The 136,791-nt window shown below is 39.7% G+C and overlaps 1 protein-coding gene across 7 annotated transcripts; it reads right to left on the bottom strand.

Annotated features, from left to right (window-relative positions):
• Nucleotides 1-29,679: 29,679 nt before the first annotated feature.
• Nucleotides 29,680-114,801, bottom strand: LOC149281360 (calcium uptake protein 1, mitochondrial). Of its 7 annotated transcripts, XM_089499364.1 has the most exons (13): nucleotides 114,641-114,801; nucleotides 100,799-100,967; nucleotides 98,410-98,572; nucleotides 94,768-94,811; nucleotides 85,953-85,964; nucleotides 77,574-77,579; nucleotides 75,706-75,820; nucleotides 72,655-72,737; nucleotides 67,749-67,946; nucleotides 56,348-56,485; nucleotides 48,529-48,637; nucleotides 35,609-35,698; nucleotides 29,680-29,840 (listed from the first exon to the last, which is right to left on the bottom strand). In XM_089499364.1, exons 1-13 carry the CDS (start codon nucleotides 114,799-114,801, stop codon nucleotides 29,680-29,682), a joined length of 1,449 nt encoding a protein of 482 aa, XP_089355490.1. The 7 variants fall into 7 exon arrangements, with proteins under 7 accessions (XP_089355490.1, XP_089355491.1, XP_089355493.1 ...); XM_089499365.1 differs by lacking the exon at nucleotides 77,574-77,579; XM_089499367.1 differs by lacking the exon at nucleotides 85,953-85,964.
• Between the last annotated feature and the right edge of the window lie 21,990 nt (nucleotides 114,802-136,791).

Below are 136,791 nucleotides of genomic sequence, written 5' to 3'. Positions count from 1 at the left end.
AGTGTATATATATTAGACTTGGGCACCAGGGGGCTCTTCGCGTTCGTCTTCGGGGGAAAAAAACCCTTCGTATTCCGCGAATATTAGCCCGTTCCTGTCTTCTCTTCGGGCGAATATTCGCGCACATTCTTCGTGCTCGTTTAATCTTCGTTTCCTTCCCGGTTGCCTAGCAGGGGTTAATACGGGGTTAACAACACATCGGAGCAGCAGCAGCTGCCGTGAAGGAACGTGTGTGCAACTCTATTGGTCGTTTCGGCAGGGGGCTGGTCTGGCATCAACGAGTGAATTGCAGAACGTACTTCATTCGTTGATGGCAGGCCAGCCCCCTGCCGAAACGACCAATAGAGTTGCACACACGTACTGAGGTGTACTGTACACAATCACACATCCATAGATGTTTAATAAAAGAATAGGGATTATTTTACATTTTTAAATTGATTTTGGACCACTTGTAATACATGTCTAACATTTGCTACCTATTCACAATGGCATACTTTGCAACAACCCAACTTTTACTGGACAGGACTGGAAAAAAGCAGGACTGTCCACCAAAATCTTGGGTGTGTTGGCAGGTATGCGGATGGAAAAATGTTGGACAAGAACTAAAAAATAGCTTAGGGTTAATGTACGGTTATGTTTAAGATTAGTAGCAATGCACTGGTTTGGTTAAAGATGTATTATGTCTAAATAATAATTTAATTTTAATGGGTTTTAAAAAAAAAAATTAGGGGTTTATTTAAATGTATTTTAAAGTTAGATTTATTATTTAGTGCTTTATTATATTTATACTAGTGCTACCTACCGAGCTATAACTACCAACGTGTATTTGCATACCTAGATAGCTAAATTAGATGGGACAGGACTGGAAAAAAGCAGGACTGTCCCTGAAAAAGTTGGGTCTGTTGGCAGGTATGTGGATGGAAAAAAAAGAGGAAAGGTCCTTGTGATTTGTGCATTGTACGTGTATGTGTTATGTGTGTTGTCACTGTGTGTTATATGTGTTGTGTGTTATGTGTTATGTCACTGTGTTATTTGTGTTATTGTGTGTGTTATGTTTGGTTGGTTGGTTGTGTATCAGAAGGAAAATAATGAAATGGAAAAGGCGAATGAGTGGGCAATTGGCGACCTACTCACCTGTTTTACCCCAGAGCAAAGCATCCAAACACTGTCAGTCCTAGACATTTGGCAGCGGACTTCCAGAGCTCAGACGCTAGGCCCTAGCGTAAGCTGGCCACTCCGGCGGAGGTAGCAGGCGTTGCCACACCACAGACAGAGGCAGCCAGGGGGGAGAAACTGCCCTTACCATTAGGGACATTTTGGGCATGACTCTAGCCAGGAAGCGAACTGGCACAGAAGAGATGCTGGCACCACCACCACAACCACCACCACCAGCAGCAGCATTGAAAAATGGGAAAGGCGAATGAGTGGGCAATTGGCGACCCACTCACCTGTTTCCCCCCACGGCAAAGCACCCAAACACTGTCAGTCTTAGACATTTGGCAGCGGACTTCCAGAGCTCAGACACAAGGCCCTAGCGTAAGCTGGCCACTCCGGCGGAGGTAGCAGGCGTTGCCACACCACAGACAGAGGCAGCCAGGGGGGAGAAACTGCCCTTACCATTAGGGACATTTTGGGCATGACTCTAGCCAGGAAGCGAACTGGCACAGAAGAGATGCTGGCACCACCACCACAACCACCACCACCAGCAGCAGCATTGAAAAATGGGAAAGGCGAATGAGTGGGCAATTGGCGACCCACTCACCTGTTTCCCCCCACGGCAAACCACCCAAACACTGTCAGTCTTAGACGTTTGGCAGCAGACTTCCAGAGCTCAGACACAAGGCCCTAGCGTAAGCTGGCTACATTGGCGGAGGTAGCAGGCGTTGCCACACCGCAGCAAGTGCAACCAGGGGGGAGAAACTGCCCTTACCATTAGGGACATTTTGGGCATGACTCTAGCCAGGAAGCGAACTGGCACAGAAGAGATGCTGGCACCACAACCACCACCACCAGCAGCATTGAAAAATGGGAAAGGCGAATGAGTGGGCAATTGGCGACCCACTCACCTGTTTCACCCCAGGGCAAAGCATCCAAAGACTGTCAGTCCTTGGTGTTTGGGAGCAGACTTCCAGAACTCAGACACTAGGCCCTAGCGTAAATTGGCTACACCGGCAGAGGTAGCAGGCATTGCCACACCGCAGCAAGTGCAACCAGGGGGAGAAACTACCCTCTCCATTAGGGACATTTGAGGCATGATTTCAGCCAGGAAGCGAACTGGGAAAAGATGCTGGCACCACCACCAGCAGCAGCGTTGGAAAAGAAAAAAGGTGAATGAGTGGGCAATTGACGACCCGCTCACCTGTTTCACCCCAGGGCAAAGCATGAAAGTCTGTCAGTCCATGGCGTTTGGGAGCGGACTTCCAGAACTCAGACACTAGGCCCTAGCGTAAATTGGCTACACCGGCGGAGGTAGCAGACGTTGCCACACCACAAACACGTGCAACCAGGGGGAGAACCTACCTTAAACATTACAGAGAAAAAAAAATTTACTTTCCAAGCTAAGAGCTGGGTAACCCAACTTGGGCAGATTGAATTTAAGAAAGGCAATCTGCTCCATCAGATGAGGTGCCATGCGTGAGCACTGTGGACTCAGTATGTTTCCAGTCATAGAAAACACACGCTCACTTTGAACAGTGGTTGGCGGACATGATAGTAGCTGCTGCGCAACCCATGAGAGTGCAGGCCACACACTCTTCTTTTCATCCCAGGAGCTAAGAGGATCAACATTAGGCGCAGAAGAAACTTCACAGAGGTAAAGTTTGACCATTTGAGCAGCACTACTCTCCTTTCTGCTGCTAGCTCTGTCAGATGGTCCAACTATACCCCCAAGTGCCTCTTCCCAAAACGCAGCTGCTCCACTCAGCTGTGTTGTGCTGCTTGTGGCACTGCTGCTGATGCTGCTGCTAGGAGTAGCAGACCACATCATCTCTTCCTCCTCCTGCACCTCTCCCTCCTCGGACAGCATTCCCATTTTACGCTGCCAGTCACGCACCTTGTTGACCAATTGCTCCCGGTAGCTACTGAGAACATTAAATTTCAAAGCTAGTTTTCCCTTAATTCTTGGATCGCAAAGGCACGCTAGCATCATTTCGGGACTCTCTTCCATTCGTTTGCAAAGGTGTACTTTTAGCAGATCCTTCAGCTTCCTGACTATGGCTGCTACGTCAGGATGTAGAGTGCCACCTTGAACAGCCTCATGGTTTCCAAGGAACACATCCATCTTGCTGCCTAGATGGGAGAACACTGGGATTACCTGGGCCAGACTGGCAGTGTTTGAGCTTAAATTTTCTGTGGCATCCCTGAATGGTTTAAGGACTGCCACTAGCTGGGCGATCACTGTCCAATGCTCCCTATTCAATGGAGAGGTAATCCCAATATTGTGCTCTGAGGCAAGATTATGGATTGCCCGCTGCTGCTCCAAAATCCTCTCCAGCATGTCTAACGTGGAGTTCCACCGTGTACTGACATCCTGACGTAGGCAGTGTACGGGAAGACCTGGCCTCTCTTGCTCTTCCCTCAAAAGTTGGCTAGCCTTAACACTATGGTGAAAGTGCCCAGCGATCTTTCTGCAGCGGGACAGAACTACTGCTGCCACATTAGTTCCTTCTGTCATTGCTGCCTTCACTACAAGATGGATTATGTGGGCTGCACAGTGCACACCAACAATATGACCATCTCGCAGCGCTTTCACCATATTGGCACCTCCGTCAGTTACCACAAAACCAACTTCAACATTGGTGCCCGCCTCTGCTCCCACCCAAAAACTAAACATTTTCCTCATTGCATGCAGAATATTTTGGGAAGTGTGCTTTTCATCCATCACTTCTGCATGGAGAAGAAAAGATCGGTAGCCTGCTGCAGCAGCTTCCTTAGACACACCCGGCTGCCACTAGTGTGCTGTCAAAGAAAGAAAGGCATGCTGGCCGCTAGGTGCACTCCACAAATCTGTAGTGAAATGAACAGACTGACCAGCAGCCTTGGAAAGCTCCTCTTTCACTGCTGCAACACAGGACCGATACAATGAGGGGACAATGTTCCTGCTGAAAGTGGAATGTGACGGAACTGTATATTATTGTGCAGCCACAGCCGCCATCAATTGTTTGAAAGGCTCCCCTTCGATCATAGAGAAGGATGCCCCTCCAACAGCAATGAACTGACCAATCAGTCGCGTTACTTTATTGGCCTGCTGTTTGGGCATTGACCTTTTGGATTGGAATGCCACAAATTGTTCCAGGGTGGGCTGGACATGCAGTGCTCCAACCTGCCTTGGTCTCTGGCTGCCAGCACTAGCTGCTGCTGCTGCTGCTGCTATTGGCTCAGAAGAAGAAGCTGTTGGGGTTTTTCCACGGCCACCAGCTATGCTGCCTGCACTAAGTTTTACTTCTGCATCTTTCCCCAATAGCACAGCGTTGTGTTGAGTGCTGAGGTGATGCTTCATGCTAGCACTGGTAAAATGGCCAGACACTTTCCCTCTGCTTATTAGCTTCCCACAATGTTTGCACTTTCCATAGCGCCCTTCTTCAACATTTTCAAAGTGCTCCCAAATTGGGGCGCGCATAGCCTTGGAGTGTGCCTTGGGTGCTGCTCCTACTGCTCGGGGTGGATGAACAGAGGCATAACTAGTGGTGGTGGGACTGGTGGTAACAGTACTGGCCATAGTGGGACTGCTAATTGCTTTAGATTTGCTAGGTTTTGCTGCTGCTGGTGGTGATGGTGATGATCGTAGCGGAGAAGGTGGAGGCTCAGGGGAAAATTGTGCACTAGTCATTTGGACACTGCTCCCTGAGGAATCTGATTCCTGAACACTCATCTCCTCTACTTCCTCTGGCTCATAGTCTAGCTCTTCATTAGCCAGATCGAATGGAATTCCTGCTAGGCTGGAGCTAAGACTGATATCGTCGTGAGACTCGTGACTAGTAGTAGCGCGAGCAGAAAGAATAGACTCTGCACTTGGCCTCTCAGTCTCAGGCTCCTCTGCTACCTCGCTAGGTGGAGTTCCACTATGTGTAGCCCTCTCTCTGTCTTTACAAAAATTTTGTAAGGACTTGGTGGCTTGCTAGAGGTACTAGGAGGACATGGCGTGGCGGTACCAGTGGGAACAGTAGGCGCAGCACTAGTGGTGGTAGAGGCGGTGGGGGTGGTGGTGGTGGTGGTGGTTTTCCCTACAAAGGAATGAGATCGCTTTGGTTTGGGACCCCTCTGAGTCTTGCTGCTAATTTGGCTCTGCTTGGTACCTTGCATGCTGCTTGTGGATGGGGAAGATGCTGCTTGGGGCAAAAGGCACTTCTTTTTAGTCACTGGGCTGGTACTACTTGTGCTACCCTTTAAGTTTGAACGTGCTTCTGGTGCTTTAGGCTTTCCGTAAAAAACCATAGAGCTTGTGGGCCTAGCCGCACTACTACTGCCTGCTTTTGGTGGCTTTCCTTTACTTGATTATCCTTCAAGCAATGCTTCCCCAAATGATAAGCGAGAGCTTGGCCTACTTGGCCGACTAGACTGACGCAAAGGCTGCATCTTAGAACTGGTGGTGGTGCTGGTGGTGGTGGTAGATGGAGCTTGTCCCTCCTTAGTCCCAAAAGGAGGATCCATTTCAAATTTTGTGTTGTGTGTGTAGTGTAGTGTAGTGTAGTGTTTCAAAAACTATAAAAAACAAAAAACGAATTAAAGACAAAAAAATTAGAGGAAGTTCTCTTCAGTGCTACTGCTTAAAAAGTTAAACTATGCACTACTGCACTGTGCTGTTGTGTGCAATCTGCCAAAGTGCTAAAGTTATTTAAATTATTAACTCAAGATTAACTATTTAATAACTAGCAGTATTTTATTTTTAATTTGAATTCACACGGGCCTAAGAGCTTAGCCTACTACTATGCTAGCCTAAAGCTATATTTCCTTACTATAAGTCTACCTCTAGGCAGACGCTCTCAAACCCACTAAGCTAAAGTGAGGTTAAATCAGATTCAGTATATGATTTATTAATTAATATTAAGTTATATAATATTAATAGATTAGAAATAATTTACTTATATATTATGTATTATAGATAGAAGAATATAGATTATGAATTAGAATTTAGAATTACTTATAGATTGTGAATTAGAATTTATATTGTTATATATTATTTATAATATATTACAGATTAAGATTAAAGAAGATTAGAATTATTTTAGTACTACAGCTAGTAGCTTGAAGCTTTGCTTAGTACAGCTCGTCACAGTCAATTTTTCTTGAAAAGAATTAGAAATAAAATAAAATGTCACAGCAAAACAGTTAGCTTCACTGCTTGCTGAACAAAAACACACAGCACTTATGCGGCTGCACTCACTAGCCCAACAAGTTCACTTCACTGATGGACTGAGGTGAGCAAAACACTAAGGGTACTTTTAATAAAATTGAAATAAAATGTAAAATGAGAAAATCTTTGCAAAACAGTTAACGTCACTGCTTGCTGATCAAAAAAAAAACAGAGCACTTATGCGGCTGCACTCACTAGCCCAACAAGTTCACTTCACTGATGGACTGAGGTGAGCAAAACAAATTAAATAAAATGAAAGATTATTAATTAAGAAAAATTGACTTGGTCTCTTGCTGTTGCTAAAACAAAGCACAAACTATAGAGCTGCAGCACCAGTACTAATAAGATTAGCTGAACTATATGCTAGTAGTAATTAATTAATATTATTACTTTTATTTATAGCTAATTTAATTAACTATTAAGATAAGAAAGAATTATAGAATTATTGATATTACTGATTTTAGATTAGACACTAGTAGATGTCTTGAATGTCTACAGTACACTCTACACTAGTATACTATTACTAACTATAACTGACAAATATATATATAATTTTATAATGAATTCAATTATTAATTATATTAATTAATATTACTGATTTTAAATTAGACACTAGTAGATGAATGTCTACAGTACACTCTACACTAGTATACTATAGTATATATATATATGACTGACAAATATATATATATATATATATATATATATATTATAATGAACTATTAAATTATAGATTCTATTAAATTATTATTTATAAATTCTATTTAATTTATTTAAGCAGGACAGGCAGTAGGCACTAGTGCCAGCCCAGGGCAAGGGCACCCCAGTGCCACTGAGACACTGGGTGCACTGTCAACTCAACAGCACTTACACTACAGTTGATGACAAATTAAATAAAAAAAAAATTAAATTAATCAAATTATTATTATTAATTATATTAAGTAGCACTGCAGTGAGGATGAAGTACACTGTGAGAAATGGCAGGCTAAGGCTTACCAGTCTCACACAGAACAGAACAATCTCTCTGTAACGCTCGGATGCAGCACAGCAGTGTTGCCAAAGCAGTCACAGCGAAAAATGAATGGATCTCTCAGGCAAGCTCTGGTCTTATAAAGACGCCTTCAGAATTCAAAAAACAGCAGCACAGGCATTGGACGAGACCCTTAGCGTGACGTCACAAGAGTGAGCTGATTGGACAGACGAGATCACTGTTTGAAATTTTGTAATTTTTTGTCCTGTTTGAAATTTTGGCGGCTGCGCGGCAAAAACGAAGACGATTCTTCGTGGTTGTGAGTCTTCGTCTTCGCCTACGTTTTGCCGGCACTGTATTCTCTTCGGCGTGTCTACGGAACGAACAAAAAAACGGCCTCTTCGTGCTCGTTTTCATGTTCGCCCGAAGACGAATGCTTAAGTCTAATATATATATATATATATATATATATATATATATATATATACATATACATGCACATACTATGACCACTGACAAGCGAAGTGAATAACAATGATAATCTTGTTATCATGGCACTTGTCAGTGGGTGGGCTATCTTAGGCAGCAAATGAACATTTCGTCCTCAAAGTTGATGTGTTAGAAGCAGGAAAGATGGGCAAGCGTAAGGATCTGAGTGACTTTGACAAAGGCCAAATTGTAAAAGCCAAATGACTGGGTCAGAAGTCTCCAAATCTGCAGTTCTTGGGGGGTGTTCCTGTTCTGCAGCGGTCAGTACCTATCAAAATTGGTCCAAGGAAGCAAAAGCAGTGAACTGGCGACAAGTTGGGCGGCCGAGGCTCATTGATACATGGGGAGACAAAGGCAAACCTGTGCGGTCAAATACAACAGACGAGTTGCTGTAGCTCAAATTGCTGAGAATGTTAATGCTGGTTCTAATAGAAAGGTGTCAGAACACACAGTGCATCACGGTTTGTTGCGTATATGGGCTACACATCTTTGGACCAGTCAGGGTATCCATGCTGACCCATGTTCATTGCCAACAGCGCCTACAATGGGCATGTGAACATAACAACTAGACCTGTGGAAGAAGGCGGCCTGGTTTGATGAATTACATTTTCTTTTACATCACGTGGATGGTCGAGTGTGTGTGCATCGCTTACCTGGAGAACACATGGCACCAGGATGCATGCATGGAAGCACCAGGATGAATACATGATGGCCCCACCTTGCAACCTACAGGACTAAAATGATCTGTAAGACCTGCTGCTTACATCTTGGTGCCAGATACCACCGCACAGCTTCAGAGATCTAGTGGAGTCCATACCTCGACAGGTCAGGCCTGTTTTGGAGGCAATTAGGGGATCTACATGATATTAGGCAGGTGGCCATTATGTTACGGCTGATCAGTGTGTGCGTTTTTTTGTGTATGCGTGATATTTTCTTATAATTTCTTCTATGCGGTAGGTGCCACTGATGAACAATGAGCCAATTTATATTCAGCAGCATCCTTTGATTATAGACATACTTCCCTATTACAAGCGATCTGCCAGCAGGAAGCCAGGAAGGGAGATATCCCTGCTGCTGGAAGAAATTCAGGACATACCAGTGCAGGGCAAGTGCAAAGTATTTATTTTCTGTTAAAATTGTTAAACTAGAAAATCTCACTATGTTAATAAAGAGCAGTTCTTATTCAAATTAGAACAATGTATTTTATGTGCAAAATTTTATTTAGAAACACATTTCCCACTGTTACAAATTATGTTATTTATGGGCTGTAGAGTCATACACATATGCCTACTAAATATTCTTAGCTTCATGGTTACCTGGAATTACCTGTAAATGGATGAGGCAACAGTTGAGTGTCAGGAGACAGAAGGATGTAGTTAATGGTGTATGTTTAGAGGAAGGTCTTACTGGGGGGGTACATTGGGGATCAGTATTTGGACTAGCACTTTCTAATGTTTTTATTTATGATATTACTTAAAGAAAAAGTATGCCTTTTTTGCAGGTGATATAAGAGTCTACAACAGAGTAGACATTCAAAAGGCAAGTGGTTTAAGTAAATTACAAGTATGGTGTGGAGTGTGTCAGCTGCAGTTTAATGTTGATAAATGTAAAATAAAACATAGCATTGGGACACTGTTCTGTCAGTGACAATAAAAGAGAGGGACTTGGGAGTAATTATTTCTGAAGTCTTAAAGGTTAGCAGCCAATGAAGTAACACAGGAGTCGACAAATTTGGTTTGGATGTAGGAGCCAGACAAAAAAGTTAGGCGCACACACACTCACATACACTACTCCCATCCTCTGCCTGTCTTCTTCCACCTTGAATCCGACACCCTCCTTCAAGGCCGAGGTGAGGTGAGGTGAGTGCTGTGAGCCACCCAGCAGGGTTACGTAATGTTTATAATATGACCCCACGGGGAGCCTCATGGCACCCACTATACCACGCACCCTCAAGAAGGCATATGTCTAGTCGCCATGGCGAGGGTTTGTCGAGCCCTGTGATAAACCATTGGAAAAAGCAAGCAGAATGCTGGGTTGTGTTGGTAGAAGCATTAGTAGCAGGAAGAGAGGTGGTTTTGCCACTTTTTCAGATCTTTATCCACCCTTTACCTACGGGTGGATACATCATAAATTTTCACTAGGATTTTAAAGGGACTAATGTGTTTGGGTCCTAAGGTCTTTTTATTCTGTCTGAGATGTAGATTCTGTGTAGATAGCCAGACTGAGTCCCCAGGAGATAGCTGAGATCCTACCAAACATCGTTTATCAGCAGACCTTTTTTGTAGTAATTTGGCTTTGGTGATAGATTCAGAAAGCTCTTTCCAGTGTTGTTGCAGATTCTTGTGATGAGAATAGGCGGCAGGAACATCAGATGGTAAACAGTTCGGTGGCCATAAGTTAGGTTCAAATCCCATGGCTGCACAGAAGGGAGAGGTCTTGAGAACATCATGATATGAGCAATTGTAGGAAAGTTCTGCCAAGTGGAGTAACAATGCCCAATTGGACTGATCCTTAGCAACATGAATACAAAGGTATTGTTTTAACATTTCATTGGTCCGTTTGCCTTGCCCATTGGTTTCAGGGTGAGGACAACTGAAGATGAATACCCAGGTGTGCACACAAGGTTCTCCAAAATCTGGAGATAAATTGCGAACCTTTGTCCGAGGTGATACTTTGAGGAACCCTATGAAGGTTAATAATCTCTCTTAATATTATAGTTGCAAGTTCTTTAGCTGTGGGCAACTAGGCCAGAAAAATGAAATGGGCTTGTTTAGAGAACCAGTCAACAACTACTAGAATGGTAGTTTTTCCTTCTGAAGATGGCAAATTGGTAACAAAGGTCCATGGCTTAGCTGGTGTTGGCAACGGTTGGAGAAGGCCAGCAGGTACCTTGGGTACCTTGAATCTTGCACAAATGTCACAGGCTTGAACAAAATCAGCAATATCAGCAAGCATGCTAGGCCACCAAAAATGTGGTTGCAGGAGAAAACGCACGTTGCGAATTCCGCGATATCCTGCTAAAAGAGAATTGTGTCCCCAAGACTTTGTTGCGATGCTGAGGTGGTACATCCAGACGTCCAGGAGTAACAGACACATCTTTGGGTCGGTAGCGTTGGAGATCAGTGATGCGTTGGAGAACAGCAGTCAAGATGGTAGCGATCAGATGTTTTTTTTGTTTTGTTTTTTTTTAAACGACTGTATGAGGGCCTTCAAATTGTTTGGATAATGCATCAGCTTTAGTGTTTTTTGACCCAGGCGATAGCTAATTAATATCGTCGTAAAAAATAAGACTTGCTTGGCGAGGATTGAGTCTCTTAGCCTTTTCTAGGTACAGTAGGTTCTTATGATCTGTAATAATGGTGATCAGAGTTTCTGTTCCTTCAAGGAGATGTCTTCATTCTTCCAGAGCCATCTATTCCTCATGGTCTCTGCAGCCGAAAAAACTTTTTAGAAAAAAAATGAACAAGGGTGGATTCTGTTGGTTTTGCTGACAAAATAGCTCCGGCTCCCTTCTCAGATGTATCAACTTCTAGAATAAATGGCAAGGAAAGTTCAGGTCTGTGAAGAACTAGAGTTGTTAAGTTTTTCAAAAGCCGATACAGCCTCGGAAGGCCAATTGGTGGGGGATGCTCACTTATGGGTTAGGGCCACGATTGGAGACACAATGTGTGAGAAATTGCGAATGAAATGACTGTAGTAATTAGCAAAGCCTAGGAATCGTATACCTTTGAGCTCTGTGGGCCTTTGGCACAGGAGTCAATGAAAGCTTGTGTGGTCACTTGGTGACCTTTCCACTGCAGCGTCATGGGTACTAGAAATCAGGTGTCTGACAGAGAAGTAGAGGCATGTCGCCCTTCTGCCCACAATACAAAGTCCCAAAGTACATCTTCTGTGTTTCTCTGCATCAGATAAATGAAGAAGAGGGCCAATTTCCATGGGTTCAGGAGCCAGGGTAGACAATTCTACTACGATGGGTGAGGTTGTTGAATCCTTCAGGGCTCAATAGCATGCTTATTTACCCAATTGGAATAGTCCATACAGGGTGACTGAATCTCAAATTTATGCATCTTAGATTGTGTTTTTTTGTTGTTGTTGTTTTTTTTACTGTTATTGATTTGTGTACTTGCTATATTCTTCTACAATCACAGTATACATACTTTATGAAAATTGTTGTGAATGTATTGGGGAAATATAGTTTTTAAGTAAAGTTTTATACTAATGGAACATGAACACGGTAAAATTTAAGAGTGAAATTCTGGACCCTTGCAACACAAATCAGTGTAAAACATATACAATTTTTTGAGGGACCCAAGTTATGTGAGGATAATGGCTTGAAATTTGACACTTAATTTAATCACTCATCATCAGTCACCTTTGGTGTAATAATAAAGCTGCACGGAGTGCATAAATAAAGAAGCCCCAGGGTTCAGGGGACTAGGCATCTCTCTACCTCTTCTAGCCATTTATCTAGTGACATAGTAGGGAGCCTCAGCTGGCCCATATCTTTTTTTACTTATATCCCTGCCACTAGACACTGGGTTTTAATGTTATCAGAAGAAGCAGGAGAAGAGATGTTTGCAGAAGGAAGATGTGCCCTTTATTTCCTCTTCACATACATACTGAATATTGAATTTGCACAGTTTCACGTTTTCTTTGCTGTTCCTTTTATCCATTTTTATCCTAATCCGAATTATGTGCTTCTGCTATAACTGCTACTTTTATTTTAGTAATGCATGCATTTATAGGTGCATACTTAATGTGTCAAACCAGTGAACAAAATGTTATCCAATAATTTTAAAAGCTAATGCTTTATATAAATTATACAATTTATAAGAGTGACACTTAGCTTAAAATGCAAGCCTTTATCACATGAGTTGTCAGGCAAGAGAAGGAATAGGATTGTGTTAAATACATTGAAACAGATTTCTAAACTAACCCACTAATGATGACATTATATTAAGGCTCACATATTCACCAAACATTCAGTTCACAAGGAGAAACTGCTTAGCATTAATTATCTTTAATTATTGGCTAAATACAACATTTTCTTTACTCTTGGGTCCTACATGCAGTACAAACACTAGGGGTCAGTACAGATCACAATCCGTGGATATACTGTATAATATAATTTCCTTAAAACAGCAACATAGTGTGCACATAGAACTGCTGCAGTAAGGTGGGTGTGGTTAAACAAATACTAATACATTATTATGCATTATGTTTGTGCGTATATACACATATATATATATATATATATATATATATCACACACACAGTGGATATAAAAAGTCTACACACCCCTGTTAAAATGCCAGGTTCTTGTGATGTTAAAGAATGGGACAAAGATAAATCATGTCCACCTTTAATGTGACCTATAACGTGAACCATTCAATTGCAAAACAAACTGAAATCTTTGAGGGGGGGGGGCAACCACAATAACCTGGTTGCATAAGTGTGCGCACACCCTCTTATAACTGGGGCTGTGGCTGTGTTCAGAATTAACCATTCACATTCAAACTCACATTAAATAGAAGTTATTAGACACCTGCCATCAGTTAAAGTGACTTTGATTGATCACAAATAAAGTTCAGCTGTTCTAATAGGAGTTACCTGACATTTGCTTAGTTGCATCTCAGAGCAAAAGCCATGGTCTGCAGAGAGCTTCCACAGCATCAGAGGGATCTCATTGTTGAAAGATATCAGGAGAAGGGTACAAAAGAATTTCCAAAGCATTAGATATACAATAGAACACAGTGAACTAAGTCATCATCAAGTGGAAAAAAATATGGCACAACAGAGGCATTACCAAGAACTGGACGTCCCTCCAAAATTGATGAAAAGACGATAAGAAAACTGGTCCGGGAGGCTTACAAGAGACCTACAGCATAATTAAAGAAACTCTAGCATCATTAAAGAAACTTCTGGCAAGTACTGGCTGTGTGCTACATGTGACAACAATCTCCTGTATTCTTCATATGAATGGGGTAGGGTGGCAAGACGTAAGCCTTTTCTTTCAAAGGAAAACATCCAAGCCTGGCTGAAGTTTGCAAAAACAAGCATCAAGTCCCCCAAAAGCACGTGGGAAAATGTGTTATGGTCTGATGAAACCAAGGTTTAGCTTTTTGGTCATAATTCCAAAAAGATATGTTTGGCGCAAAAACCACACTGCACATCACCCAAAGAACACCATACCCACAGTGAAGCATGGTGGTGACAGCATCATGCTTTGGGGCTGTTTTTCTTCAGCTGGAACCTGTAATGGTCTGGTGAAGTAGGACCCAGGAGGGGGGAGCGTGCCAGGAGAGACAGGAACAGAGAAGCGGCATAGTGGACAAGCCGGGTCAAACCAGGAGATCAAGATGAAGCAGAATCAGAACCAGAAGCATGGTCAACAAGCCGAGTCGGTGATAGAAATCCAAAACCAAGACCAAAATCAGCAAACAAGAGCAAGGTTAGCAAGCCAGGTAAAAAATTAGGGGAAACAGCACAAATCAGAGCGCAAGCAAAACGGATGAGTTACACCAACCAAGGGTAACATATAAGTGGATGTCCAGGGCTTAAATAGGCATAGAGAGAGGTACTTCCTGAAGGCAGAGGGCACCCGAGGTCATAAGTGTGCGTCACCGATGGAACTTGCAGTTTGAGGTTTGGTAACACATTTTTTTTGCCGCATGGTCCACCATGTGGTGAAGCCGGCAAATGGGAAGCAGGCCCTGGACGCAAACTCGCTACCTGGGAGGGTCCAGAATCAGCCTGGGGAGCTGTTGGAGGATGCCTCGCCACGGGAGCAGCCTGGGCGCGGGAAGACGAGGACCAGTGTCGGAGGTAAGTTCTTACAGAACCAGGGCCTTAGTGTCAGGAACTGGGTCCATGCCGATGACTGAAAGGACCCAGCGCGACCAAAGATGGAGTTCAGGAGTCATTGCGCGGTAGCGGAGATGGACAGGGCCTGATGCAGGGTGACCGCACTCACCTGGGTGTTGAGTATCTAGGGTTGTGCAGCCAAACACCAGCACCCTGATATAGCAGCGGATGAAGTCTAGAATGAAGTGAAATCCTGCAGGCACCCTGGAACAGGCATGAGACATCACACAAGACTCATGTGTGGGATGCTGCAGGCTGGGAGTATGGAAGCTAAGCAAAGGATATAGCAGAAACATAACAAGCAAGGGGGACAGGGAGCACAAGGGGGACATAGCAAGGAGCAGAGAGACCAAGCAAGAAACAGAACCAGACAAGATATACATAATACAGGGCACAACAGGGAACAAGACAGGACACCCCGCTGCCGGGGATACAGGACAGGACACCCCGCTGCCGGGGATACAGGACAGGACACCCCGCCCGCTGCCGGGGATACAGGACAGGACACCCCGCCCGCTGCCGGGGATACAGGACAGGACACCCCGTCCGCTGCCGGGGATACAGGACAGGACACCCTGCCCGCGGCCGGGGATACTGGACAGGACACCCCGCCCGCGGCCGGGGATACTGGACAGGACACCCCGCCCGCTGCCGGGGATACTGGACAGGACACCCCGCAGCCGGGGATACTGGACAGGACACCCCGCCCGCGGCCGGGGATACTGGACAGGACACCCCGCAGCCGGGGATACAAGACAGGACACCCCGCTGCCGGGGATACAAGACAGGACACCCCGCTGCCGGGGAAACAGGACAGGCTAACACACATAAATACAGAAACTAGCCTAGGACTACTTGATAACTATTGGAGATTCCGTCACATCTTATGGCCATAGTATGCTTAGCCCACCACTACGCCAAAGTACTCCAATGACGGTGGGTCCTAACGCTAATCCCTGCTGACAAAGGTACAAAACAAACCAAACATGAAATCCAAACAAAGCACTGAGACATACCTTAGACTGCAGGTTGAGACAAACAGAACACACAGGTGGGGCACAACTTATAAAGGAAACAGAGCTGAAGCAAAGAGCAGAACTAGAAGCCAGAAATGAAAGATCAGAACTGAGCATATGGAAATCCAGGAATGGATTAAAGCAAAACAGAAAAACTGAAGCAAGATAGATAAGCAGCTCCGCAGCCTGGGTAGAATCATGACAGTATCCCCCTCCGAATGAGCGGCCTCCGGACGCGAACAGGAACATCAACAGAAGGAAGGCCCGCTCTCTGATGGAAGAACTTCGTTAACAAGGCAGCCCAGGAACCTGTATACTCAGGAATCTGAAATCACTTAGGAGTCCTTCAATGACCAGCACTGCCGCTTAGCAGACCAACTTCCTCCAAAACAAGAATCAGAATATCTGATCAGAAATGAGGAAGCCGCTTCTTGCGCACTCTCCTCCGAAACAGGAATAAGCATATCCAAACGTGAATGAGGAAGTAGTCTCTAGCGGTCGTCAAGGTCCAGGCGAAGGCAAGGTAGATCAGCCCACTTGACAGGGCCAACACGACAGGTAACCCACTTGCTGGGCAGACACGACAGGTAACCCACTTGCTGGGCAGACGACAGGAAACCCACTTGCTGGGGCGCACACGACAGGAAACCCCTTTTGTTGGGGCGCACACGACAGGAAACCCCTTTTGTTGGGGCGCACACGACAGGAAACCCCTTTTGTTGGGGCGCACGCGACAGGAAACCCCTTTTGTTGGGGCGCACATGACAGGTAGCCCTCTGGCCGGGCTCTAATGCTGCAGACTCCACTCCGCAAACTCCTGGCCTTTTGCCTGCGGCCATATGTCAGGAACTGGGTCCATGCTGATGACTGAAAGGACCCAGCGCGCCCAAAGATGGAGTTCAGGAGTCATTGCGTGGTAGCGGAGATGGACAGGGCCTGATGCAGGGCAAACCAAACATGAAATCCAAACATATAGCACTGAGACATACCTTAGACTGCAGACTGAGACAAACAGAACACACAGGTGGGGCACAACTTATAAAGGAAACAGAGCTGAAGCAAAGAGCAGAACTAGAAGCCAGAAATGAAAGAGCAGAACTGAGCATACGGAAATCCAGGAATGGATTAAAGCAAAACAGAAAAACTGAAGCAAGATAGATATAAATCTACCCAGGCTGCGGAGCTGCATGACACTTAGTCAGGGGGGAGGGAACAGTTCTACATACCAGGCAATTTTGGCACAAAACCTTCAGGCATCCATAAGGAAGCTGAAGATGAAGTTCACCTTTCAGCACGATAATGACCCAAAGCACACATCCAAATCCACAAAAATGTTTTGGAATGGCACAGCCAGAGCCCAGACCTGAATCCAATTGAACATCTGTGGGGTGATCTGAAGAGGGCTGTGCACAGGAGATGTTCTCGTATTCTGACAGATTTGGAGCACTGTCAGAGTGGGCAAATATTGCCACGTCAAGATGTGCCATGCTAATAGACTCCTACCCAAAAAGACTGATTGCTGTAATAAAATCAAAAGGTGCTTTAACAAAGTATTAGTTTAAGGGTGTGCACACTTATGCAACCAGGTTGTTGTGATTTTTTTCCCTCAAAGATTTCAGTTTGTTTTGCAATTGAATTGTTCACGTTATAGGTCACATTAAAGGTGGAAAAAGTTTTGACATGATTTATCTTTGTCTCATTCTTTAACATCACAAGAACCTGGCATTTTAACAGGAGTGTGTAGACTTTTTAGATCCACTGTATTTACAAATTCCAAGAGCACAAGGCATTAAAACATAGTCCTTCATGGATTAAGCCATTTTAAAATTATAAAGGCACCAATGCATGTGAAAACATGCAAAATTAAGAAAACAATGTTAATATGATAATAATATTCACAACCACCTCTAACTCTTTTTCTAGAGACTACAAACAGCGAGTTTTCTGAAAGTTTTGTTATCCATTTTTTAATAAAGACAGATTTATACTCAGAGTTTATTATTATTATTACTACATTATTTTTTTAAAGACCAATTTAAGAGTAACATGTTCATGTTTAATAACGGAAAATCGTTCCATAGAAATCAATACCATATTTGCTCCATTATAAGATGACCCCCCCCAAATTAATATTAATTTAGAAAAAAAGAAAAAGCCTTAATATAAGACTACCCTATAGGAAAGAAGTTTTATTAGTAAATATTAATTCACATGTACACTATTTTTTCATATTATTTTTAATAAAAACTATGAGAAAAATGCATTTTTTGTTTTTATTTCCTTTTGCCAACCTGCCCCCCAGTTATGCACATCTGCCCCACAGCTTTCTACTCTGCCCCTAGATAAGCCTTATACCCCTTATATGCCACTCTGCCCACAGATATGCCTTATACCCCCTATTCACCACTCTGCCTCCTTGATATGCCTTATACCCCCTATTTATCACTTTGCCCCCCCCAGATATGACTTATTCCCCCCTATTTGAGAGATCACAGTTTGAGAGGCATCTTTAATTTGGACAACATTATGGCGTGTCTGATCAAGTTAGCCAGGAGCCTACCAGACCTATTTCCCCAGTGGAAGAAAGTATTACGCGCATGGTTATGAGAGAGCTGGGCCTTTTTTGTGTCCCAGGCCTCATAAAGCAGCTTAATTTCTACATAAGCCTTCGCTGTACACTGCGTATTAAGTGTTTTAAGGGCAGTATACGCCTGAGAGAGGTCTTTAGTCAGCTGGGCAAACTTAGCTTCAGCCTCCCTCCTGTGTCATGCCACATACTCAATAACATGCCCTCTCATTATTGGCTTAGATGCACCCCAAAACAGATCAGGATCATTCAAGTGTTCATGATCGTCATCCACATAATCATTCCAGCTACCAATCAAAAAGGACCTGAACGCATCCGAGTGATATAAATAAGTCGGTCAACCTGACATCCAGATGGGAGCATGATCAGATATCACTATCTGACCAACCTGTGCATCTAACGATCTATGCAGATACGTCTCTGGAAGGAATAGATAATCAAGTCTGGAGAATGAGTCGTGAGTGAGAATAGAAGGAATACTGTTTATCAATCGAGTGAAGATACCTCCAAGCATCACTCAGTGTTCCAGCAATGGCAGGGAGGACAATGCAGCTGACCGGGTAGAAGACCCAGTGACATCCAGGGTAGTGTTAGCCACTAGATTAAAGTCTCCACCCAGGACAATATTTACTGCATCAATCTCCATAAGGAGTTCATAAACTTCAGCCATTAACAAATGTGAAGGTCTCATTCAATAATCTAACTCGGAGAATGATATATCTCCCTTTCTTTTCACGGATAACAAAATCTACAATGAATGGCAAACATTTTGAAAGTAAGATGGAAATCCCTCTAGACTGTTTGACATACATAGCAGAGTAGCAATCACTAAGCCAAGGAGCCTTTAACATGTTTCTATCAGGGTTGCACCAATGTGTCTCTTGGAGATAAACATTGGGATGTAAATGCTTAAGATGGGCAAGAACCTTCTTCTACTTAACAGGTGTATTTAAACCCTCCACATTCCAGGACAAAAAACTTAAATAGGACAAGGAGGTAGTATCAGTACTAGAATATGTCATTATAATAGAAAGACTTAACAAGGGCCCTCAGCCAATGCCACTGGAAGCCCATGAAACCAACAAAGAAGCGAATTTCCTTGGCCCAGGAGAGTCCCAACGAGCCCCCCATAGCACACTACACGTAGAGTAAGCCTGAAAAAATAAACACTTAATACTTATCCCATTTTGTATTTTTAAACCAAAATAAGGCATATCAAACAAAGGATGATGGATCATCAAAAAAGAGCAAAGAGGACTTTCCCCATCTCCATACCAATCATACTCATAGGTCCCTCGGCTTAGGCGATACAGATGGTGAGAAATGAGATACAGAGTGAGAATGAGATGGGGTGGGGGAGGGGCCCCCAAAGGAAACAGGATCCAAGACCGGAGAAGAAGCAGTCACAGCATGCCCATGTAGAAAATCTTTAGCCGCCTCTGGGGTGTCGAAAAAATAGGACCTTCCCTCACGTGTAATCCTAAATTTGGCCGGGTAGAAAAGAGCAAACTTCACCGGCTTATTGTGACACTCTGTACAGATCCCAGAAAACTGTTGATGCCGAGAAAAAAATTCCTTCTTGACCCCAAAATGGCAGTCAGATTTCTCCTTGGATCAATAAGCTGTTTACCCATAATTAAAGATTATATCCTCGAATATTATGTTTTTCCAAGTATCCATCCAGTTGCTGTTTAAACGTCTGTACAAACTCAGATAAAACTACCTCTGCAGGCAGAGAATTCCACATCCTTATTGTCCTTACTGTAAAAAACCCTTTCCTCTGCCTTAGACTAAATCTCCTTTCTTCCAGTCTAAATGCGTGACCACGTGTCCTATGCATAGTCCTGTTTATGAACAGATTTCTGCACAATGATTTGTATTGGCCCCGAATATATTTATACAATGCTATCATATCCCCTCTGAGGCGCGGTTTTTCTAAACTAAACAGATTTAAATTTGTTAACCTTTCTTCATAACTAAAGTGCTCCATTCCTTTTATTAATTTTGTAGCCTGCCTCTGCACCCTTTCTAGTGCTATGATATCCTTCTTTAGAATAGGTGCCCAAAATTGCAAAGCAGATTCAAGGTGCGGCCTTACCATTGATTTATACAGAGGCAAAATTATATTTTTATCCCGCAACTTGATGCCCTTTTTTATACACGACAATACCTTACTGGCCTTAGCAACTGCTGACTGACATTGCACATTGTTGCCTAGTTTGTTGTCTATAACAATTCCCAAATCCTTCTCATTTGTCGTTACCCCTAATTCACTACCGTTTAGGGTGTAGGTTGCTTGTGCGTTCCGTACCCCGAAGTGCATAACTTTACATTTATCTATATTGAATTTCATCTGCCATTTGTGTGCCCAGTCCCCCAGTCTATCTAGGTCCCTCTGCAGCACTGTAATATCCCGCTCGTCCTGTATTACTTTACCTAGTTTAGTGTCATCTGCAAACACAGAAACATGACTTTCAACTCCAACTGCCAGGTCATTTATAAATAAGTTGAATAAAATTGGTCCCAGAACAGAACCCTGAGGGACACCACTTACCACTTTTGACCAGCTTGAAAATTTACCATTTATAACAACTCTCTGTTCTTTATCTCTAAGCCAATGCTCTACCCAAGAACAAGAATTTGCATCTAGACCAATTTCCTTCAGTTTGAATACTAACCTATTGTGTGGAACCGTGTCAAACGCCTTGGCAAAATCCAAGTAAATTATATCCACTGCAACACCCTGATCTACTTCTACTTCTACTTCTACTTACTTCTTCATAGAATGCAATTAAATTAGTTTGACAGGACCTATGTTTCATAAAACCATGCTGATTTTTGCTAATAATACTGTTCTTCCTGATGAATTCCTGAATATTATCCCCAAACAGCCCTTCAAATACTTTCCCAACAACAGTAGTTAAGCTCACAGGTCTATAATTTCCAGGCACAGAGTTTGAACCCTTTTTGAAAACAGGGACCACATCTGCCTTCCTCCAATCTTCTGGTACAATTCCTGAAAGAAAAGAATCCCGAAAGATTAGAAACAGAGGTTCACTTATTTCCTGACTCAGCTCCTTAAGTACTCGTGGGTAAATACCGTCAGGCCCCGGAGCTTTGTTAACATTAATTTTCTTTAGTTGCTGCAGCACCTTGTCCTGAGTCATCCAATCACAGTTTGACTGCAGATTTTTTTCAGTAGTCCTATGTATATGCATTGCCATAGGTTCCCCTCCTTAATATATACTGAGGAAAAATAGTTATTTAAAGTTTCTGCTTTTTCCTGGTCCTCCTTGACCAACACTCCCCTCTCTGTTTTTAATGAACCTACGTTTTAATTTTTAGTTTTTTTAGAATTTATGTACTTAAAGAATTTTTTGGGGTTAGTTTTGCTCTCTTTGGCAATGATTTTCTAGTTTAGCCCATCTAATCACCTTTTTGCATGCTTTATTGGCTTCCTTATATCTTATATAGGATGCCTCTGATTCGTCTGATTTAAATGCTGTAAAAGCCATTTTCTTATTTTTAATTTTCTGCTTATCGTCCCCACTCAGCCACATTGGTTTCAATTTGTTTCTTTTATATTTGTTTCCTAGTGGTACATACTGAGAAGTGCACCCTGCTATTATTTGTTTGAAAATATCCCATTTTTCCTCAGTATTTTTATTCCTGAAGAATTTTTGCCAGTCAATAAGTTGTAAAGTTGCCCTTATCTTATTGAAATTGGCCTTCTTAAAATTATATGTTTTAGTATTCCCCATGGGCAATTTCTTTTTTGAGTTTATTTCAAAAGCGACCATATTGTGATCACTATTACCCAAGTGCTCAACCACTTGAATGTTAGACAAAAGATCAACATTGTTTGTTATCACCAGATCCAGACAAGAATTCTTTTCTAGTTGGTGCTTGTACCAGTTGTGACATGAAGGTGTCATTTAACGGGTTCAAAAACCTGAATCCGCTTGCAGAACTACTAGTCCCTCTATCCCAATTTATGTCCGGGTAATTAAAATCTCCAATAATTAACGTGTTACCCAGATGTGCAGCTTTCTCAATTTGCTTTAACAGCTGCTCTTCCTCATCATCATTCACATTAGGTGGTTTATAACATATCCCAGCCAGTAGTTCTTTTCCTTTTTTTTGCCCCAAGTTGATATCTACCCATAAACCTTCCACATTTCCCTTGTCGTCTTTAAGATGCTTAATATTTGACTTTAGCTCGTTGTCAACATACAAGCATACTCCACCTCCCTTCCTGCTTTTTCTGTCCTTCCTATATAACATATAACCTTTTAAGTTAACTGCCCAGTCATGGGTCTCATCCCACCATGTTTCTGTTATGCCTATTATATCATATTGCTTAGTGTATGCTATTGCCTCTAGTTCTCCCATTTTGTTTTTTAGGCTCCTTGCATTAGCAAGCATACATTTAATATTACCCTGAGTCTCTTGAATTTTGTGAGAGTTTTTATTAATACATACCTCCTCTGTTCTGATCTTGCCCCTCCCCCCATCTCCACCCGAGATCCGAAGCCCCTCTCCTTTCTGCGCTATCTCCATTTTCAACATCTCTGTGTCCCTCCCCTCCTACCACTAGTTTCAAAACTCCTCCAGCCTTCTAGCCATCCTCTCCCCTAGCACAGAAGACCCTCTTCCGTTTGGGTGCAATCCATCACCGCTATAAAGATTGTACCCAAGCGCAAAATCAGCCCAGTGCTCTAGAAAGCCAAAACCCTCCTTCCTACACCATGACTTTAGCCACGCATTTACCTCCCTGATCTCCTGCTGCCTTTCTACTGTTGCGCGTGGCACAGGTAATATTTCTGAAAATACTACCTTGGAGGTCCTTTTCTTCAGTTTATCTCCTAATTCCCTGAAATTATTCTTTAGGACCTTCCATTTTCCACTGACTTTGTCATTGGTACCAATATGGACCATGACAGCCGGGTCTTTCCCAGCCCCTCCCAATAATCAATTCACTCTGTCAGCAACATGCCCTATTTGGAAAATCTTTGAAGCTGACTTATTCAATTTACCCCCATTAAGCCATATACTTTTGAAAAATATACACCCCAGGGTATTTCAAATAGTGATATTTTAACAATTTCCATGCACTTTCCAGCATTTACCAAAGTTTGTGGTAGGAATTTTTTGTTTTTTTTTTCCCCCACACAAATTGTACTTCAGTTATGAATTTATAATCATTCATTCTTGTACTGCTCTCCAGCCCTTCGATGAACTGCTATCTGCTGCAGCCAAATATTTCAAATTGTGACTCATCAGTCTAGACCACCTGCTGCCATTTTTCTGTACCCCAGTTCCTCTGTTGTTTCCACAACAGATACACCCAGCACAGTAACATAATGTGAATTCTGTGACACTGGTGTAAAGGAGGTCTCTGTGGGGTACTGTGAGAGGATGCCACCTTTACAATAAGTCAGTTTGTGAAACTTCACCCCCGCTAGATATTCCACGGTCAACTGTAAGTGGTATTATTGGATTATAGGAACAGCAGCAACTCAGCCTATGACGCAGAGTGGGGTCACAGAGTGATGAGGCACATGGTGCGTAAAAGTTGCCAAAAACTGTGCGGCGGGAACATCATGGAATGGGTTTCTGTGGCCAAGCAGCTGCATGCAAGCCTAACATCACGAAGTAACATCACCCAGCGCCGGATCGAGTGCTGTAAAGCACGCCACGGACATGGTCAGCAACAATACTCAGGTAGGCTGTCACGTTTAAATGCTCAACTGGTACTAAGGGGCCAAAACTGTGCCAATTGAATTATATGTTAACCCCTTAACGACAATTGACAGTCCTGGGACGTCCTTTAAAAATATTAGAAAGTTGCCAACGTTTCCTAGAGGGTCTCTCCATTGTGATTTGAAAGCTAGGCTCCGTTGCCTTGCATGGTTGAATGCAGTACCTATATTCAACCTGCAAGGGGAGCCAGAGAAACGTTGGCAAGTTTCTAATATTTTTAAAGGAGGTGCCAGGACCGTCAATTGTCGTTAAGGGGTTAACATATAATTCAATTAGACCACTCTAAATGTGTTATTTATAGTATTTTGTTCAGAGGGTAACCCTCATCCAAATGTGGCTCCTTTACATACAATTCTGACAGGGCTGCTACTAGTTGTGAAGTGTGGAACTTGTTTGTGCCTGTTTGTGGCCATGCTTTGCTTGCAAACCCTCAGACCCTAGCCCTAGCAGTTTTGTGATTAGAGGTGCGTAGTCCCTTAAAAATATAATACGAGTAACAAATTATAACCTGGTATAGGCATGCAGTTGTTCAGGGTAGGATAACAAAACAGCATTATATATAATAATGCAAGAAAGACTAGTGCTAGTAGCAAAGATCTGTAGTTGAGAAGATTTCTCTAAAGGGAAAGGATTGGATTCACTACACAGAACGTTCAATCAATATACTTTAAAATCAGTAAATGAGTGTTTCATTTGTTTTCAGACCAATACAGGTTTCTCTTTAGAGCAGAATATGGATTTTTCAGAGAGAAGACTCTTTAAATAACTTATCAGTATTTTAAATCACGTTACTCACTTTGCATTTTCTTTTGCAATATTTACAATTATTAACCTACTTTTAAATATTATACAGCATTATACATTGCGTGTTCCAATAACCCATTTTATCAGAAATATAGATCTCGGACTTGACAGGCTGGGATTATATACAAGGAAGACGTGATAATAAAAGAGAAAGTTTTACTGTGATGACTACCTATTCAGATTAAATAGAATCACATATTAAAAATACTTTTTTCTTGACAATATAAATCCTAGTGCCTATATTTTTGTTGAATAACTTTTGCATATACCGTAATGGCTTGATTATAGGCCGCTACCGTTTATAACCCGCACTTTGGTGCTATTTTAAAGAGAAAGAAAAAAAAAAAAAAGATTAGTGGAATGGTAAAACAGTATTTTACCTAATGAAAAGGAATACATGTATTTTAAAATTTTTGGTTTTATGGAGTTAGCATAGGTTATATACAAACATGAAAAATAAATTTGGAAAACCAAAAGCCATTTTATGGTCCCCCCCTCAATTTATAATGCACATTACTTATACATATGCCCCCTTTATATGCCACTCTGCTCCCCAGATATGCTTTATGCCTCCTTTATATGCCACTCTGCTCCCCTGATATGCTACTGACCCCCAGATTTGCCAATCCCCCCCCCCCCCCTCGTCCTACCAATTCATCCCCAGACTGCCTGGTGTCTAGCGGGATGCGCATAGACAACCTCTGCTTCTGCTGCTTGCCACTTCTGCTGGGGCTTCTATGCGGAAGTTGTTGACGTTCACCGGCTGCCATAGAGGAGGATACAGGTCCCTGCAGCACTGTGGGGGATCCTCCTCTCTGGAAGCCACTGAACGTCTGAGCGATGCGCTCAGACAATCTCCGCTGGTGCTGGCCGTTACTTATGCTGGGGCTTCTATGGTGGAGCACCGGAAGGCTTCATAGAAGCCCAGGCGGAAGTGCCGGTAGCAGCGAGGGTTGTCAGCGCCGCGGGGGACCTGGATCTTAACCCTTCTGCGTGTCCGCAGCAGGGCTAAATGAAAAAAAACAAAAACAAAAAAACCTGACCGGCTTCTGGAACTGCATGCCCCGAGCTTTGGGCGAAACGAATTGTGCATCACTGTGCTAAACCCCGATTATAGGCCGCACCCCCACTTTAAAGATTTAAAGTGTGGGGGGGGAGTGCGGCCAATAATCGGGCAAATACGGTATGTTGTTGGACCTATTTAACTAGACTGTGAATGTGTATGAAATGTTTAGCGTATCTTCACTATAGAACAATATGGTGTATCTGTCCCTAAACTGAGTTTATAATTGATTGCCCATCACAGCACCATCTAGTGGTAGATTTTAACAGAGGTTTTGTCAGCAGTATGAAAATTCCATAACTATAGCAATACAAGGTAATTATAGCAATACAAGGTAATTCAGCTAAGAAATAATATTTTCCCATGATATTTTGTTTATTCATTTTGGATTGCAGAAAATGAACATCTGAAGATACCTCAGGCTACCAAGGTAAAATGATAAATAAATACTGTAGGTCTGAGGATAATCAAAAACTACAAAGCTGGCAGCATAAAACAGAGAAGATAAAAAAGTTACAGAACAATTGAACTGTGATATAACTACATCTGTCACGGTAACCCCCTGAGACTGAGGACACATGGGGGTATGTTTGAGTTTGGAAGAGGGGTACTGGTGGATTCCTGGGGAGACTCCTTACCTGCCTGCTCAGTCCCCTCTTATGTCTAATCACTTTGATCTCATTGGGAGGCACAGGGCGAACAGGAAACCCCATCTGGTCTGCCCTAACCAGAACACCATGAACTAGCCGGATTTGGGGGCTCTACAAAGTCAGGATGCACCTGACCAGGACCTAGCCGCAAATTCATGGAACTGTACGGCGGATAGGAAACACGGCGATGCCGACAATTATAACTGTTTCGCTACAGACATTCGTCCCACCACGTTGCTCTTTTTAGGTTACATTTAACTCGTGGTGGGCAAAACTCGCTGGTGGTTGAAGAGAGGGAGCTTATTCGGGAACCTTGGTTTTATTACCAATCTTTAGGACCGGGGTTTACCCAGCCACGGCCATGGAACTCTAGCCCGGCTACCATGCGGACTATTCTCAGGGAAGTTTCCAGCGCTGCTGCTCAAAGTCCCGATGTCGGATCACGTGGCTTTATGTACCATAGCATCCTCGGACCCTGAGCTCTCCATTGGAGCCCAGAGAATGATGCCTCTCCCTCAGGTTCACCCTGGGGTGATGCCCAGCTGTCTAGTGGTTGATGAAATCATGCCCCTAATCCTATCATGTTTGGTGCATATATATCTGTGATGTCTTCAATAAACTGAGTTCTGTTTGTACCCTACACTAAGTCTCGGTGATTGGAGGAATATGAAGGGTTAATCCCTTGAGCAATTGTGCTTTCAGCAGCAAGAACAGAATACTCAGGGATAGATTTTATAAATTATGGGGAAATATTTTCTTGATCCAAGGAGAGATCGGACTGCCATTCTGGGGTCGAGAAGGAATTTTGTTTCCTAGTTGTTGCAAAATTGGAAAGAACTACAAACTGGATTTTTTGCCTTGTTTTGGATCAACAGCAAAAGCAATTAACAGATGTGGGAAAGGCTGCACTTGATGGAAGCATGATGTTTTTCAGCCTATGTAACTATGAAGATCTCTACGGGGGAGCTACTCAGTCCGAGTACGGGTTTCTGTCACAACATCCTTCTTCAGAAACCTACCTAAGATAGTTTTATACTGCACTTAAATGTTAATGACGTACATATAAAACAGTGACAAAGCTGAAATTACAAAAAAATTCTGTATTACAAAATAATGACTCGTGGGGCAACCATTGGTAAAATGGTGTTTCTGATTGTATCAGTTAAGAATGTTATTGGTTCCACAAAAGGCAGACACAATAGGAACCAATAACACAAATAGTTTACATTTTATGCAACCTACAGAGGAATAAGATGGGTAGAGCTTCTGGTTAACTATATGCAATTACAGAGCTAATTTAGAAGAATGTTTTGTCTCATGTCATTAGGCCCTTTTGTTTACCTTTGCCTGGAAGTAAAAAAACATTGTTTTTAAACCAACAACTAGACAGGACATTGAGAGGCATTAGACTTATTAAAACACATGCTGAGATAGCTATGAAAAAATGTGCTATGACCATAGGCTATCTAACTAAAGCAGCTACTTGGAAACACCTGATCCACAGTGTTCAACCTGAAGATGGAAAGAAGAAACCAATCAAAGTGTAGATAGTTCAAGCATTGCCTTTGCAATACCCATGCATGCAATTCGCTAAAAAGGGGATCATATGCATGGAGTTGGAGTTCAGCAACAGTGATGAGGTGTGAACATTTTAAGCAATGACATAAACATGTCATAGGTCACAAAGAGGTTAAAATATCTCTTGGACTGCAAACACTGTAAGATGATGGTGGTCACAAACAATTGAACAACAACAATAAAGCATTTATTTCATAGTTACAAAAACAGCTCTTAAAATTAAACTTAACCCCATGCATCTATTAACACCAGTTTGAAACGTTTTACAATGTTGTAGAATTCACTAATGATTTTGTAACAGGGTTAAGCAAAAGTATGGTGATTTGTATATAAAGCTATATAACTATTAAGTGATTTTGTTTTGTTTTTTATTTTTAATAAATCAAGATATCTTAAGCTTTCATAATGTGATCTGTAAACTGTCTGGCTTGTAAATATTTAAACATTTTATAGATTTGGACCTTTTGCTTCTAATTAAGTACCATCATGTCTTAATCATCATTGTGTGGAATATCCATATTAAGTAAATTCTTAAAGAAAACAAAATTGAAACAACAAAATGAATTATTGCTATCAAAAATGAATATCTGGAAATCAAACTATTTCTCAGAATCTGCTGCAGCATGTAGCTTAGGTTGCATATGTTGTGGCCGAAAACACTAAAGATAATTGTCCTCAAACGGAATATTTTAATTGTTATATAAATTACAATTTTCCTGTACATAACATAACACAACACACCAGACCTGTCTTTGTGTAACCCCTTGGCTATGAAAAGAAAGTAGGTAAATACATTTTATAAAGTAATGCAGTGAATCATAAATACACTGACAGCCCATGAACATGGATAAGAACCGGACTAAAGGGTGTAAGGCTTGAACTTCTAACAACTTGACCTAACTGTTCTACACTTAAGGTATTTCCGATTAGGCCATAGTAAACTGGTTAACTTTAGGGGGGGAAAAAACCCCCATATTTTGTAAGAAACATTTGCAATGAGGAAGCTCCTTAGGACACACTTATCAAGTGTACACCTTTCTTCCTGAATTGCAGCTTAAAATATTTACAACTGGAGCAGAGAACCTGAAATAGAAGGATGGTTATATGTAATTAGCAAGTGTTATGGCTGTTAGGCTGAACTAATCTTTATTTGGTAAAGTAATTCTCTCTCTCTCTGTGTTAACATTAGTCCAACAGCGGTCCTTAATTGGTATAGTAATAGTACCTCTCTGTGTTAGCACTTGTCTAACTGCTGTCCTTGATGTCCCTCTGTAGTCTGCAACAATTAAAGGATTTCTAGAAAGACCTCTGCAAGCAGGGAAATTAACTATTCCTTTAAATACACAAAGACTAGGAAAAATTGAAAACGAAAAAACTGTTTCGTGCAGACTATTATCTGCATTCTGGAAGCATCATTATCTTATTTTGCTCTAGAAAATAAATGTATATCTGTAAGAGTAGTTTGGTTTGATTTAATGGTATGCACATGTTATTTCTGGATTCATTATAGGTCTAGCTTCCCTTGGTTGCCACATGCACATTGTTATTGTTTTGGCATGGCAAAATCCCAGGCTGTCTCCTGAGCGCATTTCCACATGGCTCTCATTAGTCGAGTGAATCCCATGTCCTTTGGCTTCTCCAGTCCTCTCATCAGGCGCTGCTTCATGATAGCAATGAACTCCTTATTACTCAGCTCTCCGTTCCCTGTCAAAGAACATTAGACAAATCATTTCAGGATACAGTTCGCCAAATCATGGCCAGTATTTTATTACACAATTAGGCAGCAAGTTTTCTGTACAGTCAGATCCAAAAGAACTGGAGAAAAAGCACACAATGCAGATGGTGTGACGTATATATTTCTGTAGCACTTCCAGTCCCAAAAGGAAGACATAGTTAATCCACAAGTTTAATGCAAATGTTTTTACCTTCTTTTTGCAACTTAAAAGACAAAGAAAAAATTGTTAAAAGCCTTATATGAATCTTCCAGAATGATATGCCTGTGAAAAATCATTTAAAAATCATTATTACAATTATCATTGTTTTCCCTTTTTCTAATGTATGTATTATTTACATGTAACGTGCACTGCCTGAGCTGTGGAAATATTCAACATTGAAAATATACCCGAGACAGACAACTCCACCACAAAAGTGCATGCTTCTAAGTTAAAATGAAGCATGCACTGAAACAAATGCCAATGGAAATTCCTGATTACCGTATTTTCCGGTGTACAAGACGACTTTTTAAACCGTGAAAATCTAATCAAAAGGCACGGGTCGTCTTATACGCCGGGTATACTTACTTACCGAGTCGGACCGGAATCTCTAGGGGAGGGGCGAGCGGAGAAGCCGCCTCCCCTGGGCCGGTCTTCAGGGCCGCGCCGAGGTAGCTGCAAGATCGTGATCTCATCAGGGCGATCAGCGGGCGCCCGATGAGCAGGGCTGGTTGGGGAGATCACGACCTCCCTCTAACTAGCCCAGCATTAGGGAGCTCAAGGTCTGGCACTTCAGACCTCGGCTTCCATGCTCCCTAATCAGTACGCGCCGGCTATTGATGCCGAGCGCGGGAATGACGTCATGTCCCGGCGCTCAGCATCAATTGCCGGCGCCGCTTAGTGTTGAGGGAGCAGTAAAGCAGAAGTCTGAAATGACAGACCTCACGCTCCCACAACTGGATGGAAGACAGAAGATGAGAAAGGTAAGAGATGGGGAGAAAGGGGCAGTGTATGTGTCTATATGTTGGTGTAAGATGGTCAGTGTATGTGTATGGTCAGGTGTGTGTAAGAGCAGTGTAGGTATTTGTGTGTTTGTAAGCTGGTGTGTGTGTGTATATACATTATATATATATATATATACATATATATATATGTGTGTGTGTGTGTGTGTGTGTGTGAGAAAGGGCAGTGTATGTATGTATATGTCTGTGTATGAACAGGTGTGTGTAAGGGCAGTGTATGTGTATATGTGTGTTTGTAAGCTGGTGTGTAGGTGTATATGTGTGTAAAGGAAGGGGTGTGTGAGGGCAGTGTATGTCTATACATGTGTGTGTGTGGACAGGCATATGTTAGGAAGAGCTGACCCACCCAATCCAAGGAGGCTTTGTATACAACAACCAGCCAATCACCGGTAAGGTACATCGCTTGCCGTGATTGGCTGGTTGTGGTATACTGGGTAGAGGGGTAGTCTTATACGGCGAGTATAGCCCAAACTCTATATTTTAACTGGAAAAGTTGGGGGTCGTCTTATACACCCAGCCCGGAAAATATGGTAACTTTGCTGTGATTAGAAACTATAAAGGACTATACCATATATCTTACTGTATGACTCTGTGACTCGCATACACTGTACAGTCAAATCCTTTATTAGGTATAATTTTCTCTGTCGAGCATCAATATTGTCAGACATAATTTCTGTAACAAAAACTTCTTCCATTTTTAAGTATGGCTAAATCTTTTAATCATCCAGTTTGAGCTGTGGAACTAACTTGTTGAGGTTAGTTGACCAAGCTCTGTCAGTGTTTTGAACGAACGAAAAATAACCTGGACTAATACCAATACCAAAGATAAATAATGTTGTAGCTCTAAAAGAGTTTTACCCGATTCAGAAGGGGAAAACCACTTCGCAGAGGCTTTGTTTCAACTGATCAAAGCCCAACAGAGATACAGATGGAAAATGGTGTTCTTCTGCCAAGTAAATTCATTAATTTGTATATGCTACCGTGAAAAATATGTTCTGAAGACTGCACCTGTTGAAATATATTTTTCATAGAAGTAAACATTATATATTTAATTACATATTTCAGATGCAAAATTGTTGCGTCAATGGAGCAGATAAATCTACTTTCACTCTGTGTACCAGATGTTAATAGAATCCAGTGCTAAGAGCCACTTGTGCATGGTCCTCAATTATCTGCAAATACACATTAGTTAGCATGAAGCTGTTGGAGCTCAGCTATCAGAGACAGCAAAATTGAACAACTCTAAATGTGTAACTAAAGAGTCATGGCTATGGGTTTAGGGCTCTTATTTTAACAGCTTATGTTGGGGATCCATGGCACACTAAATATGTGTTTGATATCTACCAAACAGCTTGGGTCAAGCAGAATTATATAATATACATTTTATTTTTTGCAGATCTACTATACATTTGTCCAAATATTTAAAGAGAATTGTGGTCAGGTGCAACTAAGATGAACCTGCACTATTAGAGTGGTAGAAAGTATCTGCAGAAACCTTCAGAACGGCTCAAATAGAGTCCAATAACAGCAGACAAATGTACCGCTAGTTAGAGGCTTCCAAGGATGTGACAAGTAATTGGACTGGAAGCAAAATCACTAAAAGGTGTTGCAGGGATAATACTTTTATTAATGTTCAGGTAGATATTACACATTAATTCTAGGATGTTGTAGAAAAAAATAATGATGCAGTGTCCTGACCATCACTTACAATACAAAATTGCTCGAACAATCCACCAACATAAGTAAAAAAGGATATTGGAGTCAATTTTGCAAGTTATTGTACACAAATCGACGCATGTATTCATTTTTATAGGATTACAAAGCAAGAGCTCTGCCTCATTTTCCCCCTTCCTTGCTAGTTTCCACTGAATATGATGCCTGCTCGTACAGGAAAGTATGTTTTGTATAATACATCAATTTCCATATGTAGTAAAATGGACTTCATTGTGCACGCCTATCACTTTTAAAATGTACTGCTAGTAATCGACTGGGCTAAAGACAGGGTGAACCAGGGCCGGCCCAAGGCTTAATGCAAACTGGGGCGAAGTTTAAAATGTCACCCCCCCACGCCGACACCGGGGGGTGGCCGGCATTTTAAACTTCGCCGACGCCATTATCTATCCTCCCTCCCTATTATCTACCCTGTCTACCCCCTTTGTACTTACCTTTAAACAGTCCTGCGGTGGGTCTCCCTGCTCTGCCACGGTGCCGGCTTGTAATGCTGAGCGCCAGAAATAGACGTCACTTCCGGCGCTCAGCATTACAAGCCGGCACCGAGACAGAGCTAGAGGGCTCGCAGAGGAGAGAGAGGGGCGCCGAGTGGGTAAGCGAAAACCAGCTTGCAATGAGCTGATGAAATAGTCTTGATTAGTTAATTACATGCGGTAACTAAAAGCATGAATTAAATGTGATTAGCTTTATTACATTGTAATTTAATACTTCTATACAGATAAACACCATGTCTGGACAAAATATCAGTGAAAATAATCTAGTGATTAAATTCATTTATAAAGTTAAATACAAATACTATTATTGAACTGTACTTTTAATTTAAAGAGTTTGGGAAGCTGCAGAGGCAGCAAGGTCAGGGCACTTCATAAAGAACTACTTGCACTACATTGAACTACATTGCACCAACTACATTCTACATTGCACCATTGACCGAAGTCAACATGGAGACAGATTACACCGTTGCCGGTGGATACTCCTCGTGTGTTTCCGGAAATGACCATATACAAGGCTGGCATTTCAAGGTTTACTGTATTTTATTACTTGAAGGAAACTGCAATGAAGAGCTAGGAGGTTGGCCAATGCTCAGCAACTACCTTGCCCAACACGTTAAGATTTGAGAAACAAAAACCACAGCTAATACGCCAAATGCATCTCCTCAACTTCAACCTCTTGGTTCTTTGGGAGGTGCATGTGAGTCCACCTCTCTTATTGCACTGAATCAGATTGTTGGCTTTTGTTTATACTGTTTGTTAAATATAATACTAGATTTTCAGAAAATCTAGTCTAAAAAAAACCACCAAATATTCAGACCTTCACAGAGCAGGATTCTGGTATCTGTATGGAGGATTACCTCATCTAAGCCCTTGGGGGAACCCAATGACATGCACAATGTACCAGAAAGGCATCCTAAAGTTGGCCTGTTTTAAGGTTAAGCTTGATGAAAAATAATTTTGTAATTTAATGCATGGGATGGTAAAACTCTAATAAAACAATTGTATTTATTTTTTCCTAGCTGGTATGGCTAATCAGACTATTTCTGTTTTTAATTACAATTTTGATGGATAATTTTATAATAGTATATACAAAAACAATTGACCAAAATACTCTCCTTAAAGTGGATATCTGCAAGGACTCCTCAAATCCCAGCAAAAAACAGAATATCGCAACAAAAATAGCTCTCTTGGTAAAGCCGGATTGGATGACCCTCTCAGGGACACGGGTTGGCATGTGCAAGAAAGGCCAAATTTAGTGTAATACTGTCTCTTTAAAAAATCTCTGTATATCATTTATTATAAATAAACAAACATGCACCGATGACCAGCTCAAGTGCAAAATGTGCAATGATAAAATTAGGGTTACCGGACAACTCCGTAAAATAAAGTGCTCTTCTGGAAGCAGTGCAGAATCAGGTGCTTTCTGTGAAGTGCGCAGGCATTCCCCTCGGTAAAAAGGTGTGGTAAGTCACTATTTTTGAGACTCTCCTCCCGGTAACTCCGTTAACATAAATTAATAATAAACGAATATTCAATATATGCAGTGGTGTATTTTCCACCCTATGCTTTTCGTTAAAACTTAACTTCCTCAGGGGCTCTTGTTCCGCTAGCCATTTGTCTTGACAAGCAATTGGACAAGAGTACCTAATAAATTGGACAGTGAGTGTATGTGTATACATATATCTCCTTCCCCTCATTCTCATTACCGATAAGCGCTTATGATTGTTATTGAAGAGAAACTCATGCCCCAAAAAAGTGCAATATTTTTTGAAAACACGTTTTTTATTTATATTTATTCATATTTATGTTGTTGCATAATATAATGTTTTTTCAGGCAACTACATATGAGCCTTTGTATCTGTTTTAGATCTACTAGACAAACACCCCTGACTTAATCATCTGATCATTATGCTCTTCTTTTTCTTAATGTTTAACTTGAAAAGTTCTCAAGCTGCCATTCATGTTTGTATATGTAGCGCCTGTCTTAGGATATGCAGATCTTAGATTTTTTTTTTTTTGTCTACAGTAAAATATAATGCTGAAAACAGAAACATAAAGAGCACTTGAAGACTTTTCTGCCTGTTAAATACACAATAAAACGCTGAAGCTTTTATTTATTTCAAAAATAGTATGTTTTGAGGTTTCTTACAATGAACTCGATAGTTTGGGGGGGGTGAAAAATTGGTTGATTACAAAGCCCAGCAAGAAAGAGAACCTCATTAGCGTAATCTATTTCTCTGAAACAGTGACTCGTCTTAATTAATTGGCATGACAATGTAAAATTACATGAAGCGTAAGCTACACGTTTGCTGTGTATAGAGATTTCACATCTACAGCACTCCTACTTCACCCCAAGGGTGAATTTAGCATTAGACCGAAGACATAAACCACTGCTGTTCATCAGGTACAAAGGTGCAAGTTAAGGAAAACCAGTATATTTTCTACAGCCGTAAAGTGCCACAGAAACGGAAGGCAAGTAATAAGTATGATTTTTAAAGATTATTCACACTTACCATCACAGTCGAAGAGCGCAAAGACTACATCACAGACGTGATCTGAGAGTTCGACCTTGGCCACTGTCCTGGCAACTTGCTGCATTGTAACTAGGGAAATGGAGACACAAACGCAAGAAACAACTACAGTAAGTGAAACCCATTAAATTCAGATTTCCCATAGGCATCTAGTACCTTTTAAAACCGGACACATTTCCCTTATTTTTTAACCCTTAAACCTTTCAATGAAAAAACAATTCAGGTACATACAATATATACTAGATTGCAATCGAAATAATTATTACTTAGAATACTGCACATACAGCATACATTAGAGGTGCCGAACGCCAGGCCTCAAGGGCTACAAGCAAAGCAAGAATTGTTGGATGGAAGACATGTAGTCAGTTTCAACCATTTTGATTGAGCTGCCAGCGCTCAAGTGGGATAATCAAAAACCCTGGCCTGGTTATTGCCCTTAAGGTCAGGGGGACTTTGAACCCCCTGGATCAACATGAATAATCATGTACATAGGCTCAGTTTGAATCGTACAAGCTGGAGTGTTATTCAATATGTTTTAGTTATTATACAAATTTGTCACAGAACTTGAATCATTTTTGTAAGTGGAATTACGTTTTTTGCAGACCCCTTCTAGAAATTTCATAAGATAAAATGACACGCTTTAGTCACTTTTTGAGAAAACGATTTTATTTAAAGCAGACTATTGCTTCAAAATAAAGCAACTATGAAATTTTTTTTTTTTTTACAACACAAAAAAAGCCATGGAAGATAGATGCACAGCAGATGTAGTCAAAAGACTGCTCTCTTAATTGTAACTACAAGTCCCATGATGCTCTGTCATCATTTGGCTTGGCAACAACTGGATTATCACAAGGATTTTGTCAGTATAATCTAGATATACAGTGCTGAAGACCTAATAGTCTTATTTCACAGAATTTTTTGACATTCTCTTTACTCCATACACTATTGATATATCTGTATAGTTGTATTGCGCTATATCTCTATAATACGACAGACTTGGGTAAATAAGCGAGCGATGCAGTATGTCATTGCATTGTTTTTAAACGTAAGAGCTCAGTAATAGCTTTCTAAAGCTGAATTAAAGGCAAAATGCCCACTAACCTTTAAATTAAAATACGGTGTTGAATATAATTGATTGATAACCAGTGTCACGCCCAAAAGGCTGTTTGCCCTTATGTCCTTGAACCAATTTTTACTGGTGTTATACCATGATTAGCCCTTTAGGCTAAAAAACAACCAAAAAAATGGAATGTAAATATATACCGTGCATTGTTGCAAATGTCAGATAATCCAAATGATACAGATTCTGTGGTCGGCGACACTGTTGTTTAGCATCGATTTGGTACTCTCAGATGGTGATTTTTTTTCAATTTTGAAAGGAAAGGCAATTTCCAGTACACTTAAGTTTTGCAACAAGCATAAACAAAACTCAGGGTCAGACTAAGTTAGACTGGAATATATTTGTCCCAACCTGTATTTAGTTCATGGACAACTGTATGTCTAGAGCTACTACTGAAAAGACAGTCAAGGTGAAAATTCTTCATGCTCCCACTCAGGGGTGCTCGGTACCCTCAACAGTTTATATTCCAAATATCGTTTACAAAGAGATTTTTGATATGTAAGAAATATCATCCCGTCCACCATGTGCACATACTGTCTATTCCTCTGTTCCACTGAACGCTTCCTAATTGTTTCTCTCCCGGTGATAGAACCTCAAAGTCAAAAGCTAACAAAACTAGAAAATATGCTTCCGCTGATCCTGACATTTCTAGAACAAAAAGGTCTAGTTTAATTAACAGAACAGATCAATTTCTTGATATTCTCCTGACATGCTTGCCTCGTGGATTTTTAAGCAAACTGCTGAGATCAGTGCTGCTGTAAAACCTAAGCAGGGGATCCATCTTGTTGACTTTCTGGGGATTTCTAACCAAGCTTAAAAAGGACAGTAGAAAGCAAAATATTTGAAATGCAAAAAGTACTCCTAGCCAAGTGTATAATATAATGCAAATCAACCCAAGATTTATGACCAAAAAAGAAAATCAAACCACACTGAAAACGTTCTGTAACATTTTTCCAGATTTTGGATATATAATATCCTTAAATATAAGATACTGTGTGAACAAGACAAATGGTTAAATTGGTAGTTTAGTTAGTCAAATAAATTATGGAAATACAGTTCTACACCTAAAAGCATTAAAATCTACATGCCAAAAATTGACCGCAATGGCTATATTTACACATTAACATACCACCCTTCAGCTCTATGAAACTTGACCTCCCTTTGATCACTCATGAAGATGGTGGTGGCAGGAATGAGGAACATTTTTGTCCTAGAATGGGTCTGTTTTGGCGCCTCGGTAACATCAAAAACAGTTAATCACCAGTTTTTCCCTAATGGAAAGGACTGACATCACGTAAGATACTCTTTTCCAGGGTTAAAATAAGGACTTGAATTAAAACAGTTGTAGTGTTTACAAATCATGTTTCCTCACATTTATTATTATGTAATAGGGAAGTTCTCTTGAAAGATATCTTACGTTGACAGTAGATCCATAGAATAACTGAAGAAAATAGGGTTTCAAAATGTACCAAATTAACATTTTTCCACATATATAGAAGTCATAATTGTATGTACTATGCTTGCCCAAAATATTTAATGGGGAAATTTGGTAGATCTTGAGATTTAAATACACAACACAAAGCAATTGTGGGTTTTGTTTTATATTGTTCCAATAAATGTCCCTTACCTACAGACAGGTGTCAGCCAACGCATTAAGGTTTAGACTACTACTCCTGTTGAATTAATGGCAATCTCTGATATCTGGCTATATGGGGCACCATCTCTTTTAGCACGGTAAAGTGCACATCAACATTTAACCCCTTAAGGACAATGGGCGGTCCCTAAACCCATTGAAAACAATGCATTTTGAGCCCATACATGTACAGGCTTTGTCATTAAGGGGTTAAGCAACACACACATTACTGATTAAAACAAAGTTCTGAAAGCAGATCTGTCAGTAAGACTTGAAATATATTCCCCCCTTCCCGTTCTGAAGAATAAATTCTGATGTTTATTTTCTCAGCAAATTGAATCAATCTCGCTACATATAATATTGTGTGTGGCGTACAATACATTATAGATATGTAAAACCTATTTTACAAATTGCTGGGGATGAATGTTACAAACTGGGAAATTAAGCAGCTTTTATAGGACTGAGGTTGCATTTGGTTAACATTTCTTTAAGATAAAGACCAAAGCATTTCCACCAAAAGGAATGCATTATGCACCTTGCATCTGCAAATGGTGGTTCTCCAGAAGGCCTGCATATGCTTTGGGGATTGTCTAAAATGAATATTAAGTATTAATATAATTATCTTGAAGTGCAAATCTCTGTTGATTTTAGTCTTCGGTTATAGTACGCTTAGAAAAAACTAAATCTCATGTTGTCATCAGATTAATAATTATACCAACAATAAACTGATGTAGTACCAGGCTCAGCTATCCCTCTGCACAAGGCAGGAATAAATGGTGACAGTAAATTCTGCAGATACCTTATTAATTACTCAGCACTGTTTGTGATACAAATGCGACCAACTGACTAATACATAAGCAATATACTGTAATTGCATTGTTATTTACATAGCATGTCACATTTATGGACAGTCATGTTTTTCAGGATATTTTAGACATTTCTGAATACATTAGGAGTCTTATTCTATTGATTTTATGCAACCAAAAGCTTATTTGTTCTATGATATTAACATAAATAAAAATATAAAGAACAGTTGCAAAGAGTAGGAGCATGTGAGACAGACCCAAATCTCCAACACTAAAGGCACCTTCATAAAGAGTAATGAGAGTTGCTATTTATTTTGCATTTTTTACTCACACAGTGTAGCATTAACACAGTAACGCAGTACAAGCAGCCTCCACAGTGTCTGCTGCCAAGTCTTTACTTCAATGATGCCCATGTAAATGTATTTGGATTCAGCAGCAGATGGCTTCTGGCGGCCAGCTGACACCTAAATTGAGTTAACTGGAGAGGATAATGTGCCACAAGGAAAGATTCCCACCCTAAACATTTCCTTTCTACACTGTAAAAGATGAACATAAATACATATAAATGTCAGCATGCACTGCTGCTATAGTGCATCGCTATAGAGACTTTTACATGCATTCTGCCCCAAATGAGCAAAGTGAAACACAGCTGCATATTTGTATTCTTAGTACAACAAGATTGTATAACACTGGTAAAGTGAATAACACTGATAATCTTGTTATCATGGCACCTGTTAGTGGGAGGTATATATTAGGCAGCAAGGGAACATTTCATCCTCAAGCATTAGGATCTGAGCGACTTTGACAAGGGCCAAATTGCGATGGCTAGACTACTAAGTCAGAAGTGTAGCTCTTGTGAGGTGTTCCCATTCTGCAGGGTTCAGTACCTATCAAAAGTGGTCCAAATAAGTGAACCGGCGACAAGGTCATGGGCGGCCAAGACTCATCGATCCACATGGTGAAGGCTGGGCCGTGTGGTCAACTCCAACAGACAAAGCACTGTAGTTGAAATTGCTGAAAAAGTGAATGCTGGTTCTGATAGAAAGGGGTTAGAACACTAGAGCTGCAACAACTTATCGATAAAAAAAGATAATCGATAATGAAAATAGTTGCCAACAAATTTCATTATCAGTTAATTGAATTGATTTTATAGAATATAAGATGAGGAGTTCTTCAGAGCAAATCCTCTGAAAAATACCCCTCATCTTCTAATCCGACCTCAAATAGAGGTTGGATAATAACACTAAGATCCAGATCCCCCTCAGCACTGCAGGGGAGCTGGATCCTCCTCTCTGACAGCCGGTGGGCGACTGTGCGATGCAAGCAGACAACCTCAGCTGCTGCTGGCGCTTCCACTGGGCTTCTATGATGGAGCACCGGTGTGATGTAGAAGCGCCAGCAAAACCGCCGGCAGCAGCAGAGGTTGTCTACGCATGCTGACCCCTGTCTACTGCCGACAGCGCCTATAATGGGCTCGTGAGCATAAGAACCAAACGCCATTTCAGCGACACCATTGAAGTTTAGAAGGCGATCAACTGGCATCCGCCGGCATACAGTGTTGACGCCTCAAGGTTGCTGAATGCCTCGACATTGAGGCATTACAGCAACAGCGTGAAAGTGATCATAGATATTTTTAAGCTTGTTTAATGAAATGACGTGCCAGGCACTTCATTGGTCGTTACCTGACCGTTTGTGTCTAACCTGCCTGGGACATTGGGCATTAAGGGGTTAAAGGACATTACTGCAGGGTAAACACTAGAATTTTACACTTTTAACTATCCAACAGAAATGTAAAATATTACAAGAGCAATTTGCAGCAAAAACACTACAGGTCTATGCTGAAAAATATGGTCTATTAACCTTGTCAGTAACACGTTTTAGTGATTGCACTGTAGTGTAGTCGATCTGTTGATCAGCTGCAGCAAAGGAGAAAAAAGGAAAAAAAACTAAACAAAACTAAAAAAAATGAAGCACTGGATGTTTCCAGAATGAGTCTGGGGAAATACCTTCTCTTGTTTATTGCCAATCTTATGCTGTTTACATTTTAAGATTTATTGCCTAGATACAAATCTAACTGCAGATTCGCTGAATGATAAACGTGTGGCTGTCTGTAGCTATATTTTTATCTGACAAAAAATTAGTCTAAAACAAAACAAAGCACATTTGCAATTTACAGAGATATTGACTTGGGAGGGGGTAAGAGCTCAAGAAATGAAAATGCTAAGGAGTAAGTAATAACTTAATAGAGAGAACTGACCAAGTACAATTCATAACATGAATCTTGTTGTCAGCCAAGGACAGCCTGCAAGCTTGATTATATGGGATGCGGTTTATGCATACTAAACTATAAGGTCGATTTAATTTATCAGCTTGTTCAATAGTCAGTGAATGTCACATTTAATATATTTAATTTATTAGTAACATCACTGTTGCTGTTATTCCTGGCACATGATTAACAAACTAGAATATGGTAATAAACATTTGGTCACTGGTCCTTAAAATGACAAATTCCAAGTAAAGTCTTAACTATTTATGTGAGAATAGTGTGAACAGAAGTGAAAGCTAAACATTTCAGATGTTAATGTTTTGTGCAACAGGCTGTTCATTTTTTCTGTTAAGTTCTTTCTTTATACCAATACATTTTATGGTGCATACAGCTTTGTGAATTACACCAGAAAAGGTCACTTTTTAATGCAATATAATATTTTCCACATAGAGTCACTTCCACATCTAGAATAACTGTGGCTGCGTCTGTCGTGAATGGATCTTTGATTGTCAGCTGGGTTAGTAGGAAGGAGACATTTGCCCCGGCTACCTCTAATGATTCTGAACATTTCTCGAGATAGAAGGGCATACATAATGGGAAAAATTCCAGATATCGACTTCTGCTGCTGTGCTTATTTCATAAAGTTCATAAGAGATGTCATGCCATGTAACTGTTCTCCCTCATGAACATTACACTCAATCTATCAAGAATAGGATATTTTTTTGGTGTACATCAATTTGCATTTCCTTGCTGGGCAGGCTTAAGTTATTATATCATATCTTATTAATGTACTTGCACTCTCCTCTCATTACTAATTAAGCCATGGTTTTTTCCTGATCCCCTCTTCCTCACCCTGAGTTTGGTTCTCATGCATTACACAATTGCTGCAAAACACAAGGAGCATTTCAGTTTGCAGATGTTTTAAACAACATTGCAATGCAGAGATCTTATAGGGAGCATATTATAACACAACACTGCCAGCCTAGGCATGAGAGCTCCAAAATGGCTACCATGAGCTTTTCAGTCTCAGTTATGACCTCCATTATTGATGATGTTTTTATTATTATGTATATTTGGTCACACCAAATATTGATTTGATTTAGATTTTTTTTCTGTTCACTGACTTTGCATTTTATTAAAAGATAAAAATAAACTACTAACATGTCTATTTTTAAAGCATTCTTAAATTTTTTCACACCTGCCTAAAACCTTTGCACAGTACTGTGTATATATAAACACACAAATACACAAACACCCACAGGTAATAGAGTATCAATAAAACTGTATCCCTGCTAGACTGTGTGTACAAGATAAGGTGCCGATATAGTACATTTAGTGGATTTTTAGTTATCACCACTGAAATAAAAGCATAACTGAGAATTTACAGAATATGCTACTTACCATATGTTTCACAAATTAAAGGAGCACTCCAGCCATCATATGCTCTTTAATGCATATGATAACTGTGCGAGCCTTTCTCATTTTCAAGGTGTTGCTTCAAGCAGCCAATCATTGGCAATAACTGCCAAGCGACAAGACTATGGAGGATTACATTACATGACATTTATTTATAAAGCGCCGGCCGATTCCGCAGCGCTGTTATTCATTAGAACAATTTATAAACACATACAATAACAAACTGGTGCAAAGGAGAAGAGGGCCCTGCTCTTGCGAGCTTACAATCTAGTCGGTGGTTGAGGGGAGTGAGACAATAGGAGAGGACAGCTTGGGTGAGGATGAGTTGATCTGCTTCTGATGTGTTGAAGCTGTTTGTTCCGATGGCTGTGATTAGGATGATGGTTGGGAGTACTGGGAAGGAATGTTGTACGCTTCCCTGAACAAGTGCGTTTTCAGAGAGGTTTTGAAAGTTTTGTACGAGGCAGAAAATCTGACTGAACGGGGAAGGGAATTCCACAGGAGGGGAGCGGCACAGGTGAAATCCTGAATACGGGAGTGGGAAGAGGTAACAACAGTAGAAGAAAGCAGCAGGTTGTGACAGGAACGAAGAGGGTGGGTAGGGATGTATTTGGATAGGAGGGTACAGATGTAAGGGGGTGCTGAGTTGTTGAGGGCTCTATAGGTCAGGGTTAGAAGTTTAAATTTGATTTTGAAGGGTATGGGGAGCCAGTGAAGTGATTGGCATAGTGGAGCAGCAGATGAGGAGCGGCGGCAGAGAAAGATTAATCTAGCTACAGTGTTGAGGATAGATTGAATTGGTGAAAGGCGGGAGAGGGGGAGACCGGTTAGTAGGGAGTTGCAATAATCCGGGATATCACAAGGGAGTGGATTAGTAACTTGGTGGTATCTTGTGTGAGGAAAGGGCGGATTCGGGAGATGTTTTTCAGTTGGAGGCGGCAGGATTTGGTGAGGGACTGGATGTGAGGGATGAAGGAGAGAGCAGAGTCGAGGGTGACACCAAGGCAGCGAACCTGGTCTGTTGGATGGATAGTGGAGTTATCAACAGTGAGATGTCAGGAAAAGCAGATGGCGGGATTACCATGAGTTCGGTCTTAGAGATGTTGAGCTTTAGGTAACGGGACGCCATCCATGATGCAATTCCTGATAGACAGTCAGTGAGGTGAGTTAGAAGAGAGGGGGAAAGGTCAGGAGCAGAAATATAGAGTAGGGTGTCATCTGCATATAGGTGGTACTGGAAACCATAGGAAGAAATAAGTTTTCCGAGTGAAGAAGTGTAGATGGAGAATAGCAGAGGCCCAAGAACTGAGCCTTGAGGAACACCAGTAGATAGCGGTAAGGGAGAGGAGCAAGTTCCAGTAAATGAGACACTAAAAGTAAGGTTAGAAAGGTAGGATGAGGGTAGATGCAACTATAGGCCAACTTCTAGGCTGGGTAAGTGTTTTATGACATTTCCTTATGCTCCGTTCTTTAATGAGTGTATCATGGACATTAAACTGTCCCGCTTTAAGACACACATTTGACTGTCAAGGGTGTGACTAGGCATGTGATTGGTGATAAGGACATTAAAGAACATTTTAGACTATCTTCTTATAATTATATATGATAAGTCTTAGAAGAAAAAGTATTTTAGCAGTGAGCTAACTTAAACACTTTACCGTGAGCTTATTGTTGTAGAACAACATGATACACTCGTATCCACAACCAAAGCTTTCAAGAGATAAACAACAAAGTAGAAAGTTAATGAAAAAAATATATTGTGTAATATATTGCGATAGGTAAGCACAGAGCAGATTTCTTAAGAGGTATGTATTAATTAAGTGCTTGAAGCAAACATTCTTGTTTTAAGTATTTTTGACTATAAATGTGTTCAGCCACATTTTATTTTCTGATGGCTCTATGCTATTGCAGTATTTTCAGCCCCAAATAAATAGGTCTGCTGTCAGCCAAATTAAGAGTTCCATCTTTTCCCTTTAGAGTACTGGATAAGGATGCGTGCCAGAATGCGGAGCAGTGACTTCATAATTTATGAAATGAGCCTTAGAAATGAAAGCTAAAAGTCCTATTTGTTTGGATATACTCCAGGTTTTGGCAGTAAGCGGTGGGAACATTTATTTGGTCATTTCTCAAGCTCTATTGCAGAAAGCTATAACCTGGGCTTCAGTTAACCTTGAAATTTTTGGAAAAGTTAAGCCATTTTAACTTTCTGTTCAGGATTATTCAACTCCCTCAGTAGCTCTACTACAGCCCTACTGTTATGTTTTTATCTGATTTAATTTTGACAGCAAAGAAAAAAAAAATCACAGTTTATAGGAGGGTTTAATATAACAATGTTATGCTAAAAGCTGTGATAGCAACAATTCTCTGTTGACTGGGTCAAAATAAAAACATAGCTTCAGAATAAAAGAGAGCTATTTGTGCAGATGAAGGCACATATCACCTTGATACTGATAGGAACCTCTGGATAGGAAGAAACCAGAAGCTGTGTAGGGACCAAAAAAACTATAACATGGTTCCACCACTATATATACATTTGGTGTTGTCTCTCCACCAAATGTATCGGTTTGTCTTAGTCTGTCAATTCTTGTCTTGTAATATCCCTTGAATTTATGTATTGTATTAAGCGCTGTGTAAACTGTTGGCGCTATATAAATAAAGGATAATAATAATAATAATAATAATTATCACTGACAATAAAAAAACAATGAACATATATTTGGTAGCCAATTCTCTTTTCGATTTGTTTGAACACAGGTTCCACTTTAAATCTTTATTTCTATTAGATGCCACATGATTCAACATAGGAGGGATTGAAATCCCTTCTGTTGGAAATGGCATAGAAAGCTAGGGTAAAGAGTCCCAATCTATTGAAGGACAGTTCTCAAAATGTATAACATTATATTTCCATATTGCTGACAAATAAATATTGCCCATCACTTACCCACCTATTCAAACTTTCCCTATCCTCTGGAAAGATTGTACCAACATCCTTTAAGCATGGTCTATTTAAACCCATTCTAAAAAAGCCTTCCCACTTATATAACTACCGCCCTATCTCTATGCTCGCTTTTGCCTCTGACTTACTTGAGCAGATTATGTACAATCAATTAACTTTCTCTCCTCTGATTGACCCTCCTTGATTGACCCTCTCTAGTCTTTGTTTTAGACTCCTTCACTCTACTGAAAACACACAAAAGTATCCAATGACTTGTTCTCTGCCAAAGGTCATGTCTAACTAATAGTTTATCACCACATTCTTAAAAGGCCTTCTCCTAAAGGTAAATGACATACAGCGCTCTCCCAGATCTCGTCATATTTTTCTAATTGCTCTTTCTCTGCCACTTTCCCTGGTAGGATATTTTCAAAGAAAAACAAAATTCTCACACCGAAAAGGAATACAAGATTTTTGTTTTTCTGTGCATCGTTTGGTCCTGTTTGGAGGGGACTTTTGAAGATTCTTGTCACCGGTGCTTTCTCTCTACATGGGGTGATGCAGGTAATGGTATGTTTGCTGATTGTAAAGACCTGAAAGCTTGCTAGACGTGCAGCCTGCGTTCCTACCTGTGCTATCTTTGTTTGGCAGCCAGGCTGGAGCCATCTCTGAGTACCCTGGGCCCTGCATGACAGGTCATTCTGTCACGTGTATTATTAAGATACTTTCACCTCTAGCTGTTAGCTTTCTTTGGCCCCTTACTCTTCTCTCTTTACACTTCATCTCTTGGTATAATAACTAATAATTTATTTTGGCTTTCACTATCACCTACATGCAGATGATACTAAAATCTACCTGTTTTCCCTGATATCTCTTATGTCTCTTATTACCAATTGCTTGTTGGACATTACTTCTTGCATGTCACAACCTAAACCTTAATCCCTCCTGTCATGGAGCTGGATAGTCCGACCAACTACCTCCGCTGACTTGTGCTCCCTTAGCCAGGGACAGCAGACTCTTTCCCCGGTTCCTTGTCACTAGCCGAGACTCAGTGTAGGCTATAAACAAAACGAAGACTGCTTTATTTTTCTCACACATATTGCTGGATATAGCCAGCAAAGCACACATTAACATAAATCAAGATATTGGGATACAAACCGCCCCCCCTTAATCTTCCTCCCAGAGACAGTAGGGTCAGTAAAGGGATTAACAATACAACGGGGTCCCAACATCCACTATCTATTACTGGTCGAAATCAGTTTCGGGGATGGCATGGTCGGGGTAAATGTCTGTAGTGGTGGTACTGGGGGTGGGGGTTGTGAGACCGACATACAACATATCAGTGCACCATGGGGGGAGGTGTCTGACAATAAACTTAAACAATGGCGTCACTCCCTGGTTGCATATCCTTGCTGTCTGCCGTAGATAATCCCCTCAGCAAGTTATGGTATGATATACTTCTGGGGGTAGACAGAAAAGTCTTTAAAAAGCCAGGGCCCATAGTCAGTAGGGAGGAGGCCGGCTCTCAGGCCTCTCCAGTGGCCCCAGTGATGGAGGGTTCCGTCACACCTCCAAAACTTAACTCATTTTTATTCCCTCCTTTCTCCTAGACAGTACCTTAATTGTCAATCTCTATTAACAATTACTGTCTCCCCTACAGGTTTGATGCCTTGGGGTCATCTCTAAATAACTCTAAATTAAAAATCCTCATTCTAACAAAGCTCTCCATGATACCGATCCCTATACAGTTCTGCCCTTATAACAAATTACCCCTACTTAATATTTCCATTATTCCTGTGGACTAAGGCTATCATCTTTCCATTTCACTTTTTTCACGCCTTCAAGGCATCGGTCATGTTGCCCCATTCCTCTGGAACTCACTTCCACCTAACCTCCAACTTTCACCCTCCCATCCAATATTCAAGCAAAAGCTTCTTCGGAGAAGCGTACAATCTTTTTAGCTAGAACCATCTTACCTGACACTAATAAAACCCATGCATTAATCTATGGTACTATCACCCCTCTTTCTCTATACCTTATTTATTTCTACACCACTTAGTGATAAACACATCAACTTGTGCCTCGACTAACCAACACGTTAAATTTAGACCTCATTAGTATAAAATCCATTGTGACCAATGGAAAATCTCAAGTTGATTTGTTATATGATTAGTCTTAATGTTAATTAAAAAGTAAAACATTTCCCAGAGTACTTTCAGATTTCTAGATTTATTTATTTATTTAGGTTCTGATACTTAATATTTTGATAAGTAATGGATATTGCTAACCCAAGAATAAATACCACCAATTTCTCTAACAAAATGATTTCCCTTCTGGTTGTCAGATGCTTCTGGGCATGTCTTGGATATCTCCAGGTACAGTATACTTCCATGTGATTTTCTTATTGTGTAGTTGAGGCTTGACCTCACACTCACAATGTTAAATTTATACTTTCTGAATTTCTGGATGTTCTTTACACAACATGATTGAGATACCCCTTCCATTTTTAAAATGATGACTTACATGATTTTATATGGTTGGTTTATATAAACTACTTTTTTTAAACTTCAACCCAATTTTTGGGAATACTAGCATTGGTTTTGACCAGTGTCCTTACTATTAATGGTTTACAAGGCACCACCACCCAAAAAACACATATATGTATATAATTTGCTGTTTTGCATTTCAAACACTTTACACTTCTACTTAACAAGTTGGGTTTTAAATACCTTTATCAAGGGAAGCTCCAGCCATGTGATAAAAGCTTAGTGCAGTGTCCACATCATTAATATTCTTTAGGAAGGTAAAGAAATTTTCCACCTCTTCGAAAGTCAGCCCCTGAAATACAATGAAAGTGTCTTCATTTACCCAGAAAGAAATAATTTGGTGTGAAATGTAAATTCAAGACAAGCAACCAGTGTTTGTGAAATATGAACGAAATATAACATACAGTCGAAGGAACTGTTATCCGAAACTTCTAAAGAGTAGCACTTAATCAATGTAATTCTCATAGTCATGTTCCGAAGATGCAATATTTGCTTTGAGATCACAGCACTTTTGTTGATGCTAGGCAATGTAGCACAGAAAGCAAATTGGCCATCTGTACTGATTCATTAAACAATCCACATAGAAGAAAATGTATATAGTGCATTATGACCCATTTCATTTTTAATAACTGAAGGCTACTTATCGGAGCAATATTAAGCATATGAGCTATATGGCATGGATTTAATAAATCCATTTCCTTTTTAAATTTGTAATCTAACTAGACTATGGGGGGGGCACGTCTAAAAGATATTACGGGAAGAAAGAAAGTCATAATATCTAAACCGTAACCTAATTGCATTTTCTATGAATTTTCTGGATTGCCCAAACTGATTGGACCTCTTAGTATTTAATTTATATTTTTTTTAACTTTTTTTTTTAATTGTTTATAAGCTTGCCTCTGGACTTCATTAGTTGAATCAACTGGTACGCATTTGTTTAATATTTATGCAATAAGGTTTGGTTATCTAATTTTACTGAAATTTTGGAGTTTTCATGAATTTATAAATGTAACTATTGCAGTCTTTGCTTTTTCAACTGTCTTTAAAGTACCAGGACTAATTATAATCCCCAGTGTGGCAGCGTCCTTCACAATGTGTTAATAAGTTGATGTCCTGATGGTGACATTGTACAATTTATAGTGTCGCCTAGAACACACTACTTAGTCAGTAAACCTAGTATCCATAAATCCATATGACCCATAAGAAAAGTGGGAAAGTGAGCAAGACATAGTGAGAGTGAACACAGACCCAAGGCCCGGTTGACAGTGATGCATATTTTAGCCAGTAACATATGTTAGTTACAGACATACTCCTTATATGTTAAGTTATTCCAACACTACAGTGCACTTTTTCCATGCGCGCATTTGAATTGCATACCAGAGAACTTATTGATGGGTTTCCAAGTTTAGTGTGTTTAACCACTCACCGCCCACATTTTACTCACTCCTTATTCCTTTCAAGGCAATTTGACAAATATATTTAGCTTGTTAAAACAGGATTAAGTAATAATTTGATTTATAGTCTGATAGGAAACTTTTATTCTGCTCTACAGACTGAAAAAAGCAAACCAGAGATGGGTTCCATTACCCAGTTGCACTCAGGAGCCCTTGTTGGTTGCATACGCCTATATCTTGTCAGGTTTGCTGGGTAGTGTTTGTCACAGAACTACACAACCCTAAACATCAAACATCCTCACGCAAGCCACGTATTGTAGCAAAAATAGCATGATGTGTCAATTTGCGACAATAGTCTAGCTTCACATATGGTGTGAAGAAAAACCGCTAGTACCGTCCTTGAGTGTCTGATGTCTGGCTAAGAAAGGAAACACGCAACTGCAGTGAACAATGCAATGTAGAGTAAATCACATTGGTATCACCTATGCAAACTTTTATTGTAGGGTTTTCTGCTTATATGAACAAAAACCTAATTAGCACACATTGCTATGTAACCAACTGACTATATAAATATCTATAGAAAAAAAGTGGTGGAAATGAGTTATGTATTGTTTGCAAGGTCAGCGAATTGGTATTTCAGTTCTATACTGTGTGTTATTATTACAATATTGTGTATATATGGTAATTTGCTCCAATATTATATCCATAATAAGCAATATGTAATAATAATTACACAATCACTCTTTTTTTAAGTAGCAGAAATGCTATTTTACTAGATCAACAGCACCTATTATGCCTATACAGACATTTAAAACTATTGGGATTCATGTTTACAATCAGCTGTTTTTTTGGGGGAGTATGAATGATAATATTTTGCACTTCCTATGAAGCTATGGATCCATGTGCAAGGAATAAACACAGAGTGTACTGGAAAAAATACTTTTCAGAACAGGTCATCACTTTTGATAATTTATTAAAGGACAGACATTTCTCTAATAAAGATGTCAACAGCAGGAATAAATTGTGTAGCAAAAGATAAAATACAGGCAACTGGTGTCCATGAGGAAAATAGCAGGACACCTACCCTACCTCCCACTGAGGTAGGGTGACCAGACAAACCCCGATTTCCGGGGACAGTCCCCGGATTGAGGGCACTTTCCCCGGAGAAATTATATCCCCGGATACAGGGCTGGAATAGACCACCAGGAAACGGGGAAATTTCCGGGTGGGCCGGCAGACCAACATTCAGAGCGGCCGTTGTGCGGCGAGATTCAAAGCGGCCTTAAGACCACTTCTGCCGGCCACCTAATAAAATTAAAGTGGCCGGCGTGCACACACCGTGCCGCCCAGTGGCAGTGCCTCAGTGAGTCTATTCGCCCAACCCCCCTTTCAAGATGGGACGCTCAAGGGGGTGGGCTCACAGATGTATTTCCAAAAACAAATAGTTAGGGGTTAGAGGAAAGGGGACCCATATTCAAGGGAGAAGGAATTGCCCTGGGACATCATTAAAAATTAAATACAAAAGGGGGGTGGCTGGATTTTGGCATTACAAAATCAATATAAACATGGAGGTGGGTGGCTGGGGGTAATACACATGGCAGTGAGGGGCATCAATAGACAAGAGGGTGGTTGGGCATCACATAAATCAATACTAAAGGGGAGGTTGGCTGGGGCAAATACACAATGGTATCACATTAACCAATACAAAAGGGGTGGGGGCATCAATATACAAGGGAGGGTTGGCTGGTAGGCATCACATAAATCAATACTAAGAGGGGTCTAGATGGGGGGGCTTCACAAAAATCAATACACAAGGGTGTGGGGGCATCAATGAGATACACAAGGTTGTGTGGGGGAACACATTAATCATTACAAAAGGGCAAAAGGGAGGCCTGGCTGAGGCATTAAGGGTCAAAAATATAAAAAACTTTTTTATGTTATGTAAGGGTGTTGGTGTGGCAGAGCCTGTCCTGGTGTGTGTGTTTGGTTGTCAGTGTGGCAGAGCCTGTCCTGGTCTGTGTTTTTGAGTGTCGGTGTGGCAGAGCCTGTCCTAGTGTGTGTGTTATCACTTCATAAACACATACCAAATACACTGAAAATATGCTTACAAAATAGGTTTTTTTTTACCATTTGCTTATTAAAAAATCAGGTCACCTCAAACTAAGCAGTTTCTCAATATCCACTATGATATCATAATGTGCAGGCTTTAACTGTATGTTGGCAAACATGTAGCAATAGGGTAGCCATAGTGAATATATTTGTTACCATGGCTTGACTCTCTCTCTCTTTCAACCCTCACCAAATCCTGCTGCCTTTACCTGAAAAACTTTTCCCAAATCCGCCCATTCCTTATACAAGAAACGGCCAAAATACCAATCCACTCCCTTTTGATATTCTGTCCGAATTATTCAAACGCTCTACTAACTGGTCTCACCGTCAAACCGCTCTAATCCATACTCAACACTGCAGCTAGATTAATCTTTCTCCGTCACCGTTCCTCATCCGCCACTAGTCTTTGCCAATCACTCCTTTGGATCCTCATACCCTTCAGAGTCAAATTCAAACTCCTGACCTACAAAGCCCTTGACAACTCCACACCCTCTTATCTCTCTACCTTCATTTCTCTTCTACCATGATTTCCTCTTCCCACTCCTACATCCAGGATTTCACCTGTCCTGTACCCCTTATCTGGAATTCCCTTCTCCATTCTGTTAGATTTTCTCCATCATTTGCAAATTTCAAAAGCACTCTGAAAGCCCACCTCTTTTGAGGAGCATACAACCATACAACCATACAAGCTGGGACAGCTCATCCCAACTCAACCAACTCATCCTCGTCCAAGCAGTCCTCTTCTACTTAACCGACTAGATTGTAAGCTTGCAAGAGCAGAGCCCTCTTCTCTTGTTGTACCAGTTTGTGTTTAAATTTATCCTACTGCATCTAATTATAAAGTTAAAGTATCTGCTAGCACTGTATAAATGTAATGTAACCAATAATCCATGACTGTCTACTGGCTGTAATGATGAGCAGACCATTTAAAGGAAAATGGTAGGTCCCTAAATTATTCATTCCCTCCATTTGAGACTCTAAAGTATTATCACTAAACTAGGCTCTTGAGTGTTAGTTGAACATTTTTTAAACAATGTAATTTAGGTTTATTGATTTTTATAAAAATGAGATTTCCAAACCGTCAATACATTCATTAGATTCAGTAATGGTGTACCATAATATTTAAAGTGGCCTTCAGGTGCAGAACCTCCATAATATACATTACCTAAACAATTCCAGACACAGATGGTCTGAAACAGTTATAGATAACCTTATCTTTACTTTGCATGGTGTCCTGTCACCTTTTAGTGCCTATTAACTACAAGCCAAAGACAGAGGTAAAACAATATAAAACTGGGAGTAGGAAAAGTTGGCACTAGAGTTGAAGTGAAACAATCTAAGGTTGTTTAATCGGGTAAAATTATACACAAGGGCTTTGCACTCTGGTAGATGATCTAAGTGCCTTAGATGGAGCTTACTAAAAATCATTGTTTGAATGGAACCATACTATAAGCGGTAATCCAGGAGCCTCTGGGTAGATTAGAAATATGGTCTTAACCAATCAAACCACCCAGCATCGTGGCAGGGGATGGGACAAAAAATTGAATACATAGTTAACAAGTAGAGCGTCGCAACATCTCACTGATTTAACTTAAGCAGATCCAGCACATCTAGTTTTACTGGAAAAGCTCAACGGGGTTGCTGCTTGATAATGCATAGTAAGGACTGCGAAGTTTAAGAATCTTGTAAGGATGGAAACTCGCTATGTAGAAAAAAGGAAAGACACAGAAGAGTCAACATGGTGTCAAGACTCGGGCAAGCAGGTCGGGTAGGAGCCCAGTTGCAGGACATAACAGGGGCTCTGTCTGTAACCCATGATGCATCATAACTGGTAGGTAGGTAGGTACAGACAGGCAAACAAAGACAAGAGGCTGCATATCTATATTGGAGTGTGCTGGCAGAACAGGAAAAATAAGACTGGTCAATAAGCGTGATAAAGGCAGAGAGGCATCACAACAGGATATGGGACCACAGAACGGACTTCGGATAGCACAAGGCTGGAACCCAGCTTGTAGATCACAGGCAGGGCACTGGACTCACGGCAGGGAGCCCTCAGGCAGGGCACAAGCAGTCAGGCAAGCCGGGTCAATACCAGGGGATCACAGGAGACAAATCAGAAGCCAAGATAAAGATCAGGACAAGCCAGGTCAAAACAGGTTGAATTCAACAGAGAACCGCCAGGAAGAGAACAGGGCCAGGAAGCAGAGAAACAGCAAAGCGTAATACACCACAATGCAAAGGGCCAGACTGAAGGGCAGAGCAGGTCTCAGCTGATTTTAGTTGTGGGTGCTCCAGAGAGGGTAGGGTGTAGAGGACTGCATTGGGAGGTGGGTCCCGCCAAGAGAGTTGCAGGCGCGGAGTGGGTGGTCAGGCACTGTACCTGCGGGTCCCGGTAATACCGCACAGTCCCGCAAAGCTGCCTTCTCGCTGCTCCCTTACAGTGTCTCCTCTCTTGCTCCGCCCAGGAACAAAACGGAGTCACGTGGTGTGACGTCACTTCCCGTGACTCCGCCTTGTTCCTGGGCGGCGCAAGAGAAGAGACGGTGTAAGGGAGCAGCGAGAAGGCAGCCTTGCGGGACGCAACTCGAGGGCAGCCTTGCGGGAACGCAACTCGAGGGCAGCCTTGCGGGACGCAACTCGAGGGCAGCCTTGCGGGACGCAACTCGAGGGCAGCCTTGCGGGACGCAACTCGAGGGCAGCCTTGCAGGACGCAACTCGAGGGCAGCCTTGCGGGACGCAACTCGAGGGCAGCCTTGCGGGACGCAACTCGAGGGCAGCCTTGCGGGACGCAACTCGAGGGCAGCCTTGCGGGACGCAACTCGAGGGCAGCCTTGCGGGACGCAACTCGAGGGCAGCCTTGCGGGACGCAACTCGAGGGCAGCCTTGCGGGACGCAACTCGAGGGCAGCCTTGCGGGACTGCGCGGGAAATCTGCAGTTCAGGTAAGGAGGTGGGCTTAATTGTCCACAAATGTAGCGGGAGTGGGCAGGATTGGCCACAAATGTGGCAGGAGCGGAACACCCACATTGCGGGAGCGGGGAAGAAATCAGCGGGAGCTGGATTAAAAAAGCAGTCCCGCGCAGGGCTCTAGTAGGGTGGCCACTAGTGGCTGCAGATAGAAATGGCAGTAGGTATCTATATTACATAGTCCAGGCTGGCAGGGTGGCATCCTGACACCTGGAAACACAGACATCCTGCCTCTAGAAGGATTAAAAGTTTAAAAGTCAAGGTTTCATTATTTGTGCATTTTTGTACTGAGCAGAAGACTATGAATATCTATTTTCATACATTTATTCAGTCCTCCTTGCCTAAAGCATAAATAATAACTTTAGAGAGCAATGAAATCTAATTCCATATTTATGTAATATCAGCAGCTTTCAGATTTTAAAAGGTTTCAAAAGGACATCAAGCTGTAGGCTTTCACATAAAAGGGATTATCTTAATCCATAAATAGGATGTGAAACAAACCCGTCTGACCCCAGGCTACAGAATGTCAAGACACACATTTTTATTTCCCTGTAACTGCCATATTGAATCGCCTGAGTTATTGGAGTTCAGGAAAGTATCACTCATTCATTCATCTCTTATATGAAAGCATAAATTCTAACAATATCACCTTTTCTCTTCAGAATAAGCTCCAAGAGCTTCCATTAATGGTAAGTGAACCAGGATCTTCCAAAAGCAATGTTTGACAAGTAGCTACACCCCTGGTCGCCTGCTTACTTTGAAGTGATGTAAGTGAAATATAGGGAGACTGAATGTTTAGGGTATTAAGGGAAAAGTGGAGAGGTAGAGTACTGAAGAGTAAAAGAAAATGATATGTGCATAGTTAGAAATTAGGGTAAAATTAAGGATGGTACATTAATATATACTTATTGCTTTATCAAGAATAATCTGTGCAACAAAATAAATCAATATATGATGTAGAAGGCTAATCAGGTTAACACAAAAATGTAGCCATCGGTTAGGATTGTCAACCCAGAATACACCACTGGGGGCAGGTTCCCGGGACCTCTCAAAAACACACAGGCAGCACAAAGAACTAAACACATCACGCACTTCAAATGTAAGCAACGTCAAGTATTACTTTATTAAATTAAGTGCCAAAGAATCCAGGCTGACCAACTGCTTTACGTGTTATGTGCTATGCAGCTGGGCCCATCTGGATTATTATAAAATAATACTTGACACTACTTACATTTGGAGTGCAGGACCTGTATACTTCAACTAATAATTAAATAACACTTTGAATCACTGTCACATTAGTAACACTTTGAATCACTGTCACAGTCGACAACCCAACCAGCAAAAATCTTGTGGACCCGGCTAAATTTCAATGACACCGTGTTATATTATACTGTTTGTCTAACATACCTTAACAAATCTGTGGAACTGCAAAAGTGAAGGTGCTATTGGTTTTGTTTGGTTTTTAACATGTAAATTTGATTGGAGACCATTTATGGCAATGTTATATTTTTGTAACTTTGTTGAGTTACTCACCTCTCCATTCTTAAAGAGTTTCTTCAGTTGCTTTAACATAACAGTAAGTTTCTTGGACTGCACTCCACTGTAGGCCAGGAGCATGCTACCAAACTGTCGCTCAGTGATACGTCCATCCACTGGGTCATGGCGCTCAAACTGTAGAGTAAAATAAAAAAGAGTTAAAATAGCAAGGATTTAGTGGGAGTTAGATGTGTCTACTAAAATGGGTACTGAAGATACAGATGCGAAAAAAACCCTCAATAAAGTACATTTGTGTCACTGCCTATGTAAATTTGCTCTCCAATAAAGGACATATTTCTTACTTTCGACTGTATTTATCTAAAATAAAAGGATTTAGCTGTCATTGAGTGCACAACGCTACACCAAATCCTATACTACCTTTGCAGAGAAAATATGAGTGTAGTAAATAAAAAAACCACAAAACTGATATTAGGGTGTATCTAATAAATAGCCGCAAATAGGCTTAATATTACAATATACATATTTTAGTAGGATATCATTTTGGTCCCAAAATGTACCTTTTAAAATAAAGAACAAAAAGTTATTCTTTCTGTATAGTATCACCAAGTTTACAGTCATCAATCATAGAGAGATCAGCTTTCTAACACACTGTTTAGTGTTGAAAAATCAATACATTGATGTCAGCAAGCATTTGAAACTAAGAGTGCACAGATGGCTATGCAGTGGTCGCATGAGATAAGGGATACAGGTACCTCTTGCTGAGGTACGTAAACACAGTGCATCACATATTCCTACGGAGCCACTTATGTTCTGAATTGACAGCAAGGATCTATAGTCCTGGCCAGTTCTAAATTTAGTCACAAATGAAGCATTGACTATAGTTTATTCACCTGCCTTACTATCAATAGTCACACACCGTTTTATAAGGCTTATATGTTATTTAGCTCAAATGCCATGAGATTTTTTTTCTTAATAAAGAAAATAGCAATCCCATCATAACCGTATTAATTAATTATGCAATAGCCGTCAGAAGAAATTATGGTTTTTAAATTTACCCCATGGCACATGGGGTGTTAGTTTATCTGTGTTGTCTTCATGAGATACTGATACTAAAAATCTAGCGTGATCGATCTGTACACTGCTAGATAAACCTGTATAGAAAAAAAAAAAAAAGATACAAAAAATATAGAACAGTAGTGTAAGACCCTACATACATTAATCTAGTAAATTAAAATGACTAAAATATTACCTTTACTCATTAAGGATTCATTATTATTTATGTTGAAGACAGGATATAAGACTGTATAAAATGTTTAGGTGCTATCGCTAAAAAGTTTGGAAGCGATTAGACCATTTTTTTTTTATTTTTTTTTAGCTATCAAGACTGAAAACAGGGATGTTGTGGATAAAAACCAGTAAATCTAGCAATCTGCGGAAACATTCTACAGCATACCGGAGGTAAAAGCATCTGTTAGACTTTGCACTGTAAACATAACCCCGATAATACTGATGTTTCAAAGCCACTAAACTGTAAAATCAAGCAAGTAGGGCTAAACAGCTTTTGTCCATATTAGCCCGTATAACATGCTGATGTTAAAAAGTTAATAAAATGCATAATATGAATGATAACCCCACTGTAAAAGAATTGACTCACCCTCCCACTAACCATGCCCTTAACAAAGGTGTCCCACTTATCTTAAATGAGGATTTACATCAGGAAAATGGCTAGACTAGATGGGCTGAATGGTTCTTATTTGCAGTCAAATTCCATGTTTCTGTGGCTTTATAGTTTAACAAATGTAATTCATTGCAACAACCTATAGCTGATTTAAGTTAAAGTAAGAACCTAAAAAGGGTGTTGGTAGGGTCACACCTGGATCAGCACAAATAGTTTAATGTGGGAAAAAATGAACTTCAGGGTCTTAAAACATACAAGTTTGTTATGTAGTAACACACTTGCTGCAAATGCTGTTTTGCCTAATTCACAAAATTCCTCTGTCTAGGTTATTTTGTTAATATCATAAACACATCTGCATCTGTATTCAACTAGAAATTCCTTTGGATGTCTGTCTCAATGTATGGCTTCCCTAGAAATAAGGTCTGTCACTTGCAGTGCACACACATTTGTTGTGTCCAGTTATCTACCGGGAATTTAAATACTTATCAATTATTGATGGAAGGGTTTATGATAATTGGCACAAGGGAATGATAAACCTATTTTTTTTGGCATTTACACAGTTTTAGTTGGGATTTTTTTCCTAACTTGAAATGAAGCAACAACCCTAGTGACAAACATCTTTAAAATAGGCATAATTGAATAATGTGTTTTAACCCTGACCATTACAGGTCAGGATTAAAACACATTATTAAAAAAATACTACTGAAAATTTCGATAAAGTGTAGTGGTAAAATGTGTGCTTGGAAAGAGTTAAAATACCACCAATGTCTAGTTATATATGTTTGATGCGGGAAAATTGAACTGGCTGGCTTCAAAGATCTCCCAAATAGGACATGGAGGAGAATTTTCCACATGTCAAAATTTAAATTTGAAAAACGTGCACTTCCCAAATCTGGCCTTTTAGTCCAGCAAACCTATGCACTGGTGGGAGCACCGTACTCAGGAGGTGATACCAGGAGCAGTAAATTCATACCTGAAGTAAAATGTGTGAATAAATAGGAAAAAAAAAAAACTACCACAAAGTATGACAAAGACTGGTGGGAGAATTAATGCATGGAACGAGTTAAAATACCAGCATTTGAAATACCCTGGGGTGTCTAGTTTTTAAACATATATGGATTAATGGAGTGAAGTGAAGTGGCTGGCTTCAAAGATGTTCCAAAGAAGGCATGGGAACAGTATGACAGTATGTTAAAAATGGTTTTAATATAGCAATATGCTACTTATAAAAAACAAAACAAAAACACTGGGTATTTCTAAACTCAGTACAAATATCTATTAATGACCAGATTTCTAACCAGACTTCTTTGGACAGTAGGTGAATGTACTAGGGTCCCACTGTTTTCCGCCAAGGATGAGCTGGTGGCACTTCTGGGGGGTCGATCCCATCAAAATGTGCCTTTGATATGCTGCACCAAGTTTCCTTGGCCGACCATAGAGTCTATGGTCCTCAACACTGCCCATTTACAGTATTTGCTCGATTATAAGACGACCCCCCAAAATCTAAATATTAATTTAGGACAAAAAAACCCAAAAAGCCTGAATATAAGACGACCCTATAGGAAAAAAAACGCTTTACTAGTAAATATTAATTCATGTAAACAATATTTTCATATTTAATAAAAGCTATGATTGATAAAAATATATATTATTTCCTTTTATTTGCCAACCTGCCCCCCCAGTTATGCACATCTGCCCCCAGATGTGCCTTTTAACCCTCTATATGCCACTCTGCCTCCAGAAATGTCTTATACCCTCCTATATGCCACTCTGCCCCATGATATGCCTTTTAATCCCCTATATGCCAGAGTGGCATATAGGGGGTTAAAAGGCATTTCTGGAGATATATATATATATATATATAACTGCTAACAGCAATCACACTCCTATCAAGCCAAGGCAGCCAGTACATGCTGGAACCTGGGGATGATAGGAGTGTGAATACAGCCTCCCTATGCCATGCTACCACCACTACCCCCCTTACACATCCATACTAACACACACTCATTCACAAACATTTAAATACTCATTCATTCCATTAAACACACATACTTCACACATTAATCACAAAAACCCTCCCCCACCCCCTTACCTGAACTGCAGATCTCTCACTCGAAGACTTCTGCAGGGGCCCGGCTGAGCGAGCAACTTCTCTGGCCCCGCCCCCAGAGGAAGGAGGGGGGAGGCAGAGTTATGTGACACTCTTCTAGCTTCCTGTTCTCCTGCTGCTCGCGACCAAAGCACCGGTAAGCAGCCTGTCCCCAGCGGACATTTTGAGGTCTAATTAGAAGACGACCTCGATTATAAGACGAGGGGTATTTTTCTGAAAAAAACCTCGTCTTATAATCGAGCAAATACGGTATTTGTGCTTCTTCAAAAGAGCTTGGATAGCACATCTGAAAACCTGTCTGTCTTGAAATTTCTTTCTAGCGAGTTTTATTCCTCCTACACAGCTGTTTCTGTTTCAGTTAATGATTGCGTTTTTACCTACATATTAAATTGATGGTCATTAGTGCCTGTTATAACTGTTTAATCATACACCTAACTATATGCCTACAAAATCCCTGTCTTTGTGCTAGTGTACCTAAAAGAATGTGTTTTCTTTAAAAAACATTCTTACTTTACAGTATTTTTTCACATTTTTGCAGTATGAGACCAAGGCAATAAGACAGGAGATGGGTTTTACCTCATAGAGGAATATCAAAACGCCTCAAAAAAGGCAGACTAGAAAGATGAGATGACCTCATATCTTACTTGGTCTTGACCTTGTCTTATGTTCTACAGGCTTATATTCCATTACTATGGTAACCTCTCATATACCTGATGCAAATACTCTTTCACAGCTAGTTTTATCCTCTTAAAAAAATAGTTTACCTCATTATTTAAATGTTTTCTCTTATGTTGCCGTTAGCTAGACACAACAAAGTTTATCCTGAAAATTTTTACCTTGTAGTAAACAATATAATGACTCATTCTTTAAAACCCAGATGGACATTCTGAGTGATATAAAGAGTGTGGGGGGAACAGGCTTCATTAGCATTACCATAAAGAGTCAGCTCAGTATGGTGTTTGCGTAGAGAAAGCCCCCCAAAATATCATACGACTGATGTCAGCTTCCTGATCTTCAAGTTTTTAAAAAATATATATATAGCAGAAGTACAATATGTATGAACAAAGCTCTACCATAAATGTTGTCTTTATAGGAATACATTAAGCTTACAAGTACAGAAATTGTTTCAGTGATTTACAGTATATCACAACCAATAGCCACTTTAACTATGTTTTATATTTTATACAAGGCATTTACACAGTTAGAAGTGTATTCCAAGCAATGGTTCAATGAGTTTTAAATGTTACCCTATTATCACTAGTGATTTTGTGTTTTAAAGCAGATCGCTTTGGGGAATTGCATCTACATCACCTTAATGGGAGCAGCACTATACAGTAATTGGTATAAAAAAAACAGCTTGTAAATTGGGTCAAACAATGCTGTGAATAACCCTCTCTGCTTTCAGTTCTATAGTCTAATAAGAATTTTATTTATAAATAATGTTAAGGATATCGCATGTGTTGCTAATTAAGCATTTGGGTAAATTGTAAATTCTCATAAATTGCATTTCACCGAGACTGATCAGTGATGGTTTTCTTATACTGTAAATCCACACAGACAAAATTAGGACCCTTTTACAAATCAGTCAACAAAGCATGCTCTGCTCAGGTAATTATCTGGATGACTGAAACCAATGGCTCTGGCGTCTTCAAAACCTAACACTGTTAACCAATACATGTTTGAGACCCCAAATCTCTAAACCAACTCAATACATGACAGGGTACAGAGTGTCATTGTGTAGATCTATGGGGCTTTCAACCAACACGATTGCAGGATCGCTTCAAATATACTGCAATCATGAAAAGTAAAGAAATGTTAGACAATGTATCATTAAGACATTTGGTCACTTCAATTTAGTTGCGCCCGAAGTTGATAGAAATTCTAATGATACATTATAAGCTCAAAAGAGCAGGTCTTTTTTCTTTTGTATCAGTGTGTCTTAACATGAGGAATGTTATTGCCATGTTACTGTTAATATTCACTTTCCCTTCATGTCATAGCACTATATAATACTTTTGTAACAGATTGTTATCTACAGCTCAGAATGCCTGTAGTCCTCAATAAAACAAGAATGAACATAGTCAGGGATGCATAGCCCTGTTTCTCCTGAAAATTTTACCTTGTAGTAAACAATAGAATGACTCATTCTTTAAAACCCAGATGGACATTCTGAGTGATATAAAGAGTGTGGGGGGAACAGGCTTCATTAGCATTACCATAAAGAGTCAGCTCAGTATGGTGTTTGTGCGTAGAGAAAGCCCCCCAAAATATCACATGACTAATGTCAGCTTCCTGATCTACAGGTTTTTTTTGTTTGTTTTTTTAAATATATAGCAGAAGTAGAATATGTGTGAACAAAGCTCTACCATAAATGTTGTCTTTTACACTACAAAGAAAAAAAATCTATAAAACATAACTTTTTTTAAAACTACTAAAACGAGAAAATGCCAGATAAGAGAACATTAAGGTCATTTACACCTCTCCCTCATACTTTACTAGGAGGCTAATTGCCATTAGCAGGACACAATTAGGCATCAGAGGAATTAGTATCTGGGATGTACATAGTTCAATTCTACAGCCCTGCGTTCCTACCCTGCCTGCCTAAAAAAGCGATAGTGGTCTTCAAAATACGTTAAATTGTCTACATGCTCTATGGCATTACAGTGTAGTTCAGTATACTATTGTGAATGGTAGCACGGCATAAAATCTTTAACTAGGGAAGTAAGACCTTTTGGTACATTCAATCAATCTGTTAGCAAAAGAAGCTTGACGAGTATTTCGTTGGCAACATGCTAGCTTTGTCAGGGGAATCTGAATTTTCTAGGTTGTAAAACCTTAAATAACCGTGTTCGTTGCTGAATGGCTCAGCTTCAACGTACCTAACTCCTCTACGTGACCTATAGGAATACTGATTTTAAGACTGTCTATTGTTACACCGTAAATACATACAAACTTAATGTATTAATATGAATTCTATCAGATGATTGCATCTTACGTTTTTTTTATTAACTGCGATTTATGTTCAAATAATTTTTTTTTTAATTATCTACAAATAAACTATAAATGATACCCCACAGTATTATTGTTGGTTGAATTAATGGTCGAATTCTCCTCAGAAAGAGTTTTCCTTTATTTAGATCACGCGCATAATCGAGACAAGGCACACAACACACAAAAGTCGAAGCTTTGTCTGATTACATGTTTGAATTACATGGTTTATATAACCTCTTATCTACTTCTAATAGCATGCATCATTCTGATTGGTTACTTTTCAAGCAGGTTACGCCTCTTTAAACTGCATAATTAAGAATGGCCTAGACTTGACCCTTTGCACATATATATATATATATATATATATATATATATATATATATAGAACAACATAGAGTAGACGTGTTGGCGTGAACTCGTGCATATATCATAGACTAGACATTCCCTGCTTTCTTATGTCTTTGTCAGCAATAATATTTACGATAACATAAGCATTTTTCTAACAATTATACATTTAACCCAATTAGGTTATAAATACATGAATGAATTAGTACAAACTGTAATATGTTTAATACATTTAAAAAAAAAAGACTTGATTATGATGTTAGATTGTATCACTAAAAATACGACTTATTTTTTGTGTATAGCAGCGCCATAACCATTCATATATTGATCAAGTATTATATTTAGTTTAGATATATCTATATAAAAGCTACATAATTAAAGCACTTGTTCAGTCTGTTTGTGCTAACGTTTTTAGTATTTATATCCAATAAGACTCTTAAGATGCCATTCATTTCTTAAGATGTCATTCCAATGCCTGTAAACTTATGGCATAATGGGACAATTAAGGCTATATTTTGCAATTAGGGTGTGAGATTTATTTTTAACAGCGCACACATGCTCCAAAATTCTTTTTTAGGGGTCTGATTGTTTGACCCACATATTGCTTTTGGCAAATGCATGTTATTCTATATACTACCCCATTTACGGAAAAGTTGATGGGACATTCTTGTATTATATCAAGAATGTTTTAGCTGCTTGAATGTGCATACTTGCTTTCCAATGGCCAAATCTGAAACACCCTTTTTTTGTTAGTAGTAGCCATGTTGGGTTATGTGGGGTGGGTTTCAGTTGGTAATGAACAATTGATTTTTTCTTCTTCTGGCCAGGCATAAGTTCCAATGAATCTAATCGCTTCATCTTCCGACTTTCTTTGTTGTTGTCTCCTAGGGCATGTTGGCAGGCTTTTTTTCAGCCATTTTTTGGATATCCCTTACTCCCAAATTGGTCTCCCTAACCTCAAAGTCTTTAACATCTGAACTATTTCTACTTAGTCTTAGATATTAGTCCCTTTTTAGGGGAGTTGTATGGTAACTTTGTACATGGAGGAGGCTATTTGTTTTCAATGTAGAGGTGTAGATTGATCCATTGAGGTTTTTTGTTGTTTTTATCGTTGGGTCCAAAAAGACCAATTAATTTGGCTCAATCAGCGAGGTTAATTCTAGTCCAACTACTTCCGTAGTTCGTCCTGATGCTGCAGACGGAGTGTTTTTGACCGTAAGTGCACACTTTATTATTAGCACATTAGTGGGTTTTCTGGTCATCATTGCGCAGGGTTTACTTTTCTTGCCTTTTTTAACCCCTGCTGCATTTTTGACCTTTCCTTTGGCCACCCCATACTGCTCCATATTGCCCCCAGTATTTATTGTCTGTTTGAAAACATTTGGTGTTTTGGTTGTCAATTGGTAATTGAGAGGATATAACGTCCTGTCTTTCCTGTTCTGTGAATGTATTTATTCCATTAATTTATATGCACATTCCAATAGTATGCTATTCCATTTTGCTTGGAAAGACTCATTGACTGAATGGCTTGCTGGAGTGAGATTAAGCCGCAGCCCTCTCTCACACTTTATGGGAAAATAGCGGCGCAGTTTGTCCAAACTGGGGGATTGGACAAAACCTTGTGCTAACTTCCACAGAAAGGGTGGCACTTCCAGTGATGTGCTCTAGTGGGATCCTCCAATCAGGTGGGAAAATGTCACCAAAAGCACCACGATTCAGGCAAAGTTATGTCTGATCCTCCAATTGGCTGAGAGGACATCGCCAAAAGTGCTGTCATTTTACCCTAAGGTAAACGTCTGTCGAAACCCTGGCACTTTTGAAGACGTCCTCCCACTCGATAGAAGAATCAGGTGAGAAGACGCCACTTTGGTGGAAGTTTGCGTTATGTCCACTGAGATGTGGACGAAGATAGAAAATAAAAGAGAGAAGATGAAGAACAAGAAGATGCGGAAGTGGCTGGCAGGTGAGCGTGAACAAGAATGAAAGAGTGAATATGGGCACCAGGCAACAGGTTTTATTCCCAAATTGAAACCCTTCCGATTTTCGTCTGAACCAAATGGGCAGAGAAGGTAATTTGCTGCCCAAAAATGAACTGAAAAATGTGAATTATTTTCAGGCCATTTGCCAGGTCTATTATATATTATTCTTTTCTGTTACTTTCTTCATGAAGCCTCCTACAGTTTATACGCTATACATTTTAAATAATTTATTTTCCTTTTGGCATGTGTACTCGCAGAGTATTTGTTTATGGCAGCATCTATAAAATACCTAGAAACACAATGTCCTTGTCTAACATGCTATAGCGTGTATAACTTATAAACTTGCAGCATGTTCATAATAATGCAGATGTCTGATCAAAATCAAATGTAGCTGAACAGCATTATGAGGAAATCTCATAAGCTGCCAATGGACAGAGGGCATAGATGGGGCATATACAGTTATCATATTTAAAGAACAAAAATCAGCACTAAACACTAAAATTATAGTGCTGTCAATATTATGCATATATATATGACAAAGTAACAGTTTTGGACGCAGAAGAATGTGTTATTATTTAATTGTGAAAATGTAATGCTAGGGTCCTCTTGGAATTTAGACTCTCGAAATATTTATAGAGTAATAAAGGCCATTAATGAATATTCAAAACCTATGTCGGAATGACTCAATGGTTCTGCATATAACTGGCTATAAAATTGTTCTGTGGGGATCTTAAAAACTATTTCTTTTTAAACACCACTAAAAAGTGCTAAAACTGTGAATATGAACAACCCCAGAGCATGCATGCATGCATTTATAAGTGCACAGCTATTTAATAAGCATTAATAAAAAGAATATACTATTCCTTGTCTGAGTAGTACTATGTATAGAAGCTGGTGCACCACACTGGGAACATTATACTGGCTGTACCGTCTTAACTAAGTGCACCTTGAAAAGAGATAAAGCTATTGGTATATACAGTAATTACTTGATTTTATGATGATCATTATAAAGCTGGAATGGAGCTTAGCTACACTCATGTGTTTTTTGTTTTATTTTTTATTGAAAATATAATGCAATTTACAGAAAATGTGCTGTAATATCTGGCAATCCTATAAACCAAGAGGAGAGCCAAAGTATATGTAAACATGTAAACAAATAATAAACATGTAAACTTTTGGTTTTCCCGGTTGTCGCTACCTGTACAATGATCATCCTAAGAGTGTTTAGTGAAAAGAGGTTTTTTTTTGTTTTTTTTAAACACACAAAAACATAAGTATATATATTCCATTAGGGTTTTCACTGTTATCCTAACATCGAATTACATTTAGCATAGTCTCTGAAACTGCAAGCAAAGTGATGCATTCATTTTGTATTTGCAATTGATACCAATTCTTTTACATTGTAGACTTTAAGTCCTCGGAACCGGAAAAATGCCTTGTAGACCATGAAAATGTAATATTGGGAAAAAAACACACTAGATCATTAATGTGTGGGTCTCATCAGTTATTCTGAAGAATTAAAACATGAGCTGAACGTGACATAGAGGACAGATAAAAAGCCAAGCTAACAAAGCTATCAGCAGAGCTTTTATTTTAATTTTTCTCACAGAAAAATACACAGCGCACTATACTACTTTTCTAAAGGACTTTCCAGATATAGTCACAGTGTGCCAATCTTGTGATAATTCTTATTTTTGGAAACTCATCAGTTCAGCATGTTACAAAAGGCACTCAACGCCATCTGTTTTTACTCAGAGAAAAGCCCCCTAGCTGTAAAATAAACCGCATTAGCAGTTCTAGTTTGTCTAAACTGAAAAAGGGAGCGGATTATGAATGTGATCTTTTGCATGTTTAGTTTTGGCATATGCAACCAGATCCTGTGTTATATTATTTCTGAACATTTTAACTAGAGACTTAAAAAAACAAACAAAAAAAACTCCAGACTTTTCTTCACAAGGAAAATACTGGCATGTATTAGTTCTTAGCAATATTCTGAAACTGCTGTATCTTTACTGTTGGTCAATGTTGCCAGGACTGGTTGTAAAAGCTGTTTGAGAAATAAAAAGGCACTTTATGGACCCATCTTACCTCAAGTAAGGATATCCATAAACCTTTCGTTATAACTGGCCTTACAAGGTCTCCTTTTCCATATTATCTGAAACCAGCTATATTTCTAGATCTTACTTGTTTGGGGTCAGGACTAGTTCACAGGACTTTCTTATTGCTTGGGAACTCTATAATTCACAATGTTCTCATTTTGTCAACAGCCACAACTGAGAGAGAACACGTCATGTCATGTCTTGGAACAATACCGTTTTGGTTTTAGAGACTGACCTCTAGCTTTAACACATCATGCTGTAGCTTCCTCTGAAATTCCAGAAAATTCTTGATGGTCAACTTCCCCTTGAGATCAGCGCCAAAGAAATAGGTTGTAAGAGCCGAGCTGAATCCAGTCTTAAGGGTGTTACCAGTAGTGGAACGATCTCGGTGACGCATGCCCATACTGGTCTGAGAGCGAATGATACTTTGAACCTGAAAAATAAAACGTCAGATCAGGAAACTGACAGCAGAGACATACTGTCCACACTTGTTCATTTTTTTTTAATGTTATTTCTAATGCACATTGGAGTCTAATTTACAGGGATACCAAAACATTTTATTGCATGCAAATAGAATAGACTACTGTTTCCTCCAGTGAAACCAGGAAGCATTAGTATGTAAATGTCTTGCACATGCTCATTAGCACTACCACTGAAGTCATTCGTATACAGTTATTTTGATCCAAACGGACATGATGGCAACACGCGGTTGCTGCAGATTTGTCGGCTGTGCCAAAGGTGCTCTATTAGATTGAGATCTGGTGACTGTGAAGGCCATTGGAGTACAGTGAACTCATTGTCATGTTCAAGAAATCAGTTTAAGATGATGTGAGCTTTGTGACATGGTGCATTATCCTGCTGGAAGTAGCCATCAGAAGATCGGTACACTGTAGTCAGAAAAGAACACCATTATTCCACCACTACCAGCCTGAACTGTTGATACAAGGCAGGATAGATATATGCTTTCATGTTGTTTACACCAAAGTCTGACTCTGCCAGGGGAGGGCTGGCAGCCTAAAGCCTGGGGGGCAAGTCTAGTCAAGTGGCCCGTTGCGCCACCGAATCAGCCCACTATACATGCCCATCTTTTCCTGATTTTCTAACGCATATTGATGTAATGTGATGGGACTGGGAGTAAAAAAAAATATGTTTAATACATTAAAAAACAGCTAATCTTTGTAACAAAATAAAATTTAAATATGGAAAAATTGGACCCTAGGCATTTCCTTGGGCCCCTGCCTGTAATTATCCCCAGAGTCCCTTTGTCCCTCATTCACTAAGCCACACCTCTGTTTTACTTACTCCCAGTAGTTCAGGTATAGATCAAATAAACAACACATGTAAACAGCATGTGCATGTATAGCTCAACTGAATAAGAAATACAAACTCTGTATTTGCAGGTATACATAAATAATGTATGCAAACATAGCATAGCAGAATAACACACAAACCCAGCTTTGCAGGTACAGATCAACTGGAAATCACATAACAACTAAGCATTAAAGGTATAGATAAAACCCCCTAAATTACAGGCATAGATCACAGGATGCACACCTCCAAAGCCAGCCCTGGTGTCCACAATGCCCACATAGAACCCGACCAGCACCAAGATAACATTAACAAATTACAGTCCAGAGTGAGCCAACATTGTGCCCAAACAGCCCAGGGTGAGCTAATTCTGTCCCCAAACAGCCTGCCCTGACACCAGTACAAGCTCTGCAACACCGACACCCAAACACACACACCAGTACAAGCTCTGCAACACCGACACCCAAACACACACACCATGACAGGCCCTGCCACACAGACAGCCAAACACACAGACATCAGGACAGGCTCTGCCAAATCAACATCCAAACACACACCAGGACAGGCTCTGCCACACCGACACCCAAACACACACACACACACACACACACACACACACACACCAGGACAGGCTCTGCGACACCGACACCCACATCCAAAATGCTTTCCACAATGGTTTGTTGTTTTTTCTCCTTGTGTATTGATGCCCAGCCAGCCCCCCCCTTTGGTTTTAATGTATTTCCCCCCCATACCCTTGTGTATTGCCCCATGTGGATTTGTGCCCCCAGCCAGACCCCTTTGTACATTATGCCCCTTGTGTATTGCTCAATGTGGATTTGTGCCCACAGCCAGCCCCCTTTGTACATTATGCCCCAACACCCTTGTGTATTGATTTATGTGATGTCCCCAGCCAGCCCCCTCCCTTGTGTATTGATGCCCCCCTTTGCATTGTTAATGACTGACCCATGTAATTTGAACCCAGCCCCCCACCTTTGTGTATTGATTTATGTGGTGCCCCAACCACCCTGTTGTGTACTTATACCCCCTAGCCACCCCCATTTTGCATTTAATTGTTGTCCCAATACAGCCCCCCCAACTATTTTTTTTTTAATACTTACGTTTTTGCTGCCATCCTTCACTGCTGCTGTGCTCCAACGTGCTCTTTTAGCTGTCACGAGGAGCTGTTCCATGTGACTCCGCCCCCTTGAGCGGCCCATCACATTGACGATGTGACGTGCCGCTCAAGGGGGCGGAGTCACACAGGACACTGGGCGGCACTGTGCAGGCACGCTGGCCACTTAATGATTTTAAAGCGGCCAGCGTGTCTTACGGCCGCTTAATGATTAACCATTGCAGCTGATGTGGCTGTGACTCTTAAAGCGGCCGTAAGACACGCTGGCCGCTTTAAGAGTCACAGCCACATTGGCTGCAATGGCATTTCGGTGTGCCGGCCAGTTCGGCCGGCCTACCGCAGATGCTGTGGTCGTTAAAGATGGCCCTGGTGTGGCCGTATCGGCCGCTTAAATGGGCGCATGCGCGGCCGTTTAATGTAGATTCAGGGCGGCCTGGGGGGCAATTGCCCCCCTGCCAAGCCTGCCCCTGGACTCTGCCATCTGAATGTCGCAGCTGGAATCGAGACTCTTCAGACCAGACAACGTTCTTCCAGTGTCCAATTTTGGTCAGTCTGTGCAAATTGTAGCCTCAGTTACCTGTCCTTAGCTGACAGGAGTGGCACCCGGTGTGGTCTTCTGCTGCTGTAGCCCATCTGCTTCAAGGTTCGACGCGTTGTGCGTTCAGAGACGGTATTCTGCATACCTTGGTTGTAATGAGCGTTATTTGAGTTACTGTTGACTTTCTGTCATCTCGAACCAGTCTGCCCGTTCTCCTCTCACCTCAACAAGGCATTTTCGTCCACACAACTGCCGCTCACTGGATATTTTCTCTTTTTCTCTGTAAACGCTAGTGATGGTTGTGCGTGAAAATCACAGCTCGTCTGGAACCAACAACCATGCCACGTTCAAAGTCACTTAAAATCTCCTTTCTTCCCCATTCTGATGCTCGGTTTGAACTTCAGCAAGTTTTCTTGACCACGTCTACATGCCTAAATGAATTGAGTTGCTGCCATGTGATTGGCTGATAAGCTATTTGTGTTAATCAATTGAACAGGTGTACCTAAAAAAAGTGGCCAGTTAGTGTACATTAAACAAGTTTTGGCAGAAATATATTTTACAGAAATTCCAATATTTCATTTGTATAGAAGCCATACAAATGAAGGAATCTTACATTATGTGGAGAGCAGAACAGCATTATCTAAATGAATAACGTCAAGAGTGCATTGTGGCCATAGAATTTTGCCAGTAATAAAAGAACTGGAGAAAGTGCATAGAATAAAAAGATCAGGAGCGGATATTGTTATAACCACATCAAAACCTCTTATTTCTAGGACTCGGCTCTGTAATTGGGAAAATGACATTTTGTGGCTTATCAGAAAGCCTGAGGAATATGCTTGAAAGTGCCATGTGTTGCGACACCAAGAAAACTCTATTTGATGTGTCAGTACGTTTATGTTAAGGTAAAGGTCATTACTGTTATGTGGAGAGATGTTAAAATATGAAAGCAACACACAATAATCTGGCACACTGTGTATATGTATGTAGGTATATCTGGAATGCTAACACAGTTATGGCCGGGTACGCATGGTAGTGTAAACACATGTGCCTTCCTGGGTACGCATGGCAGTGTGTATTTAGGTATGTATGTCTGTGTGTGTGCTGGGTACATCATGTGTTTATCTGGGTATGTTGGTCCATGAACATGTGTCTTTGTCAGGGTATATTAGGGTGCGTGTATGTGGGTATCTTATTGTGTGAACATGTGTGTTTGGGTATGTTAGTGGGGGTATTTTAGTGTGTGAACATGTCTTTGGTTATGTTAGTGTGTTTGTGTGGGTGTCTTGTGTGTGTTAGTGCTGAGAGTTTCTGAATGTTTGTGTTAGTGCTGAGTGTCTAGTTGTGTTGGTGTAAGTATCTGGGTGTGGGTTAGTGTGAGAGCCCCTCCAGAGGTCAGGCTCTGGATCCACCCTTGTCATAAACCCATTTAGTCAGAGACAGCCAGGGATTTCTAGGCTTTCTACAACATTCTCTGATGGTAGAGCTGGCTCTTCTTTGTGATCGTTACTTTTTGTGATTCCCAGCTATGTGATGATACAATCACCAATTTCCCTTTTCTATCAAGCCTGTAAAAAGTTATATCTAATCATTATTGCTTCTAAAATCATCTAGATTTTCCTTTAGATGGTCTGAAATTAGTGGATAATTGTGACATATAATCCATAGACCATATAATAGCCATATAAATTGTTACTCCAATGTTTGAGTACACTGTGGGAAAAAAGTTTTGAAAATGATCCTTGAAAGAGAAATCACACACCTTTCGAAACACTTCCTCCGACATAATGCATTGATTGTGTGTGATATTTACTTGGGGCTTTTGTGGGGAGTTGTTGTTGTGGAAACTGTAACATGCAGTCCTTTCTTAAACTGTGCATCAGCCCGGTGCGCCGCATTTAGGGTTGCAAAGGTTTTACCAGCAAACGTTGCTTTTGTCAACATTACATAGGTTAGAACTGAACGAGGCATGATCAAAATAGCATGAATTGGTCTGGGGACATTTTTTCAGTTTGCCAAATACTCAAAAAATCAGATTTGCCCACCTCTAAGAGTATGAAAGCCTATTTAAACCTGCAGTTATATGGTGCACCATAATCTACGAGTATAGAGGTTTAAACAATTATACTGGGAAAAATTGTTTGTAATAAAATAAGCCAAACCTACCTGTTCAAATTCTTCCATATCCACTTCACCATCTCCATTCAAGTCAAACATTTTGAAAGCAATCTCAAAGTTCCTCTGTGGAGCTATACAGAATAAAAGAAAATCATATTAGAGTTCCTCCTAAGAGAAGGTTTAATGTGTTATGGCAAAATTGAAAATCTCACTTCAATGAATCAACTACGAACAATGAACGTCCAACCATGGCCAAGCTGGCCCTTCATCTAAAATAGTTAATTCAGCTTGTTTTCATTACCTGCCAAAAATACCCCTAAAATATGGAAAACCTTTATACCCTAGCATAAAGGCTCAAGCTTGCATGTTTAACTATTACCATCATCTTAAATGCCGATATACACACTCATACTAATGCCATACTGTAACATACATAACCATTCGGTAACATACATACATTGGCTAACACTATACATATATAAAAATACACAATCTAACACACTATGCACACATATACACTGAATCTGGCACAACTATACAGTAGTACACTACAGTCCAAAAAAATAATAAAAGAGGAATTAAATCTTGTAAAGAAAAAAAGGTGCTGGAAACATTCCTCAGAGATTTTGGTCCATATGGACATGATGGCATCACGCAGTTGTTGGAGATTTTACGGCTGCTCATCTAAGATGCAAATCTCCCGTTCCACCACATCCCAAAGGTGCTCTATTGGATTGAGATTGGTGACTGGTGACTGTGGAGGCCATTGGAGTACAGTGAACTCATTGTCATGTTCAAGAAACCAGTTTGAGATGATGTGAGCTTTGTGACATGGGGCATTATCCCGCTGTAAGTAGCCATCAGAAGATGGGTACACTGTGGTCATAAAGGGATGGATATGGTCAGCAACAATATGCAAGTAGGCTGTCGCATTTAAACGATGCTCAATTGGTAATAAGGGGCCCCAAGCATGCCAGGAAAATGTCCCCCACACCATTACACCACCAGCCTGAACCGTTGATACAACACAGGATGGATCCATGCAATCGAGACTCATCAGACCAGGCAACTCTCTTCCAGTCTTCCATTGTTCAAATTTGGTAAGCCTGTGCGAATTGTAGCCTCCGTTTCCTGTTCTTAGCCAACAGGAGTGGCACCCGGTGTGGTCTTCTGCTGCTGTAGACCAATCTGCTTGAAGGTTCGACGTGATCTGCCCATTCCCCTCTGACCTCATACATTAACAAGGCATTTCGTCCACACAACTGCTGCTCACTGGATATTTTCTCTTTTTCAGACCATTCTCTGTAAACCCTAAAAATAGTTGTGTGCCCCCGTATGGAACCAACAACCATGCAACGTTCACAGTCACTTAAATCCCCTTCCTTCCCCATTCTGATGCTCGGTTTCAACTTTAGCAAGTTGTCTTGACCACATCTACATGCCTAAATGCATTGAGTTGCTGCCTTGTGATTGGCAGATTAGCTATTTGTGTTAATAAGCAATTGAACAGGTGCACCTAATAAAGTGGCCAATGAGTGTATATACAGTATATATTGACATTCAATAATAATAAAAAAACATTAACCTTTGAAAGAAGAATGTTTTAATCACATTTTTGCTATAACATTAAAACAAATCAATCTACCGATTTAATATCACAAAATAAAATCAAAAAAATGGACTCATCGGCCCACCAAGACAATCTAACCATGTAAGAGCACCACTGGGATTAATCAGACAAAAGATTGTAACGGAGATGCTCCAAAAGAGTAGCATCTGCCCTTTATCCTAGAATATAACCTGAAAAATATAAGCTTACTGCACTGGTCCTAAAGTGGCTTTGTTTTTCATTGTTTTCAGTCCTTTTAAAAACGTAGCACTCTGTAACAGATGCAAACCCTGCAGAGATGGTACATTTGTACTAACTTATCTTGTACAGCTCCCTTAGGCAGGTGCCTGTGTGTTTATTATTTAATGTTCAATGGTCTTTGAGCCTGATGTACTAAAACATCCTACTATCGCAACTGCAACAGGCAGTGTCATTTGGACTTTTTTGGACCCATTTAACAAAATAGGGTGTATTAAAATGTGAAGCTTATAATGATGTCCTATACTTCCATGCAGCAATTACAAACTCTGTTATTATTTGTCTCTTGTTGAGGTCTCCACTGGAAAAAATTACTTGTCTCTCAAAAATCTTGGCATGTCTCTCCATGATCCTCCACAGTCTTTACCTAACTGTATTAATAATAAATTACATTGTATTTCTTGAGTGAGGTTTGCAAACAGTGATGTCGGCTGAGGAATGAGATGACTTACAAATTGTATAGGAATTAAGTAAAAAAAGCATTTTTTTTGATACACAATTTGGATACTCTGTACTTTTTTAGCTGTTTTGATTGTCAGCTTGTCCTTCAGTGTTTTTCACTAACCAGTTTAGTAGCTTTTTATGAGAGAGTCTGGCTTGTTTTCAGAAAAGGCATGCCGCTGAGCATGCTCCAATTTCTGGGAGAGGTATAAAGCTTTGAAAGGATCATACACTGCTGGCAGCCAGATAGCAGCCGCCACAGAAATCGGTTTGGGACAGGCAAAAGGATACAGCTGACGCCTTGGACACGTTCCATCATGTTTCTGAACTCTGTTTTAACAGAGGACAGAACACCCAGCAGGTGTTCTTATTCATTTATGGATTTTCTCAAAAATAGAAACAATCTCTAATTCTTATATTTGGTCAACAAATACCTAAATTAAAACTACAATGAAAAGCATTTTATTTAGGCAAAGTAATAAAAAAAGATATTTACTGCAGTTGAGAGGAGTTCAGAACCTCAAGTAAAATTGCAAAGGCATATATATACTATACAATAACTACCACCCCATATTGAGTTATCCATCAGGAAGCTACATGTTATCAAGAAACTCGTTGGCTACATAAATTAATTTATACAAAATAGCATATTATATTCCATAAAGGACAATTTATAAGATTTTATTTGTTTTAAAAAATACATCAACTAGTCTCACATTGTTTGGAAATAGATTTCTTTTTAAATTTCTTATAAAATGCCAGACCCGGGTGAGGACCAGTGGTATACTCACTAGAAAGAACTGTTGTCAGGAAAATATAATCTGAGAAAGAGATCAGGCCACATTCCCCCAACGTGAAGAAGATGCTGTCTTCATCTGCAAACTTTTCTCTTTCTTGGGAGATTTTCTGTTTATTATGAAAGGAAGATAATACCAAAAAAGTGTTAAACTTGAGCAAACACCCAAATCAGTTAAAGTAGTTTTTATCTGGATAGTTACTCTCCTAGTTTGTTTTTTTAAACATGTTGGATTGGTAAATCAAATATTTTTGGATGAATTAATGTCACCATGCATGGTGAGAAAAACGAAGGTGGCACTATGGGTATTTTTGGCAATTACAGTGCCCTCCACCGATATTGGCATCTCTGGTAAATACAGGCAAAGAAGGTTATGGAAAATTGTCTGTTTAACCTTTTTTTTCGCAAACACAGCACAGGTTTAACAAAAAATGTGAAATATGTCTGTGGCAAAATTATTGGCACCCTTTTAGTCAACATATTGTGCGACGTTCCTTTGCCAAGATAACAGCTCTAAGTCTTCTGCTATAATGCCTGATGAGGTTAGAGAATACATGGCAAGGGATCCGAAACTATTGCTCCATACAGAATCTCTCCAGATACTTCAAATTTCGAGGTCAACGCCGTTGGACTTGCCTCTTCGTTCACCGCACAGGTTTTCTATGGGGATCACGTTAGGGGACTGGGATGGCCATTGTAGGACCTTGATTTTATGGTCAGTAAACAATGTTTGTGCTGATTTTGATGTATGTTTTAAATTACAGCCCATTTCAAGCTTTCTGGTAGAGGCAGTCAGGTAATTATTTAATATGTGTAAATATTTGGTAGAGTCCATGATGCCATGCATCCTAACAAAATGCCCAGGTCCTGACTGTACCAAAACATTAAAAAGCCACCACCATATGTAACTGTGAAGATGAGGTACTTTCACATTTAGCTACCTTTCTGTGTGTGCTAAACCCACCTCTTGTGTTAATTGTCAAAAAGCTCTAATTTGGTTTCATCGAACCATAGAATTTGAAGTAGCTTAATTAGGTGTTTTTTTTGCCTTCTTTTGGATCAAGAATAGGAAGGTTAGGTAGAAGGGTTGAACTTGATGGACTTAGGTCTTTTTTCAACCTTATATAATATGTAACTATGTAATCTTATCCCTTTTGAAGTTCCAGTAGTGTAGTGATGGTTGAGTTTGTTTTTGCATGAGAGTAAAGACTTTTTTCTTTTAACCCTTCCAATCAGCTTGTGGTGATGTAGGCGACATTGGATTGTAGTTGGAAACTTTCTGACCCCAAGGCACAACCGACTTCTGCGAAACTCTAATTCTTGGAGATTTTATGGCTACACGAACCTCCCTCTTCACAGTGTGTTGAGACAATATAGACACACTGCCCCTTCCCTGTTAATTCATAACATTTGAATGGAGCCAATATTAGTGGAGGGAACTGTGTAATGTATTTGTATTATACTTGATATAGTACTGTACTAGTACTAGTATGTTTGACCAAAAACCACCATCAATTTGCATTTTCAGGTAGAAAAGGCTATATAATAGTTTAGCTACGTAATTGATAAGAACACAGGGGATCCATTTTATAATGCAAATGTTTAAAAAGCTAAGAGAGGTTCCAGTTCACAAAAATTGAGACAAAATCTCAAACAAATACTGACATACGCTCATATAGAAACCACAGAAGGTGGACTTAATAAACTAAATATATTGAAGTCACAAACCAAAAAAAGGTAACTGCGTCATGCATTTGCCAAAGCAGGCATTGTACATCACAAGCACTGAAAGTCAGTAGGAGAACACATAACAAACTCAACACCACACCAGGGCCCAGTTGTCAGATTATACCCATTGGTTACCTCTGTCTGGCGAAGATCCAATCATATTCAAATAAAGGAAAAAAATGGTTAAATAGTGACACACATAAAGACAAATAAGCATCACTGATAAAGGTACCCATGTGGCTGGAATTTCTAAAAGGTCAGAGATACAAATGTGTAGGCTCCATTTCAATGTGGGACTCTAATAACAGCTAAACTAAGTGATTTTAGTCACTGGAATGTGATATAGACCCAATTAAATACACACTTTATGTTGCACACTGAATTGTATATAAATAGATATACCTATATATCAAAGATGCAAAGACACCAAGAGGTAGGTTAATCATATACAAACTCACAACTATGACTATAAGTCCTCCCCGAAAGCCGAGGGTCCCAGTAGAAAGTTATAATTTAATGATCCTGCCAGAGATTTATGATTTTGCATTATTAAAATGTTAACACTATGTGTCACTGGGCTACTTTTCCTTAGAATGTGTTGTGTCTTCAGGTCTTAAAGCATACAAAGGAATTGGTAAGAAAGGGGATCTAACATGGAAATAAATTAATAAAAGGGTAGACAATGTGAGGGAATAATGACAGTAGGGGGATTATGGTTATATGGTAATTTGAATAATGATATGGGGGTAGGGCTGAAAAAGTTAACAGTATCAAAATGGCAGGGGTGAGAAAAGTAATTCTTGCATTTTTTAATATGTTAGCAGCAAATATATAAACATAATATAAATGAGAGGTTTTGGTTATATGAATTGGCCAAAGCATAATTAAGCTCACCCGCCACGTGAAGGCACACTCTCAATAGGGTGAGAACCTACGCTCACCTCCTACATAGTGGACACACAAAGCAGTTTATACTGCTACCAAAACCTTATTAATGTGTTGGACAGAAAGCTGCAACCAGACTGCAACCAACAACCTCAAATATGTGCAGACAGGCAAAAGAAAAAATGTCGGTGCGCTGAGCTAGTCTCAGGCTCTAATAATACAAATGTATAATACGAGGCCTACCAAACAGGTGTAAGCATGCTGCAAATACAGTGTATTGGCTGTACAATGTATACAAAAAACAAAAACTGTCTGCGCTTCTCACCCTAATAAATTTGGCAACAAATATATAAACATAATATAAATGAGGTTTTTTATTTTCATTTCAGTATGTTAAGGTGACAAATTATTGCGTTTTCAGTTAGTGGGATATACTGGAACTCAAGGCTTAATTTGAGAGCTATGTTCACATTTTTCGTGGCAACACGTGATGACAGCCAATACTTATTATTTATTAGTAGACAAGGAAGGGAGAATGGGCCTGTAACAGTGTGACAGAGAGCAGATTCCAAACTGACCATTATCTGCTGAACAATAGGATAAGCTCTGCTGTGTTTTAGAAGCGGGGGTGTGAAGTGGGATACATTATTACATAACACCTGTGCCAGGCTGCCATTATAAAGGTACAAAATGAAGTTATATCTGAAGCACTGTTCAGGTTATTCATTTGAGATGAAATCTGACTATCTTTTGATGTTAGAAACTACTGCTACGACTTTATATCAATACCTGAGATGTATTGAACAGACCTTTAGCTCCAAGAACAAAAAAGTTGCTCATAACAATTATTATTGCTATGGTCCCTGATCCCCATTTCAGGTGATACTACATCCTAAACCAGATTCGATTTTTTGCTTCCCAAAACACAACTGAGCTAAAGCAAGTAAATGAGGACGCTGAATTGGTAGCTAGTGTTCATCTGAGCATCACGTCGAGCATTTGAGCGTTCTCTCTCGAGATTTGCATTATGTTTTAGTAATTTAATTAGAAATAGGGTTTCCAACGCTGGGTATTGTTATAAAAATGTTACATTCAACACAGTAGATAGTAACATAGTTCATAAGGTTGAAAAAAGCCCAAAGTCCATCAAGTTCAACCTATATACATATTGTGTCCCTACTTGTCCAGAGGAAGGCAAAAAACCCTTATGAAGCAGATGCCAATTGCCCCATACCAGGGGGAAAATTCCTTCCCGACTCCAAATATGGCAATCAGAATAAATCCCTGGATCAACGTTTTGCCCCTATTAATCTAATATCCATAACTTGTAATATTATTGCTTTCAAGAAACACGTCCAGGCTCCTTTTGAACTCTTTTATTGAGTTTACCATTACCACTTCCTCTGGCAGAGAGTTCCATAATCTCACCGCTCTTACTGTAAAGAACCCCCGTCTGTACTGGTGTAGAAACCTTCTTTCCTCCAGCCGTAGAGGATGTCCCCTTGTTATAGATACAGTCCTGGGTATAAATAGGTCCTGGGAGTGATCTCTGTACTGCCCCCTTATATATTTATACACAGTTATTAAGTCCCCCCTAAACCGTCTTTTTTCCAAACTAAATAACCCCAATTCTGATAATCTTTCTGGGTACTGTAGTCCTCCTATTCCCCTTATTACTCTGGTTGCCCATCTTTGAACCCTCTCCAGCTCCACTATATCTTTCTTGCACACTGGTGCCCAGTACTGTACACAGTATTCCATGTGTGGTCTGACTAGTGACTTGTACAATGGTAGAATTATTTCCTTGTCGTGGGCATCTATGCCCCTTTTGATGCACCCCATGATTTTATTTGCCTTAGCAGCAGCTGCCTGACACTGGTCGCTACAGGTAAATTTACTGTTAACTAAAACTCCTAAATCCTAGTAACTTCATATATAATCAAAGTTGTACAGCTGCTGATTTCTTCCCCAACAGACGTGTGCGTGTGAGTTACAAACAGTCTTCGGCTTCATATAACAAGCATTTGAGCTAATGCTAGACAATGGCCAAACATTTTAAGCAACCATACCCAGTAAGCTCCATTAGCGCCTGTGCTGTTCTAAGTAAGCCATGTAAAGCTCCCATAACAAAAGAATAGTTGATCCATGTTTGCATTAAGTGAAAAACACTGATCAATATTTTTCTAGGCTTTTAAAAATAGCCAAGCAACCAATGAACCAAGCAAGGCTGACCAGCAGTAGAAACTTAAGCCAAAAAATCTGTGTATTTTTTTTATTAGTCCAGATATCTGGAAAATGTACACCTCCCTCTTAGGTGAACAGATTCCAATATGTTAAAATGATTGTCTTAATCCCAAAGGGGTCAACAAAAGCCCATTAATCAATAACATATTGTCCTTTTTTGAGGAAATATGGAACATAGTACAATGATTGTCAGTTTTCATATAACTGTATCATTAGCCATAGGTATTAGTGGTATATCTTATGGAAAACTCAGACTGTCCATCTGCATCATTTTGGCAGGGAAACAACTTTTAAGAGGATAGTGGACTTCCATGTAAATACATTCTATAGAAAAGGAAACCAGATAAATGCTATTGAGAAAAACATTTTCCAAAAGCATTTCTGGTTTCAGCATGCTAATATGCGATTTATCGAGTTTACTTAACTGAAGTTTTGTTACAATTACATTTAGGTAATAGTATACGGAACTTACACCTTCACAAAGGAAACACAATTCATAATTTAGGGTAAACAGTGAATCCTATCACATAATAAAGCTGTAAAATTAAAAAGAAGAAGAGCCAGGGCTACGGTTCCCATCATGCTCATCAGTATTCTGGCTAAGAATGATGGCAGCTGAAGTCCACAAAAACACATCGGCACTTTTTACAAAATTTTCTCTGAAATCGCGATTATCATTTTGATATTGTTTTTGTTCATGAAAGTGCCGTATTTTAACAAAATCATGTCGTAATCACGTTATCTGGAAATAAGTGCGCAAGAAAAACAGTTATCATGTAAACAATTTTCGTTGTTAGACAAAAATGGTATATGTGGTCTCTACATGAAGCCCTGCATCCCTGGGTCTCGTGGTCATCTTCTTTTTTCAAGCAGGGAAGTGTTTTTGGCTGCACCCAATCTATAGCCACTAAAGGCTGCCTAGGGGTAGCCATGTCTGTCCCCAAAAGAGAGAGACTCCAAAAAGCCTAACCTGAGATGTTATGTGTATTACTACATGATATATGTGTAAAGTGATCCCGGGGCAGGAACACTCCACTGGTTGCAATGGTAAGTAAAAGCAAGTATAAAACTGTGGGCCAGAAACACTTTCTACACATAATCATTATCGTGTAAATATGCCTGTATTAGTCACTACTATATGTATGTATATATCACAATACACTACCATTCAAAAGTAAAACAACATCAGGTGGATCAGAAATACAGGACCGACATTGTTAATGTTGTAAATGACTATTGTAGCTGGAAATTATTTTTAATGCAATATCTTCACAGGCGTACAGAGGCCATTTTTATCAGCAACAATCACTCCTGAGCTCCAATGGCACGTTGTGTTAGCTAATGCAAGCTTAAGTTTCGAAGGCGAATTGATCATTAGAAAACCCTTTTGCAATTACGTTAGCACATATAGAAATTTCCTTGTTTAGACTTCAACAACATCATAGGACCTTTCACACCGGTATGCATGAAGCATACAACCAATATGGCCATCAAAGTACTTTGCTTTTAAAAAAAAATCTGGGAAAACAGATAAAGTCAGTCAGAATCCTATTACAAAGAATTAACAGCAGGGCACTTGTATACCTTCAAACCAACCTACATAAATATGCCCATATTGTAGGAAGAGCAAATGAGTTAAAAAAAGGAAATCTACAAGGGTATGAGATGATGTGAGTACAAAATATACCACAATTAGTTTGGTTACAAATATCTAAACGTGTTCCCTTTTTATAATTAGTAATCATTTAATACAGCAGCTAAAGTCACACAAATGTTTCATTCATTGCGGTATTACCCATGCAAATGTACGTGGCAACTTTATATCATCCCGTGGGCACAGAAATCTTAAGCAGTCACTTGATAGGGATGGTGGCCAAATAGGGAATTTTTTTCTTCATCAAATAATTAAAGTAAAATGTAGGAATTTACATAATGTAACTAAAATTACTTTTTTTTCTCCATTGATGCTTTGATGAGTTTCCAAAGACTGTCACTGCTTAAGACTGTTCGGTTAATTATGACTTCCCTTTCCAGTCCTGTATTTTCCACTGATCAATTAACCCAAATTATTTGAAAAACATAATTCTCCACAATAAATTTGTAATTTGACAGCTGTTGAAATTTTACATACTTACCATTGACAAAATGTCACCAGAAAGCCAGTACCTCTCTATTCTCATGTGATCTCCATCCCCGAAAAGGCAAATTCCAATATGGCTTCCATATTTCCACCAATGAAAAATCATTTGCATATATATTACATTGTGCAGGAAACGAGACATCTTTCTCAATTAACTAAACAAATACAATGAGCTTCCCCTAATGTATGCTAAATCTATTTAAGTGGAATATATTTATATATATAATAATTACCAAGAATACGTTGCATAATTTCATGAAGCATTAGCAATTTAACTTTTTATCAAGTTAATGCATGGAATGTGAGTTGATTCATTTAATAATTATCATATCGTAGTATTTGCCTATAAAGTACTTGGCTGAGATACACCACCATACATCTTCATTAGAGAGCGGTCAGAATTTTATAAATCCTTATCCTATTAGTTCTGCAGATCATAACCTTACAGGGTGTCATGAATCTTGAATTAAAACAGTAGCACTCAGACAGTATTAAAATCTGCTTAGATTTTCTTCTGAAAATGTCTGCATGTCAGGCATCAAAATCACATTTTCTTCTGAAGACAAATCTGGTTGTATCTATTGGTAAATGCAATGTAGTGTCCACCCTAAAGCCATAGGGTAAAGAAAAGGGCATGAAAAAAAGAAAGGAAAACACAGGTATAGAGCTCACGTGTGGTTCAACAACCAAAATCACTGATAAACATTGCCCATAAAGTGTACATCGACAATAAATGAACCTAAGACTAGTCCTGTGTTTGCCAACCATATACACCAATCAGCCATAACATTATGACCACTTGCTGCCCCGTTTGCGGCCAAAACAGCCCTGACCTGTCAAGGTATGGACCCTACTAGACCTCCGACGGTGTGCGGTGGTATCTGGCACAGAGAAGTTAGCAGATCCTTTAAGTTCTGTAAGTTCCAAGGTGGGGCCTCCATGGATGCATACTGGTGCCATTTGTTCTCTAGGTGACACACATGCACCTGGCCATCTATGCGATGTAAAAGAAAACGTGACTCATCAGGCTAGGGCACCTTCTTCCATTGCTCCGTGGCCCAGTTCTTATGCTAACATGCCCATTGTAGGTGCTTTTGGCAGAACCATCATTAACTTGTAATTTGAGCTACAGCAGCTCGTAAGTTAAATTTGACAACACGGGCCAGCCTTCACCCCCATGTGCATCAGTTTTGAGGATGCTCTCATCAGTCTTCTATCACAATTTTCGCTTGCTGCATATCCCACCTACTGATAACAAGTTTATCAGTGTTATTCACTTCACCTCTCAGTGGTCATGATGTTATGGCTGATCGATGTAGGCCCCCACACCGTAGCCTGCATTTTATTGCGTCTCCTGGCGTATATATAGAAATTCGTTACACTATCTCTTTAAAATGTACAATGTAATCCTTAGTGAATTATCTTCGCTGCCCATTATATGAATGTGACACAATTATACCCTTATTAGGCAACATATTTAGAATTGGGACATTCAATTGTCCTACAAAGCTGTTTTAAACAGCTATGCCTTTGTGAAGTCAATAGTTTAACAAAATATTTATATTTTCTTATCAATAAGATTATCTGTTCAAATCCTAGCACAGCTACAAATTGAAAATAAATTATACACCTTCTCTTCCCATGAGGCAGCTCTTTTGCTAGCTTTTGAGAACCAACAGAAAAAGCAACACATCTGAATTATGCATAGCTATGTTTTTTTATATTATTATCTAAGGTAGCATCCTAAGAGATCTTCCAAGACTGGAAAGGGAAATTCAGATTACAGTCTTTGCAGCAACGTATGGAGTTATCCATCACCAGTAGGCCAGCTCTACTTGTAATTCAAGGCAAGCATTTCATATCAATTAATATAATGTAAGCGATCCCTGAGCCCAGGCCAACAAGATGCAGGCATGCACGGTGTATACTGCTGGAAAAGAATAAATATATTCGGTATTTTAAATTTGAGCATGAAGACGCATTGTTCAACCTACAGAGTTGGCCATCCATTGCTTTTAACTTACAACATACCATACCCCACAATAACAAACTATGGACTTTTTGGGGTAAATTTAGGGATTTCTTAAATACCTATAAGTGTATAAATTAATTTAGAGTGTTCATTATCCTATACATGCTTAAATTTATGAAGCAGAAGGACTGCAGGCTTCGTTGGTGAAAGTTGTGAAATCAATTAGCTATGTGTTAAGTTATTCTAAAAAACAGATAGACACGCATTAGGGTAGACATATTCAGATGAAAGTACATTAGCACACTCTAGACCAGTGGTCCTCGTACCAGCCTTAAAGGACCAAATGAGATATTTTCATATCATCTTAGCATGGATTTGAAAACCATTTGTAACACCTATAAAGTCAATTGGGTCAACATCTCAAAAAAGTACTCCTTCAGGACCCCATCAATGCTAATACAGCAGAAAGCAGGGAAGCAATGTTTCAAGTCTGCGTGGTAGAAAAGTTCGTAACCACTTTTACCGCAAATTCAATAGGAGTTTGAAGTGGGTTCTTCAACTGGTAAAGTATGAGTGCTCAGTGCAGTGCATTTTGTCTGCTATGACATTATCTCTATCAATTAAAAGGTTGTTTGTTTGTTTGTTTGTTTTTAATCTTCTAAAATGTTACTGTGTGTAAAAATCCACTCTTATTATAAAAGGTGTTAAAAGAAATACGAGAGAGCAAAACTATAGGTTATATTTGATATTATGCTGTGTGTAAGAAATACACAGAAATCGTATTTCTGAAAACTTCATACGCGTCAACCAACTTCATCAATCAAACATGAGTGATCTGCTGTCATCGTAGGCATCCTGTAATATCACAGTAGACCGGAGACTAGAAGTCATGCATTTCAAGCAAATCTAGATTTCTGTCTGAAAGGCAAACATGTGGAACCATATCATGCAATGAAGTAGTTTTCCATCTGTTCTTAGTGTGAAAACTGCACATGATGACATGTTAAATGATCCGATCTCAAATACAGGCAAATATGCTATACTCTGCAGGCAAAGGACTCTGGGAATGGATAGTGCAAATGAGGGTGCATATCATTGATTAGCAATTGCTAAGCCGGTACAGCTAACCTATAACGAAATTAAATATATATATATATCAGCAAAGGTCAACTCTGTGGGTGAAGGACAAGCATCCTGCCCCTTTGCTATTATGCACATTATCATATTTTAGAAGCAAAATCCATAATAAAGCACATGCTATTTTGGTCAGTACCTGCCAGAAATCCTGAAGAAAGAGTAGGGGGTGTAGGTGGTAGTTAAGAAGAAGATAGAAAAACCAAGTAATGTTTGGTTAAACAAACGAAACGGGTGAAAACAATGAAACATTTTATATATATCAAACAGAAAAGTCAAACATTCAACAATATTCTTTTATACTGAATTCAAACATCGCACCACAAGCATGTGAGAAAGACAACACACAAATAAGTTCTCAGGGTTGGAAACAATGTTTATCAATAAGTAGCCGAGTTCCAAATTAAAATGTATCATGCATGCTGTCCAGCTCTGATTTACAAAATATGTATTTTAGAAAGCATGTTATTACATACATTTGATGTAAAATTCATGATCATTGTGTAGTAATAATAAATAAAATCCTTTCATACTCACTGTGATTACCCCCAGGTTTCCCTGCCTGCTCAGATTCCAGGCACCCCAGGCATTCCCCACCCACCTCTGGACATCCTGATAGATAATATGTTAATCACTGAATGCACAACCCACAATGAAACATAAAACACGCTCCTGCTTTATGGGTGAATCCACTGAAAGACTTGCTTCATTTTTTTAGCACTGTTAGATTCTTTCCTTTGGTCCTCTAGCAACTAACCAGGATAAAGGTAAAAGGTAGCTCACGAGTGTAACCAGCCATGCAATTTACGTTGCATCACGGCAAACGCAAGCATTGCTTCCCAGAAACTAGGATTCAGTGACCAGTCCGGGCAAATTCCCAGGCATGAATACCATATTAAAGGGACAGCTTACTGCCCCTGACAGTCCCACCATAGAAGAATGCCTAATAAATACTCTGAGTATCTTAATAGGAATTTTTCAAAAAAACATTATTTAAGGGAGGATCTGCAGCTGCTTTCCTCCTCTGTAGTCTGACAATTCTTTACACCGATTAGCTGCTTGAACACAAACAGTGGTAGGAAAGCACTCCCATTGAAATCAATAGATTTCTCACATGTGCATGGCCTCTGAAGAGCCGTAAAATACTGGTGGGCTAGGGGTGTGGATAAATGTACATAAGGGATTCCGCAGAATCCTCAACGATTTTGTAAGGGAGACACCAAGACATTTTAAAAAGGACCACAAAGATATCATATGCCTTAAAGAGTATATCATGGGTTCAAGTGTCCCTTTAAATTAAATGTTGCACAGAAATAATAAGCAACTCTCTATACTATGTATTAGTTAACATTAATAAACCTAAATGAATTGCTGAATCAACAAAATATTTATCTATAAAAGGTTAGATGTTTATAAACCACAGCCTGGTTTGTGTCCCTGTAACTTTAAATTTTGGTATATTTATGGTAGACATACTAGTTCCAGGTATGCTTTGGTTTCCTTGTGAATATGGTGTGTCTGTACAACATTCTGCTTTTCCATTGCATAAAAAAAAAACATGAATTAACAAGTTAAACAAAGAAAACTGCACTACGGCCGTGGAAATGAGTTGTCTTAGATTAACTTAGGTGGTTTTCTTTAGCGCAACTTCGCTCTCACACGTTGAAAAGTAAAGAAGAAATGTTGGGGATACTTTTCCAATAAATATAACTGCCTAAATTTAAATTATTTTGCTGCATCTCTGAAAAACAGCCAAAACCCTGAGTTGAGAAATGTAATAAGGTTATTAAAATACTTGGCATAGATTACCAACTAAAAGTGTGAAAAGGAAATGTAGTTCTTATGTCTGTGTGCTTTAGGTGTGTAGGCAGAAGACAAATGCAGTAAGGGAAGGAAGAGGAGCAATGATGAAGCAGATTTAAGATGGGGCACATACAGAATCAATAAGCATTTAACTTTCCCTGCAGCTATGGGATAATAAATAGTTCACTGTCTATAGTTTGATTCTGATCACTGGAATGAGCCAATGATACTTAAAAATAATTTATTGGAAAAACCATTAGCTGCTAAACCACTGATTATGCAGACTATACATTTGTACAAAACAGCAAGGTATAGTCTTGAGTTTATAAACTAGCAATAATAAATAATTTTAAAGAACACTTCTCTAGAAACAGATTCTTCCGTATATTAATATCAAGTTGAAATGTACTTTTTATATTTATAAACCTCAGTCATCACTAAATATATAACTAAATTCCTTTATCAAATATACCGATGGTGTTTATTTTTAGGTAGTACAATTGTTTTGGATATATATGAATTGAAAGTCCAAATAATGAGAGGGTGGGTTCTGCAGCATAAGGTATTCCATCTTAATCAGTTTCATGTCCTGCAGTTGTATCCTTTCACCTTTATTCCAATAGTAACACTTTACTGCCACTGATTGACTGCTTCTAGTGGTAAGGATCATCAGACCGCTCAAGAGGAGGGTACTGCAACTTCTGCCTCAGGTAAGTGCGTTATATATGTCTTATCGTGTTTTGAAGAATGCATATTAACCTACTAACTTTGGACCTAAACAGGTAGCAAGCACACTTTGTTATTCTCCAAGATACACATTAATGAAGGAGATGCAGCGCACATTACTAATAAAACTCAAGCGAGGAGAAGGTTGTACATGCTAATGAGAACTGCAGAAGACTGAAGATACGTTCAAGGACAATCTCTGCATGCTACTGCAGTGCGAGATATGGGTTAGAGATTTAAAGGCTCGGGTTTGCTTCAAAGGCTTCGAAAAGAGAGAAAATAATCAATTGAATCTTGCTAGAGCAATGTGATCCATGCTATACAGGAACAGCAGAAGATAAAAAGGTATCTTGAAGATATGCTCTGTACAAAAAGAATGTACCTTTATTCGAAATTTTATTTAGAACACTTGGGTCTATTTTTACATTTCCATGAGATGAATGTTACTGTTGAAGCAGAGATGGACAAGCAAAGCTTTAGGTTGCATAAAGAACTTCCTTGCACAGGAGGCCCAAAACTCTGAAGTAGGGGTGGAAACTTAACAGGGGGAATAAGAAAAAAAAAACATTTTTATGCATATGACAGGTGAATGATGCCTTTAAATGTTCACATGGTTTTTTTGTAAAGGCATGTGGCCCTTTCTTCACCCCCAGCCAAATACCCTGCAGGAAGTGCTTGGACGAATGCATCTGTCTGCACGTGATGTACACACCTCCAGTCAACTCCAGACCTTGCTCTGCTGTATGTTCTGTTGGGATCCAGTGTGAATGTGATTTAAGTGGGAACACTTTCAGGCCACTTATTTGTAGCTTTAAGCAGCCAATCGGTGACAAGAAATGTAGAATCATGGAGGAAGAATTACAATTTTGCAGCACGGCTGCAAATTCTGTGTCAGTTAAGTGCCTTATATTTTATTTTAAATTATTTGTCTTTCTAAAGAATACAAATTAAAGTACTTACATGGTATTTTAATATGTATTCTTATATAGTAGGTGTGTCAGGAATGATAGGCTGTGCCCTTGAATGTATTTCACCTTTAGCTAAGGTCACGGGTAAAGGGGAAGACATTCTATAGCACACATACACCAGGAATACTAAATACTATGTATCTAGGAACATACAGGAAACACATAGAAGATCATATCATTAACCATTCTGGTCTTTTTTTTACATTAGATTCATTATTGAGTAATGAGCAGCTTTCTCCCCTTTAAACCACCACTAAGCACATATAAAAACCTCTTCATCATACCTATTTACCACAGCTTGATGCCTTATTCTAAGCAGATGAAGGTCAGGCTACCTCCTATGAAGACGGGCCCAGGAGACATGGGAAGCACCCTCTACTCTTTCACCTTTTGTTTTTACATTCTCTCATTTCCAGTTTGCTACTTCTCCCTCTTTTTTTATTTTCTATGTAAAGCACATCAATCCAATGGCTTGTTTCACAGTTTCATGTTCATCAGTCAGTTATTAATTCAGGGACATCCATAAAGCTAGCCCACATTGCTCTCTTTCTTCGTGCAAGTGGTCTGCCAACCAACTGTGTCCCAGGAACTGATTGGCCGGTGGTGGAGCTCAGAAAGGGCACATAATGTCATGTTGTGTGTCCCTGTGATAGAAGTGCATTTAAGAAAAGTTGAGGCATCAGGAAAGGTAAGTGTGTGAGTCTGTGTGTTAGTGTAAGTGCCTGATGTGTGTTAGCATTAGTTTGTTTGGGTGTGCACTAATGTGTCAGGGTGTGTTAGTATGAATGTTAGGGTGTTTGTATTAGCATGAACATATGGGTATATTAATGTGTACATTACTGTAAGTGTGTGTGTGTCAATGTGAGTGTCTTGTTGTGTTAGTGTGTGAGTGCATTAGTGTGAGTGCCTGACTGTGTTAGTGTGCATTAGTGTGTCTGGGTGTGAGTATTCGTGTATGCTTGTTAGTTTGAGAGTCTCTCTGCATGTTTGTCTGTGTTAGTGTATGCGTGCATTAATGTAAGCGTCTCTCTCTTCTCACCTAGTTTTCTCTACTCTGTCTTCCCCTCCTTTTCTTCTCGTCTGCACACCGTAGTTGAAATAATCGTTTAGCCATCTCTAGGCACTGCTGGCAAGGTCTTCTGACACCATCACAAATATGCAGGCTATATTATTATTGTACATCTTTAATGGAACTGGAAATCCTCCAGGAATCCAGGGTATTAGGACACAATCCACATCCTACAAAATGGAACTGATGTCTGCAGCAATACATTTTTACAAACATGCCCTACTGCGGCAGCAATTAATTCTTCCACACATTCCTCTTACACATTAACAAATAAGGGCTTAGCAACATGTACCTGCTACATCGAAGATCCAATGTAGATCAAACAATTTGGTTCTTCTTTCTTTCACATTCCACTATATTTCCCCTCTGTTTTATTAGCACAACATTGAGTAGACCCCTCACATTTTTGTAAATATTTTATTATATCTTTTCATGTCACAACACTGAAGAAATGGACATTTCCACTTGTACTCACTTTTGTTGCCAAGGCGCAGACATTAATGGCTGTGTGTTGAGTTATTTTGAGGGGACAGCAAATGTACACTGTTATACAGGCTGTACACTCGCTAATTTACATTGTAGCAGAGAGTAATTTCTTCAGTGTTGTCGCATGAAAAGATATAATAAAATATTTACAAGTGTGTAAGGGTGTACTGTATTTCATTTCTTGATTTCTGTGTGTGTTTTTATAAAAGATATATATTGCACTGAATATACTCGGGAAGTAGCCCAGAACATCAAATTATGTATATCACACTATTGAAGGCTGTTAAAAGCTACTCTACACTGTTGTATGTGCTTATGTTTATCCGACTTGTATCTAAATGTAACACTTAAAAAAAAAAATTGACTATACAAAATTTTTTTTACCAATATACAACCGCAACCAGATCACCAGCAGACAGTATGTTAGATCAATGTCTCCCAGTTAAAGAAGCATATAGATTTCCTTGTAAAATGTTTTTGTTACAGAATGTAGGATGTCCAAATACTCTTTATTGGTTTGTCCGAATCATAATGCTTACTGAACATATAGCTTATCTTTTCGATATCCCTCCCCAATTGTTCCATGGTAACCTGACAGATCCTTTCCTATGTGCATCTGTGTGATATATATTTGTTAACATGTATGTTCACACAAGCTTGGTATGACATGTTTAGCTACATATGTCATACACACAGTGGTTGTAGAAAGCAGAAGGTTAATGTGGTTATTTCATGTTAGCAGAATATGAGACTATATTTTAATGTGGGATCGACTAGGGGATAATGGGGATTATTCTGAACAATAAAGAGAGAGAACAGGCAATTAAGAAAGGGACAGAGACAGATAATTAAGTAGACGGTTGTGAGCAATAAATATAAGGATCTGGGGGGGTAGGTTAGAAAGGAAGAAACTGACAGGGAAAACGTGAAAGAGATAAAGTGAAGACAATGTGTTAGAAAGGATAGATTAAAATTGAGTGTAAGACCCTTATTTTTTCCATCTTTCCTCTCATCCAATCTTATTCTTCTCCTTTCTTTTTTGCTCTTGTTGTCTCTCTCTCTCTCTCTCAAAGCTTATCCCCTTTTCATCTACTCTATTTTTATCTCTTCCTTTCTCGTCTCACTCTTGGACTTTCACCAACTACACCTCTGGAAGCTACCCTTCACAGATTGTCCAGGATATGTGTCAGCAAAAGGTGGCAACCCTATGTCCAGTCCTTCATAAGCCTCTTCCCATGTAATATTTATACCTGTTTACTTTTGATCGCATAGGCTTCAATTATACTTATCTTTCAGACAAGGAAAGGAGTGGGCTTTTGGAATGTGCTTATTTTTCAAAGAAGCGCGATATGTATATGGAAATTTCATATTCAAATAATTTGAAAACTGTCTTCATGTGTCATCGAAAAAGGTAAGTGGTTAGTGCCTAGGGGTGTAGTCTTTGATTGAAAGTACTTAAAAAAAAATGAAATTGTCAGATTAATAAACAGATTTTGAATCTGAATCATGGAAACAGAAAGGACTTTGTCAGATTTGTAATAAATGCAGTATGAAATTGTAATAATTGTACTTGTCCTGGAGGAAAATAGAAAATTTTCTGACAGCTCCTAGTGAATGCCATTATTGATAGCCTGGCTGATGTTGATACCTAGAAAGTAATAACGAGTTGGTGCTTTTTCCACCACAGGATTCAATGGGGTACAGCTGTGACTGGTCCATAGTCTTTAAGGGTTGAGCTGTTGTAGACACAATCCACTTTACATACTGGTGATCTTATTTGCAAAATATATTGTAGATATTATTGCTATTTTGCAAATCCCTCCATTTCCCCAACTGCTTTCATTTCTTTATAGACATTTATAGATGTCAACATTCTTTGAACATTTTATAATGTTTTTAGATTGGTAGAAGGGGATTTCTTGTTGGTTTAAGAGCAAAATTCACATTCTCTTATCCAATAAAGGCTTAAAAAGATGTTAGTAACTTAACGGCAAGCAAAAATGAATCCACTCACCACAAAATGTTAAAGATTTGTTTTTCTTTTTAACAGACACTGGCCATCATATGCACTTCAAAGCATATGATAATTTAAATGAGGAGATCAAGCCATCATTTTCTCAGATTTGCAACTGCATGGGGAGATTCAGCTGCACAGCCCTTGTGTATATGTATTTCTCACTCCTCGGCTTCTTGCTTTGCAGGAGATGGTTTTGGCAAAGCCGTACACCACTCACGCAATTGCTCATGTGTCAAACACAACTCTTCCATGTAAATGGGATCAGAGTGCTTTTCGGGCACTGACTGGCTGTTTCAAGCATCCAAAAGTGTTGTAAAAACAGACCATGGGGGTACAGCATTGCAACTCTAAAGATTGGTGTGGCTGCAGTACATTTTCCATTAAAAGGTTAACTCAAATATTTTATATATGTTAAAAATAAAAAAAATAAAAGTATTGTGTTTTCTTTATTTTTATTTTTTAAAACAGTTCTAGTCTTTGCATTATGTTTTGTATGCATATTGGTAACTATCTTATTTTAGCCCTATATGATTCCTCATTACACTGCCCAGTGGCAAACAAAAGAATGGCTCAATCTCAATAACCTTGCCTGACACTAGGCATGATAGCCCATAGAAGAAAGGTTTACACTGTATAAAAGCAGGGTGCCATAAAGAATCAACTGAGTGTGGTAACTGCGCAGAGAAAATACACCCAAAATATCACATGACCGACAACAATGGCAGCCTCCGGGTCTGCAGATAAGGGAAATGTTTTGGAAGAAATTTAAGTTTTAGTCATTGATAACCTACATTACTTTATACAGCACTGTATTTTATGCTCAAGGACTAAAAATATTTCCTCTTTAAGTTGTAGTTTATGTTTTACTGTCTCTGAAGGAAAAGTTAATAGCTTCATAGTAGAATAATTACTGAGAGGGCAAACAGTACAGAAATGTAACCATTTTTATAAAGACTAAAATAATCAATGTCAATAATTAACCCTAATTACTCCTTCTGGATGCTTAATAAATACTACTATTCATTTGCACATTATGCAGCCATTATGAAAATATATATTTTGTTTATTCTGTACACATGTACACAAATAAAGATAAGAAAAACACTTAAATATTTTATGGTGGACGGCAAGAAAAAATATGAGACAAGTAGAATTGTCACTCACTGGTATGTATAATAATTTGTGCAAAATGAAGCATACATGGTTCCTGTAATGGAGAAGAATTGCCATGCCAAAGAGTAAGGCGATCATTACACGGTAAAATGATTTAAGGTTCACTGGTGGTAAACCCTTTAAAATCAGTAACTATTTGTGGCTTCACCTGATAATTGGCTACATAGAAGGATCAAAAGAATGATATTTACAAATTAATCGGTTGAAAAATAACACTTTTTGTCCACTGACACCAACACTGGTTGTCATCAAAATGACCACCCTGGTTTATTTACAAGTTCTGTGTTTATGACCATTCTTTTTAAGCAAAGTGTTTATTCAGATGGCACCGACTCTTCAGTCAATATACTGTTAAATTGAGATACATTTTATCCAGCAGGCACGTGGAGCTCCTCTACACTTGGTGAGAGCTATTTTGTGGCCATGTGTAATCACTAACATGATTTTATGTCTGGACTACTCTGTCGTGTAAGTCTACACCAAGTTGTTTATAGACAGGAACCTATAACAACAATAATAAGAAGAAAAAAATAATAAAAAATTGCATATTTGGAAATAATGTGTACTGAATTTAGCAAGTCACAGATTAAAAACCAACAAGAGAAAAAAATACAAATTGTAAATATGAAAGTACCAAATGTTTTGGCAACAAAAAAAGTGGTTTGAAACTTTCGATAACACAGCCAAACAATAAAATTAATATTTAACTCACCTTTCCATCATAACGCTTTACGATAAACTGATCTAGCCCCAAATCTGTGAAAGCAAAATATTATATATATACATAAAAATGCAGTTATGAAATTTGGCTTACAGAGCTTGAAAAAGGAATAGCCGGAAAAAACAAATTACAGTTGAAGTCTCACAAACCTTTACTACCCACGAAAATTTGGGAGATTTAAAATGTAGGGTCAGACATCTATCATGGTTTACATTCACATGCATTATACAGATCTTATATAGTTTAACAGTTTAAGATGCTTTTGAGACCAAAAAAGGTGCAAGGAAACCACACAGAAAAATAGACCAATATTTCAAAAATATTTTATGGCTAAATGGGCTCACATTTTCTAAAAGTATCTTTGAAAACATTAGGATTTTACAGCGCTGAAAGGAGGAGGAAATGTTTTGGAGATTTAAAATTGATTTATTTTGTGAGAAATAAAGGGAGCAATGAACACCATTGACTGAAATGGTTAAAATTAGAAGCCAGTTTCAAAGGAAGCCTAATTCAGAGAAACAAGAAAAATAAAAGAAAGCACATGCATCCTCCTAGTATAGAGGTATCTTCTCACCAAAGCATTACCTATATGGCTCGCTATACATATACCTCATACTTTGTAACATAAGCCTAAAGTAATTAAGAGGGTATACTACACCTCATCTGTTATTCTGTATTCTTCCAACACAGTGAACATGTCCTCTTGTTACAAGGGGATGCTGATTTTGATTTGTAAACTATAGTCAATTTAGTGGGTAAAATATATTTATAATTTTATTAGTGCAGGGCTCGACTGAGAATTTTGTCCTGGCGCCTAGGTCAGGGGCGGCCTGCGGGCCAATGTGCGGCCCGCGTGATCTGTACACATTTTTTTGTAGTTCAGCATGATTGGTGCATTGAGAAACCTCTCAATGTTTTAATTTGCCTCATGCCATTCGTCTTTAAGGAATAACTACTGAAGGTACTTTTCCAAGGCTCTGCCATAGGTAACTGAATAAGAAAAGGCTCAAACAGACATTTTTTTCACCATCTTGGCATAAAACTATGCGGCTTCTTAAAGAGACAATGAAAACCTTGTAAATTAATCTTAGCATCTTCATACCTTTAGGGATGCTGGTACATTCTACTGAATGACAATAACTTCAAGGAGCACCAGAACAAATAGTTTCATTATATTGCAAATTTAAATGATATTCTGCAACAAGTCTGATTATTTTAATATAAAACAGATATATCACGGTATCTAATGTATATGTATACAATAACCTTCCAACATTTTCAAATATAGAACTGGGGTGCATTTGGTATCACAAATTAACTGTGTGTCTGCATTTAGTTTTGATCAAAAGGATGCTATTATATATTATTTTTCTTCTCTTTCACAAATGCAAGGGAAGGACATCATTATTCTGGATAAATAATAACATGTTTGCGTTCAGGTGTGGGATTTCAAAAGAGCATCTGTTGCATTATCTTCTTCTCATTATATTAACTATGTATTGTAATCGAAAATGTTGACTTGTACAAACCCATCTGCCACAAGCGTATAAATCACTTAACAAGCATATTTAAATAATAAAAAAAAAAAAAGTGTTTACGGACAGTGTTTACCCAACAACATTTTGATATTTATTTTGTTGGTCATACAATAATAGTAGTTTTGTGGTTTTATTCTACATATTTTGAAATACTACATGAAAAACAAAAAAGATGATAAAACAAGATCGCTGGTACGTGCGCAATTCACACTGAAATGTTATTTTTACATAAGCAACACAAGATAGTCTATTCTGATTGCAATATTTGAAACAATTTGTATCCGTCACTGTTAAGAGAGCGTCAGCTTTTCCGCAACATTTAATAACCTTGTCATTTTGTAAAGGGAAAGTCTTCTAGCAGCTGGTAAACACAGTAGTCGTATATCTTGCTTAAAGTAACTGCTCTATGCTTAAGTATGGCCTTGTTGTGCCTCTTGCCAACCCCATGACAGCTCATTTAAGAATAGAATACGCTGACCATTAATGGAACCCCCGTTTTCTTATAACACATTCTACTGCAAACAATTAAGTTAAAGCATTTCAATGCAGAAGAGCTACAGCCGCATCATACTTAGAGCAGTTTCTTTTTTTTTGCTTTTTTGACCCAGTGCTACCATTAGGATGTTCTAGATCATTAGAAATTATCAAATAAAACGTAGAAAAAAAATACATTTTTAAAAAACAAACTTGTTAAACGGGAGCAGACATTTTTTTTATATATGAACCCTGTCTTTATTCAGTGTAAAAAGTTGCATATTTGGTCTTAGCTAGCATTAACAAACATATTAAAGTTGATTATAGCTTGTTCTTGTTTCCTTATCAGTTGTTTTAGATGTAGTTAGTTTAACCCCTTAAGGACAATGGGCGGTCCCTAAACCCATTGAAAAAAATGCATTTTGTCAAGGAAGTTGTTATTTTACCTCAATGGTACTGGAAGGTGTTAGAACTAATATGTTTAATTTCCTGTTCAGATTCTTTCACTGATCGTTGCACATCCTGCTGTAAATCAAGGATGGCCCAGAGGACAAAAATTGCTAGAACAAAATGACAAAACTCCCTACTTTTCTTCAATGCTAAGATGCATTACTGTATACAGCACTGCATGATGTACTCAAAGAAAAAACATTTATGTTTACATAGGAGTCCCCATTTAAGCTATCATAATGCATCTGGTCCCCCACCGCCATACCACCCTTCCCTAAACTGAAGTCTTGTTTTTCCCTCTCTACCGAAAGGGATGTCAAAACTGGGAATATACAACTTTGTTTCATAATCAGTTGTGGTATCAATAAATTCAGTTTCCTCAAATAATGTGATGGCTGGCTGCCAATTCGATCTTTAGTTTACTTTTCTACGCTGCTAAAAGCAGCTGGGATAATTGTTAGATTTATTTGCTCTGAGTGTAAAGTCTTTGGGGCATCACCTGTCACTCTCTAGTCTTTTGTTTGGCGATGGAAACAGCTGGTGTGCTTGACTATCCTCTCACCATTTAATCTTGAAAATACTGAAATGCATTTGAAAGTGTATTCACCTGCTTAGAAGGTACACTTAAAGAAACCACTTAGCATTCTGAGTTAACGCATAGCGTGGAATTAAATATCAGGTACCAAGACTGCATTGGAAACATTTCACCAACGCAATTCCATTTTCTCAGCTGGGGCATTTATAACAACTTTTACTTGGGCTGTATTACATTGTGAAAGAAAACGTAAGGCATACAAAGCCTTGTCTTTTTGTTAAATGAAAATAAACGTTGCAGGCGATTTCTATAGATGCAGCACGGGCAAGAAACCCCCTACACCTAAAAAGAAACAGAAATGCACCATATGCCTAAAACAGAATTACCAGTCTGTATAAATTACATATTTTTGTTTAAGATCCTAGGAAATGTGACAATTTCCTCATGCCATCCAAACCCAGAAATACTCTTGGGTGAGTTAAATTAGAAGGTACATTGCTGGCACACATACATTCTTCATTTAAGATGGTTTAAGGGAATTTCTATGCACAAACTAAATATTTCACACACACCTTATTTTTGGGAGTGTAAGGATGCAAGTGCATTGAAAGTGTAACATGGCAAAAACACACTTACTTTCAGGCTGCTTCTCATTAGGCGTTATAGACCTTACAAAATCTTGGGGTGTCATGAAGACTTCAGACTCTCCCGATTCATGAATGACTTTCAGAGTCGCAAAGTATCTGAAGATTTTGTCAGGAGTGGAATAAGCCCTGATCCTATTCTCGTATTCCATGACCTGGTACAAAAAAACACAAACAATGAGGATGATCAAAATGTAGACCTACGGATTTATGGATTTATGCACTATATCGATAGGTCCAACTATCTTGTTGCATTCAGCTGCCCACCATTTCTTGGCCCACAACCTGACAGATGTTTCAAGGATCAAAGACAGATTTTTGTGCCACAACAGAATCTTAACTTTCTCATCAAAATTACAAAGATTGATGCCTATAGTGAGTATGCTTTGGTGCTATTCCTAACAGGCTCGAACAATCCATAGAGTCATCTATATCACCATTTATTCTTTCGGATTTAGTCGCTCAGTGTGTACAACGAAAAAAAAAACCCGAGCAATATGGAACACACAACAGAAAGCAAATGTGAAATGTTTGTTCACAGAATACCGTCTATCCAAAACAAGGTGAGCAGTTGCTTTTTTTTTTTCCATTGAACATATGTTTCAAGCATGTAACAGAGTGATCAAATATTTAGGAAAGAAAAACAAAAAACAAAACTAGAAGAGACGCTTAAAACAAATACAACATGTACCAGATACACACAATCACATCATGCAAATATGTGCAAAATCGAAAGAGAAGCACTGGAGCTAGCTCTGCTGTCTGTAATGTAGCAACAAAGTAGGCATTATTAGTGTATTGTGCAGATGACCACAAAACATAAAAAAAAACAAAATAAGACTTTGATGGCATAACAACCAAATAGCCCCTCAATAAAACCCTACACTATCTAGCACATAATTCCCCTACTGTCTATGCCATTTAGCTACAGTTAAAACATATTACCTGTATTTAATTTTATTTTAAAAGCATAGTCTTTTCAATGCTCACTGCCCCCCCCCCTACAATACTAAACAATAGCTAATAGCTATGTTAACTTCAGTCACGCAGGAGCACAGCACGCAAACATTTCAAATACATTTCCTTCCTTTGTTGATGAGTGCCACGAGCCTGAACTCAGCATTGTTGCTCTGTGCTTATTAGCATAAACCACACAAATGATACATTTTTACAGGAGATATAAATCTGTACATTAAGTAGATTATGTGGTGAATGTGAGATACTTGTGTTGCCATGTTTCTGCATTAGTAAGCTGTAGGGCAGTGGTTCTCAACCTTCCTAATACCGCTACCCTTTAATACAGTTCCTCATGTTGTGGTGACCCCCAACCATAAAATTATGTAATTATATATTGTGAAATATGTGTTTTCCGATGGTCTTAGGCGACACCTGTGAAAGGGTTGTTCGACGCCCAAAGGGGTCGCGACCCACAGGTTGAGAGCCGCTGCTGTAGGGAATCACCATCAATATGAAATGTTATTAGCTCTTAAAGCTTGGTCCTTTGTGAAATCTTCGCCAAAGTCACCAAAGATAGGTCAGTGAAAATGAACAAATAATAGGTGTTTATATAACGATTATGATCTTTCACTTGGCAATCGTTTCATTAGGCTTAGGGATCCTGTGATATGGGTTTCTACTCTGTGAGATCAAGACCTTCCATATACTGTATAAAAAAAATGTTAGCTAGCAAATTCAGCTGGCTTCAAGGATCTATCTACAGCACTACTTCCATTGTTCTCTCTCGACCTGTAGCTTTCAAGGTTAGTTTGTCATGTTCTTCATCTAAAGCTAGTACCTGTCTACTAGTATGGACACGACAGATTTATATTCAGATTTCAGATACATTTCAAGCCTTGCTGGATATCCTTCTCAATGGCTTTTGAAGCGTTACCAAGGAAGCTCTGAGATCTGACAGTCGTGTTTAAATTAATGTTACGAAGCTGAGGTATAATTAGTACCTGACTGGCATAGGCTTCAGATGATATACTATCCACGTCTGGCTCCTTCATAGGTTGTGTGTGGTGAAAAAAATGTTGGCCTGTTTTTTCTCTTGGAAGCCATTCAAGGGGAGGGGGGGGGGGGGTAGAATGGAATAGCAATCTATTTTTAATATACAATTGTGTTAACCAATAAGTTGCAAATTTAAGCCAGTTTTAACTTTACTTTATTGCACCAGAAGGCCATCCTGTATCTGGTGGTGCGTGAGCATAATAAAATAAAAAAAACATTTGTTTTTCCACTTTTGTTGTAAAATGCATTCAGGCAGATTCATACATCCGCAGAAGCAAAATTAGGCCACATGGGACAGCCTCTAATATGCAGCATTGCTTTATACTATAAACACACCCTGACACTATGGGTAGCATTATGCTTGGCAATACCTTGCGGTCTCTAAAGCCAGTCCGTTGCTTTTTCTTCTTTCCTTCTTGCTCCTGTTCTTCATTGCTCGACTCCACAGCTTGATCCTCTATATTTTCCCCATCATCTGCCCCTGTTTTGTGCTTCTCGCTGGACTCGTGTTTCACTGAAGACTTAGCTTCTGCATTGGCTCTGGGTTAAAAACAAGCAAAAGAAAGAAATAGGACCGGTGTGTTAAGTGGAGAAGAGAAAACTTAATTCAACTGTTTATTATATTGATTAAATTAATTGTTAAACATGATTACATTTTTTAACATTACATGTGTTTGGTTTTTTTTTGCCAATACGGATAAAATGAATTTAATACATTTATTCCATTTTAACCTCTAAATAATAAAAGGGACAGATCTGATTATAGCCAAGCACTCAAACACAAACTAAAGAATAATTTACAAACATAACGTTTTAATCACACAGATCTCAGTAAGGGGGACATGGGGGGCAGATATTTGAACAAAAAGGCAGAAAGATGAGAAGCAGAAAAACATGCGGTCCTTACGCCAGGCTCAGTGTTAAAAAAGCTACTCCACCTTACTTGATTTAAGTATTACTTTATTACTAAATGCAGTATTAAAAACATATTCCTGATACTGCTGATCGCTAAAATCGTTCAAAATTATTTTTATTATTATTTAAATTCTTCATGCAATAGGTTGTTGCCAAGGGAACTAAAAAGCTCAAATATTTTAATGTTATTACACCCATACCCACAGCCATGCAAGCTAACTTAGCATCCAAGATCTAAGGATCTATGAGTACAGTCCATTATCTGATTTTAAATAAGGGGTATTACATATAACAAAGCAACATATGACATAATGACACCTAATTATGGATTTTTTTTCTTTGCGCTCGCATACAATAGGTTGATCAGATGCCCCTGTTTTCAAAGGACTGTTTCCAGACTAAAAGGATTTGCCCCAGAGATGCCCCCTGATCACTTGAATTCAGTTAAAAACTCTGGTCACTGTTCTGTCCAATTGGACACCGATGTATAAGAAAGACAACACATAGTAATGAGAAACAGCTGACTAAATCCAAGAAACTCTGGCTGCATTTACATGATTGCCAATTTAATTCCACAAAGTAACATATCTTATAATGATCGTAATACATAATTTTGCCAAATCTTAAACACACTTCTTCTGAAGGGCATTTTGGTTTCATTCCAACACTGCAGCACAATTACTGTAAAAAGCTGTTGAATGAAATACGCTTGGAACAATCACATAAGCAGAGAGGCACGAAAGGTTAAGCGACCTAGAGGAACGTTCACAGGAATCAATTAAGGTACTAAAGGGGCTCTCACCCAGTGTTGTTGTTAACCATTTGACAGTCTCATTGTGATCCAATACTGGGTTATACACAGATTACAGTCTGAAAAGGGTGTGCTAGGCTAGGTTTTGGCAAATTTGTTTTAGCTGCCAACCAAAAAATGTAGGAGCCAGACCTTAACTGTGTGAAGCCTTTTTTTGTTCCCAACGCTCCTAGTGCACATACACGGTCTATGGGTAGATGTTGCAGCATATTTCGGGTTTATTCACTAAATGTAGAGTTGGGCAGGAGAGTTTGGTATTGACCCTCTCACTTTGCTATTTACTATGAAGGGCCAACACTGGCAAGTTTCTCAATTTTGAAAGGTTGAGCTGGCCCTGTATAAAGCACAATTCAATGCTGTGAAAAAGTACTTGCCCCTTTCCCCGATTTCTACTATTTTTGCAAATTTGTCACACAAATGTTTCAGATCTAATTTTAATATAAAACAAAAACACCATAAGTAAAACACAAAATGCATCTTTTAAATTAGTATTTTATGTATAGAAGGAAAAATTCTCTCCAACACTGCCTGGTCCTATGCTAAAGAGCAATTGTCCACTTAGTTACTAAATCAACCAATTAACCAAATGTAATTGATAATAGGATTCAATTTCACTAAACATACCAGGCATGATTACTGTCAATCCTGTTGAATCTAAGCATTAACTAAAACCTGTCTTGCAAAATGCTAAATGGTCTCAAAAAGCAGCACATGATGCGGCAAGCTAAAGAAACTCAAGATCAGATGAGAAACATTTATCAGCCTGGAAAGGGTTTACAAAAGGTATTTCCAAGGCCCTGTCACTCCAGGGAACCATGGTGAGAGACATTATCTACAAATGGAGAAAAACTTGTGGTGAACCTTTCCAGGAGAGGTTGGCCTACCAAAAATTCTCCAAGAGTGCATGGATGACTCATCCAGTAGGTCACAAAAGAACCCATATTAGCATGTAAAGAACTGCAGTTGCCTTAGTTAACTCAGTGTTCACGATTCCACATAAAGAAAGAGGCTGTGCAAAAATGGCATCCATGGGAGAGTTGCAAGGTGAAAACCACTGCTAACCAAAAAACATCATGATGACCCCAAGACTTTTGGGATGATGTTATTTAGACTGAAGAGTCAAAAGGGGAACTTTTTAGAGGGCATAGGTCCCATTACATCTGGCGTAAAGCAAACATGGCATTCCGCAATAGAAACATCATACTAGCAGTCAAACACAGTGGTTGTAGTGTGATGGTCTGGGGCTGTTTCAGGACCTGGAAGACTTGCCATAATTGATGGAACCATGAATTTTGATCTCTACCAGAAAATCCTGAAGGAGAATGTCTCGCCCTCAGGCCATGACCCAAAAGTGTAGTTGGGTTATGCAGCAGGATAAGGAACTGAATTACACAAGCAAGTCCACCACTGAGTGGCTCAAATGAACCAAAATGAAGGTTTTGGAGTGACCTAGTCAAAGTCCTGAGCTTAACCTGATTGAGATGCTGTGGCATGACCTTAACAGTTTATGGGCTTAGAGGCAGTTGAAACCGTAAGAAACTGGGTTATGCATGTCTTTGTAATTAGCATTGTGAGGCAAGAGAAGTTGTTGACGCACGTTGTGGATTTGGGTTTTCACTGCAAAGACTACACGCTGATACTCTTAAAGAGGTACAGCCTACAGATGGCATTGCAAGGTAACTGATGGTAAGTGTCTAGATGGTTTTATATAGAGCAACATGCAGCCCGTCCATAAAAAACTACAGGTGAAATGACATATGTTTTTTATAATGTAATCAATAATTGCAGTCCTATTAACCATGTTAAATTAGAAATGTTACCAGGAAACAGAAAGCTGATTTCGGAGAAAAAGTACTTTCGTGGAGTAGTTTTTCTTGAAACCACAGCTGTTACATTTCATCTAGTAGCAAACAAATACATACATAAAACAAAACAAAACCAGTCAGTTTGGGAACAGAATTTTGTCCCTGCTAGCAGCCTTCTCTGATTAACTGACCCACTGTAAGGTAATGTGTTCGGTAATAATTAGTTTCTGGCATTGTTTTCCATTACTTCTGATGGCTCTCTAGGGACATTTGAGTAACTGTGGCTGGGGGATTTGCAGAGACCCTTCAGGTAATTTCATGACCTAATAATGCACATTTTTGTAAGTGGGCAAAATGTCCCTTGAGGCAGTAATTTAAAGCACAAGATAAGGGAACATCTCAATACAGTTTACACAAGGATCTTGGCATTTTGGTACATGTGAGAACCTCTGCTAGGCTAGGTTTCCACTTGGGTTTTTGTTTCTTGATGAAAAACGCCAAGAAAACTGCCACTGCATTTACCTGCGTTTTGGCGTTTTTTCTGGCATTTTAGCCTTTCTGTGGAAATTGCTTTTTTGACCTTACAAGTTAGAATTGTCACCCAGCTAAAAGGGATTAGGATAAATGGCAAGTATCTGCCCTCTCCTGATGTCATTTACTTGGTAGAGTTCTACTTAAACACCCCCCCGGTGGACCCTTTTGTCTCTTTTCTGTGGTTTGTAAGGCGTGCTTTATTCCGAATGTCTGCTCCTCTAGGAAGATTGGCCCCAAATGATGGTGCAAATTGTTTGCTGTTGCTTTTGGCACGCAGGATCCAGTTGGGTATGTTTGTTTGTAATGGCATGTTTGTTCCAAATGGTGTAAAATTCAATATGAACTTTGTTTTGTGTGAAACTGTTTGTTTCCAGCCTATTTCACGTAGGACACACAGATACTGGGTCCATCCTCTGCATTGTAACTGTGGGAAAAAACACCAAGGCAAAACCCACATGGCTTTTTCATGGCGTTTTTTCTCTCCCATAGACTTCTATTGGAGAAAAACGCCAGATTTCCTTGCAAAAAACACCAGAGTGTCAACATGCTGCGATTTTGAAAAACTGCCACAGAGCCCAAAAAGACAGAAAAACGCCAAAGAGGACTGAAAAAACGCCAAACAGAAAAACGCCAAGTGGATATGGCATTGTGTGATTTCCTATTGAAGAACAGCTAACATCTGGCTGCAGCGTTTTTTCACAAAAAAAACGCTGTGTGGCTGAATTGGCGTTTTTATGGGCGTTTTTAGCAAAAAAAAAACCCAAGTGGAAACCTAGCCTTAGGAACATCATTATAAATTTATTGATTTCTATAGCACTGAAATGTATGTATGAACAGGCCTATCCTGTGAGCTAACACTGCATGTATAAACATTACACAAGACTACTAAGGCCTTTTTTTGTTGAAGCTACCACCACAGCAATGACATAACATAAAATGCAGCACCCTCCAAGTTGTACTGGAGACCTCTTCTCTCTGTGCAGATATCCAGTTTTGTGTGTTTGTGTTCAGTGGGTTTCTATAACTGAACGAAAGATGTCAACTTTGCACAACAATTAACACCTACCAATGTCTGATAATAAATTAGATTAATGCAATGGCATCATATGTCATTAATAGCCTCACATCTACACCAAGCATCCCGTTGCTGCATCTGACAGGCTTTCACGTCTACGGCAAAGACAGGTGGTGACTGGGTTTATTGCTGGTTTTATTGCATAATCCAGCCATAATACAGAAATGTAAACAAAAACAGAGGTACTGGGTATTTTATTTTTACTAAAATTAGAAAACCTTAGCCATTTTCTATGTTTCATTTATTAGCATCTACAATATATATGACATTGGTTAAAGTTTTATGTGACAAAAAAACACATGCAGATGCCAAATAAGAAGAGTGGGGAAAGGTTCTAAAATCGTGACCTTTTAATCTGACATTTATCCAGGAGAATGCATTAACAACAGGAAACACCATTTACACACTCAACATTACAAATAAGATTCCATACATTATTGTTATACATACATTAGATCTATTTCTGGAATAATAGTAACACACACATACAAAAAGTTTAAATCTCTTTGATATTGTTTTATTGAGTATTGTTTTATTATTAAGTCTTTCCTTGATCGCGTTCTTCATGTTAGTTTGTTTTTCTAGCCTTCATGACAATGGCTTAACGTTTCTCTGGTGCTCATGTTTAGCTGTAATTTTCTTCTCATTTACTGTACCCACACAAGTTTTACATTGCTTTTTCAGGGCAAGAAGGGTTTTCTTTACATACAGCGATCAGCCATAACTTTATGACCACTGACAGGTGAAGTTAATAACTCATGTTATCATGGCACCTGTCAGGGAGTGGTATATACCGTATTTGCTCGATTATAAGACGAGGTTTTTTTCAGAGCAAATGCTCTGAAAAATACCCCTCGTCTTCTAATCGGGGTCGTCTTCTAATCAGACCTCAAATAGAGGTCTGATTATGAGACTAAGATCCAGATCCCCCGCACCGCTGCAGGGGACCTGGATCCTCCTGTCTCACCCGACTCCCCCCCCCCCCATCATACACACACTTACCGGTGCTTCCTGCTGTGTTGCCGGGGCAGCGGGTTGACGTCTACGCGATCCGCGTAGACAACGTCCGCTGCAGCCGGAAGGAGGTGTGGCTAGCAGCGGGGGTTGTCTGCGTCCGTCGCATAGACCTTCCCCGACTGTCAGAGATCAGAGTTCCCCGCACCGGTGCGGGGAACTCTGATCTCTGACAGCCGGGGAAAGTATACGCGACGGACGCATACAAACCCCCGCTGCTAGCCACACCTCCTTCTGGCTGCAGCAGAAGGCGACGTCAACCCGCTGCCCCGGCTGGAAGCACCGGTAAAAGAGGGGGGAGAGCGGGGGAAGGGGGGGGGAGTGTGTGTGTGTGTGTGTTAGTTAGTTAAATGGGGGTATAGGGTGTGTGTGTTAAATGGGGGCATAAGGCATTTCTGGAGTGGCGTTAAGGGGGCATTTAATAGAGCACTCTGCCTCCTGAAATGCCTTATACCTCCCTATATGCCACTCTGCCCCATAATATGCCTTTTAACCCCCTAAATGGCAGAGTGGCATATAGTGGTATAAGGCATTTCTGGAGGCAGAGTGCTCTATACAATGCCTTTTAACTCCCTTAATGCCACTCTGCCTCCTGAAATGCCTTATACCTCCCTATATGCCACTCTGCCCCATAATATGCATTTTAACCCCCTAAATGCCAGAATGGGATATAGGGGTATAAGGCATTTCTGGAGGCAGAGTGGCACATAGGGGGTCAAAAGGCATACCATGGGGCACAGTGGCATATAGAGGGTTAAAAGGCATATCATGGGCCACAGTGCCATATTGGAGTGGCAAGCCTGGGGGCAGATGTGCGTAACTGGGGGACAGGTTGGAAAATACAAGAAATAAAAACAAAAAAAATCTTTTTCTCAATCATAGCTTTTATTAAAAAAAATAGTTTACATGAATTAACATTTACTGGTAAAACTTTTTTCCTTTGGGGTCGTCTTATATTCAGGCTTTTTCTTTTTTTCCTAAGTTAATATTCAGATTTTGGGGGGTCGTCTTATAATCAGGGTCGTCTTATAATCGAGCAAATACGGTATTAGGCAGCAAGTGAACATTTCATCCTTAAAGTTGATGTGTTAGAAGCAGGAAAAATGGATGTGAGCGACTGACAAATGGCAAATTATGATGGCTAGATGACTACGTCAGAGCATCTATGGGAGCATCTCCCAGTGTTCCCGGTCCGCAGTGGTCAGCACCTATCAAAAGTGGTCCAAGGAAGGAAAAGCGATGAACCGGCAACAGGGTCAGGGTCAAATCCAACAGACGTGTAACGGTAACTCACATTGTTGAAAAAGTTAATGCTGGTTCTGATAAAAAGGCGTCAGAGCACACCGTACATTGCAGTTTGTTGAGTATGGGGCTGCGTAGCCGCAGACCAGTCAGGGTGTCCATGCTGACCCCTGTCCACTACCGAGCAATGAAAGAAGGTGGCCTGGTTTGATGAATCATGTTTTCTATTGCATCGTGTGGACTTCCTGACTTTTGTTTACTCATCTATAAAAGCTAATGGAAAAAACTGCTAAATAGATTCTAATATTTGTCCTGAGTGTTTTTTGTTTTGCAACTTATAGGGCAATACGTACAAGTAAAATATTGCTATTTCAATTTTTTTTCTCAATTCTGGTCATACTTCCCCATGTCCTATTTGGGACATCTTTGAAGACAGACAGTTACATTTACCCCATCAAACCATATAGTTTTGAAAACTAGACACCACAGGGTATTTCAAATGCTAGTATTTAACACATTCAATGCACTAATTTTACTACCAGCCTGCGGTAGTAATTGGTTTGGGTTTTTTGGTTTTGTTTTGTTTTCTATTACACATTCTACTTCAGGTGTCAATCTACAGCTCCTGGTATATGTCCCTGACGAAAAACAACCCCATTATGTGTTCAGCAGAATCTCCTGATACCACCCATGCATGTTTGGGGGGGGGGAGGTAAAAAGCCACATTTGGGAGGTGTGTTTTGTTTGTTTTTTTTAAATTTCGACATCTGGTTAGTATGTGCCCATGTTCTATTTTGGATATTTTTGAACACGGGCAATTTGATTTATCTGATCAAATCATACATTTTTTTTAAAGCTAGAGAACCCAAGGACATTTAAAGTGCCAATGTTTTAAGTCTTTCCATCCATTTTTTTATTTAGCGCTAATTTCAGGACTCCTATAAAAGAAACATATTATATACCTGAGTTCAGAGTTCTCAGGAGGGTCTTGAGAGACTCCCATGAGAACTTGGTTATTTTTTTAAGGAGTGCCTCCATCTTGCCAGAGGCAAAGTCTCTCGCTATAGCTTATGACTGCTTTTTGGAGCGCTCACAGTGCGTCCTGGGGTGGGTCTTTGGTGTCACTGAATATCTACATTTAATATGGTGCACATTGACGGGGCCCTTGCTTCAGATTTTGGTGTTGCTGAATGCCTCGACATTGAGGCATTACAGCAAAGGTATTTGGGAGAACAAAGCAATCGTAGAAAAGGTGTCCTAATTGGTCATGTGGCCAGAGGAGTGTTTTCTTGCAAAATAGTCTGATTTAGGGGCAATGCAGCAACCTCAAAGAAGAACTCCACAATTTACTCTGATTGGAACAGCATCATAAGAAACCATCTGGATTTAAGGAGTTTCCACAGGCCTGCTTATTGAAGAAACTCGTGAGTGAGGGTCCCGTGTTTAAGTCCAATTGATTTTAAGAACTGTTTGCTGTTATTTTTCTTTTATATGTTTTTGGTTTTTTTAATTGTGGCACTGTGTAATATTTGTCTTTTTGTTAATAAAAATATTCATAATCCAAATCTGTCTTTGGACTCTAGTACTGATATCCACAAACCCTAAGAGAGGAGAACATGTTACCAAATTATTATCTAGTTTGCCCGGGGTGGGGAGCGAGAGAGTGAGAGTGAGAGTGAGAGAGAGAGATATATCAATTCGGATATCTCACGAATCCGGTATCAAAATCGTGAGTGGTGGCAGACTACCTGGGGGGATAGAGGCAGGATTTGGGGGTTAATTTGGTATAACTGATGCCTTGTTAAGGGGTGAAGTTAGTAAATCCAGAGGCCTGGTGCTATTAACCCCTTCATGCCCACAAGTAGTACTGACCGTGACACCCGCCAATTGCACTCAAGGGGTTAAATCAATGGGAAAGGCTTTCTGCGCGCACATGCAGAGTTTCACTGGACCCCCTGAAAGTCTTAAAAGAGCCAGTACTGGGGTTAGCAGTGAGTAAAGCTTTTTCCTGAAGAATTCCTCCCTGCATTTTGCTATATATGACTATACATTGATACACACAATGTAAAGTATATTAGAAAGAGTAAAGTGTAGGCAAAACAGCCATACCCAACATCGGTTTATAACCAGGCTTGTGGAAGCCTGGTATTCAGTCTAAAATGTAACTGTGAAAAATGTCAATTATTTGCATGCTGGCGCTTATCCCTGGTGTTCCTCTTTAGACTTTCTTTATGACTTCCTTGCCTGAATAATACCGTTAGATTAGCAGGGATTTATTCCACACAAAGCCAGTTTACTTACCTACCCTTCTCTGTGCAGCCTTTTCCCCGAGATTCACTTTTTACATGAGAAGCTGGCTCATGTATGGTTGGAGACCAGTTTAATGACTTAGGACAAGTCGAAAGAAGGATTGTGAGGTTAGTAAACTGGATTTTGCCTGTCTAATATACATGGTGTATACATTATGGTCATATTAAGCAGGATTTGTACAGCCTAAAGATTGCAGTGTTTCAACTGACAAAGGGTCACAATCATCATCTTTTTGTAATAGCAACCCACTATCACTTGACAAAACAGTACAAAAAATGCCTGTGCTCTGCCCATTAGATAAACTATATCAGATTTGTTATTTGAAGGAATAAAACAGCAGCAGCCAAGCCTAAATGATGTATGATTTTTATTAAATGGCATAACTAAATTAGTCACAGCAGGTCATATATTTCCCTATTTATTATAAACACGTGTTCATATTTTTCCCTACTGCCTATTGATATTCATTAGTTAAGTTTTAGTCAATTAAACATCCTATCATGTATTTGGTCCTTTTTCCTGAAAGTATATCATGCATTTTAATTTACATTAGGCTCACATTCTATAATGCCTACAGTTGTCACAACAAAATAGATGCATCTTCATCTATTTTTTGAAAGCTATCTTAAAGAACATAGAGGTTATAAATGTATTTATTTAAGGAACACATAGTTGACAGCTAATGTATGAATGCTGATGTCAACACTAAGAAAGAAGAATACAGCCTCGCAGGGGATACAAGCAGAGAGGATAGTTTGTCTGCCAAGGAAAATGGCTGCTTAAAATGTGGAGCTCCAACACCTTCCCAGAGAACACAGCAATCCATAGGAATTCATTAATATGGACAAACACAAAAGATCAGTGGTGGAGGCTTCAACTCGATGAGGCAGAGGAAGATCAGTATCCCTCTCCGTACGTGAATATCTTCGCACCCCACACAACCTTTCCTCCCAACTACAATAGAAACAAGAGGCCGCCCCCCCTGCTATTTCTCAATACATGGAAGACAGAAGGCCCAATACAAGCCAAACTCAGACAGCAGAACCCCCTAACATGACAGCAATCACACAAATATTCTCCTCAATCCCGTGGATTTCAGCACCCTAATCATCAAGCTCAAATTAGGTGTCAGAATTGAAACTGTTACACTACGTCCTGATCTTAAAGGCCCCCCGAGCACAAAATGTCTCCAATATGGCCAAAATATCTTCCCTTCTTCTAAGACCTCTCAGGCCTAGCTCTGCAAGCATGCAAGACCCTTTGTCCATTAAAACTGAAATTGACAAAGAAGGGTCTACAGTATAGATGGGGCTATACCTTTAGCCTGAACAGATCACTACTATTACCACAAACTTCCAGCTTTTGTCGAAGATCTGGGACTACTGGAGCTGCATATAGCGGTAATCCAGCTGCCCAACCTCCCCAGCAGAGATCTCACGGAACCCTGCACCCACCAACAATACGAATGGATAGTACGGTTCAAACAAAATCGAACCCTAGAGGAACTGGCTATGAAAACCGAGTACCAGAACACAAGATATCTGATATCTGATAACATGGTTTTACTGACTTAACTTTATCAACAGATCCAATCTCTGCTACAGATTTAAGGCCTGAGAACACATTTGCGGGGCCCAGATGGAACTACCCCCGCCACCTGCCCTGTCTTCCCACCTCCATCTTTCTCTTGCTCCTAACCTACTTACCCCGCCCTCATAACGCTCTTTAGTTAATCTGCCAATATGTCTACTTTAGATGACGACTGTAACAGGAAGTATTTGGTTTTGTTTACTTGGCTACATAATTTTACTATTGCATGTGACTTACTATTCTCATCATCATCATCATCTTTTATTTATATAGCGCCAACAATTTACGCAACTATTAATACAATAGATATATTCAAGGGGTATTACAAGATGAGAGTTGACAGACTAAGACAAGCCGATACATTGGGTGGAGAGAGCCCTACTCGCAAGCTTACAATCTTGAGGGAATGGGGTGACAAACATAAGGCAAAGAGAAAGGGTGAGAGGCAGTGTGGTGATTGTATCAGTGACAAGGAAGTTCTAGCAGCTAAGATGGTATGCTTCTCTGAAAAAGTGGGTTTTGAGATGTTTCTTGAATGTTGGGAGGGAGGGTGAATGCTGAAGGTTTGGTGGAAGTAGATTCCAGAGATATGGGGCAGCCCAAGTGAAATCTTGTAGAAAGGAAGAGGTAATAAGTGAGTTGGAGAGCCTTAGCCCATGGGAAGAACGTAAGGATCGAGTAGGAGAGTATTTGCTTATGAGTGCAGAAATGTATGGAGGAACAGTGTTATGGAGGGCCGTATATGTTAGTACCAGGATTTTAAATTTAATTCTAAAGGTAATAGGGAGCCAGTGGAGCTTTTCACAGAGTGGGGAAGCAGAGGCAGAGCGGCGTGCAAGGAAGAGAAGCCTAGCAGCAGCATTTAGGACAGACTGCAGAGGAGAGACTCCACTTTTAGGTGCAAGTGGCAGGATCTGGCGAGGGACTGAATGTGAGGGATGAAGGAGAGGTTGAGTCAAGGATGATCCCAAGGCATTGGGCCTGGTTAGTTGGAGAAATAGTCGCGTTGTTAATGGTGATAGAGAATTCGGGTAGTAGAGTGGAGATGGAAGGAGGGAAGATAATGAGTTCAGTTTTAGAAAGATGAAGTTTCAGGTACCGTTGTGACATCCATGAAGAAATAGCAGACAAGCAATTGGTAATACGGGACATGAGAGATGGAGAGAGATCAGGAGAAGACTTGGGTATCATCTGCATATAGATGATACTGGAGTCCAAATGAGTTGATTAGTTTGCCAAGAGAAGAAGTATAAAGAGAGAACAGAAGATGGCCAAGGAATGAACGTTGGAGGACGCCAATTGAAAGTGGAAGGGGTGATGAAGTCTTGCCAGAGAAGCTGACAGAGAAGGAACGGCTAGACAGATATGAGGAGATCCAACAGAGAGCTGTATTGCGAATGCCTGTAGATGCAAGTGAGTCAAGAAGAATGTGGTGATCAACAGTATCAAAAGCAGCAGAGAGATCCAATAGTATTAGAACGGAGAAGTGACCTTTTGCTTTGGCAGAGAGTAAGTCATTGGAGACTTTTGTTAGAGCTGTTTCAGTAGAGTGAACGGGTTTGAAACACGACTGTAGAGGGTCAAGGAGGGAATTAGAGGAGAGGAAGTTAGTAAGAAAAAAAAAAAAAAAAAAAAAGAACAGCGCATTGATAAGCCACACTCAAATCTATATAGATGTTTTACTTGGAGAAGTAATGTGAAAGGGAATAAGAGATGTTGTTCCACCTTTCAATGTAGGAGATAATTGTACAGTATTTTATGGTCTAGAAGACATCAGTGATGTCATCAAATGATGAATGCAGGGATTAACATATAGCCACACTCACACAATCTAACTAGTGTGAGTAAAGTTCACTTCTTTTTTTTACCTTTTTTGTGGGGGATGTGGAAAGAACCAGGGCATGAATTTTAGTTCTGGACTTAGTTTGCTGTACTTTTAAGAAGACTTGATGAGGTATTTTACATCTTCTGATCACAGCAAGTTTCAATTAAAAAAAAAAAGTCTACTAAGATGTTCCATGAGTTGCATAATTTGAGGGAGACCCATAGTAAATTGTCTATCGTGTTTTTTCACAAGTAAGGCAATTTTAGGATAAAACATGACGACCAGTTCTCATTACGATAACTATGAATAGACACAACCTATTGATCTGAATAAACATGATAGATTGCAAAAGAACCTTAAAGCTAAATAGCTAGTAAATATGCAAAAGCATTTTATAACCAACCAATTTTATTAGGTTGTTTCCCCTTGTGCTAAATCATTTAAAAACTATTTTTAAGCATATCAAATTCAACACGTTATACTGAACACTGTATATGCAGATTGCCTCAATCCCTATGCAAATTTCCCCCATTGCATGCAAAATGTGTTTCCTAACCTATAAACGTCCTTTCACACTGGAGCTCTGGTCTATTACCGGGAGCTTTTTTAGATGAATGCTTATTTAGTGCAGAGATCTTTGAAAATTGCATATCTTCTGCGGTACTGTGGAGTAATTGAAAAATAACACATACCGGCATACATCTACTGAGTTAAATAAGTGGGACTTTTTGAATAGAATGTGTTATCTTAAGTTATTCATTTCTGAACGTAAAATAGAGCACTGTTTCCTAGTCACTACATGATCAACAATCAGAGTAAAAATAGGGGAAACAAAGTGTCCCCCTCTTCAAAAAAACAATGAAAGAATAAAATTCTGTATTTGTCCTGATTTCAGAAACAACTCATATGCCACGGGAAGTCATGTTTTTTGGATATAGTGGATTTTTCTTTTTTAAATCTTATTTATTTTTATCCTAAACCAACAGATTTGCACTAAGAAATTGCTCTAAACCTACCAACCCTATGTGTAAAAGACTTATTTTCTAAGAAGATGTCCCGTCCCCCAAATATTTCATGTTAGAATGCTCTTACCTCTTCCACAGTAGCCCAGCACTAGCAGAAATTGCAGTTGCACCAGCAAAAGCTGCGAAAACAATCCTTCGTCTGCTCTGTGAAGTATTAGCAAACCCATGGTAGCGCCGGGAAACTGCTGCCAGGCCAGCCACAGCAGGGATGAAGCGGAGACGGAACATCCTAAAGTACGAGAAGAATGAGATAACACTTTTTGTTAGTCCATTCTGTGCTCGAGTAGCATATATAAAGATGTCCCAAATGGGTTTATTCTTGCAGAATAATTTCTTACACTTAAAACAAAATTTAAATTTCACTGAAAGAAAAAAAATTTACAAAACTATAGGTAGTTTAGTGTCCTGGCAGCTGATTTATTTTAAAGCAGCTTATCAGCATGCAGGGACAATTGTCCCATCCCTGTATACATGTAGGGATCGACCACTGCGTTCTGACAGGTGCTGAACCAATACATGCATTTATAGAAGTACAATTGTTTATGAAATAAAAAAATTATAGATTAACTCTTGTGGACCCCCAACTCCTAGAGCTCTCAGCCACAAACTTGAACAACAGAATTATCACCCACAAAAGCAGGTACAGTAGAACTTCAAAACATTTTTAACAATTATTGCGATCTATTGTTACAATCATGGCATGTTATCTCCATTTTATGTCTACTTTGCAATACATTGTTTACAGTCACTTACCAGGCCTATGCCTTTACAAGTTAAAATGTACACTTTTTATAAGCCTAAGGATATGTAAGAGTTTTTTCTATAGAGTTATATAGGGCTGAAACAACAAATCGATAAAATCGATAATGGAAATCGTTGTCGACGGGTGTGAGTGTGGGTGCAGGGCTGGGTGGGGGGCCAGGACAGAAGACTGGGTGCAGGGCAGAGTGGGGGTGGGGATGCAGGGTGTGAGTGTGGGTGCAGGGCAGAGTGGGTGCAGGGCGTGAGTGTGGGGGCAGGGCAGGGCAGGGCAGAATGTGGGGGCAGGGCTGGGTGCAGGGCAGAGTTTGAGACTGGGTGCAAAGTGCAAAGTGCAGGGTGCAAAGTGCAGGGTGCAAAGTGCAGGGTGCAAAGTGCAGGGTGCAAAGTGAGTGGTTTAGGTATTAAAACTAGTTTGATAAATATTGTGTTTGGGTTCTCATAACAAAATAAGAATGTTAATGTAAATTTTAAGTTGTTTTTTTAACAACCAGTTCATTAAATTTTAAATAAACGAAAAGTTTGCAAATTTTTTTTTTTATCCGATTAATCGAAAAAATAATCGGCCAACTAATCGATTATTAAAATAATCGTTAGTTGCAGCCCTAGAGTTATATTTACTTGAGGTTCAAGATTATTTCATGCCTTTTATTAATATAGATTTGACTTATTACCACATACATTAAATCTTATATTACACAGACATTTATATTTCATTTTTTCTATATATTATGTAGTAAATAATGTCTTCATCTGATGAATGTCCCAGAAATATAAAAGGTTGCTTGTTTTATTTTCTATTGCTTGTTCAAGGTAACATTCATCAAAATTTAGAATTCAGTCTCTGTTTGTTTATTAAAATAATGATAGAGATAAAAAAAAATTAAAAAAACATTAGAAAAGAGGAGAATAGAAGGAATAGGCAGATCAACGCATTACTTTTGTAATCTCCATTTTTTTACATTTTTTTTTTTTAGTACTTTCACTGGCATTTGGTCAAACACATCATAACAGACACACCTTATCTCTTAACCCCTTCAATCCCCTATAGACGTACCGGGACGTCCAAAAAACGCCCACAAAGAAACCCCTATGGACGTCCCGGTACGTCCAGCCCTTCGTGCAGCGTCAGGGACAAATCCCTGCCGCTGCACGGGAGACCAGGCTGTCGTTTGACAGCCTGGACTCCCCACTGACAGCAGAAGCCGGCTTTGCCGGCTTTCTGCTGTCCGATCGCCCGTAACAGCTTCCGGCATGAAAGCCGGTAAGCTGTTACCGGTAAACTGCCCGATCGCGCGATTGCGCAGTTGCAATCGCGCGATTGGGCATTCCCTTCCAGGTTACGTCACTGCTGACGTAACCCGGAAGGTCATCGGAGGACAGGATATCCCCTGCGGGATATCCTGCCCTCCGATGAGGCACAGAGACGCTGCGATCTCTATGCAGGTCTGTGAGGACCTGCATAGAGATCACAGTGTGATCGGTGCAGGGGGATCGCGGGGAGGGGAGTGAGAAACCATCTCTCTCACTCCCCCTCCCGTCCTGTAGGGGAAAAGCAGAAAAAAAAAAAAACGGTTATTCATTTAAAAATAATATTAAATAAATCATTAAAATATTAATATAAATAATACAAAAAAAAATTATAATGTGGGCTGTGATGTCATTGTGACATCACTGACATGTTCAGGAGGTCCCTAGGAGGGCCTCTAACCATTACTGTGTAAAAATAATATATAAAAAATAAAAAAAAATGTAAAAAAATTAAAATTAAAAAAAAATATATAAAAAAAGATAATAAAAAAATTATTAAAAAACCTTACTTCCCATTGCCCTAGCATAACATCTAGCCAGTATAACCCTCCTTCCCCCGTTCACAACCCCCAAACCCGTTAAGCCATAGGCATAAAAATTATACAAAATTGTACACCTAATAGAACGCTCCCTGGTGCTGGGAAAGTCTGGAAAATCTATATAAATTAGGCATTTCTGAAATCAGGACACCTGAATTGATAAACTTGGAGGGGATTTTCCATCACTTTACCTAATTTTGTGAGGATTCAGAGGGAAAATGTAAAAAAAATTAGTTTATTTTTCTAATCTTCGCTAGTTTTTACTAAATTTCTCATTCTAAATTTTCAGCTAATCACCCAACTATGGTATCAAACGAAAGCTCTATCTCTCCTTGAAAAAACAATATATAGTTTACATGGGTACACTATTTACAGGAACAGAGAATCATCGCTAAACCGACATACCCCAAAAATGGCAAAATTGCTCTGGGCTTTGAGGTACCAAAAACCCCTGGGATTGAAGGGGTTAAACAACTTAAAAAACAAAAAAAAAACCTCTTCCTTCTTCTGATCAATCCTTTACCTGATCTTTCTGCTATTTTACCTTCCTCAACAAGAAGGGAGCTGGACTGACCACAAGCAGATAATGATCAGCCATCTGTAATTGCATATTGGAGTCGTATAGTATCACCTCCCCTTACCAAAATCCTAATCTATTATAGTTTGCGATGAGTTGGCTGGGATTGCGGGAGAAGTAGTTTGTTGGCTTGCGGACCATGTTGTCTGAAATCTTTTTAAAGCGATCTGAAACTTTAAAAGCAACTGCTCTACACATAAAAGATTTCACAAAGCCCACTTCTGCAAGACCAGAACAGATGTATTAACGTCTGACAGTTTCGGGACCTAAGTAAATTAATTCATTTATAGCTTGTGTTTTTTGTTTGTCAATCGGTGTAACTATTTAGGAGATAATCAGATAATACGTTAACATAATGATATTTAAAATTGGCAACAGGCTGTGGCAGCGTTAACATTATCTTATTAATTTCCTAAAATTGTATTTTCCCCTTCTTCTGGTCCCTTCCCCATTCTAAACAAGGGAAGAACAATAAGCAAAATAATAGGGCAGCAATAAATTAATAGGGAGGAATAATAATGCAGATCCTGAGAATAAGAAGTTATGATGGTTGCTCCCATGGTAGGTATACATTGTATACAATCAATGGCCACTGTATTAAGTACACCTTGCTAGTACTGGGTTGGCCCCCCTTTTGCCTTCATTCTTCATGGCATACTTTATACAAGGTGCTGGAAACATTCTTCAGAGATTTTGGTCCATATGGACACGATGGAATCATGCAGTTGCTGCAGATTTGTTGGCTGCACATCTATGATGCAAATCTCCTGTTCTACCACATGCAAAAGGTGCTGGATCCAATCACCAACCAATATGCAAACAGGTTAAATACGTTTAACTCAAGCATGTGCAAAGGTACATACTTACACCAACCAAGGGTAGTGAGAAAATGATGGTGCAGCACTTAAATATGCAGGCAGGAGCAATCACAAGGTGATTGAGGTCACATGAGGTCACATATGCACATCACCGTGATCGTGCGTGCAGCCAGGGAGACCTCAGAAGATTGCTGGCGGTGAGAGGAGTTCCTCAGAGCGGGACCAGAGCGGCGTGTGATGACAGTCCTGACAGAGATGATGTAAGCTTAGTGACATGGTGCATTATCCTGCTGGAAGTAGCCATCAGAAGATGGATAGACTGTGGTCATAAAGGGACGGAGGACATGATCAACAACAATACTCAGGTAGGCTGCCGCATTTAAGCGATACTCAATTGGTACTAAGCAGCCTAAACTGTTAATAGAAGGCAGGATGGATCTAAGCTTTCATGTTGTTTACGCCAAATTCTGACCCTGCCATCAGAACGTTGGAGCTGGAATCGACTCATCAGACCAGGCAACGTTCTTCCAGTCTTCCACTGTCCAATTTTGGTGAGCCTGTGCAAATTGTAGCCTCAGTTTCCTGTTCTTAGCTGAAAGGAGCAGCACCCGATGTGGTCTTCTGCTGCTGTAGCCCATCTGCTTCAAGGTTCGACGTGTTGTGCGTAGAAATCCCATTAGATCAGCAGTTTCTGAAATACTCGCCTGGCACCAACAAGCATGCCACGTTTAAAGTCACTTAAATCCCCTTTCTGCTCAGTTTGAACTTTAGCAATTTGTCTACATGCCATGTGATTGGCTGATTAGCTATTTGTGTTAACAAGCAATTGAACAGGTGTACCTTATAAAGTGACCAGAGAGTGTGTGTGTGTGTTAATATATACACACACACACACACACACACACACACATATATATACACTACAGCTCAAATGTTTGTGGTCACAGCGTTTTTCATAAAAAAACAAGGACATTTATAACTGTGCTAATGTAATAATTGCAAAATGGTTTTCTAATGATCAATTAGTCTTATAAATTTGGATTAGCTGACACAACATGCCACTGCAACACAGGAGAGATGGTTGCTGATAAATGGCCTCTGTATCCCTATTTAGATATTCCATTAAAAATTAGCACTTTCCATCTACAATATACATCTACAACATTAAAAATGTCTACAATATATCTCTGATCCATTTGATGTTATTTTAATGGACAAAACTTGCGTGACCCCAAACTTTTCAAGGATCATTGCTAATGAGCAGCACAGTGATTTATTTAGAGGCTACAGGTGGTTTGCGGCCTGTCTGAGTGTTGCTCTGGTAGCATTTACTTTATTGTTAACATAGACAGATTTCTCCCTTTACTTGTCAACGTGATTCTCGCCCTCCTGGAATCTCCTTTTTAGTCCTGTATAGTAATTTAATACATTTGCAGATTTATTTCCTTTCGGCTGCTACTTGGTAAATATTTCTGCAATGCAGCAAAAGTCCACATCTCACCTTAACACCATGGACCCCAGGAAAGCCAGTTAGAAATTAACACAATGCTTTTAACTTTAAATATTACAATCCTGGTAACTATTTGGACAACTCCGTTAGCAAACATGGGAACTTCTTGGCTCCGGCTACCTGGAGCCTTCCCTTGCAGGACGGGCCAGTACTGCACATTGACATCGGTGGGCGGTCCTGCTGACGGCATCGGGAAACACCCCCATTTCAAAGGAAAAAATGGGCGGGGAGCGGGGCGTGTCAAGACCCCGGTCCCATGACCCGGAAGATTCAGGTCTTGACCTGGAGGAGCAGCGCCCACCTGGCAATCTCCAGGTCAAACCCGGAGAGTTCCCAGGTATGTCCATTAGTCATTAGTTTCAACCACAAACTAGTTTTCATTTAAATTATTGTTCTAAAAGTAAGGTGCTTTCTTCTTTTTTTTATTTTATTTATTTATTTAATTTATTTTTTAATATCGCTTAGTGTGAAGACTTCATTGAAAAGCATTAACTTGTGTGGCAAAGATTCTAAATTAAATCTGCATGCATAAATGTGATCTAATATAAAATTAGTTTATTATTTGATGGCTAAACTCCCATTAATATATCAGGAAACATGAAAGTGATAAAAGTGATTTATTTTTTAAATTGATAACTGGTCATTAAGTCATTCCCTCTTACTACACAGGTACAATATAATAGGAATCCTAGGAAACAAAACCAGATAGAATTTGGAATTAGAATTCCAATCCTATATATACATTATAGGGATATTATTATTATTGTTGTTTATGTCATCAGATTCTGTAGTGCTGTACAATGGGTAGACAGGACATAACAAGTAGTATGTAACATAACAATTTAACTTCCAGAAACAACAGGTGAGGAGGGCCCTGCTCAAATGAGCTAACAATGTAGAGGGCATTCCTGTGATAATATGTACTTTGATGCATATGACAAATGTGTGATCCCTAAAGTTTCTATGTAGTCCATTTTGCAAATGCATGGGGTCTTGACGCGCCACACTCTCCGCCCATTTTCCCTTTAAATGGGGAACTCCCAACAAAGTCAGCGGGAACTCCCACTGAAGTCAACGGGACCGCCCCCTGGCATCAGTGGGCAGTCTTGGCCGTGTCCTGCAAGGCACGGCTCCGGGTAGCCGTAGCCAAGAAGTTCCCAGGTATGCCGCTAGTCAGCTCCAGCCTTGTCTTGGGGAAAGGTGGGGGTGAGGGTCTCTTCAGAGTACGCATGTGTGAGAGTGCAGCTGATTTTCCTGCTTTAACCCCTTCGTGACAAAGGCTGATTTTACTTTTTGTACCCTTCGTGACAATGGCCGTTTTAACATTTCTGCACTGCTCGTGTTTAGCTGTAATTTTCTTCTTTCCCGTTTACTGAACCCACACACATTGGATATTGTTTTTTTCAGGACAAGAAGGGCTTTCTTTAACCCCTTGATGACAATTGCCGGTCCAGGCACGTCACGGAAAAACAAGTCGTTAACGACAAATGACGTGCCAGGCCCGACATTTGTTAAAACGGGTGATCCATTTTTTCACCCAAACGGCGTTGCTGTAATGCCTCGACCTCGAGGCATTCAGCAGCGCCACGATCGGCACCAGGGGCCATGTCTGGCCCCTCCCCGGGGCATCAACATCCGCCATACAATGTATGGTGGCGGACGCCCGTTTTAAATGGTGTCGCTGGAATGCCTTGATCAGGAGGCATCCAGCGACACCAAACACTTACCCTAGGACCTGCTGTTCAGTCCATATAAAAAAATCTTTAGGGCAGGGGTCCCCAACCACCGCAAGGCCCACATTGTGGCGACGGAGCTCTCATTTTTTCTGCCCGCGGCACAATGAAGGGCGGGCTGGGATGATTAGCAAGGGGCAATCGCCGCCCTGAATCTTAACTAAATAAACAGCCGTCTTTAATGCGGGGCAAAAACGCGCAACACCCGCGGTGGGGAGGCCAGTCCGTATGCCGGCACACCGAGATTCCATTGCAGCCGATGCGAGTTTTAAAGCGGCCGTATGTCCGCCTCCACCGGCCGCTTAATGATTTTAAAGCGGCCAGCGTACCTGCACCATGCCGCCTTGTGCCTCAGTGAGGCTCTTCGTCCCTCCCCTTTAAAGGCGCAATGTGCTACTCAAGGGGGCGGGCTCACACGGAACAATTCCTCGTGACAGCTGGAAAAACATGTTGGAGGAGAGCAGTCTGCAGGAAAGGAAGCCAGCAAAAACATAAGTAGTCAAAATAAAAAAAGTGCTGGGGTGGTAGGTAGAAGGGGACCCATATTCAAAGGGGCGTGCCTTGGGACAACAATTAAATACAAAAAGGGGGTGGCTGGGGGGTATAAGTACACAACAGGGTGGTTGGGGCATCACATAAATCAATACACATGGGTACATTAACCAGTACAAAAGGGGGCATCAATACACAAGGGAGGGGGGCTGGCTGGGGACATCACATAAATCAATACACAAGGGTGTGGGGGCATAAATGCACAAAGGGGGCAATACACAACAGTGTGGGGGGGGATACATTAAAACGAAAAGGGCCCCTGGCTGGGAAAACACACAAACAACAAACTAGTGTGGATTAACCTGTACTAATGCAGGTGTCGGTGTGGCCAATCCTGTCCTGGTGTATGTGGGTGTCGGTGTGGCAGAGCCTGTCCTGGTGTGTGTGGGTGTCAGTGTGGCAAAAAGGTTGGGGACCGCTGCTTTAGGGTACAGAATGAGAATACTGTCACACACGGACTACAACATATACACAAAAAAGGCATTTATGGGAATTTGTCACTTTCAAAAACACCTTAAATTTCAGTCTATCGTTACTTAACTGTATCCAAACTCTGCTTTTCTTTATGTTTTCCTAATCCATGTCATAACCCCCAATGCTAGAACCTGTAAAAGTCGATTCTAGATTTATTTTATGTATTCAGCCATGATGAGTAAGACCGAGTCTTCTTTCTTTTAATGCTTGTAATAAATAGCTATTAAATTACCATTTTATTTGTCAATAAACACATACACGTTTAAAAGAGGCTGCAGATGTAATATTTTCTCAAATACTCTTGATAAAAACAAATACGTTAAGTTCTTGACTCAAACAGTAAACTTAGTCTGCCTATTTCTACGGTGGGTTTGTACACTGCTTCATGAATGTAATTGTCATTACCACCTCCCCCGGCACACGTAGCTACACAGAATGGGGCAACAACAGATGCTATACTGAGAATAGTATTAAAAAAAGACTTATAGAAGCTCTATTACCTGTTGTGTCATTAACACAACTTGGGACGTAACGTTACATGAACACAAACGCACTGTCAATGCTTTATACCGCCAGCCATTAATAATTACTATAACGCAGAACGTTCTGACGCCCTGGAAGGAAAGCCTGTCACGTCCCCACAGAAGACACATTATATGTAACAATACGCGCTCACACCAATACATTTATACACGCTGACACAGCCCGTGCTCTCTACCTGCACTCCCGTCTTCAACAACTGTTTTCTTCCGGACACCGCAGCCAAACTGGGAACGAGATATGTTCTCCGGAGTTTTCGGTCGGAACTAAACGGCCAGTTCCAGTTCCCTCTCTGCTACCCGAGCCGACAAGTGTAGCACTTTTCGCGTATTCAAACGCCAAGGGGAGGGAACGAAACTACAACTCCCAAAAGCACTTGCGTCTGAGACGACGTTTATTAGCCTAAACTTTATTTAGGACTGAGTAAACATTCTTCAACCCCTACTGCTTTGCTGTCTTTAAATTTATATGAAATAAACAATTTTTAAATAATGCTAAGATGGCAGGTCACTGCATTATCCCCTTCAATCCCAGGGGTTTTTGGTACCTCACGTCCAGGAGCAATTTTGCCATTTTTGCGCTGTGAGTTCAGCGATGATCCTCTTTTCCTGTGAATAGTGTACCCATGTAAACTATATATTATTTTTTCAAGCAGAGATAGAGCTTTCTTTTGATACCATAGTTGGATGATTAGCTGAAAATTTAGAATGAAAAATTTAGTAAAAACTAGCGAAAATTTGAAAAAAAACACCTAATTTTTTTAGCTTTTCCCTCTGAATCCTCATAAAATTAGGTAAAGTGATAGAAAATCCCCTCCAAGTTTATCAATTCAGGTGTCCTGATTTCAGAAATACCTAATTTATATAGAATTTTCATAGTTTCCCAGCACGTATAGGGAACATACTATAAGGTGTACATTTTTTGTAGAATTTTTATGCATATGGCTTAACGGGTTTGGGGATTGTGAACGGGGGCAGGAGGGTTATACTGGGTAGATGTTGTGCTAGGGCAATGGGATGTAAGGTTTTTTACATTTTTTTAAATTTTTCTCATCTTTTTTATATATATTTTTTAATTTTATTTTATTTTTTTTATATTTTTTATATATTTTTTAAAAAAAATATTAGAATGATTTTTTATTATTATTTTTTAAAATAACTAACCATTTTTTTCCTTCGTTTCCTCTTTCAGCATGGGAGGAGGGTGAGAAACATGGTTTCTCACTCTCCTCCCTGCGATCCCCCTGCACCGATCACACTGTGATCTCTATGCAAGTCCTCACAGACATGCATAGAGATCGCAGCGTCTGTGCTTCATCCGATGAACTTCCAGGTTACGTCCGCAGTGACGCTACCCGGAAGGGAATGCCCGATCGCGCGATCTGCATTTAAAAATGTAACAGCTTTCCGACTTTCATGCCGGAAGCTGTTAGAGGACATCGAACAGCAGAAAGCCGGCGATGCCGGCTTCTGCTGTCAGGGGGGAGTCCAGGCTGTCAAACGCCGCTGCAAGTAGGGCTGGACGTACCGGTGCGTCCATAGGGGGTCCTTGGGGAGCATTTTTTGGACATAATGCTACGTCCATAGGGGACTGAAGGGGTTAATGGGAAAAAATTTCTAAAATACATAAACCAGCCTTAATAAATGATACCAGTGTTGCTTGTTGTTGCTCTGTTATTGTTTTGGTTTATAAATTTATATAGCATTATTGTTTTGGATTGCATATTTATGGGAGTAGTTTCAAATCATAATAGCGTAGTAGTATATAACATAACAATTGGCTTACAGAAATAATTACAGACTTTGTTTTTCTCGTGCCCCCGCTTTTGTGGACTACAACTTCCATCACCCTCAATCATGTTGGTGATAATTGTGATGGGAGATGTGGCCCACAAAAGCGAATGCATAAGAAAAGCAAAATGCCGGCATACTTGTGAAAACGTATCTTTTGTTATCTAAACTGTGTTTGTATAGCATATTATCATTCAATCTTTTATTTACTGTGTACCTACCTTACCCGATTCTGTGTGCTGTTGCGCAGTGAAGTGAGCGTGTCATGTAGGAATTCAATCAACGTTCATCCAGTCACAGCAGTTGATGCAAACCTGCTGAGCAAGTTTGGGTGCCTATATCAATAAGGGGATGGGTCTCGGTCAGTATTTTTGTGTGATGTATACTTAGAGGATATCTAAAAGGTAAATAGTTTTTAATTAGCCATTAAATTCCAGTCATTCTCCCAAAACTCTTACACCAAACACATGGGCTTCATTGCCAGGTAGATCACTTTTGAAAATGTTTTCAGAAACTCTTGTTGTGACCACAATTAAAATTAGATTTGCAACTTGAGTATAAACTGCTACTGTCACCAAGAGCTCCTGGGGATATACTCAAATTACTCTTTCTGCTTGGGCCAGCAGTGCCATACTGTTAGAATATTCTTTGTCTTGAATATCTAAACTTCTCCAGTGACCAAACAGCAACCAAGACCACAGCTTCTATGTCTTATTATTAAGCAGGTTTATTCGATAACAAATTATCAATACATACAGTACTGGATGCTGGAACAAATGGTGATAAAAGGTACTGTAGGCTCAATATTCTTGATGAGATGAAGGTGAAAGAGCGTAGAAAGAGACCTTGCCCTTGTAATCATGCCTATTTATACCCCTTTACATTTGGTTAGGGTATACGTTAAGGAATCCTATTGGACCAGTCATATGATACACCGGCATTCCACAGAAGACCCTCTAAGCTACGTCACATAATTGATACCATATGTTCCTAACACTCAATTTGCATTCAGGCCTAAAATGTTCAGAACAAAAGAAAAGTATAAAAATGATTTCTTACACATACTTTGTCAAAACTATGTGGCTAACAGAATGAGTAAGCCACTCCATATTATAGATTTGTTTGAGAACTTTGCGAACTTTCGCGAACATAGAGGGAGAAGCTTGCCTTCACTTCCTTGCTATGATAATTTTTGCTGCTAGTAGGATGAAGCCCGGCAGTTTGTGGCGTTTGCTTGGAATATTGTCCGGAATGATACCTAGTAAAGCTAACTCTGGCATGACTCTCAAATGAAATACGTTAACTACTAAATCAAGTGCTTTTTTTCCACAAAGATGAAAAAAACAGATACCTCCTCTGGGACGAACAGCTAAGCCACAACAGCCGGCTCTAGCAGCCATAACAAAGGGTGTGGTGAGGCCTCAGCCTTCTGTAAGAGTGTAAATGGTTCCCAGAAGCAGGTGTAGTAGCGACATCAACTGCACCAGCCTACCCCAAAACACTTTGGGGCTTTCCATTCAAGGGGCATGTCAAAGCAGCAGTCAAATAAACTGACACAACTGCTTAGACTCCATGATTTAGGGGAATCCATTCAGGCGGCTGCTAGAGGCCCTGCCTTCTCCACTACTACCTCCCCTGTCGCACCACCTTCAGCAGCAACATAGTTTTCTACCTTTACCAGTCTAGTATCTCATTGTTGAAGGGCAAGGCAGCTGAACAGACCATCGACTTCACCATCAAATTTTGATGGGTACAAGCTAATTTTGATTGATACACCAGTTTTTATAATGATCTGTAGCCAATAGAAATCGTCTTGTGTACTGTGTGGCTTATGCATGCAAATCGAGAACTGGATGGGAGGGTCCCAGTGAGCCCACCTAAAGTGAGAGAGCATTAGTGAGAGTGTGAGAGAGCATGAGAGAGAGTGTGATAGAGTGAGAATTTGACACAGCATAAGTGAGAGTGAGTGAGACTGTGAGACGTGATTGTATGTGAGAGTGTGAAAGAACGTGAGTGAAAGTCTGAGAGAGCGTGAATAAGAGTGAGATTGTGAGAGACCATGAATGAAAGTCTTAGAGAGCATGAATAAGAGTGTGTGAGAGAGTGAACATAACAAAGTGAGGGAGCCAGAGAGTGTGAAAGTATGAGTGAGAGAGTGAGCTTGAGAGAGTAAGTGAGAATGTGAGATAGCAAGATAAAAGTGAGTGTTATAGATATAGATTTTTTTAAAAGTAAGGTCAGTCAAAGAGGTGCAGCAGCAGCAGAATTAGTAGAGCACTGGGGCTGGGGAGGCAGACACTGGCAGATGATAGGAACATGCTACCCCATAAAGCAGGACTGCATGAAAGTAAAAAGGAAAAACTCCTACAGGTGGTTGAGCCCACAGCTATTACCATCAATTAGACCACCCTCATTTTCTTGGCTTCTTCTACCAGTCATCGATATGTTATGCACAGTCCCTCCCACTTTACCCTATCAATGAACAACAAAATGGCTTGGGATGGCACCAAAAAAGCTTGTAATGGCGGCTATACATGGCGACAAATTAATTTTCAGCAGTTTGTTTTCGTCAGCTTCGTCAGAGATGCCTCTTGTTTTCTGTGATTGGATCACTATGTAATGATGGGAGCTGTGGTGTACCTCTATCAGGCTCAGTATATATTGATGGGACAACTTACAGTGACAACATACAGTGAAGGAAAAAATGATTTGATCCCATGCTGATTTTGTACGTTTGCCCACTGACAAAGACATGATCAGTCTATAATTTTAATGGTAGGTTTATTTGAAGAGTCAGAGACAGAGTAACAACAAAAAATCCGGATTAACGCATTTCAAATGAATTATAAATTGATTTGCATTTTACTTTTACTTGGTGGCAAAACCCTTGACGGCAATCACAGAGGTCAGATGTTTCTTGTAGTTGGCCACCAGGTTTGCACATATTTCAGGATTAAGTCCCACTCCTCTTTTCAGATTCTCTCCAAGTCATTAAGGTTTTGAGGCTGACATTTGGCAACTCGAACCTTCAACTCCCTTCTATGGGATTTAGGTCTGGAGACTGGCTAGGCCACTCCAGGACCTTAATGTCATTCTTCTTGAGCCACTACTTCGTTGCCTTGGCCGTGTGTTTTTGGTCATTGTCATGCTGGAATACCTATCCATGATCTATTTTCAATGCCCTGGCTGAGGGAAGGAGGTTCTCACCCAAGATTTGACGGTATGTGGCCCCATCCATCGTCTCTTTGATGCAGTGAAGTGGTCATGTCCCCTTAGCAGAAAAACACCCCCAGGCATAATGTTTCCACCTCCATGTTTGACGGTGTGGATGGTGTTCTTGGGGTAATAGGCAGCATTCCTCCTCCTCCAAACACAGCAAGTTGAGTTGATGCCAAATAGCTCGATTTTGGTCTCATCTGGTCATAACACTTTCACCCAGTTCTTCTCTGAATCATTCAGATGTTCATTGTCAAACTTTAGACAAGCCTGTACATGTGGTTTCTTGAGCAGGGGGACCTTGCAGATGCTGCAGGATTTCAGTCCTTCATGGTGTAGTGTGTTACCAATTGTTTTCTTGGTGACTATGGTCCCAGCTGTCTTGAGTTTATTGACAAGATCCTCCTGTGTAGTTCTGGGCTGATTCCTCACCGTTCTCATGATCATTGAAAGAGGCGAGATCTTGCATGGAGCCCCAGACCGAGGGAAATTGACAGTTATTTTGTGTTTCTTCCATTTGTGAATAATCTCACCAACTTTTGTCACCTTCTCACCAAGCTGCTTGGCTATGGTCTTGTAGCCAATTGTCTACAGTCTTGTGTACAGTCTTGTCTCTGACATTCTTTGACAGCCCTTTGGTCTTGGCCATGGTGGAGAGTTTGGAATCTGATTGATGCTTCTGTGTACAGGTGTCTTTTATACAAGTAACAAACTGAGATTAGGAGCACTCCCTTTAACAGTAAAATGCAGATCAATTTATAACTTATTTGAAATGCGTAATTCTGGATTTTTTTGTTGTTATTCTGTCTCTCACTGTTCAAATAAACCTACTGATCATGTGTTTATCAGTGGGCAAACGTACAAAATGAGCAGGGGATCAAATCATGGTGCCGTCTGTGGTAATTATTGTCTGAATTCTGTATGTCCCAGTGACATTATTAACATACCTGGGAACTCCTGGCTCCGGCTACCCGGAGCCTTCCCTTGCGGGACGCGGCCACTGACGTCAGTGAGCTGTCCCGCTGAAATCAGGGGAGTTCCCGCTGATGTCGGTGGGCAGTCCTGCTGACGTCGGGGGGGAAACACCCCCATGTTAAGGAAAAAAATGGGCGGGGAGTGTCAAGGCCCCGCTCCCGCGACCCGGAGGATTATTGTTATGCTTTTGTTCTCCCCTCATGTGTTACCCTGTCCATGTCCTGCCCACGGACTTTATCCCCTCGTAGCCCTGACACCATCGTCCCGACCACAGCACTATTGTATGGAGATATTCCACGGGTGGTTGGGGTACAGGGGTGGTTCGGAGAAGGAGCCTCCTGGAGATTCCCTGCCACTGGGGCTGCTAGGAGAGCGGAGATCAGCCGGCGCGATTATCGCACGCACGCTAGCTATTTCGCGGTTCGTCCCAGGGAAACTTTGAATGGCTGCCGCTCGGGGTCAGGATATCCTCAAAACCCCGAGCTATCCATCGGTACCCAGGGATCACCGCCGCTCCTTCGGGATCACCCTGAAAAGCTTTACGGACATTGCAGGGCTCAGTGGCCTAAGTGTGGCGCCGGACTGTCTGGGCTGGGCGGGAAGATATGGACATGATTTATGGTTTGTTTCTCACCTAACCTGTATATAAGCCCATGTGTTTCCCAAATAAAGAGTTCCTGTTTTACCTCACTACGAATCCTGTCTTGTTATTGAGGCAAGCCTCGGTGCTGCCCTTATCAGTGCGGTAGAGCGCTGTATTCCTATACTTCCGTATACTACAGTGCCGCCGAGGTTCCTCTGCTGGTGTATCTCAGCTTCGGCTAGCGACAGGCGTTAAGCAGCCCCTTCTCTCTGCAACGCTGGTTCTGTCTGGCGGTGAAGGGGTTAATCGCTGGTGTCCCGTTGGCCATGGGGTGGAGGAAGCAACGTTCAGCTGCAGTACCCAGTCGGGGTACAGGTCGTTCCTGTCACACTTGTTTAATCTGTTAATTTTGCACTTAAAATGAAAGAGTATGTGCAGGGAGTGATAATCAGATACTTGTTGACAATACTTGGCATTTGTGGTGCCTACTCATCCTTGTAAAATATGCAACAAGGGAAAAGTGGACCAACTCTCTGCATATTGCATTAGGATTTAAAATATATGAGACAGCTTCTTGGTGTGGTTTCAAAAATTAAATATATGCTGACCTGCAGTATGTGTAATCTTTTTTTTGAAGCAGACCGACTGCAGTTTCAGAAACAAAATGCAAAAATGAAAACTAAATGTTCAGCAATAAAATTTTCACAACTGTTAAAAAAAAACACTGTACATTTGGAAAAAAATGTGTTTAATATAAACACATAGCTTTGCTTATGGAACGTTTTGTTAATTCTGCACATATAAATTATATAAACGTTTAGCTGGAGTGAGTAGATCAACATTGTCTGTTTCTGTTTTGACTGTGAAAGAACCCTTATTCTTTTCTTAGACTTGTGATGTAGTCACTCAAAACGTATAACCCTATACTGGAGGTAAGGGAGCAAAAAAAAAAAAAAGCCATAGGGACTTATTTGAACCCTGAGCTGATAAACATCTGTAAAAATTTGATCACCTGCCACAATTTTATTTTTGTATGCTATTTCCCATATAGTCAGAATAGGATGCAACCACATGTTGACTGCCCAATAACACAAATAAATACAATAGGCAAACGGGCAATGAAAAGAAAGTTTGCTCTGTTGTAAAAGCTTTAATGACATCTGATAATGGTTGTCTGGGAAATGACCAGTAACCATTAAGAAAAATGCAAAGCAAAACCATCATGTGATGGGATGCTCTGTACCCCGACTGGGTATGCTCATGAAACTACGCTTCCTCCTGCCAGGACACCAGCGGTTAACCCCCTTCATCTCCAGACAGAACCAGCATTGTAGAGAGAAGGGGGATGCCGCTACACCAGAGCTGCGTTAGCGGTGTAGCTTTGCGTATTCATTACAGCTATTTATACACAGAAACATAATTGGATCAGGAGTATAATCCCATGACTTCCAGACAGCCCAGCGCCTTCATACAATTCTATGGGCACCAATGCCCACTCGACAAAGAGTCACTATGTACCAATGGAGAGCCCAGGGTCCGAGGACGTTATGTTCCAAAAAACGACTGGGTCTGACCTCAGGACCCTGAGTGACAGCTTCTAAAACATCCCCGGGAATATTCCACGCATAGCCAAGCCAGAGTTTCATAGCCACGGCTGGGTAAATCCTGGTAATAAAACCATTGTTCCCAAATGAGCTCACTCTCCGTAAAAACCTCTGAGTGTTGCCCACCAGGAACACAGTATAACCCCGAAAGAGCGACATGGTGGGACAACGGATGTTTATAGCGATTATCCAAACAGCGATTGGCGGCAGGCATCTCCGTGGTTTCTAGCCACTGTACAGTTCCATGAATTTGGGGCTAGGTCCCAGTCAGGAGCATCGAGCATTTCCATGCATGTAGAGACCTCATAGCCAGCTAGTTCATAGGAGCATGGTTAGGGCAGACCAGACGGAGGTTCTTGTTCACCCTGTCCCCCGCAATGAGCACAGGTTAAGTAAGACCATAAGATGGGACTGGGCAGGCAGGTAAGGTGTCTCGCCATGAATCTATTAGTACCCCCCTCCCAAACTCAAACATACCTTCATGTGTCCTCAGCCTCAGGGGGTTACGGTGACATATATACTGCTTATACATCAAGTCCTGAACCCCTCAGCATTTTAGTTACCGAATCTTAGCCATTTGGCTGCTCCTGCTTCTATAGAAAAGCAGAAACTTGGGAATATTTATGTTTTATCATTAATCATTAAATAAATGAGCATTCCACCAGACCATCATTGGATTCCATTATTGGAGTTTATAGAAATCCTTGACACTTGCAAAATGCTCTTTATGAGTCCATAGGAATACTGGACTGGCAACCAAAAACCACCATCGCACTTCAAGGCCAGTGGCTGATAAATCACAGTATTAGTTTTACAACATAAAAGGAAATAGGGGCCATAAAATAAAACATAACCTCTGTTAACATATTAATATGGAACAGAATGAAAATCAATGGAGTAAAAGCTGTAATAAAATAAATACAAAAACTGTCACATTGACATATTAGTAAGATGGCTTTGTATTGAAGTGTATATCATACAATTAAAATGACTTTCACCTTAATGTCTTTAAGGCTTCCTTTTGACAGCCAAAAGGTACATTACATGGATGTGGCATAAATAATGCCATAATACTCCCAAGATAGACCAGTCAGAGGCATAGTGTGAATATACGTTTTTAGATTTTAACCTCTGTACTGATTATCAGTAATGGGAGATATATAATTTGAGGGTCCCAGGGTCACAGAAAGGCGGATAGAGAAAGTGTTATTGAACACATTCGTGTTATTTAGGTCCCTGCTGCATCTGCGGGGAAGAGGGATTTCCTGGTCTTAAGGTCTTTGGTCCATTTGAAACTGGCAATAATGACATCTGCCCTTAATGACTTCTATAGGTACTTGTTACCAGCCACACACAAAGTGTTAAAAATGTATCTGTTTCAGGACCAGACTGGGGAAGAAAAGTGGTCTTGGCACTTCAAGACCAAGGGCTTCTAATTGGCATATATGTGTCCACTGACTGTATCCACGTATTCACAGGGTGCGATTTTATATCCTCACAAAGCACAGTACAAAACTGGCATTTGTGGATGTTCGTTTCACACACACATTAGAGATACAGCCATTTTGACCAATTACAAGTTATACACAGTACTTTTTTAAGGCTCAAAGACAGACATTTGTTTTTTCCTTTGAGTTGTTACCCTATTACCAGCTATATTTTACTACTGCAAACACTAAAAATCATTACGTAAATAATTGCATAACATTTATATGCATTTCTAAGAGAATGTTTTGACAACTTGTAATGATTGGTTATTAAAATTAAGATATTTTTCAGATTTTTAGGTGATTTATTGAATAATGCACAGTGTTGAAGAACATTTTCACAGATCACCACAAAGTCAGACAGTTAATAATGAGATAGATTTCCCATGGCCGTACTATTGTTATGCGTAAAAAAGTAGCCATCACCAGCAAAATTATAAAATCCTGTTATACTAATTTAGCTTTTTTGGGATCTATTGAATGAGAAATGAAGGTGAGAAAGTATTCTGGGATATCATTGGTATCCCAAGGAATTAACATGGAAAATTTAATCTTCAAATTGACTAATTAATGTGTGCCACATTATTAACTGCAAATCCCAGATGTTAATGTTAGTAGAAAACACTGAACTCTATAAATGATCCTGGTCTAGGTTAGCTTTATCTGTTAGAGGACTATTTCCCTCTTAAAGTATTGCTTTTGTTTGGTTGTTAATTTCCCTTAAAGTGCAAGGAAAGTATTAACCTTCTCCCAAGATGTAACAAAAACTATTCTAGTAACAAAACTATTGTTAATTTGGTTGTTAATTTCCCTTAAAGTGCAAGGAAAGTATTAACATTGTCCCAAGATGTAACAAAAACTATTCTAGTAACAAAACTATTCTAGTAACAAAACAAGTAACAAAACTATTCTAAGGTGGATGGCTTAACAGTAAAGATAACTAATAAGATTTTTACATTATGTGCCCCCATAATGTGCTTAAATCTGGTCTTTCCATGAAATATTTTCATTAGTTTGTCTAGAAAATCACAGAAGTTGGAAGTACTGCATCTCACGGGAAAGATAACCAACAAAGTCCACCAACCAATAAAGTCCACCAAAACTCAACATCAGTTGCATTAAAACCCAAATTTTACCTAACTCCTAAGAATCACAGCCATAATAAAGGGTTTCATTTATAAAAGTGTGAAGGAAAGGCCAAGAATGACACCATTAAAAAAGTGGACCTCATGTATAAATATTTGGGGGTTTTTTGCCAAAAAAGAGAATAAACTGCCACATGCAAAGTGAAGGTATCATTTTTTATTTTTTTTTTAATATTATTTTTTACACAATAGATAAATACATACATATATTATTCATTACATAAATAAATCAATACATATTAGTTCCATATTTATATTTATATTTGCCCCTGTCTTTTCTCCATAATCCTGCTAATGGTTACAATATTTACCTAATACATATTTCAGCTTTAGTCTATATTTCTTATCATTGCATAGGATTTATTCAACTTAGATTGTTTAGCTTCTAGCATGTTACCTATGTCTACATTTAATTATTGGTTGATTTATATTAATATACTTAAATAAAGTAAAATATATAGTATATATAGTATATAGTACCACCTCAAGTGTCACAAAGTGAAGGTATCATATCTGCTATAGAAGTATTGTAAAGGTAATTCCATGCAAGTATGAATTTGGTCATCACAACTATGAGAATAGATAACATGTAGAGGCAAAAAGAGCTTCTAACTGGCTTAATTAGAAGTAGGTATGCCAAATGAGGTGGAGTACAAATTGAGCAGCTCCCTAGTTAGACCTAGGCCCAGCTATCTCCTCCTATGTATCCTTCATGAAGTGTGTGAGAACCCAATAGTGCAAGAGGTGAGCTGGAAGATTGATACAAGCTTGCTCGATGTGACACCAGCCTGACCAGCTCTACTCTACTTGCTATGGATTCTATTTTTTAGCTCTACTCTACTTGCTATGGATTCTATTTTGTAAATGTCTATGTTAAATACAGACTGAATTTTAACTGGGATTGAATGCCAGTTGGCTTTAAGACAGAAGGTATGGACTTTTGATATCTTGTGATCTTTTTGTTTATACATCTTTTGATTTCATTTGAGCAATGATGTACATTTGACCATTCAGTTTTCATGTGAATGTATAATGGATCAAAATAAACACTATAACTATAATAACTTGAATTTGCCTTGGATTATTTCCAATAAGGCAAATGATGTGTATCATGCAAGTTCCGCTTCAGATGCTTGATTGCTACAATTTTCACATAAAGGTACTGCACACCTTAAAGAATGATACTAACAAAAGTGAATGAATCATAATAAGCATGGGTTTTTACACTACCTAGAGATCAACCAGTATTTAACAAATGCGCAAAATGCGCACAGAAATTACATCAATATCACTTATAATAATTATGGTATGTTACCATTTATTAGTAAATCGAATTAGGCCATCCTTATTGAAGTCTGGTTGCCTGTTCAGTCATGGGTGTAATTAAGATTTTAGTGCTATCTCGTATATACAGTCAATACAAAACCCCATAACTCTTAAGGTATTCACTAAATGACTCGAAGCTAAAATGCAGGGAGCACAAGATCCATTCTAAAATTAGCAGCAAGCCAAAGGAACTCATTGCACAAAATGATGAGCAAAGGGATAGTTAAATGGAAAATCAGGAGAAGGCAGTTAAAATGTTTTCAACTAGAGGCGAAGCAACATTCATATTTAATGTGCCTTTAGTTCTGTTGTTTGGGATGGAGTATTGAATTCTCCAATGAGTCATGAATTCTCCAATGACCCATTGAGAAGGGTGACCAAGATCTCTGCGTATTCTGGGTGTTGTCCTCTAATTTAGACTCCTGTCGCCAAATTATTGTTTGCCCTTTGAAATGTGTCCTGAACCAGTCCTAATAACAGTAAAATTGTCAAAGTATTTTGCTGTAACTGCTTTAAAATATATCTACTAAACTATCTTTCTATTAAACCAAACATTTATTTCACTGAATATCAAGCTTTAATTAAAATGTTAGTAATATGTAATTAGAGAAACATTACATGTTTCAGCTTGGTTGTTTCCTGCTTTGATTATGTTAAATGATGTGGACACAGTATGATAAATAGCCAAACCACATCTACATATCAACCCAACATTACTTATATACTGTAAGTGAAAAAAACGAGTGCGTCTTTATTTTGCTTAGAAAATCTGGTTAGTTTACACGTGAATAAATGGTTTTGTAAAATAAATCCTTTTAGAGGAAAATCATACCCTGCTCATTAGCTACCAAAATATATAACTGTTTGGCATTGGAGTTGGTAGATGGGTTGCAGGGAAAGACCATGATCCTCTTAGGTCATCTTTAGAAGAAACTGGATAGTCAGCTTGGAACAGCCGCTGAAAATCAGCACTGGCATTACTTTGATTCTCAGATGCCCATCCTGACCCATTGGATTGTCTACCGGTTACCAACTTGACAGGCTGTTCCTTGCTGGTTGACTGATTGATGTTCCTTTTGATATGTGATTCTTCAAATCTTTACTATCCCTATAAATGGGGTAACTTAATTGCAAAACCATTGCTATCCACAAATAAGATAATGACAAGCTGTCAGTTTTAATATATTCTTTCTACTTCTAAGCCATGTACCAACCATTTGGCAAGTAGAGTATTTAAAATATAATGGAAAAACAATTTCAGTTACAGTTTTATAGAAAT

Source organism: Sceloporus occidentalis, unplaced genomic scaffold (assembly GCF_023333645.1).
Source record: "Sceloporus occidentalis isolate IW3139 unplaced genomic scaffold, rSceOcc1.0.p SCAF_134, whole genome shotgun sequence".
NCBI lineage: Eukaryota > Metazoa > Chordata > Lepidosauria > Squamata > Phrynosomatidae > Sceloporus > Sceloporus occidentalis.
Note: the sequence above shows the minus strand (reverse complement) of the source record. Positions and strands in the feature narration are given on the sequence as shown.

What these genes read in the sequence shown, in the direction of transcription:
- LOC149281360 (XM_089499364.1), bottom strand. Translation starts at nt 114,801, where the DNA reads ATGTTCCGTCTCCGCTTCATCCCTGCTGTGGCTGGCCTGGCAGCAGTT. An exon ending in ATGATGTGTTAAAGCTAGAG is followed by an intron (nt 56,486 to 67,748) that starts GTCAGTCTCTAA and finishes TTTACTCTACAG; the next exon opens with TTTGAGCGCCATGACCCAGT. An exon ending in AACTCTTTAAGAATGGAGAG is followed by an intron (nt 48,638 to 56,347) that starts GTGAGTAACTCA and finishes ATTGTATTTCAG; the next exon opens with GGGCTGACTTTCGAAGAGGT.